Below are 104714 nucleotides of genomic sequence, written 5' to 3'. Positions count from 1 at the left end.
GAGGAAACCAGATCTGAAAGAGACACGTGCACCCCAATGTTCATCGCAGCACTGTTTATAATAGCCAGGACATGGAAGCAACCTAGATGCCCATCAGCAGATGAATGGATAAGGAAGCTGTGGTACATATACACCATGGAATATTACTCAGCCATTAAAAAGAATTCATTTGAATCAGTCCTAATGAGATGGATGAAACTGGAGCCCCTTATACAGAGTGAAGTAAGCCAGAAAGATAAAGAACATTACAGCGTATTTTTGAAAGAATTCTGAGTAGAGAAGGGTGAGAAGGGTGGGAATGGCACCATAGGAATGGCAGCATAGAGAGCAATGAGGAGAATATTGGTGACATCTGGATGAGAAATGGGAAGGGCCCGAGCCACACAAATGTCTTTTATGGGAGTGGTTTCCTCCCCTGCAAAAACACCCTACCAGGTAAATGGTGTCCCTGAGAGTTCAGTCCTCTGGGACAAGCAGAAATGCGCCGGTAGATTGCATTTTCTGAGACAAGTGTAACAAGATCCCCCATGCTCCTCTTAGAATGTGAAGCTGCTCCATCCAAAGGTGGGGTCTGTGTTCCTTCCCCTACATTCTGGAGGTGGGGAGACTGTGAATACCAGAGGTGACATTATGTGACTTCCCAAGCCAGGTCATAAAAGCAATATAGTTTCTGCCTGGTCCTCTTGGGATATTCATTCTTGGAAGTAAGTTACGAAGCTGTGAGGAAGAAGGCTCGCTACATGGAAGGGGACATATAGGTACTCCAGCTGACAGCCCAGGCTGAGATTCCTACTGACAGGCTGTATCATTCACCAGACATGTGATCTGCTGATACCCCTGTAGATCATTTTGATGTTTCTTTCAAAAAGAGACAAAATGAATGAAAGGATAAACGACCTGCTGAACCTCAGCCATCATTGTTCACCAGCCATGTAAATGATCAAGCCTTCTGTAGATTCCAGACTCTATCATCAGGTCACTCCCACCCTTCAAGTCTTCCCAGATAAAACTCCAGACATCATGGACCAGAGATAAGTAAGTAGTCACCACTGAGCCTTTACCAAACTCCCGAGTCATGGGAAATTGGAGAGAAAATAAAATGATTGTTGTGTAAAAGACTAAGTTTGGGGGTGATGCAGCAACCAAATAACTAGAACAAGTAATGATGCATTTGCAAGATATTTTGTGGGTAGAATTAATGGTGCTTGCTTGGTGAATGTAAAAGTGAGATTAAATATGACTATGTGGAGAAACCACATAGTTCCTCAGAGAAAGCACGTAGTCTTGTATAATCTCATTTTTACATCCAACCAAGCAAATACCTGGAGAAGGCAATGGCACCCCACTCCAGTACTCTTGCCTGGAAAATCCCATGGACGTAGGAGCCTGGTAGGCTGCAGTCCATGGGGTCGCTAAGAGTCAGACATGACTGAGCGACTTCACTCTCACTTTTCAGTTTCATGCATTGGAGAAGGAAATGGTAACCCACTCCAGTGTTCTTGCCTGGAGAATCCCAGGGACGGGGGAGCCTGGTGGGCTGCCGTCTATGGGGTCGCACAGAGTCAGACACGACTGAAGTGACTTAGCAGCAGCAGCAGCAGCAAGCAAGTACCGTTAATACTACCTACAAAATAGTAGGTTGCAGCTGCAACCTGATGCTGGGAAAGATTGAGGGCAGAAGGAGAAGGGGGCAAAAGAGGATGAGATGGTTTGATGGCATCACCAATTCATTGGACATGTGTTTGAGCAAACTCCAAGCGATAGTGAAGGACAGGGAAGCCTGGAGTGCTGTAGTTCATAGAGTCGCAAAGAGTCAAATTTGACGTATCAATTGAACAATAGGTGGTTTCTAATTGAGACATTGGCTGATAAACTGTCCTATAATTGAATGAAAAAAACAACAACACTGTCCTATAATTGAGTGCAAGGAGGATTAGGTCTGGGTAGAGAGATGAGAGGATAGATTTAGGTTTTGACACAGGGTATTTGGAGTATCCAAGGACAGCTGCATGTAGATGTCCAGCAAGCCAACAACTATCAAATCCAGAAGAGAAATTAGGCCCACAGAGGTTGATTCAAGAGAAAACTCTGTCTGCTAATTATCAGAGAAATCCAAATTGAAACCTGAATGAGGTACCACCTCACACCTGTCGGAATGGCCATCATCACAAAGAATAAAAATAACAAATGAGGTCAACTCTGCCAATTTTAGTTGTTCTGGTCCCCATTTCTGTATTTCCATGTAGACCACCCTCTCCTATTGTAATATTCTTTATTAAGAGATGTTAATATCACACAGATGAATTCTCTCTTTCTGTTTTTGAAACAGAATCCTTTAAAAAAAAATGTGGGCTACCTTTGGCGTATGTGTGGGTTTTCTGTCAAGTCAGTTCTTGATTTTCTTTCCCTAACTACACTGTACTGCTCACACAGACCTGAAGAGGTAACTCACACAGCTCCTTGCAGGAAGTTACTTTTAAAACTTGCGTTTCGCTTACCAAGATAGCTGTTGAAACACTGCTTAGGGAAATTAAAGAAATAGCATAGCGCTATTCCCCATTAGCTATTATCAGAGATTCTAGCCATTTGTACTTTGCTCCTATATTGGTTTGTTCTCCATAAAATTCCCTTATGAAAACCCAGAGATCTTTGGACCACGAGCCCAACGGCACCATGTGGCTATTCAGGTTCTTAATAGATTTTTTTTCCTCTGAGATATGCTCTCCTAAATCTTATCGGCTGACTTCTTCATTAAATTGATTTTTAAATGTCTTTATATTTATCTGGCTTCTCCATGACTGAAGGCCATGCTCGTCATGTGATGCTTGTGCTCATCCTGTTTTGACCAGGACATTTAAAAAATTTCTTGATGTATAGTAAATATTCACCTATTCCTTGAAGTTATAGCCTCATCTGTAGTGCAAACACAGTCCTGGTACCAATTTATACGAGATTTTATCCATGAGTTCAGTCTCATATTACTTTTAGGCTTCTAATCACCTATGTTCTTTAATTCTAAAGAAAGGGAATTTGGGTTGTGTTTTAGGAGTTAAGAAATTCTACTATCAAGTGAGAATGACTGGAAATCTTCCAAAATTCTAACTCATATTCTTCCTCTACAAGCCTGGGGGATTCTTTTTTTTTTTTTTTAATTTTAATACTATTTTTTAAAGTTATACTCCATTTATAATTATTGTAAAATATTGGCTATATTCCCCATGTTATATAATATATCCTTGTAGCCTATCTTACATCCAGTAATTTGCATCTCTCACTTCCCCCTAGTAACCACTAGTCTTCTTTCTATATATGTGAGTCTGCCTTTTTTTGTTATGTACATGAAATTGTATCACATATAAGTGACATACAGTCTTTCTGTCTAACTTTTTCACTTACCATAATGCCCTCCAAGTCCGTCCATATTGCAGCAAATAGAAAATTTGTTTTTTAATGGCCAAGTAGTGTTCCATTGGGTTTCCCTGGTGGCTCAGATAATAAAGAATCTGCCTGCAATTCAGGATTCCTGGGTCAGGAAGAGCACCTGGAGAAGAGAATAGCTACCCCCTCCAGTATTCTTGCCTGGAGAATTCCATGGACAGAGGAGTCTGTGGGGTTGAGAAGAGTAGGACACGACTGAGTCGCTAACATTTTCACTTTCAGTAGCATTATATATATAGTGGAACATGTATCTTTATCCATTCATTTGTTGATGGACACTCAGGTTACTTACATATCTTGGCAATTGTAAATAATGCTGCTATGAACCCTGGGATGCATTTATCTTTTTGAATTTGTGTTTTTGTTTTGGATATACACCTGGGAGTAGAATTGCTGGGTGATGTGGTAGTTCTCTTTTTATTTTTTTGAGAAACCTCCAGACTGTTTTGCACAGTGGCTGTACCGATTTCCATTCCTACCAACAGTGCACAGAGTTCCCTTTTCTCTGCATCCCAACCCCAGGGTATTTCAGAGTGGCTTCCTAGCAGATGCTATCAGTGCCTCACCCAGATTCTTTCCTGCCACCCCAGCACGCTCCAGCCCACTTCCAACTGCCAGGATCTGCACCTGCTTGCCTGAAGGCTTTTCCAGAGCCATGGGCTTTCCTCAGACATACAGGTGGGCTGGAAGGAAAGAGTGGGGAATTCTTATCCCCGAGCACCCTCAACCAAAAATTGATGGGACTGTGTGCTTAGTCGCTCAGTCATGTCCGACTCTTTGTGACCCCATGGATTGTAGCCCAGCAGGCTGCTCTGTCCATGGGGATTCTCCAGGCCAGAATACTGGAGTGGGTTGCCATGGCTTCCTCCAGGAGATCTTCCCAACCCAGGGATCCTTCCGAACCCAGGTCTCCTGCATTGCAGTAGATACTTTACTATCTGAGCCACCAGGGAAGCCTGACATGGAATACAAATTTCCAGCAGCCCTTCCTCTAGTTTGAGATGCGTGTTACACCATTTCCCCATGTTTCTAGCATGCTAAGCTCCGTTTGCCATGGTAATGACTGGCTTGATGACTCGCCCTTTATGGCTTTCTTCCTTTCCCGGCCACTTTCTTATCCCCTGCAGTGCCTCCTGCACCTCACAAATAAACTACTTTCACTGCAATCCTTAACTCATTTGTTTCTGAGCCCACACTGAGGTGTGAGATATAATGGCGAAGAGGAAACCTCCTAGCCAAAGGATCAGTCAAATCAAGATGCAGAAGTTACAGCTGAGGAGCTATAAAGGACAGAGGGCCTGGTACTTAATAGTTGTTCTGTGAATGCTTTTCAAATAATCATTGCTTGTGGTCCTCCTCTCAAGGAGTGCCCGATCCAATGGGAGAGGCTGACATATAAAGCATGAGACTTTAGTATTATGTAGTCAGTGGTACAGCGAGATGTGAGACACTTCCTATGGGAGAAGATGTAAATGGTTCAGCAGGATGGAGTTAGGAGTGAAGGAGGGGTTTCAGGGAAAGTTTTACTGATGGAGTGATATGAGGTAGGGGAGGTGGAAAAGAGCACTTCAAAAGGAGAAGCATGGACAGAGAGAGAGATTTGAAGAAGCCAGGAATACTGCCATGGTGAGGGAACAATGGGCTAGAACATGGAGTGTTGTGGGGCAGTGACTGGGATGAGATGGTGAGAAGCTTCAAGTGCCAGGCTAAGTAGACAGTTGGCCTCATCCTACGAGTGATGAGTAACATGATCATATTTATGTATTAGAAAGTCTTGTTTCCAAATATATGGAGTAACTATGGGCTACTTGAGGCTTTCTCCGAGCTCAGCTTTCAGAGATGGGGCTATAGAGTGTGAATGGTTAAACATATGAGGTGCCTTTATTTGAATCCCAACCCTGCCACTTACCACTAATTGTGTTATTAAAATAACTAGCATTTTTAAAATTGTTGAAATATATTTGGCATGGTGGTGGTAATTTAGTTGCTAAACCACTGACTCTTGCAGCTCCACGGACTGTAGCCCACCAGGCTCCTCTGTCCATGGAATTCTCCAGGCAAGAATACTGGAATGGGTTGCCATTTCCTTCTCCAGGGGATCTTCCCAACCCAAGGATTGAACCTGCCTCCTACATTGCAGGCAGATTCTTTACCAACAAAGCCACCAGGGAAACCCATATTTGGCATATAGTATTATATTTGTTTCAACTGTACAACATAAAGACATAATGATTCAACATTTGTGTACATTGCAAAATGATCATCACGATAAGTCTAGTTACCATCTGCCACTATACAAAGTTAATACAATATTATTGACCGTATTACCCATGTTGTACATTACATCCTCATGACTTATTTATTTTACAACCGGAAGTTTGTACCCCTTGATCCCTTTCACCCATTTGTCCCCCTCCCCTCCCCTCTGCTCTAGCAATTCACCAATCTGTGTTTCGTATGAGTCTGCATTATGTTTTGTTTTTCTTTTTAGATTCCACATATAATTGAAATCATTTAATTGGTATTTTTCTTTCTCTGCCTGACCTATTCACTTAGCATGGTAGCCTCAAGATTTGTTCACACTGTAAATGACAAGATTTCTTTTTTTTTTTTTGACTGAGTAGTATTTCCCCCCCCCCCATATTTTATTTATCCATTTACCTATCAATGGATATTTAAGTTGTTTTCATATCTTGACTATAGTGCTGTACTAAACATAGGATTGCATATATCTTTTTGAACTAATGTTTCTGTTTTCTCCAAATAGATACCAAGAAATGGAATTTTGCTGTATTGTACAGTGGTTATGCTTTTAATTTTTTGAGGAAACTTCATGCTCTTTTTCATAGTAGTTGCACCAATTTACATTCCCACCAACAGTGCATGAAGAGTCCCCTTGCTCCACATCCTACCAACATTTGTTATTGTTTGTCCTTTTGATAATATCTATCCTGAAGAACATTCCATGTGCACTTGAAAAGAATGTGTATTCTGCTACTTTTGGATGGAATATTCTACATATATCGATTAAGTTCATTTGATCTAATGTATTGTTTAAGGCCAATGTTTCCTTATTGACTTTCTGTCTAGATGATCTATCCATTGATGTAAGTGAGGTGTTAAATTCCCTAGTATTATTGCTGTCAATTTATTCCTTTAAATCAGATAATATTTGGTTTATATATTCTGGTGCTCTCATGTTGGGTGCATGTACATTTACAAGTATTATATCTTCTGGCTGGATTGACCCCTCTGTCATTATATAATGCCCTTTGTATTTTATTACAGTCTTTGTTTTAAAGTCTATTTTGTCTGATATGAATACACCTACACAGCTTTCTTTTTATTTTTGTGGAGCATCTTTCCCCAGCCCTTCACTTTCAGTCTGTGTGTATGTCTTTACTTCTGAAGTAAAGTCTCTTGGAGGCAGCATATAGATGTTTTGCTTGTTTGTTTTTATTCATTTAGCCACTCAATGAATTTTATTGGAGGATTTTATCTATTTACATTTAAAGTAATTATTGATAGGTATGAACTTATTGCCATTTTATTCATTGTTTTCTGAATGTTTTTGTAATTCTTCTATCTTCCTTGCTTATTCCTTTCTCCCTTCTCTTGTGCTTTGGTGACTTTCTTTAGTGAAAAATAGCTAATATTTTTTGAGTCTACTATGTGACTGGCATAGTTTTAAGTGCTTTTTACATGTTCTCAATAATTCACTTGCCCTGTCATTTTACATCCAGAAGATAGTACTTTGTGACAATATTTTATGTAGCTGCCATGAAGAATAGTTTGTGTAAACTTCTTATAATGGTGTCTTATATATAGGAGGTAGCAGGTGCTGGATAAATGCCATTGTTATCATTATCCTGCTCCTCTGCTTTCAGAAGAGCTCATATGAAGTAGGATATATGGATTTGCCTAATTCCCACACATCTGGGTTCAGCCGTTACTGAACAGCATCTCTGGAAGGCCTTGTCCTTGTTGAAGGACAGATAGGAGCTGACATGGTGCAATCCTCCATGACCTCCCTTTCCTTTTACAGCTCTAAGAATTTTCATCCACCAAGAAAGCTGCTCAACTGAGACCAGAGCCTGGAGAGAGCTGTCCTCTGGCGGAGGTGCTGAAGGAGTTAGCATAAGTTGTTCAACGATCAAGGCACCTGAGCAGTGTTCTTAGAATACAGGAGAAGACAGAACAAAGAGCATGAAGCCAGCAGTGAGTTTCAGGATTGGGGTTTGGAGTAGCTTCTGTCTGATGTTCCTGGCTCCCAAGAAGTTCCGCTCCCCTAACTGTAGGACTGTCTGTGGAGCCTCCAGTGAGCACGGCATGGGGAGAAGGTTCACGCAGCCTTGATTGCCTGTGAAAAGGGCTGCTGAGTTTCCTTCTTGAAAGCCCTTACTCCTGAAGCTTCAAGTTCTAGTTCTGAATGTCTCAAGTGAAGCTATGACATCTTGAGGGACAATGGGGACTGTGGAGTAAAAAGTTGCTAAGCTTCTTATCCAGGTATATGATGACATTGTAGGTTCAGAATTGGGAATGTGGGCTATAGGCATCCATGACAATTTTGGATTAGAATTCAACGTTCGAATTTCTGCAAACAAATGAGGTCTGGAAAGAGAGCAGTGCACTGATATTGTGATTTAAATTTTACATTCAAAAATTAAAATAACTGTAACTTTTTCAGAAAAGCATTGCATGACTGTACTGTTTGCTTCTGTGTATCCTCCCAGATTTTTGTCCTTTTCACTGAGTCTTCTACTCGGAGGATAGCAGAAAAGGTGGAACTCGACTTTCTCAATAAAACATGATGAACTTGAGTCTTAAGAAGTTTCACGTTCACAAGGAACTGCTGGGCTCTTTTCCAGTTACTTTAAAACAATAGCAGGGAGAAGACTACCTACCATTTGTCATACCCATGTATGACTACTGATAATCTCAGTACACATTCTTGTCTCCTTCTTGTGAGCGTGTGTTTATGTCTGTGTGTACTGTTGACATCAAGTTATAAATGCTGGCCTGAAAACTACTTTCCTTTTTGCATGATACATCATCTTATAAAAATGCCTTTGACATTTACCTCACTTTAAAATTGAAGAAGATAGGTGGAGACACCATTTTTCAATTTGTGCTGCCTTGTGCAATGTAGGCACTAAATGATATTTTTGATTTACATTCTGTAGCCAACTTGTCAAACCCAAGGTTCAGCATCTTTTCAAAATAATATATATAAAACCTTGTTATTGATTGTTTCACTATGGCAGAGCGCAATAAAAGAGAATTCACTTGTGTCTACAGTCTGGAAATTAAATTACTGTTTTTTACTATCCATTTGGTTAATGTGTTAATTATTTTAGATAAAATCTGAAACATCAAGCAGGTTAAGTATCAACCAAGGAAATAACCTTAGTAACTGTTATTATCAGTGAGGTAAAAAACATACTTTAGAATCCCTTCATGCTAAATTTATCAGTGATACAAAATTGCAAGAGTAAAACAAAGTTTCAGATTCTCAGCAGGGAGCATTGGAAAGCATTGACTCTCTCTTTGCCCCTCTGGGAGCATGTCTAAGTCCTACAAACAATTAGATAAGAGCTGCATAATCTATTCAGCAAGAGGTGAGACTGTGATTTTATGCATTTATATATATAATTATTACATATATGTATATAATTAAATACATAATACATATATGTATGGGCTTCCCAGGTGGCACTAGTGGTAAAGAATCCACTTGCCAATCCAGGAGACATAAGAGAAGTGGGTTTGATCCCTGGGTCGGGAAGATCCCCTGGAGGAGGGCATAGCAATCCACTTCAGTATTCTTGCCTGAAGAACCCCATGGACAGAGGAGGCTGGTGGGGTACACAGTCCATCGCGTTGCACAGAGTACAGAGTTGGACACAACTGAAGTGACGTAGCAGCACTTTTTTTTTTTTTGCTACTCAAAGTGTGGACCCTGGACTAGCAACACTGACATTATCTTGGTGCTTGTTAGAAATGCAAAATCTTGGGCCCTACTCTAGTTATTCTGAATCAGAATCTGCATTTTAAAAAATATCCTCGACTCATGTTGCATTGGAGAGAGAAATATTGCTGAAGGGAGATTTTGAAGTCTGCATCTATGTAATCATTTGTAGAACTCAGAAATACTCCCCAAATGAGCAAAAGAATTGAAGCGTCTCTCTCCCTTTTACTGTATTGATTCTCCATATAGTGAGGTCTACTGCCTTGAGTTGGAGGCTGTCTTGGTGTGAATCCTGCTTTACCGTTTGCATAACTTCTCTTTATCTTGGTTTCCCTACCTGTACAAAAGGAAAAATAATAGTGTATCAAATAGTTGTGAGGATTAAATGAATTATACTTTTCAGGCTCTTAGAACAGTGCTTAGCACATAGCATGTGTTCAAAAATGATTCATTACCATCATTATCAAGGTCTGTTTTATAAGCCATTATCTTAAAAGCTCATATCTTCCTCTAAGGCTGCTGCTGGCAGAATGGTCCAGAGACAAGGCTGGTCAACTCGGAGAACCTGGGCTGGATGGATTTGGCTAAAACTCCTTTAAGGCAGGTCTAGGCCCCGCTGCTGCACTCCTTGCGGTCACAAAGAGTTGGACACGACTGGGCCGCTGAACAACAGGGCCTGGCACAGAACTGCGTGTAGCAGCTCACACAGCCCAAGTGTGATGACCGTGGGATGCTAATCACTGGTTTCTCTTTCCCCAAATTCCACTCATTAAAAGTCATGGCAGATTTTTAGCCAATTCCCTGAACCTTATTATCTTTACTTTGTGAAATAAGCCTCTTGAGTATAGTGGAAACCCCCTCTTAATATATCTCCTCACATAAGCTGATATCATTGATGGACTAGATTCTGCCATCTTCTCATTCTTCTCTTTACCCCCTGCAGATAACTGTAAGTAAAGATGATATTGAGTGATACTGAAATGGAAGGAACCTGTTTCCATCCTTCACCAACCATCCTTCTTCAACCACAGGAAGAAATGTGCCGACAGAGGAACACTTCCCAGCTAGAGGTTTCATCTCTGGTTCCAGTGTGAGGCCCTGAGGAGCAAGGAGAAGTCCTGTTGCCTAGGTCAGTGCTTCTGAAATTCTATTATACTAATGTTACCTATTTTATTAAAATACAGATTCTGAGTTAATCGAGCTGAGGAGGACCTGAGATTCTGCATTTCTAACAAGCTCCCAGGTAGTATCAATGCTGCTAATCCGTGAACCACAATTTTAGTGAGGCCTAGGCTGGAACCAGCCTGAGTAGGTCAGAGAGGATTCTTCTGCACCTGCCTGCCTGAGCTATCACGTGGATCTTGGCACTCTATGCAATAGGTGCTCGGCCCAGCATCACGTTACAATTGCCTGGGGCTCCTGGTCCCAGACTTTAGATCAGTTCAGTTCAGTTCAGTCGCTCAGTCGTGTCCGACTCTGCGACCCCATGAACCGCAGCACATCAGGCCTTCCTGTCCATCACCAACTCCCAGAGTCCACCCAAACCCATGTCCATCGAGTCGGTGATGCCATCCAACCATCTCATCCTCTGTCGTCCCCTTCTCCTCCTGCCCTCAATCTTTCCCAGCATCAGGGTCTTTTCCAATGAGTCAGCTCTTCCCATGAGGTGGCCAAAGTATTGGAGTTTCAGCTTCAGCATCAGTCCTTCCAATAAACACCCAGGAGTGATCTCCTTTAGGATGGACTGGTTGGATCTCCTTGCCGTCCAAGGGACTCTCAAGAGTCTTCTCCAACACCACAGTTCAAAAGCATCAATTCTTCAGTACTCAGCTTTCTTTATAGCCCAACTCTCACATCCATACATGACTACTGGAAAAACCATAGCCTTGACTAGATGGATCTTTGTTGGCAAAGTAATGTCTCTGCTTTTTAATGTGCTGTCTAGGTTGGTCATAACTTGCCTTCCAAGGAGTAAGCATCTTTTAATTTCATGGCTGCAATCACCATCTGAAGTGATTTTGGAGCCCAAAAAAATAAAGTCTGCCACTGTTTCCACTGTTTCCCTATCTATTTGCCATGAAGTGATGGGACCGGATGCCATGATCTTAGTTTTCTGAATGTTGAGCTTTAAGCCAACTTTTTCAGTCTGCTCTTTCACTTTCATCAAGAGGCTCTTTAGTTCCTCTTCACTTTCTGCCATAAGGGTGGTGTCATCTGCATATCTGAGGTTATTGATATTTCTCCCGGCAATCTTGATTCCAGCTTGTGCTTCTTCCAGCCCAGCGTTTCTCATGATGTACTCTGCATATAAGTTAAATAAGCAGGGTGACAATATACAGCCTTGACATACTCCTTTTCCTATTTGGAACCAGTCTGTTGTTCCATGTCCAGTTCTAACTGTTGCTTCCTGACCTGCATACAGGTTTCTCAAGAGGCAGGTCAGGTGGTCTGGTATTCCCATCTCTTTCAGAATTTTCCACAGTTTATTGTGATCCACACAGTCAAAGACTTCAGCAAACTCCAGATATTCTGATGTAATTGGTTTGGAGTTTATGGAAGAGAGCCAAAAAGAAAGGATCAGAAAGAAATGATTCTGGGAAGTCTTGGACATTTCACTTCTCTGCATTAGCAATGAAATTCCTTCTTGGCACTGTGATCCAACAAAATAAACTTGCCCTTGATCCTGATCCAGATTTGGAATAGAAAGTCAAAAAGAATGGGGATCCTTGAGCTTTTCATGGTGGCAAATTTAAAAAAAACGTTACTTAAGTATTTATGGCTGTGCTGGGTCTTTGATGTGGTGCCCAGGCTCTTCGTTGCTCTGAGCAAGCTTTCTCCAGTTTCGGTGAGTGGGAGCTACTCTCTAGTTGCGATGCACAGGCTTCTCGTCGCAGTAGCTTCTCTAGTTGTGGAGCATGGATGTGCAGGCTTCAGTAGTTGTGGCACACGGGCTTAGTTGACCTGTGGCATGTGGGATCCTAATTCCCAGGCCAGGGATTGAACCTGTGTCCCATGCATTAGCAGGTGGATCCTTAACCACTGCACCAGCAGGGTAGTACCCATGGTGGTAAATTATAACTGCATGTAATCAATGTGGGGGCTTCCCAGGTGGCCCTCGTGGTAAAGAACCTGCTGCCAATGCAGGAGACATAAGAGATATGAGTTTGATCCCTGGGTCAGGAACATCTCCTGGAGAAGGAAATCGCAACCCACTCCAGTATCTTTGCCTGGAGAATCCCGTGGACAGAGGAGCCTGGGGTACTACAGTCCATGGGGTCACAGAGAGTCAGACACAACTGAGGCAACAGAGTATGCATGCATGTGACCAACATGGGTGTCAAAGCATTTTTGTAGAGCAATTCCAGGGTATTTTTCAAAATGTAATGCTAAAAAAAAAAAAAATGTAATGCTAAAACGTGTTCTTAAGGGAAAGCTAAGTTCAGGAATTTTGAAATGCTGATTTCCTCTGACTCTGGCAAAGATATAGTCAAGTGGGTATTGGCTTCAGATAAAACTGTATAAATATATGATCCTTTTCTTTGAGGACCTTATACTCTAGTTAGGAAGATAAGACCAATACCAGGGTGTGGTAAAAGGTTAACTCAGCAGGTCTGGGGTTCCCAAAACCTGTACATTCCAAAGAAAGCCTTTCGCTATAGGACTGGCCCGTGGCTAGTTCCTAGGAGTTACCTCTGATCCCTTAGAATATGCTGCTTGATAAGAGTATTTTTATATGCTGGAGCCCCAGTCCTACACTGAGTCCAAACCATAGCTCTCAAGATGGTGGCTGGCCACAATCTCTACAAAAGACTCAAATCAGAACCGTTAATGGAACAAGCCACAGTCCCTACTGTTGCAAATGGTCTCAAGGTTATGTTGTAGTTATTTAGTCACTGAGTCACGTCAGACTCTGTGACCCCTATGGACTGTAGCCCCCCAGGCTCCTTTGTCCATGGGAATCCCCAGGCAAGAATACTGGAGAGGGTAGCTATCCGTTCTCCAGGGGATCGTCCCAACCCACGGATTAAGCCTGTATCTCCCTCATTGCAGGCAGATTCTTTACCACTGAGCCGCCTGGGAAGCCTCCTCCAGGCTACAGTTGATATTTATTGTCTGCTTCCTTTGTCATCCATTCTAGATTCCTCTCACCCTAGACCTCCAGCCTAGGCCAGCAAAGTGCAGTCTGTAAGAAATTAGCATCTAGGACATATAAAAGGAAATATATGAAATGTGTTGAATGTTTAATAAAACTCAAGCTGATACACTATATGGGTCTGCTGGACTCTAGGTATGGGATTTATTGCTGGCTGTGCAAATGACACTTTGTGGATTGCTGTTGTGGAAGGGAATATGCTGTGTTCCTGTGTTTTGAGGCAGAAAAGGAGATTGAAAACTACTGATCTAGAAAACAGCTAATATTTGAAAACTTGATTTAAATTTAAAATTTTCTACAGAGTAAAGAAGTATCTTGGTTGAATATGTACAACTGATCATCCATAATTTATGAGACAAAGAAACATTTTTTATACTAACATGAGAATTATATCCTGTCATTTCCTTAGCATCTGCTGAAATCCTATTTCACAACACTGGTCACTAAACCTCTTAATTTATTACTGTGATCAAAAAACAGTAAGACAATTAAATAAAAATTTGGTGTCATTCCTCTTCAAGTAAAGTCACCAGAGAGGCTTATATTTAAGGAAAGCTTAGAAAAAAGAAACATACACACAGCAGCATTCTCTATTTCTGATTCGAATTAATTTCTGATTTGAATTAATTTCTGATTCAAGAAGTCAAAAGTCAGTTTGATGTCAGGTCTCCATTTGACCAAGAAACTTCATGGCATCAAGAGTTTAGTCCTGTGTTTTCTTCCCTCTAAAGAGATAATCCGGGCAAAATTTATTCAAAGTAATTAGGAAATTTTCACATTATGGTGACAAATACAATAAATATGTATGAAATTATTTTATAAAAATTAAAGATAAGATAAAACTATGAAACTCAACTTTTACTATCATTGTTATTGTTGCTGTTGTTATTCAGATTTCTTATTCCTTGCCTAAATCTCTTAGAGCTAGCTGTGTGTCAGAATTCAGGATTTTTTTTTTTTTAAATAATACCATATGTTTACTATGTATTACAAAACAGCTTCCATTTTGCCTGGGGAAGAACCCTGTAATGAACAGATAAATATTTATGCCTCAAAATGTTGAATATTCAAAGTAAATGGTATAAATAAGGGCTATGAATAGTCTTTACATTTTAGGCCAAGTTTTGCCATCAGATTAGTTCAGGTCATGTCAGGCTTCACTGCCAAATGAGTTATAAAACCTAGTTTTGGCTTTTGTGATTTAAAATTGCACGTTATGTGTTTGTAGACTCTATTATTATTATCATTACAAAGTCAAACTTGGATGAAAAAGGGCAAATATTATCTGTACCCAGAATGTTTGCTCAGTGTCACTGCTTAGAGGGTGCTATTATTCATGGTGGAAGGAAATAGGCTTTCTTGTTAGACAGGCCTGGGTTTGAATCAAACTTGAGAAAATTACTTACTGTCCTTGAACTTACTTTTTCTCATCTATAAAATATGTACAATAACTGAACTCTTGGCTTTCTCCCAGGATATATCTTGAGAGCTTGTGAAACTACAAACTTAAGTATCTCTAGATAATATAAATTTTCTCTCAAAGTTTAGTATATTTTTGCTAAACCCAGTTGCTCATCCTCTAGTTAATCTGTTGGAACTCACAGCAGTGAGAAGGTCTGGATGGTGGGGCGCCTAGGATGCTCTGTTGCTCAGTTGTGTCCGACCCTTTGTGACCATTTGGACTGTGGCCCGCCAGACTCCACTGTCCATGGGATTTTTCAGGCAAGAACACTACAGTGAGTGGCCATGCCCTCCTCCAGGGGATCTTCCTGACCCAGGAATCGAACCCATGTCTCCTCTGTCTCCTACACTGCAGGCAGATTCTTTACCCACTGAGCCATGGGGAAAGCCCATGGTGGAGTTCATAAGAAATGACTTTTCAAATAGCAGTTGTAACAAAAATGACTTGTCGGTTTGTTTGGTGGCCTCAAATACATCTGTTCGTCACTTATGTGGATACACACTTTGTTCTCTATGTGCAGCTAAATCTTGCCTTGGGCATGACACATCCATGAGAAACATCCAAATATGAAAAGAAAATAGGAGGCTTAGCCTGGACTTTTTTTTATAATCATGAAAGAAAATGCATTTTCAAGGTCTCTACTTGAAACACATGTGCATTGAAAGTGTTGAAAAGAATAGTCATTTACAAGCTATATACTGAACACTTTGCATTTTATTATATATAAATTCTCAAAAAAGTACTGGAAAATAGTGTGAAGGAAATGCATACGCAAAACACACTATAAATTTTATTTTTTTTTTTTGAGGAGAGAAGAAAGAATTTAGAAATATACTAATTACGGGCAATGTATGGAATTTGTTTAGATACTAATTCAAACTAAACAATTATGCACAAATAAATAGAGGATTCAGAACTGGATATTTTATAGTATTAAGGGAATTATATTATGATTCATCTAAATGTATGTTATCATATTATAATGTATTCATCTAAATGTATGTCATCTATGTTATGATACATCTAAATGTAAATGGTTATTTTCATATCTCTCATTTTCACATGTTTTACAATGTGGTTTAATTACCTTTGTAATTTTTTGTACATTGTCATTTACATTGAACAACTCAATAATTTGAATTGGAAGCTTCTCCAAGAGACTGAGGAAAAATAGTAAATATATTTTTTATAATGGCTGCTAAAGCTAGGGCACTTTAAATACTTAAATTGGCAGAAAGTTTGTTCATAAAACAAACTTTTATGAACTTCAAATTTTCACTTTTCTGTTACTTGCATGTCTATACAAAAGAAGACATTTGGAAACAGACATTTGCTGATGTTATTTTTAATGCATGAAAGGCATATAATTTTCAGGTACTTTTGTGATGTTTAAGAAGTCTTCACTTGGGACTTCCGTGGAGGTCCAGTGATTGAAACTTTGCCTTTCAGTGCAGAGAGTGTGGGTTTGATCCCTAGTCAGAGAACTAGGATCCCACATGCCTTGCAGTCAAGGGACCCAAACACAGAAGCAGAAGCGATATTGTAACAGATTCAATAAAGACTTTAAAAACATGGTCCACATGAAAAAAAAAAATTAAAAAAACAGATTCCTTCACTTGAGGAGACATGGGATTTAGAGCCATTTACATTTACCATAATCACTTACAATCCTGTCGAGCTTAAGTATGGTTCATGAATCTAGACTTGTACAGGATAAAGTTAATTAATTCAGGATGCCTGGAGTGTGTCCCTTTTTGGCATATAAGATTCAAAAGTGAGTCAAATGAATTTTAAGATTTCACAATTAATACCAAAAAAATAACATTTCAGTTCTATCTTGGGGAATTAAAGGACTCTCATGAAATCATATCCTCACAGAGTAGAAAGTCACAGAATGAAATAATCAATCAAAACTTGGGGAAGAAAGCAGACATTATCCACTTGATCTCTTTATAAGTGTTAAATGAGTACTGTGTGTGCTTGGAAATGAAAGTCTGGCTGTCAAAGCTACTGACAGGCGATGAGAGCCTTCTTGCTCTGTCCCGAGAGAATATTAATGGTTAGGGATGATGTTTAGAATGAGCTGTTTTCTCTGAGCTGTCCTTTGACATAGAGGGATCAGTTATTTTGTGTGACTAGATCTAGATGGTATGTTTTTTTGGAATGTCCTTACTGCATTTTAAAAAATGGCAACCTCTATAAATGAGAATGCTAATGTTTGGTGGTTTTTATATCACCAATAAATATAACAACTAACTTTTGACAAATAAGGACAAAAATAATACATTAGAAATCTATATCCAAAGATAATTTTGTACAGGGAACTATATCCTATCTCCGGGGATAAATCATAAAGGAAAAATGTTAAAAAAGAATATATTAAAAAATTCATGGATTTGAACATTGATAATCTATGGGCACTAACATTACAAAAAGAACAGCAGACAGACATTAGAAATAGTCTCACTAAAATGATCTTACCAAGTTTCTTGTTTAACAAGAGAGAAATACAAAAGGGAAGTGCTAAAGGGTATCATGAGGCTTAAGTGAGTAAAATTCAGATAGTGGTAATAACTACCTAATTTATTCAACAAAATCTTGCAAGAAAGTAAAAAATCATAGATGAAGCTAAGGATTATAGTCCATAGCATTCATTTTATTGTATGTAAATTATATGTTCATTTGAATCATAACATAATTCCCTTAATACTATAAAATATCCAGTTCTGAATCCTCTATTTATTTGTGTATAATTGTTTTGTTTGAATTAGTATCTAAACAAATTCTATACATTGCCCGTAACTTGTATATTCTAAATTCTTTCTTTTCTCCTCAAAAAAAAAAAATAAAATTTATAGTGTGTTTTGCATATGCATTTCCTTCACACCATTTTCCAGTACTTTTTTGAGAATTTATATATAATAAAATGCAAAGTGTTCAGTATATAGCTTGATGACCCTTTGAATATGAACATGTATTTGTAATTTAAAAGGTAATTTAACCACATTGTAAAACATGTGAAAATGAGAGAATGTGAAAATAACCACAATCACAGTTTTGGTATACCTCTTTTTATCTCTTTTTGCAGCTGCCTCAGTGAAATACATCTGTGAACAGATACATTGTTGTTGTTCAGGCACTCAGTCATGTCCGACTCTCCGTGACCCCACGCACTGCAGAACACCAGGCTCCCCTGTCCTTCCAAAGCTTTCTCAAGCTCATGTCCATTGAGTCGGTGATGCCATCCAATTGTCTCATCCTCTGTTATCACCTTCTCCTCCTGCCCTCAATCTTTCCCAGCATCAGGGTCTTTTCTAATGAGTTAGCTCTTCGCATCAGGTGGCCAGAGTACTGGAGCTTCAGCTTCAGCATCAGTCCTTCCAATGAATATTTAGGATGATTGATTTCCTTTAGGATGGACTGGTTGGATCTCCTTGCAGTCCAAGGGACTCTCAAGAGTCTTCTCCAACACCACAGTTCAAAAGCATCAATTCTGCGCTCAGCTTTCTTTATGGTCCAACTCTCACATCCATACATGACTACTGGAAAAACCATAGCCTTGACTAGACTGACCTTTGTTGACAAAGTGATGTCTCTGCTTTTTAATATGCTATCTAGGTTGGTCATAACTTGCCTTCCAAGGAGTAAGCATCTTTTAATTTCATGTCTGCAATCATCATCTGCAGTGATTTTGGAGCCCAGAAAGATAAAGTCAGGCACGATTTCCACTGTTTCCCCATCTATTTGCCATAATGTGATGGGACTGGATGCCATGATCTTAGTTTTCTGAATGTTGAACTTTAAGCCAACTTTTTCACTCTGCTCTTTCACTTTCGTCAAGAGGCTCTTTAGTTCTTCACTTTCTACCATAAGGGTGGTGTCATCTGCATATCTGAGGTTATTGATATTTCTCCTGGCAATCTTGATTCTGGCTTGTGCTTCATCCAGCCCATAATTTTGCATGATGTACTCTGCATATAAATTAAATAAGCAGGGTGACAATACACAGCCTTGATGTACTCCTTTCCCAATTTTGAACCAGTCTGTTGTTCTATGTCTGGTTCTAACCTGTGAATAATTCATGGATATGAGCATTGATAATCTATGGGCACTAACATTACAAAAACAAAGGCAGACAGACATTAGAAATAGTCTCACTAAAATCATTAAATATGAATCTTACCAAGTCTCTTGTTTAACAAGAGAGAAATACAGAGGAAAAATGCTAAAGGATATCATGAGGCTTAAGTGAGTAAAATTCAGATAGTGGCAGTAACAACCTGATTTAAATATAATACATGTATAGTGCTATTATTATTATTAATCACAGGTATATATTGCTAATGAAGTGGTCAAGTTTGTACCTATAAATTTCATTAAATTGGTCATATTGAATTTGAAGCCCCAAGCATACTATCTCATACTATCACGTTCATATCTAAGGCTGGGTAGGTAAAGGACATATGTGTGTGTAGCAGTAGTGTGTAATTTGTCTGTCTTCTGATGGATCGGTTTCTTTCTCTAGGGGATTCACAAACCTGCACAAATTTTCCGGAGAATTGTAAATGTTCTTGTGTTGGATACAGGGGAAAAGACAGCATTATTCCATCCATTCAGAGACCCATATGCAATTTCCAGTATAGCTTTCAGTTGACAGAAGGGTTACACAACACTTTCCTTTGACATTTTCAAGTTCTAAGCTGAGTATATTTTCTTGAAAATGAAGTCGTGTCCCGGCACATGTTTGGATCTACAGTTACCGTAAACTGACTTACCCTTACTTCTCTGGTGGCTTAGACAGTGAAGAGTCTGCCTGCAATGTGGGAGACCTGGGTTTGATCCCTGGATTGGGAAGATCCCCTGGAGAAGGGAATGGACCCACTCCTGTATTATGGCCTGGAGAATCCCATGGACAGAGGAGCCTGGCAGGCTACAGTCCATGGGATCGCAGAGAGTCAGATACGATTGAGGGACTTTCACTTTTCATTCCTTACATGGACATTCTGAAAACAGTTTTTATGTAATGCTTGAGGTGTTGATTTTTCTTGCAATCTCATTAATTCCCATGTAAATGCCAAATTTTGTTGAGGAAGAAGAAACTATGTTTAATGATGGGAATGTTGGGGCCTGGATATTATTTTTATAAGCAGCATTTTCCTCCGGTTTGGAAAAGGTCACAGCATTTCTGTTTTTTTTTGGGGGGGGGGGTGGAGGGAGGGGGTACTGTTCCCTTTTCTGAGTTGTAATGAGATGCAATGGATCTATTAGCAAAAATGGCTTTCAGAGGCTGCAGATACAGTAAAATCAAGTCAAAGCAAACAGGATTATCCTAAAGTGACTTTTTTTTTTAAAAATAAAAGTGGTTATCCCAGTTTCTGACTGGCTTTTAAAATAATGCCAATAGGAGGAAAATATAATCAAAGATGTTACTACTTTCAAAAATTTTTGAGAGCCTTTTCAAAAAATATTGGGGCTTCCCAGGTGCTGAGTGGTAAAGAACCACCTGCCCATGCAGGAGACATGAGAGACCCGGGTTTGATCCCTTGATCAGGAAGGTCCTCTGGAGAAGGGCATGGAACCCCACTACAGTATTCTTGCTGCTGGAGCAATTAGACATTCATAGGCAACAAAACCAATTCAAAACAAAGAACCTTGTGTGACACTTTATACTTTATGTAAAAATTAACTTAAAAATAATCACAGACTTGGTTAAACACAAAATATAAAAATGCAGACTTTTATATTTAAGAGTAAAACTTCAGAACCCAGGACTGGATGAAAAGCTTCTAGACCTGACACCAAAAGCATGATTCATCAAAGGGAAATTGTGATAAATAGGATTTCATCAAAATTAAAAATTTTGCACCATATAATATCACTTCTATCTAAAGAATAAACTAGTGAATATAGCAATAACAACAACAAAACTAGACTCACAGATAGAGAGGACTAATGAGTGGTTACCAGGGTGAAGAGAAAAGCGGAGGGCGAAAGTGCGGGAGGGGATTAAGAGGTACAAACCACTATGTATAAAGTGCACAGTACACAGATATATTGTACAGCACAGGGTAGATGGCCAATATTTTATGGTAACTCTAAGTGAAGTATAACCTTTGAAAATTGTGAACCAGGAAGTTATACACCTGAAACATATAATATTGTCCATCAACTAAACCTCAATAAAACTTTTAATAAAAATTAAAATATTCTGCATGCGTGCTCAGTCACTCAATGATGTCTGACTCTGTGAGACCCCATGGACTGTAGCCTGCCAGGCTCCTCTGTCCATGGGATTCTCCAGGCAAAAAAAAGTTTTTTTCTATTTGCTCTTTATGAGAAGGATGAAAAGCCGAGCTCCAAACAAAGAAAATGTTTGTGAATTATTTACTCAATGTATGGCCTTGTATCTAGAACACAGAAAGAGCTCTTAAAACTCAATCTAATTAGAAAATTGGCATAAGACATTAACATACATTTCATTGCCGAGAACATACAGATGGCAAATAAGCAAATGAAAAGATACACAACATTAATAGCTACTAAGGGAGTGCAAATTAAACCCTCAAGATATCATTATACACCCATCAGAATCACTCAGATAAAAAAAAGGAATGATAACATCAGATGCTGAAAAGAATACAGAGAAACTGGATCACTGTTTGCTGAAGGGAAAGTAACGTGGTACCACCACGCTGGGAAATAGTTTGTCAGTCTCATAAAATTAAACAAACACTTACCATATGACTCAGCAATTGCACTCTAAGGCATATCTCCCACAGAACTGAAAACTTATGTCAACACAAAAACTGCACACAAATATTCATAACAGCTTTTTTCACAATAGCCAAAACTTGGATGCCCTTCTGCTGGTGAATGTTATATAATAAAAGTAACCAATCTACTGATACATAAAACAATTTGAATGGCTCTCAAGGAAATTATGCTGAGTGGGAAAAAAAAGTCATTCTCAAAAGGTAACATAGTATATGATTCCATTTATGTAACATTCTTTTTTTTTATTGTAGTGGTTTTTGTCATACATTGACATGAATCAGCCATGGATTTACATGTATTCCCCATCCCGATCCCCCCTCCCACCTCCCTCTCTACCCCTGTAACATTCTTAAAATAACAAAAGAATAGGAAAAACAGATGACTACTGGGGTTAGAGATGAGGGGGTGAATATGGATAAAAAAGGGTAGAACAGGGAGCTTTGTGATGATGGAATTGTTCTGCATCTTGACTGTGATGGTGGTTATAAGAATCTGTGCATTTGATAAAACTGCATAGAACTACACACACACACACACACACACACACACACACACACACACACGCTTGGAAGACTGATGAACTCTGAATAAGCTCTATGGATCATACCAATGTCATTTGCCTGATTTTGATGTTGATCCATTGGCTTCCCAGGTGGCTCAGCAGTAAAGAATCCACCTGCCAGTGCAGGAGATGCAAGAGACCCAGGTTCAATCCCTGGGGCAGGAAGATCCCCTGGAGAAGGGAATGACAACTCACTCCAGTATTCTTGCCTGGAAAATTCCATGGACAGAGGAGCCTGGCAGGCTGTAGCCCATGAGGTCACAAAGGGTTGGACACAACTGAGCACACACACATACAGTTGTCCTGCAAGGTGCACTTTAGGAGAAAATAAGCAAAGAACACATAGCACTTCTCTGTAAATTGGCAACTTCTTGTGAATCTATAATTATTTCAGAATAAAAAAGTTTATGAGAGCTTGAGTTGTATGTTAAGTAAAAAGTCTGGGTGGTAAAAAAAAAAAAAACCATTGTAATAATAATAATTTGTCCTGTCTCCTCCTTCCACCCTCCTGAAAAATTGGTGGGTCTAGATCTCGGAAGTTTCATGCATAAATTAATTCTCATCTTGTGTCTGTTCTCCCTATTCTAGGCATTGCCACTATTCATTATGGAATACACAAAAATGCAGTAAAACTTTAAACTTTTCAAAACTGTCTTCTAGTAAATGGTTTTTCTTTCACCTCCACTTGTACATCATTGCCAACATAGTAAAACTTCTTGTGCACTTATGTTGTGCCTATCCTGTTGCAAACGTAAGAATCCCAACTTAAAGATGGAAACTTTTGATTTACTTAACTCCATCAAAGGCTGGACCTGGCTTCAGGCCTAGCCAAATGTCAATATGTATGACAATTTTCATCTCTCTCTCTTCCCCTGCTTTCTACTTCTCATCACTTTTGTTGTTCAGCCTCTCAGTCATATCTGACTCTTTGAGACTCTGTAACCTGCAGCACGCCAGGCTTCCCTGTCCTTTACTATCTCCCGGAGTTTGCTCAAACTCATGTCCATCGAGTTGGTGATGCCATCCAACCATCTCATCCTCTGTTGTCCCCTTCTCCTCCTGTTGCCCTCAATCTTTCCCAGCATCAGAGTTGTTTCCAATCCGTCAGCTCTTTGCATCAGGTCGCCAAAGTATTGGAGCTACAGCTTCAGCATCAGTCCTTCCAGTGAATATTCAGGGTTGATTTCCTTTAGGGTTGATTGGTTTGATCTCCTTGTTGTCCAAGGGACTCTCAGGAGTCTTCTCCAACATCACAATTCAAAAGCATCAATTCTTCGGTGCTCAGACTTCTTTATAGTCCAATTCACATCCGTACATGACTACTGAAAAAACCATAGCTTTGACTAGATGGACCTTTGTTAGCAAAGTAACGTCTCTGCTTTTTAATATACTAAGTTTGTCATAGCTATTTTTCCAAGGAGCAAGCAATTTTCATGGCTGCAGTCACCATTCACAATGATTTTGGAGCCCAAGAAAATGAAGTCTGTTTCACTGTTTCCATTGTTTCCCCATCTATTTGCCATGAAGTGATGGGACCAGATGCCATGATCTTGGTTTTCTGAATGTTGAGTTTTAAGCTAGCTTTTTCACTCTCCTCTTTCATCTTCATCTAGAGGCTCTTTAGTTCCTCTAGGCTTTCTGCCATTAGTGTGGTGTCATCTGCATATCTGAGGTTATTCATATTTCTCCTGGCAATCTTGATTCCAACTTGTGCTTCATCCAGTCCAACATTTTGCATGATGTACTCATAAGTTAAATAGGCAAGGAGACAATAAATAGCCTTGATGCACTTCTTTCTCAATTTGGAACCAGTTCATTGTTTCATGTCTGGTTCTAACTGTTGCTTCTTGATCTGCATACAGATTTCTCAGGAGGCAGGTAAGGTGGTCTGGTATTCCCATCTCTTGAAGAATTTTCCAGTTTGTTGTGATCCAGTCAAAGGCTTTAGCATAGTCAATGAAGCAAGAGTAGATGTTTTCTTAGAATTTCCTTCCTTTCTCTATGAGACAGCAAAATTTCTCAATTTGATCTCAGGTTCCTCTGCCTTTTCTGAATCCAACTTGTACATCTGGAAGTTCTCAGTTCATGTACTGCTGAAGTGTAACTTGAAGGATTTTGAGCATTACCTTCCTAGCATGTGAAATGAGCGCAGTTGTGGGGTAGTTTGAACATCCTTTGGCATGGTCCTTCTTTGGGCTTGGAATGAAAACTGAATAGCTTCTCTGCATGTGGTAACCCACATAGTCCTCATATGTCAGACTCACAGAGAAAGACAGCGCCTTTGCCATAGCTCTGAGGCAAAGGCAGGGATAAATCCTTGAATCATGTGGGATAAACCCTTGAATCATGTGAGATTCTTACAGCAAAAGGAGTGATTTTCCAAAGGAAGGGACGTTATGCAGGAAAAAGAATTATACACTCCTATTTTACAAATAGGCTTCCCTTGTGGCTCAGCTGGTAAAGAATCCAACTGCAATGTGGGAGAGCTGGGTTCGATCCCTGGGTTGGGAAGATCCCCTGGAGAAGGGAAAGGCTACCCACTCCAGTATTCTGGCTTGGAGAATTCCATGGACTGTATAGTCTATGGGGTTGCAAAGAGTCAGACACGGCTGAGCGACTTTCGCCTCACATTTTACAATAATCAACACTGAGTCTCTCAGAGGTTGATAACTACCCCGTCTGTCCGCTAGGCGGTGGTACGCCCTGACTCAGAGTCAGGCTGTTCCGCTCGCTGCTCACGTCCTCACTCACGACGTCCTCACTCACGACGTCCTACTGCCCCGAAGAACGCCTGCTCTCCTCGTTTGATAATGCCAGTTTTCAACAGCAGTTCTATATTTATTTTTATTTTCTACCATATGTTTATTGACTCTTTTCTTTATGAATTCCAGATTCTTGAGTCTCCCACACTAACCAGTACAGAATAGGAAATACAACCCAGGAAGGGTCTAAGCAATGCCTTCTACAGAGAAAGATCGCTTTCTTACTCTGATGTTGTTATAAGGGATATCACCATTTATACCACATCAAGTGTTGGTAGTTAAACCGTTAAACATACGGATGTTGTGACGAGAATATCAGGGTTGATTTGCCTGGGAACACACCGGTTAAGGTAATGATTGCCCTAATTTTGTTTGGCCTAATTTTCAGTTTTCTCTAAACTTATCTTGTCTACTTCTGCCTTTTCCTTTTAAGCTGTTTAAAAGCTCAAATTTGGGCTGAAATTCAAGATTGAAATTAGCTTACATATCTAATGAGTGAAAACATCGAAAAAAGAACCTGTGATATATTTTTGAGGAAAAGGGTATTTGATCACCTCACAGATGAACAAGGAGAATAAACTACTCAACACTGACTTATTTTATTCTTCTCAGAAATTTTAAATTTCTCAAAATAATATCATCTAGTATTTAATTTAGAGCAACATGACATACATCCATATACAACTTTGAGAATTTCATTATCTCTATGGTCCACTTAAAAAATCAGAGATAAAATTATTTGAGACACTAGAGAGAAAATGAGTAGTGACTACTCCTTTTATGATACTAACTGAAATGTCACTTGTTTTTATATTCAGAAACTCACTCCAGGTCTGTTTTGATTATTTTATTTTAGCATTTTTCAGAATATCAAATAATATCAATTTTTCTTTTCATTTTTTTCAATTACCTTTGATGAAATCCAGTAAAAAATTTTAACTTATCTATGTAGAGAAATTATGTATTTTTCATAAATACAGATGTCTTTAGAAAATGTACTATTTTGATTCCTTTTAAAATAGACTGAAAAACCAGTCTATGATAAGAAATGGTTGTACAACTTATTGTGTAGAAATAATAAATTTTACTTTAGCTATCCTTGTATATTTATGGCTGTCATTTAATTTAGGGTTCCATTTTTACGCAGTTTCAAATGTCAGGAAGTATTTGTTTTGCTGCCAGCTTTGCCATGATGTGATTCATAAACACGTCAAGAAAACCTAATAGATCTTTCATTAGTATGTATTAATATTTTAATTGCAATTTAAGGAGCAAAGACTGATTCTGCCTTCCACTGGAATTTTTTTTTTTAATCATGTTTCAAATTAGCAATAATGGTGCTGTCTTTCTCTAATGGCTTTCCCCTTGGAACATCTATCATGTGAAAATCTAGCCTTGTGGGTATCAATGTAATTGCAAAAAGTTATTGACTTTTTGCTTTTTAAAAAATTCTCTTATAACTTTTCTCAAAAGGACTTTATCTTTAAAGGCTCTCTGAGAAAAATCTATGCTGCTTTCAGGCTGCATGTCAACCTTCTCTGTCTTGTACTAAGAAAATTCACTGACGGTGTCTCCACCCACATCCTCCTAAATGTAGGAGACAGAAGATATGAAATCTAGCTGCTTTTGCAAAGACATTAGCAAGAATGTCTCTTGGACACACAAAGCTATTATTCACCACTAGTCTCCATCACAGTCACTATGTACACTGGGATGAACCTGAAAAACAGCCTTGGGTGAAAGGACTTTTATTAATGCTGCCCATTATTTCTGTAAACTGTTTAAAATAAATTTTATCAAGTAATTTGAGAGAATAAGAAAAGTTTCCCTCCCCTATAAAGGATCATGTTGTACTTCTTAAACTTTATGAGCTGCTACATCTTTATCAGGGCAAAGGTAATAATCCTACAACAGGAAGTCTTAAGACATGTGGATGTATTTGATCTGTGGTCCTCCGTATCTCGTGTTCATCATTCTTCTGTTATCTTTCAGAAGCATGTTTCTTCTGGGTTGCTTTCTCAATACCATGTTCTTCATTGAAAAGTCGCTCTGAATCGGGATATTTTCCTGAAAGCAGAGAGGTTGATAACTACCTAGTTTGAAGACATAGGTGGGAAAAAGAATAGTTGGCATTACTGGAGTTACCATAAAATCTATGACATATTATTGTTCAAAGCAAAGGCAAATGCAGTTGTAAACTGGAAGTTTCATCCAGATACCAAGGATGTTTGTAGAAAAAGCTGAAAAGTATCCTTGTCACTAAGTAATAGATACTCATCTTCAGAAGCAAATAGACCCCCAATCATTTGGTCTATTTTCCTGCAGTCGCCACAAATGACTACTCCCTTTGAACCCGAGCTCTGTAGCTCCACAATTGGCTTCTCCCCAGAATTCTACTTAAGAGACTATAGGCTGAACTGAGTCCTTGAAGTATTAATAGCTTGCTTTTCATACAGACCATTTTAAAAGTCTTTATTGAACTTGTTATAATATCGCTTATGATTTATGTTCTGGTGTTTTGGCCTCAAGGCACACAAGATCTTAGGTCCCCAGCCAGGGATGGAATCAGCACCACCTGTGTTAGAAGGCGAAGTCCTAACCACTGGACCTCCAGGGAAGTCCCTGGAGTAGTTTGCTTTTAACTACTATAACCTCAGCAGAACTTTACTTTTCAGATTAGATACCCTTAAGCAAAAACTTTTCTTTAAATTTCAAATTTGGAATCAGGGTGGTATTTCTAAATAGATCATCCTGCATGCACATAAGAAATATATAACAGAAAATTGGGAAGATGCATGACAAGGTGCAGGTGGTCTTAGAAGAGCTAAAACAGGATACAGAATTTTTAATATTTTGTTAGTCTATAAATCTTACAGCGGACACTGGCTTAATAAATACTTGCTGAATGAATGAGTGGGCATCCTGCTAATCACTGAGAACAGGTCATCATTATTTCACAAATAGTATCCACTTGCCATTATTTATATAATGATGCTATTCATAGCTAACAGTTATATCAAAGTGACCATAAAGAGCAGCATTCTCCACCTGGGTTTTATGAAGTATTTTCTGCCCTGAAAGGAGTTATAGTTAGTGACTATAGCTTGGTCATTGATACCGACATGTCTTAGGTGAACGGCTGCACAAAGTTTGAGAGGGGGTGTCATAGTTATCAAAAACATCCAGGTATTAAATAGCAAATTTTGGATATTTCATGCCCCAAATAGACAAATATTTCTTTTGCTAAATTGCAGAGACTGCCACCAACATTATTTCTGACCTGGACTTCTTCCTTCTTTTAAAAAAAAATTTTTTTTTAGATGTAATTAACATACCATTTAAAGTATAAACTTAAAGTATAAATTCAATGATTTTTAGTATATTCACATCTCCACTGTCTTATTTCAGAACAGTGTCTTTTTCCACTTTGCATAATCTTCTCAGGGCTCATTCATGTTGTAGCACACATCAGTATTCCATCCAGTTTTCTGGCTCTGGTGTGGATTTCTACAGTGTTCTCCCTGCCTCTACTGGGGTCCTGTTCTCGACGAAAGCCAGGATGATGCTCTTCAAATGTAAATCAAATCACCTTACTCCTCTACTTAGAATCCTCTAAAGGCTGTCTGTTTTACTTAGAGAACAATTTGAACCCCTTCTCATGGTCTCCAAAACCTTTCACTGATCAGGACCCTACCTTGTCTACTTCAGATATCAGCCCCCCATTTCTGCACTTACTCTGTAACAGTTCTGTACCAGTTCCATTGGCTTCCTTCTGCTCCTGGGTCATTTCAGGCTTGGCTTTTCTTTCAGTTTCTGCCTCAGGGCCTTTGCATGTGACGGTCCCTTTTCCTGGAACTCTTTTTTTCGTAGATCGTTCCATGACTGGTTTCTTATCTTTCAGGCCTCCCATATCATCCCCTCTTGTGGCTACCCTAGATGGTCCTGTGTCAAGAGTCTTTTTCCCAGCTCCCAGTCACCATCTATTATATCATTGCTCTGTTTTAATTTCTCTATAGCATTCACTAACATCTGAAATTGTTTCATTTATTTACTTGCTTATTATCTGCCTCTCCTTGAAAGCCTGTAACTCCGTGAAGGCAAAGACTTTAACTTAGTTACCGCTGTATCCCAAGCTTCTAAAATGGAGCCTAGAAGGTGCTCAATTAATATTTGAAGGAATGCATGGCTATCTTGCCTAGAACTCCTAAATCTCCCAGATTGTGCCCCTTCTCTCAGCTCCTAAAGCTGGATCTCTCTGCCAGCTCCTGCCTGCCTGAGTGTCCATCTGTGTTGACTCTCCCATTCTCTTGACATTCAGCCATCCTCCCCTCCCTAATGCTCTCCATGATGACTTCTCTAGATGCCCCAGTCATGAGCTAGCAGTCTTAGTAATTTGTAGGCCTGTCATTTAATCGAGCCTTCATTCTTATAGATTATAAACAAAAAGCAAATCCAGTTGCCAATTTGCAAGAGAGAAATAGGTGAGAGGAATCAGCATGGAACCAAGAATCAAACTTTCAGTCTTGAACGGAGTGAGGAGGAATGCTTTTTTTTTTTTTTTTCATTTATTTTTATTAGTTGGAGGCTAATTACTTTACAATATTGTAGTGGGTTTTGTTAGGAGGAATGCTGTAGATGCTGTGTTATACCTGGTGGTATATACTGATGTATAAGCTCAATCTAAATACAGATCAGAATGTTAAGAACATTGTTAAGCCTCTACTGTAGAGATCTGGAATCTAGCTTCTTTGGAATATTTGGACAAAAGGGGACCTTGGGAATCAGCTTTCTTCCATTTAGTCATTTGTGGAATGCCCCCCACCCCCCGCCCCGTACCTTTGCTCTTAGGAAAGTGTCTATTTCCCCTCATTCCCCCATCTATCTTCTCTTATCACCCAAGTCACACAATAGCATGTTCATTTGACTACAAGACTTTTAAAAAGCCATTTCTTTGAAAATAATAACTCATATATACTGAGTAAAGGAAAAGTCATACATAGGGAGGAAAGAGTTGCCACATAATTAACCAACAAATGCTCCAGATGCATAAAGCATTTCTATAATGGCTAAGAAAAAACTAACAACCCAAAGGGAAGAATGGAAAAGAGATAAATGACATTTCACTGAAGAGAAAACAATGATGGCCAATACCTTCGTGAAAAGATATTCAACCTCATTAGTAGTGGGAATTGCAAATTAAACCCACAATGAGATGCCACCCCCACCCAAATGGCAAAGGTTTTTACAAGAATGTGCAGCAGTGGAAGCTTCATGCACTGCTGGTGGGGTGTTGTTCTTGTTCGGTTGCTCAGTCCTGTCTGACTCTGCAACCAAATGGACTGCAGCACGCCAGGCTTCCCTGTCCTTCACCATCTCCCGGAGCTTACTCACACTCATGTCCATTGGGTCGGTGATGCCATCCAACCATCTTGTCCTCGGCTGATGTATAAATTGGTACAGCGCATTGGAAAACAATCCATAGTTTAACTGGACCTATGACCTAATAACACTATTGCTAGGTATATAACTCAGAAAACTCTTGCATACATATACCAAAGGCTGTGTACCAGAACATCCAGAGCAGCCTGATTCATGCAGAAAAAACTTGTCATACATGAGTCATTTCTTTTCCTGACCTCTAGAGGTATTGAAAAGCATCAAGCCCACTATTTCAGGCTTCTCTGTTTTCATTGACATCTCACCCACAGAGGCGGCTGAGACTAGCGATCTTTCAGTGTGCTTCCAGGAGATACAAGGAAGGCAGTAGATAACTAGAGCCCCCTCCACCCACCCACATCCTTACTTCATTTACATCCTCTGTTCTCTTAATGCTTTTTCACTACTTTCGGAATAAATAAAAGCACTTGCAATCTTAAATCTATTCTCATCCATCTTTGAACCTGGACCAGACTCTGTATAATCTGGCCTTGCTCATGTGTTTTTCATGGATATAAAGAACTTTAAAGTGTAGGCATTACTTTTTCACTCTATCAGGGTTACTCTCTTGCCTCTCTGTATTTATGACGGAGCACTATCCCAGTGGCCTTGTAATACAACTATTTGAGTATAGATTGGGGTCCTTTATCAAACTGCAATTTCCTTTAGGAAGATTAGTAAATGTATCCTAAGGACATGCCTTGCCTGTAGCGGACTGTACAGTGCATGTCTGATACATTCAAATCCCTGATTTAGGGGAGAAGTATCTTTACAGAGTAGAATAAGTGGCTCCCTCACATGCTGATATCTTTATATATATTCTTTTTTTTAAGTCACTCAGTCATGTCTGACTCTTTGTGATCCCAAGGACTATACAGTCCATGGAATTCTCCAGGCCAGAATACTGGAGTGGGTAGCCTTTCCCCTCTCCAGGGGATCTTCCCAACCTAGGGATTGAACCCAGCTCTCCCACATTGCAAGTGGATTCTTTACCAGCTGAGCCACAAGGGAAGCCTGATATCCTTGGGTGGATTGTTTAATATCTCTAAGCTCATCAAGTGAGAATCATAATAAAGTAGTTTCACATCCCCGAGATGCCATGAATATTAAATGCATAGCATGGGAAGGTGCCTGACATAAAGATGTCCCTTAGGAAATGTTAGTGTATTTCCTTTTCTACCCTTCCCTCAGCATTCCTTTCAAAAGGAGGTCAAATAAGATCCCTTTTCCTTGTTTCTCGAAGAGGAAATTAAAACCACATCAGCTGGTGTGCTGGAGAAGGCTGTTTCATGGATATTTCCCCCTAGGAAGGAAACTGTGGAGAAGGATAGTAGAAGTCAGGTCACTCTGGAAATCAGAATGCAACTGCTAGGAAGTGACAGCAGGAGGAACGCACAGAAGGGGAGGTATTACCTGAAGGCTTGAAATTCCACAGGTGAGTCAGAGGCCTTCCAGAACTGTTAGAAAGGTCTGTGTGGGCAAGCCTCAGCAGTCCTTTCTTTTTAACTGTCTTTAACAGACAACTGCTTTTCCCTAAAAGATCTCAGACCTGATAGGAATTTGGGGAACACCATCCCGGGTGGCTTAGAGAGTAAAGAATCTGCTGGCCATGCGTGAGACCTGGGTTTGATCCTTGGGTTGGCAAGATCCCCTGGAGGAGGCACGGCAACCCACTCCAGTACTCTTGCCTGCAGAATCCCCATGGACAGAGGAGCCTGGCGGGCCGCAGTCCAGGGGTCGTAAAGAGCCGTGATTGAACGACCGAGCCCAGCACCACCGCCGTGGCTTCCCTGGTAGCCCAGTCGGTAAACAGTCCGCCTGCAGCGCAGGAGGCCCAGTTTCGATCCCTGGGTGGGAAGATCCCATGGCGAAGGAAATGGCAACCCACTCCAGTATTCTTGTCTGGAAAATTCCATGGACAGAGGAGACTGGTGGGCTGCAGTCCATGAGGTCGCAGAGTCGGGCACGACTGAGTGACTAACACCAACTAACTATGCACCATGAGCCAGCACTGCTCTCAGGCTCCCTGGGTGAGTACCAGGGGCTGGGGGTGAGCAGGGGAACGGAACAGAGGTGTGTGCGCCGAGGTGGCTCCCCGAGCTCTGGACAAGAGGTGCCGCAGAGCCGAGTGGGGCAGAGAGGGCTTTCCGGGGAGGGTGCAGAGGGGTCGTCTCTGGCAGAGCATCGCCACCACCAAGTTTAAAAGCCGGGATACCACCCTCTCTGGCCGCCTGGTTTGCATTCCCCTCCAGCTCCCCGTCAGTGCTTCCCAAGAAGGGAGTGGACATGCTTCGTTTTGATCCTCCATTGCAGAGACCCTAGGGCCAGGAGGGTGAAAGATGCGTGGTACCCTGAGTCAGAAACTCGTGCATGGGTGCGGGGTGGGGCGGGTTGGGAGTGACGCGAGGAAGGCCGGGGGCGGGAGGTGACGCGCGCGCGGGGACCTAGCCGCCTCAGCTCACGTGTCCGCGAGATTTAAAAGTTGGCCGCGCGTGGGGCGGTCGGTCTGGCCGCGGAGCCGGCGGGACAGCGCGCAGGGACGCGGAAGCTCAGCCGGAGCACCGCTCGGAGCGCGCGGCGGGTGCAGCGCGGGGTCCCGGGATGCTGCGAGTCGCCAGCCGCCGCCCCGAGCCGCCCGCGGGACATGTGGCCGCCGGGTCCCCGCTCCTGCTGCTCCTGCTGCTGCTGTCTTGTTGCGCGGACGCCTGCGGAGGTAAGAGGACCCCGCGCCCCCTGGGACAGCCGCGCCGCGTCCCGTCCAGTGCCTCTCCTCCCCGCTGCAGTCCTCGATCTCTTATCTCCTTTTCTCTTTACTCTTGGCTGGCGGGATTTGCCACCCTCTCGTGCCGCGGTGCACGGGTCGCCACCCCAGGGCAGCCTGGGCGCACGTGTCTGTGGCCCGGCTGGAGCCTGGACCTGGGCCTGGTGGAAACCCCTAAGCCGGGCAGTCCTCCCAGACTTCGGATGTCCAGCCCGCATGATTTATGGGTAACGGGAGTTAAAATAGTGAAAATGAAAATGCTTTTCCTTTGATTGCAATTACCGGAGGGATTGACAGTGAAGCAAAACTAGAGTGGGTGTGATATTTCCCCTGCTGGTGTGACGTCAACTTGGAAAGTGCTCCGCTTTCTTGGTGAGTGAGCTCCTGGACTCTTCAGGTAACCCGGAGCAGTAACAGGCCCCTGTCCAGCAGTATGGAAAAGGGAGAGCGTGGGCTCTGGGCCACGTAGGTTATTCCGCACCGGATCAGGAATATAGAGTCGGAGAAGCAAGTGTGCAAGCCCGCCTTTCTGTCACTGCTGCAGCTAAAGCCACTGAAGGCAGCTATGATTTGATAGTAACAAGGACTTCTGTGCCTCGCTTAGAGGAAGTGAAAGTGTTCGTTGTTCGGTTGTGTCCGACTCTTTGAGACCCCGTGGACCGTAGCCCGCTAGGCTCCTCTGTCCATGGGATTCTCTAGGCAAGAATATTGGAGTGGGTTGCCATTTCCTCCTCCTGGGGATCTTCCCGATCCAGGGATTGAACCTGGGTCTCCTGCACTGGCAGGCAGAATTCTTTACCATCTGAACCACCAGCGAAGCCGTGGCTTAGAGGAAACATGGGGGGAAAGCAAAAGCAAGGTCTGGAAGGGGTGTCCGAAGCTTGGGGCTTGGAGTAGAGTAGATATAGCCTGTTCCAGTGGAAAGATCACTTCCCTGCTGCCTTAAGGTTACCTTTCCAAGTAGCCTGAGGGGACCATCCCTCATCTCGCAGCTTTGAGCCAGGGCCCTCCTGGGCCAGTGGTAGCCCTACTAAGATCTTGACTCTTCTAGATCTGCAACGGGTCCCCTTATTTTCCCTCTGCTCCCCTCTCGGTAGTGTAAGGGAGGGCTGTTTCATCATTGTCCATAATGTTAGGACTTGAAGCCATTAGTGTGGGAACCTTCCTTAACCTGTAGCCCAGCCCCCTATTAGAGGTGGGGGAACTGACACATCATTCTTTTCCTAATGGAGCTATTGTTATTGCTGACCTCTTATTGTTTTCCCCCTTTCCTTGGGGCATTTGAGATTCAGAGAGGTGGGGACTCCTTGGCTTGAAAAGCAGGGTAATTTGGTTGTGAAATGTAAGCAGTAGAAGCTAGGAGACCTAAACCTTCTCCATCACATGTTCAGCAGTGATACAGCATGCCTTTTGCAAAGTCACGTTAATCTTTTTTCATTTTAAATTTGTTATTGGTAAAATTAGGATGGTCACTTTTATCTACCTTATTCAGAAAGCAGATAATCATAGTTTAATTTTTTTTTCTCTGTGAAGCAAATTTACTTTCCATGCATGTTAAGTACTATATGCTTGCAGTGAATTTTGCATCAGTGAGAGAGAACTTCTTTTAGCAAGGGGATACAGGGGAATTTTCAGGCTCCTGGTGATTGGGCAGAAACTATAGAAAGCAGCAGCCATTTTCTAAAAACAGCAAGTCTTGGGTGTTATTTCCAAAAGAGGGTATCTGCTGGTTGACCAATCCTCTCGTAAATATCTCCACTGTTTCTCAAATTAAGGGATGAGATACCTCTTTCCCTACACAGAAATCCCCCTAGACTACCTTTTTGTGTCTTCTTTCCCCATCAGACCTGCTGTTAATACTAAAAAACTTTTATCTCTCTAAAAATGTGATGAGAAGGGAAGAGGGTGAATTTACCCTCATCTGATCTGCGCTGGTGATCTGCTATATTCCTGAGCTCTGACGGTAGCACTGGAGGGGAAGCTTGACATAAAGAAGCCAAACTGAGAGATAATCCACCAAGATTAATCATTATGCAAGGTGCAAGTGGATGTATCAAAAAACAACAAAGCAAATGCCACAAAGCCAGAGGAAAAAAATCATGTCAATAAGTGCAGCGTCCTCGGCAAAAATGAGTTAGCAGAGCTGCAATGGCAATAAAAAGGTAAAGGGCCAGTCACAGAGTCGGTGGCTGGAAACAGTTTACCGTTCAAAGAACATTAAAATGAAGACAGAAATTTCCTGAAAGAGAGGTACCTTTGGATATCTGTGACAAACTGTCACTTGACATGGCCTCTGACAAGAAGTGATCAAGTGCCCAAGACTAAATTAAGAAGTGTCTTTTCCCACTCATGAAATAGTTCTTGAAATTCAGTCAGCAGTAATGATTTCTGATTTCCAAATCCTACACTAGCTAAGTACTAGCAATGAGAAAAGAAAATGGACACTACTTTTAGAATAGCAGGATCTGCTTTTCTTTCTCTTACACATGGTGTATTTACAGATGCACAAGCTGTTGATCCATATTATTTGCATTAGTTATATTGTTCAGTATAAAACTAAAGGTTTCCCTTTATGAGATAGTGTTAAGTATAAATATCTTGAAACTGATCAAAAATAGTGCAGTTGTTAGCACAACATTGTAAACCAACTGTGTGTGTGTGTGTGTGCACTTAGTCGTGTCCAACTTTTGGTGACCCCATGGACCGTAGCCCACCAGGCTCCTGTCTATGGAATTTTGCAGGCAAGAAAACTGGAGTGGGTTGCCATTTCCTACTCCAGGGGATCTTCTGGACCCAGAGATCAAACCCATCATGGCAGGCAGATTCTTTACCACTGTGCCACCTGGGAAGCTCTACTCTTAATAAAAGCCCTACTTTTAATAAAAATTAAAAGCAAAAACAAAAGAAATCCAATGCCGTTTTTAGGATATAGAAGAGAGTGGCACTGTCCTGACAGTATTTGGGAAAGTATCTAGCACTGCTATTTGATAATGTAAAGCCCACATCCTGGGTATGTCGAGAGGAAAAAATATATCAACTTTAGTTAACAAATAGACAAAAGGGAAATTTTTTCCTCTTACATTTGGATTTAGTCATAGGATATTAAAGCTTTTCTACAAATTATAGGTAAACATTTAAAAATTCTGGTTTTTCTAACCTTTCTGCCCTGCGACTGTGTTTCTGTGTTCTGTGTAAGAGCCACAAAGTATCCCTTTTTTATTATATAAATGCTTGGGACTAAGTTAGACAGTGGCAGTTTTGGTGTGGCTGACCCCAGCTTGGGGAAATGGAAGGAGACAAAGTCTCAAAGGTCTTGGTAAGGCTGTAGGGAGGGGGTGCTTCCGCTTTTCCTGGAGGGTGGAGGATAGTCAAGAGAAGAAAGAATATGAAGTTGTGTTCACTAAACAGAAATGCCCTGTCAAACAGAGATTAACCCTGGTACGATGAATGGAGAAATCAAAAGTACAGGCAGGTGAAGACTGCATCCAGCAAGTGAAATTCCTTGTGTATTTCCTTGCATCATACTTGACTCTGGTTCTCTTCAATCAAATACTGCTCTCTCCCTTTATCCCCCTTTCTTTTACCTTCCTCTTTTTCAAAGCTGTGTACGCTGGGTAACTATAGGTGAGTAATGCATTCAACCTGTAAGGAATGGTCCTATGGCTTGTTAGATTTTTTTCATGAGAATATTTATATCCCTCTTTTGGAATTATTCAGACTTGTTAAAAAGCTTAAACCTAAAACGTTTCTTTGAGCTGCCTAGTTCTGTCAAAAAAGAGTCATCCTCTGTTTCTTTCTGCAATGCAGTGCTCGCTGCCTCTGGCTGTTCACTGTTATCCATGGACCAGCTGCATCAGTTTATCACCAGGAAGCTTGCTAGAAATGCAGACTCTTGGGCCTGTACCCAGATCTCTGAATCAGAATCTCATTTAGTCAGATCACCAGATGTTTTGTATAAAAATTTGAGAAGCACAGCTTTATCCGTTTCTGAAAACAGAATGAACTTAGATGTAATAGTCACCAGACAATAGTGACTTTGAGATATACCTTTGGGCTGGGATAAGAAATATATAATTGAGAAGTGTGTAAGATTGTTTGTGCACCTAGAATAGCTGTCCCATGAAAGGGGATTCAAATAAATGAACTCTCGACTATGGACTACATGATCCATGTAAGTTACTTCTAATGCTGGGTACAGAAAACGTAGTTAAATACTGTTACTTTTATTAGAACTTAGCTTCAATAACAGTATAAATTTGAGTGAACTCAAAGCAACACTTGACTGAAAAGTGGTAGAATTAGGGGGAAAAACCTGTTAGGATTTGGAATCGGTCATACCTGGTTTGAGGGCTTCCCAGGTTGCTGAAGTGGTAAAGAATCTGCCTGCCAATGCAGGAGCCACAGGAGACCCAGGTTGGATCCCTGGGTTGGAAAGATCCTCTAGAGGAGGACATGGCAACTCACTGCAGTATTCTTGCCTGAGAAATCCCATGTGCAGAGGAGCCTGGCGGGCTACAGTCCATCGGGTCACAAGTCAGACATGACCGAGCCTACACACAGACCTGATTTGAAATCTGCTTCTGCTATGTATGTATTTTCGTGACCTGAGACAAATTGTTTACTCTTTCCTTGCTTCAGTTGCCTCATCTTAAAGTGGGAATAAGGAGAGTAGCTACCTTTAAAGGGTGGTGTCAAGGTTTAAGGACATGACATGTTTTAATGCTTAACACAGCGTCTGTGGATTTCTTGGGGGCTCCAGTGGTAAAGAACCCACCTGCAAGGCATGAGACCCAGGTTCCGTCCCTGGAGCGGGAGGATCCCCTGGAGAAGGGAACGACAACCCACTCCAGAATTCTTGCCTGGAGAATGCTATGGACAGAGGAGCCTGGTGGGATATGGTCCACGGGGTTGCAAAGAGTCGGGCATGACTGAGAGACTAACACTTTCATTTTCATAAAAGGGTATTTCTTAACTTTAGTAAGAATAAATGTATATATATATATAATAAAAATAATTACATATAATATTTATAATTTATACAGCATGAATTTGCAAATTAAACCTGTGAAGAAAATATTACTTTAGAGGATATAAGCTAGTTAACATTTTATTTCAACAATAATTAAGGCCTTAACAATTAATTCTTTTTTTAACCTCTGAGCCACCAGTGTCTCCTTAATTCTTTTTTTTAAAAGACCTTTTCTGAGATACAGTTTATGTACCACAAAATTGATCTGTTTAATGATGTAGCTCAGTGGTTTTTAAGTGGACTTAAAGAGCTGGGCACTCATTTGCCTATCCATGTTTCCTTTTTGTCTATTGATTCAAAAGAGTTCTATCCTATAGGGATCTCTGCCATCACCTTTTATTAAATATGTTTCATACATTTTGAGAGTTTTTGTCTTTTAATTTAAATTAATTTGTGATTTATGGTATAAGTAAGTTTTCGTGAAGGTGGTCAAAAGGTACAAACTTTCAGTTATAATAAAGTGTTAGTCACTCACTTGTGTCCGACTCTTTGCGACCCCATGGACTGTAGCCCACCAGGCTCCTCAGTCCATGGAATTCTCCAGGCAAGAATACTGGAGAGGGTAGCCATTCCCTTTTCCCAGGGACGTTCCTGACCCAGGGATTGAACCCTGATCTCCTGCATTGCAGGCAGATTCTTTATCATCTGAGCTACCAGGGAAGCCCCACTAGTTATAGGAAGTACTAGTGATTTACATACAAATAAACATAAAGTTTACATAAAGTTGTGCTATACCATTGTATTCATGCATTTACATGGATTTTATGTGATACTTCATCATCTAAGTTCTCTTTCATGATCACATTAGGAATACCCTGGAGGCATTGTCTTACTTGAAAAATGTTATTTCAATTGGTGGAATATCATTCTTTACAATATTTAGGTCAAACAAGGGCCAGCACTAAACCCAAACTAAAAACAATATGTGTCTGCAATAAATTTTTGTTCCTGCATTATCATACATAGTGGCAAAAGTGACTCTTCAAGCATTCTGAATTAAGTAGAATGGATTTCTTACTTTTTTATGCTCTGTTTTACAAAACTTTTAGTAGTTTTACTTCTCCTTAACAAATGAAGTATTGATTCACCTCTACCAAAAAGAAGAGAGAGAGAAAGAAAAGAAAGAGTGGTGCGGCTATCACAACACGTTTGCCATCACCCCCCAAACATCTCATGTCCGTTTGCGGTCAGTCCCCATTCCCATCCTCAGCCCTAAGCAGCCAGTAATCTAGCACGATAGATTTGCCTTCTCTGGAAGTTCCATAGTAATGGATCCATACATTTATATGTATGAATATAGTCTTATGCATTTGCTTATTTGATTTAGCACAATCTGTTTGAGATTCATCTCTGTTTGCGGCCTATGTCAATAGTTCATTCCTTCTTATGGACCACAATTTTCCATTGTATGGATGTACTACATTTTGTTAATTCACCAGGTGATGGATATTTGGAGTGTTTCCACTTCAGGGCTATTATGAATAATGCCACTAGGCATGTTTATGTACAAGTTTTTGTGTGGACATATAAGTCTTTCACTCTTGAGAGTCTTTGTAATGCTATTAAAGTTTGTTTAATAATTATGTCTCCTTGGTTGCTGGTGGTTTAGTCGCTAAGTCGTGTCTGACTCTTTTGGGACCCCACGGACTGTAGCCCTCCAGGCTCCTCTGTCCCTGGGATTTCCCAAGCAAGAATACTGGGGTGGGTTGCCATTTCCTTCTCCAGCAGATCTTCCCCACCCAGGGATCGAACCCCAGTCTCCTGCATTGCAAGGGGATCTTTACCAACTGAATCACCAGGGAATCCTTATACTGAGTCAAATCCAGAGATACCTAATGAACTAGGAGGATAATGATATACAGTGAAAAATGAGAAATATCATCCAAAAATGAATTATATATAATGTTTAGTTTTAGGAGAAATATTATAACATTAACTTGTGAGTATAACTTTATTTTTAGGTGCTCCAGTATTACCTCAAGGATTACAGCCTGAACAAGAATTACAGTTGTGGAATGAGGTAAAGAATTATCATTACACAAATTAGTAGAAATTTACCCTTTTTAAAAATATCACGGTAAAGTGAAATAATGTAATTGAGCTTTGCGATTTTAGCAACATTCTGAATTCATAATTTTTTATTAAATGAAAGAAGGAAAGATGAAAAGAAACCAAAAATACTGTAAATGGTGAAGATGGCAGAAATAAATCCTAATAATAGAATAATGAGAATAAATATGAATGTGCTAAAATATACCACTGAAAAGAGATTATCAGACCAGATGTTAAAAACAGATTCAGCAACATGGTCTATGTAAAAGTCACACTTGAAGCAGAAAACAAAAAGTGGTTGAGAATGGAAAATGACACAGCAAGTAAATATGAACTGCACAAAAATTGGAGTAGCAGTCTTAACATCTGATAAAATAGAATTCAAGTACATGAACCATTTTAACAGATAAAGATATGTTGATAAAAGAGCAACAGAGCAAAAAGATACAGCCATCATTAATACGTATTAACAGAAGTGAAAATGAAAGTGACCCCATACAGTTCATGGAATTCTCCAGGTCAAAATACTGGAGTGGGAAAAAAAAAAAAAAAATACTGGAGTGGGTAGCCTTTCCCTTCCCCAGGGGATCTTCCCAACCCAGGGATCAAACCCAGGTCTCCTGCATTACAGGTGGATTCTTTACCAGTTGAGCCACAAGGGAAGTCCAAGAATACTGGAGTGAGTAGCCCACCCCTTCTCCAGTGGATCTTCCCAACCCAGGAATCGAACCAGGGTCTCCTGCATTGCAGATAGATTCTTCACCAACTGAGCTATCAGGGAAGCCTGTATTAACAGAAGAATCTCCAAACTTATTTAAGAATTGATAGAAATTCAGGGAAAAATAGATAAACGAACATTTGTATTTGGAGATTTTAATATACCTCTCTCAAAACTGATAGTTAAAGCAAATAGCACACAAGTAGATATGTCAAAGACCTAACAATACAATTCATAAATTTGAGCTATTAAAAATATTTTAAAAAGCATGTACTAAATAGTATGCACATTCTTTTTGAATATAACTGAGGCATTTAAAAATGTAGACTGTGTCTTAGAAGACAAGAAGGTTTCCATAAGTTAGAAAGGGTCCATTTAAAATGTTTTCCAATTATAATGCAATAAAGTTAGGAACTATCAGCAAAGGGATAACTTAAATATCCCATTTGCTTGGAAAATATATGGCATTGGTGAATAGCTCTATGTTGAAAAGAATGATATAAAAATATCATAGGTCAAAGTTTGTATGCTACAGCTAAAACAGTAGCTAGAAAGAAACTTCATATATATTTTTCAGGACAGAAGAAAATTTAAAAACAAATATCCTTAGCATTCAGCTGAAAAATGAGGGGAAAGAACAACAGGGAAAATTCAAATAAATAGGAATGAAGTAAATAATAAAAATAAGGGCAGAAATAGATTTTTAAAAGAGAGAGGAGAAGGAGAACAACAATATTAACAAAACCATATATTTATTGTTTCAGAATGTTAATAAGCACTTGCAGTGCTGATTTTAAAAAGGCAGAGGGAAAGAGAAGGATAAAAAAGGACAAAGACTGAAAAAGAGTAGATCATCAACAAAAATAGAGATTTTATAAATATTTTAAATAAGTGTTATAGGCGATTGGTGAAGTTTGTGCAACTCTATGAATAACACTAAAAACCATTGAACTGTACACTTTAAATGGATGAGTTGTATGAAATGTAAATTGTGTCTCAATAAGCTGTTACCCGCCCCCCCAAGTATTATGGACAGCTATATGGTGATAATTTTGAAAATGTAGATGAAATGGATAAATTCCTAGAAACAATACCTTATGTCCAAAAGATGCAACATTAATACACTAAGTATTGAAGAAACAATTTCTTCTTTCCTTGTAAAGTGAAAGTGTCGGTCGCTCAGTTGTGTCTGACTCTTTGAGACCCTATGGACCTTAGCCCACCAACCTCCTCTGTCCATGGAATTCTCCAGGCAAGAATACTGGAGTGGGTTGCCATTTCCTTCTTCAGGGGATCTTCCCAACCCAGCGATCAAACCCAGGTCTCCTGCATTGCAGGCAAATTCTTTACCATCTGAACCCTCAGGGAAGCCCTCTTCCAATCAATGGCCAGAGTCCTCCAGTACTATGTTTACATACAGTAAATGTAGCTAAAGGATCTCCATAAAGTATAAATTTCCTCTAGAATTCTGTTATATAGTGTTCACCTAGTTAAGGAATTTCTCTTCTCCTTTCTTAAGAGTTTTGTTAATCCTAAATAAAATGTGAACTTAATCAAATATTTTACCTGCACCAACACTGAGATAAGCAACATGCCTGTCAACCACAAATTGGTACTTGCTGTGGGTGCTTGCCATCTACCTCTATAACGATTAAATTGCGTGCAGCTATAGCTGCTGACCTTCAACACTTCCTGAAAAAGTTCAGGGTGGAGAGCAGAAATGAGGCACTCTGTGCTTCGGGACGGAGAAGGCAATGGCACCCCACTCCAGTACTCTTGCCTGGAAAATCCCATGGATGGAGGAGCCTGGTAGGCTACAGTCCATGGGGTCGCTAAGAGTGGGACATGACTGAGCGACTTCACTTTCACTTTTCACTTTCATGCATTGGAGAAGGCAATGGCAACCCACTCCAGTGTTCTTGCCTGGAGAATCCTAGTGATGGTGGAACCTGGTGGGCTGCCGTCTATGGGGTTGCACAGAGTCGGACATGACTAAAACGACTTAGCAGCAGTAGCAGCAGAAATATATTAATAAGATGACAAATTAGATAATGGATATTAATGTAGAATATAGAAACATGTATTTTAGCTTGAAATTATATTTCTGTGAAAAATCTTTGAAAAAACTTTTAGATGATAATCAAATGGAGTTGTAAAACCACTATAAGTTCTTTTATAAAAAATATTTTAAAAAGTAAAATGTTTAGAACATATAGCTAAGCTTTCTACCAGAGGTTTTCAAAATTACAAAGCTATTCAGACACTAGAAACAGGTACTTTTCAAACCAAAAACAGAGACCTAACCATTTTCAAAGGGATTCATCAATGGACTCCACAGAGTTCTCAAAAGCAATTAGTGGTACTTAAAACCATCAGGGCCATAAACTGAACAAAAGGAACAAGTGCTTACCCAAAGGGAAAGACGGCAGACGGTACAGCTCTGCCTTTTAAAGAAAGGAGTACAGAGACTGAAAAGCTTTGCAATTATCTACTAATTTGATTAACTGGAGTTTTTTATTCTGATGTTTTTATTCAAGCAATATTGATGCTCTGATTAGTGAACCCTGAGTTTCAAGAGTCTTTGGACTTGACTACTTCACACAGATGGGCAGCCTGGGCTGGGGGTGGACAGCTTACTCTTGAGCAAATAACATCTTCAGATACCTAAACATCACTATTTTGGGAGGGACCACTTCCTCCTACCCTACTAAGGCAAACTTAATCACGTTTGGGGATGATACACTAAGCATTGGTCACAGTTCAAAGCTTAAAAGGGTATCTTTTGGTTTTCCTCTCTCAATTGACTTCTTTTTTATGTCCTAAAAGCTCAATACAATTTAATTAAAGAGTATTTATTGATCACGTATTTAAGCACGTTAAATAGCCCCCGACCTCAAGAAGTTTACCGTGTGTGTGTGTGTGTGTGTGTGTGTGTGAGAGAGAGAGAGAGAGAGAGAGAGAGAGAGAGAGAGCAAGAGAGAGAGAGATTCTGAAAAGAATCTTTAGAAGATGGAGCAGGTGATAGACACAAGGGACAAATAGAATAAAGCAATTCTCCCAATACAAGTTTTGTGACGTAAAAAGGAGACACAAACATATGTTTTTCTGTAATACTATATGTTACCACATATACTTTTGTTATTCTCTAGGTTAGAGAATCAGATATTTTAGTTTACTTCATGTTTGTTGGAAACAATAAGGAGCTTAAGAAATTATGATTGAAGGATATAATTATCCTCCCTTCAGTTTAGTGTGAGAAATTAAATTCAACAAAGAATTCTAGAATTAAAAGGAGACCCCTGAGATGTTATGTCATAAATAGGACTCAACCTAAATCATCCCAGACAGACAAGAATCAGTCCCATTTTTTCCAGTCCCATTTTAAAAGGCCACTAAAGTCATAAATGCCATTAATTACTCTAGACCCCCAGCATAGTGCTTAACTTCTCAGCACAGTTTTTAATGATTAATATAAATCTCTTATACTATAGTTTAAAATCTTTTGAAGTTTCTTTTAAGGATAAAAGCTGAGGACAGCTAGTTGTCAAGCATAGTCAATAAACCTTCATTGTAAAATAGAACCATTTTCTAATGCTGGCTTCTTGATAGAGAACTAGAAGATGGCTCATGTTGTGTAAGAAAAAGTTTTTACTGTATACTCTTTATTGCTTAGCATGTATGCTATTTTCCTGTTAGTTTAGATGATGTGATTAGATTTATATGTAGTAAAGAACCACGTAACAGGATGCTCCTTAATTTTGAGGCCATTCTTTAGTCACCACACACATTTCTCAGGCTGAATAACACTAAAAGTTTTTCCCTTCAATGTTTGAAGCATCTCTTATCTCTGACGATCCCTACAACTAGAAATGGGGATGTATACCCCTGTGCCTGGGGTCAGATCTTGGGGAAATTCCAATTCCAGGACTTCCTTAGATAGTTTAAAAGCCTCCTCCTTCCCAAATCCAGAGTCCTGAACAGTCATGGAACCTTCATTAATGTTTTACAAGTAACCTGACTTTATAAAATCTGCTTTCTGTTTTTTGTGATCGCCTGTCTGTTTCCAGGATGTAACTGGAATTTTCATGTTTTACAGATAAATGATGCTTGTTTGTCTTTGTTGTCCGTGCATCCACAGCCTCAGGTAATTCCAAATGGAGTTGTTTCAGAGTGATGTAAGCATTTGTGTCATGCTGAAATACTGCATTTCTCCCTCTGGACCTGTCATGATTTTATGAACTTATTAAAACATGTCAACATACTGGAAATTATTATATCATCGGCAGGTAATAATGAGTGTCAAGAGTTTATGTAAGGTGCCAGGCTTTACCTCTAAGAACAATAGATATGCAGATAAAGTACCCATATTTTAGAAAGTCAAATGCTAATTTCAAAATCAAATTCTGTGTTAAAATGTGTCTCTGGCTGTATTAAGGGACTAATATTCTGGTCCCTCAATTGAGTTTTCAACCCATGGAGAGATGAACTTACAGAATCAGATTTAGGAGATAAAAATATCATTGTTAACTGAAAAGTCAGTTTGTGAATGTGGTCTTAGACATGCTGACCTTGCTAAAACTACCCCCAGAATGAAACTGAGGTTAGTCAGAGACTCGAGCCGTTTGCCAGAATCAGGTTTTGTGCCCCAGGGCAGTGACAAGGCAAGAACACCTGGCCAGAGAACTGGCTACCTGAGAGGCAAGGGCTGGACAGAGCGCGCCCACTTTCCCGCTGCCAACCATCGGTAAGGTTAACTCATTCCTCTTCTAAAAGAAGGCTGGGGAGAGAGGAGTATTAGTCCAGCTCCTATACCTGGAAGTGATACCACCCAGGGTTCCTGGCCTCCCCTAATAAGTAGAAATTGACTAGAGGCCAGGCAAGAAATTCAGACAAAGGTTTTTTGGGGCCCCTGTTGCAGCAGAGGGAGCAAGAACAAATAACAGGTTCCCTTGCTCGAACTCCCTGGGTGTTGGGGTGGGGAGCTGGTTCCTTTATATGGGGTGGGGGTAGGGGTATGTCCAGGGGTCGTAGGGATGGACCCCTGGAGGGATGGAGGGATGGCTTAGGCGTTTTGCCCACCTCTCTGGTGGTGTCCCGGAGAAGGCAATGGCACCCCACTCCAGTACTCTTGCCTGGAGAATCCCATGCACGGAGGAGCCTGGTGGGCTGCAGTCCATGGGGTCACTAAGGCTCGGACACGACTGAGCGACTTCCCTTTCACTTTTCACTTTCATGCATTGGAGAAGGCAATGGCAACCCACTCCAGTGTTCTTGCCTGGAGAATCCCAGGGATGGGGGAGCCTGGTGGGCTGCCGTCTATGGGGTCGCACAGAGTCGGACACGACTGAAGCGACTTAGCAGCAGCAGCAGCAGCTGGTGGTGTCCGGTGCAGACTCAGTTCTCCTGCTTCGCTCCTGGCTCTTTAGAAGTAGCGGTTGGGTTTTTTTCGTCTATTGGTATCTTTTTGTCCATAATTTGCCCCAACTGCCCAAACATCAGTTATTTTTAGTCCCATATAGTTTCTTTGCATTTTGTTGCTCAAGGAGAGCTTTGTCCAGGTACAAGCATTGCAGCAAAAGGTCCTGGGTCCCCGCCTGTCTCAGAAACATGGGGAGGAGTGGGAAGTCAGTGTGCCCTTACACGTCTCTGCTGGACGCTGCTCCTTCTGTCTGCAGGTCTGTCCCTGAGTGCCCGTGTAGCAGAGTTAGCCTTCATGTCATACCTTTCTGAATCAGCATCACTAGTCTCCTGATCAGAGAGGGCTCAGCAGAGGCTCTTGGCTCAGCCCCTCTCAGCGCAGTCAGCTCTGTGCCTGGGGTGACCACTGCACGGTCTGGCCAGGGTGCAGTGCCTGTCCTTCAGTCCTTCCAGAATGTCATCCTGGCCGGTGTGGAGTAGCAGCCTCGTAAAGTGCTGCATTTCTGCTGCCTCACTGGGTCCTCAGCCTGCAGAGGACCACCTGCAGTACGTTACAGGCATTAGGAGGTAAAGAGAAACCACAATCACGATAGGTTGACGTTTGTGAATGATATTTCAAATTGTTTGAGGAACCTTGGTGGATATATAACATGGGATGGATATTAATCAGCACACAAGCTTTTGCATTATATACAAAATTCAGGAGCACCCTCAGAATCACTTTTATGTCTGCAAAATTAAAAGGATGAATTTTAAAGCACTCATCTAAAAACCATAAAAGTAAATTAGGCTTTTATTGGCTTTAGAGACTGTGTGCCTTTTGAGGAGAGCTTGGTATATTTACTATGAAAGCTTTTACACTAATTGATACCATTAAAAAAATAATTAATTTTCACATTAGCTATGATGCATGTGATTCTCTGAAGAGTTCTTCAAAACATTTTTACCAAATAGGAAATAAAGACTCTTTTAAAAGGTCCATGATAAAAAAAAATAAAATATTAAAAATCCCATATGAGAAAAATCCTTAAACAACAGTTGCAGCTCAGTGAATATGGCTTCATGTAAAAAGCTGCTGAAGGAAATAGAATTTGTTTGGAAACTTTTTCTGTCAGACTTCAGTCTTGTTGCCACACCTCATCTGACTTAGAAGCTGTTTTCCAAGGAGACACCCATGTATCTGAATTTATTCTTCTTTGAGCTGAGACACATGATATCACTAGACTTTTTTATTGTTTTGTATTTTGCAGCATTTCTAGATGGGCCATAAAAAGAAGTTTCAGGAATTTATTTCTAGATTTTTCTGGGTGACCTGCATACCCAACCGTGAAGGGAAAAAGTGAAAGATATATCAGTGTTCACACTCTACTTTTTCTCTCATCTAACTCCTAATCATAGGCTTAGCAGTCAATAAGTGCAAAACTAGGTCAGACAACCTAGCTGTGTGTGGTACTGGGCAAGTAAGTCACAGTCTCTTAGAACCTCACTTGCTTTATACATGAGAATAACAATTCCCATCCTGTATATATCAAGCTGTGTTTTGAGGACAAAGTGTGATTATGTGTATGAAAATGTTTTATAATTTACTGAAATACTACATACTTATGAACCATTTAATATAGTTAATAAATACCCAACAATTTGCACTGGGCAGGCAAACAGAACAAAGCAGACCTCTGATGTGCTAGGAAAGGTGTTCAGAGAAGCTGCTTCGTGACTCCACCTGTATCCCTAAGCTATAGCCTACCTGTTAAACATGTGTGTGCCAAGGGCAAGGGTCTTGTTGGCCCTGAGTAGTCCTTCATGACACATCTTCTGAATTAGCAGTAACTGCAGCTGTAAATCAAGCTTTACAGATCACACATTTTTTTAATGCTACTGCTGTTAATTGCTCTGTCTGTGGCACTGTGCTAAGAGCTTTAGCACATGTAATCCTTCCAAGAATTCTGCACTGATGTTGCCATCCTTGGTTTATGATGACAGGAACTGAAGTTGAGAGAGGTTAGGCAACCAGCCTAAGGTTACACAGCTAATCAAGAGGAGAAATGGAATTTGCACTGCTTGCATTGCAAGCTGCTCAATTCCAGAGACGCTCCCCCACCCCATTTCAGCTTATTATTTCCAATATGTATTTATTAAGTAATCAATTGTTTCTGATGTGACTATGCTGAATTCTGTGCAAAGCAGGTTTCGCCCCTGCTTGTCCCTCTGTGCTCCTCCTAACCACACCCAGCTGGCTGTGAGCCACAGGAGCCCTGCCCTGCTTCTAGGCTCAGATGCTTTGAAAAACCTGATCCTGGGGTGTGCAGTCAGCAACCTAGAAGGGTGGGAACTCAGCCTAGGTGCGCTGTGCGGGGCCTGGGCTTCCTCCCATCCAAACTCCCATTGTTTGCAAACAATTGCAGGATTTTCTTTTTTTCTTTTGTTTTTTTTTTTTTCAGGATTTTCAGATTAGCCAATAATGAATAAATTCATCGAGGTTCACCGCTTTGGCATGTAGATTCAGACTTAGCAGCAAGCTGAGAAGAATAACCGCTCTTTTTGCACTTCCTCATTACTCTCAGTCAGAATTTTAGCAAATATTGAGAAGTTTTGTATCTGGACCCCCAGTGGAAGCCTTAATCAGTGCATATGTGCAATATACAACTTTTTATTTCCTGGTTGGAAAGACAGTTTTACTTTTAGGAGCCAAATTTTTTGTCATGAGAGAAAATGAAGAATTTCAACAGTTGCAATGGGCCATAAGAAGAATTCTATTTAGGGTATTGAAATATGTATGTCCTCATGATCCTGACATTTTATGGTTATTTCTTCTGTGCAAATATTGTTAAAGCAGAGGCATCATCTGTGTATCTTCTTATTTATATTAGGCATCCAGTGCATTGGAGGAGCTTTGCCTCACAATTATGGGGACTCTACCAAAGCCCCAGGTAAGGTTCAAACAGTGTTTAATTTGTAGGCAAAAACAATTGCTCAGAAACATCTTGGAATTCCTCCTGGAAGAAAATATACTCAATTTAGGAAGCATGCTAAGAAGAGCTATAAGAACGAACATAAGTTGATTTTGGATGAGAAACAAACACTTCAGTTTCTTTGATGCCTGAGAATTTAGGGTCATATTAGTGGAGTTTGCAATCATCTAATTGGAAAATCATATGCCCCCCTCAAGTATAAGATGTGTTCTAGTTCTGATGAGAGAAATTTGGGGTCATTTTGGCTCTTTCTCTCTCCCTGAATCATACTACAGTTGGAGACCACATGCATTTTTCTAACCTTGGAGGTTAGGACACTGTACTTTGTCAGAGAGGACATTAATAATGCAAAAAAAAAAAAAAACAAAGCAAACTGTATTGTCCATGTCGGTTTGAAAATTATATTCTTACTGTGATGTCTTGGTTTCTTATTAAAATTATTATTTGATTCTGTCCTGAAGTGAGGCAATGGGAACTTGAAAAATGGCATAATGTACCATACCTCAGTTGTTGTTCTATATCTTATAGGTGAACTAATTTTAAAACTACCTTATTAAGGATAAAAGCCTCAGGTTTAGAAAATATTTTTCATTAGTAGTTTAACCTATTATCGTTGGTGTGTTCTGATTTCCATACCTCACACACGCAGTAATTCAAAGAAAACTTGATATTTTAGAAACATAAATATTTTTGGAAACCAAGTGTTTACAACTGTATTTTTTTTCTGATGTTTTTAACGGTGACATTTTCCAAACCACTTAATTGACTTTTTAATTAAGAGGAAATATATGACAATGGTGTTTACCCGTGAGTTTCTATTTATATTAAAAGCAAATGAGAACAGAAAAGAACAACAAAAAGGGAATGATATGTCTCATTCTTTTTTTTTTTTTTGATGTGTCTCATTCTTAAAGACAGCTTTTTGGAATGAGAGAGGACTCTAGAGAAACATATGGAAGGAAGTAAAAATAACTGATAAGTCTTACTATGCAGTGACAATTACAAATAGTTTGATGTGATTCCTTCTAGTCTTTTTCTCTGAATATTCTATCATGTGATCATATCAGAATTTCCTATTCCACCACTACAGAACACTCATGATGTTTCCAATTTTTTGCTCTTATGAATAATGCTGTAGTAGAAATCTTTTTTCATACTCTTATTTATAGTTTTTAGTTAATTGCCCATTTATTTTTAGAACAATATGTACTTAACTAATTTCAGTCTTATATTTTATATATAACATATGTAGCACATGTTTTAAGAATTATAATCTTATAATAAATTATAAATTGTATACTTTACATTTATAAATTGTATACTTTACATTTATAAATTTTATACATATTTCTTATTATTTTCTAATATAATATATTTATAAATCTCTTTTCAATAGGAAACAGATGAAAAAGATAACACCAAAAGGGTAAGGTGATTTCATAAGTATATACATTTTAAAATAATCAGGAAACCTCTGATCATTCATAGTAAAGCTCACTACTTTTTTTTTAACAGTTCTTATTTCATTATTCGAAGACTCGAAAGTTGGGCAATTCAAATGTTGTGGTGAGTTGTAGAATTACTTATTAGTGATCACTTGTATTTTTTTAAAAAAAACTGTTTTTGCAATTTATCTCATAGAGCTAGATCAAGATTCATGGTTTTTTTTTCTTTAAACATTTATATATAAATGAACAAATGGAATTCAGTATTTATTATACATTTATTTTATATCTCAATAGCTACAAGTACATTAAATCCATTCATTTATTCATCCAACGATTATTTACTGCGTATCTTCTATGTACCAAGCCAAGCACAATTCTAGGTACTAGAAATAATGGCAGTGTCATGCAACTCACATTTTAGAGGCCAAAAAATGCAAATATGATTAAGTAAATCACGTTGGTTTAGTTGTTGATTAGTGCAGTGGGAAAAGACTTATGCAAAGTCATTTTAAGAAATATTTTAAAAGATGATTGTCAAAAATGTAATTATTGCCTGCAATGTGGGAGACCCGGGTTCGATCCGTGGGTCAGGAAGATCCCCTGGAGAAGGGAATGGTAACCCACTCCAGTATTCTTGCCTGGAAAATTCCATGGACAGAGGAGCTTGGAGGACTACAGTCCATGGGATCGCAAAGAGTTGGACATGACTGAGTTACCAACACTTTTACTTTTTCAGAAATATTGACTTGTATTCCTAAGAGCTCCTTATTTGTAACTAGGCATTTGAGAATTTACTCTCTCAGATTATCCAGATACCAATAACTTTAATTCATTTCACTTCTAAATTGTGTGGCTGTAGTGGTGGTTTTCTTTTTGTATGCATGGATTTATAAAGTGCTAACCAACTTATTTCAGTGTTTCAATTTAGAATACTTAAAAATTACTTGACATAATATTCTTTCTAAGCTTGTGACTCACTATCATGGGCCATTTTATGGAATGAGGAACATAGTGTATTTTAAACATATGTTTACCTGTAGGAACGTGACTGTAACTATAAACATAGTTTTAAATATTTATCTCATTGAATAACAACTTCTCTTACATGTGAGGAGTTGAAAGTTAGGTTATATGGGCTTTAAACCAAATACACGTTGAACTGATTAACAGGTAACCATCATAGGTGGCTTAAAGTAATCCGTTTGATGAATGAATTTAATGTTTGTGAGAAGGTTCCATTTAAGACATGCCTTTAAAATGAAACGGTATCAGGTAGCCACATGTCTCAGATGTGCTTTCATTTTCTTCTGCTTGACGTCTTGGGAATATGTATGTTAGTCACATTTTTCACGATCAATGACACGTTGCCATTTTTTGTGTCTCCTGTTGTCTTGTTCCACGTGTTCAGTTTTAAATGAAATATATATTTTATAAGGAAGATTACTAGATGTGTGTACAGTATAATCTTCCAGATGAACATGTTCATCATGGAAAACTGATTCTTAGAGAGTTGATTTCATTTGCCCCAGACCGTTCTTAGTAAGTCTGGAAGCAGACAGGCGGCTTGTTGCTTTTCAAAGATACAGGCAGGGGTTTTCCTTGTTGGCTGGTGATGGAGTTCAGGCCCTCAGGAAAGAACTTCATCAACAGAATGATGGAGATTCCCAGCACAGAACTGCCAACTTTTATTCCATCCCTTGGCCTGTTCTCCACGGCTCTCTGAAATGCTCACTGAGGACTGTCTCGGGTCACGTTTTTCTCATTCTTTTCTGGCTGGAGCGAGCATAGTGGGTAAAAGCAAAGGCAGATAGGAAGCCGTCTTTACGCCCAGTGCTGGGAAGCTGGTGTGCTCATCACGCGTGTGTGTTCGTGTCCCTCAGTCGTCTGTCGTGCATCCGCTGCTGCAGCTCGTCCCGCGACTGCATGAGAGAAGGATGAAGAGGTTCAGACTGGACGTATGTAACCGCCTGCACGCGCGCTCCGCCGCTGCGTGTGGGGCAGCCCTTTCTGCTTATCCCGAGGGGCGGTGGTTTGTAAGATCTTCCCCCATAGGCCTCACGTAGCAGCTAGGTGGCCTCCAGAAGAGGGCTGGTTTGCAGGAGTATTTTCACACTCAGGAGGAGGAGCACTGTCCCCCTCCCCATAGCATATCCTTCTAACTCAGGCTGTGGGCAGCGAGGAAAGCCTGGATTAGACTTCCTTTCAAGGACCGGCCCCTCCCAGTGAGGCAACCTGTTCATTCTTGGTTTGAGAAAGGACATTCCTATTGAGTCATTAGATAGGAATAGGGGGAAAGATCAAGGACCTTTCCTGACCCCTCTGTGTACATGTGGCTTGAATGACAAGCTTTCTATCCAGGTAGCAAAGCATTAGTAAGAATAAGGTTTATGAAGTAAATATATCAGAAATTAAATGTAGGTATTTTGTTTTTTTCCACAATTAGCAAAAATATGGCCCCAATTCAGTGTCTTATGTTTAAGGTAAATATAACTAAGTTAACATATTTTTAAACTGGAAATTGTGACATTTTTACTGCCCTTTGAAAAGAATCATAATTCTCTGATGATGAAAGTTTGTAGGCATTGTTCTTATGTAATGCCTTCCATTATTGGAATACATTATAGTTTTCAGTCTTATGGGATCTCACTTTATTCTTTTGACAATTCTGTTGATACTTACATAAGTAGTATTATGCCTGGTTTACAAAAAGAAAAACAACTCAGAATAGTTAAAGGAGTTTCCCAAGATCACAGTAGTGAGTAGGATTAGAGATTACAACAATTTCTTGATTTCTAGTTTAGGGAAATATTTTTTTTCCACTATGCTGTTCCCTTGGTAGTCTAATCTTGAATATTTCTGTTACTTTATTGTTAAATTTTTCTTAAGTACCATATTAATTTTATTCTTCTACTACCAAAAGTTTTCAAATACCTTTAAAAATGCATAGTTTAGGCAAATAAATTCCTCAAAATTTATTTTTATGATCACTATCTCCTCCCTAAACGCTTCATATGGTTGAAGACAATACTGCTGCCAACTTTAATGAGAAATGGAAGAGTAGCCCCTTAAAGAATTTCCAACATGAAAAAATCAAATCAGTTGTCAACTTTCTAGAAGTAATATATGTTTTTTGAATTAACTTTTACTTTCTGAAGAGTCGTCTTGACTTACAAATAGTGTAAAATTTCAATGTAAAAATCCAGTTTCTTAAAATACACCAGCAAAATTATTAGTTTACTACAACATTTCAGTGTTATTATTTGCAAAATCAAAACTACTCAGTAGCATGGCCAGCTTCGTACTTTGTCTCAATGTTCCACCTTGAGTGAGACTATATTTTCAGATAAGTAGCTGAGAGCATGAACTCTAGCTTGGTAGTAATATCTTATTGGACAAATGATAGCTCCAAAAAGTATTTCACAGCAAACTAGGTTTCCTAGGAATCTATGAGAAAAGAAAGTAAAACACGAATTAAAAAAAAAAATTACAGTTAACTATGGGCTTTTCTGGGCCTAAATTGCTGAATTTTAAACCATATTTTTGATAGTGAAATATTTTGGGTTCTTAAAGAAAATGAATTTTCAGATTTTAGTAGAGTCAAACACTTTCCTTACATTTTCTTTGCTGGACATCCTCACTTCCATCCCAACATAGTTTTTAGCATTACCTCCCAAATTCTTTTATATACTGTTCTATCACCAATGATAAGACTGAAAAGAACTGTGTGTTTGAGTTTGAAAACTTTAAATTTGGACACATTTTAAGTTTTATGTTATTCTATCTTTCTTTTTCTCTGCTTAATATAAAATACATAGCTGTTCTTAAATAACCATATATAGTTTTTATATTTACATTTTTAAATATTAAAAATTTCCATCTTTAAAGTAATTTGGGGGGATTTATAGTCAGGATGAGAATTAGGTATAGAATGTTCAGAATTTAAGATACATTTGTTATAAAGCAAGGATTTCAACATTTTAATAGCTGTCAGGGACATTTCTTAAAATCTAAAAATATGATTATGTTTATGGAATATTGGAATATTTGAAAATGGTCTTGATGACAAATTTCATAGTGATTGCTGTCCTGACACTTATTTAAGTAGTTTTTGAAAATAGGAAGCTACAAGAACCAACATTTATAGAAATTATAAAATGTTACATACTTTTCTATTAAGTTTGAAATTAAATGTTTGAAAAAAGAAACAGTTCACTGAATAATCAGTTTGTTCCTATTTTTTTAAATTACCATTTCAGTGTATATAAGTATATGGGGAAAATTTCCTCTGAAGTCTCAATGAATAAATATAGTTTACCAAAATTATCCCTCAATTTCAATTTAAATTCCTGTATTTGTGTATTTTAGCTATGACACAGTTCTATTTTATATTTTTTGCCTGTTCATTTGTTAGCACATACAACATGTACTATAAAGAAATTATTTTATTCTAACAAAATGCTGAAAGGAGATTTTAAACAGTTACTTATCTATGAAATGTCTTCTGCCTACTTGTTGATGAATATACATACAACTGACAAATTTCCTGAAAATAGAATCTGTTAGACTGTTAAGGAAATTAGATTAAAATACAACTCTCTGATCTTACTGCTAGTATCACTGAAAATTCTTCAGGTGTAAATACAAAAATTACTTAATGATATGAATTATATACCCAAATCCTTGATTCCCTCTTTATTTAATTATGGTGGTTGAAAATAACTATATCCTCAAGAAGCATTTGCACTTACTTTTACTGTTTGATTTTTAATATCCTCATTTTCTCTTCCAGGAAGAATTCCAAGGTCCTAATGCAAGCCAAAGTAGAAGATATTTTTTATTCAGGGTATGCATATACTGTAATTCTTTAAAAATTCAATCAATATCAGCATTGAAAAGTATTTTCACTGTGCATTTATTTATATTAACGTGTAAGTTTTAATTGTTTTTAAGTTTATCCCAAGATATTTGATATCAAGTGTTACAGTCTGAGATTCACTTCTGTCACCAGCTTGTTGCTCTAATATTATGGTATCTCTGATCTCTTCTCTAATCCAGTATTCATGGTTGTAAATACCCCAAATAGCATTCACTTGTTTCATGGTTTAGTTCCATAATGTTTCATCTGCAGGAAATAAGTGTCTCAAAGGTGTATTACTCCTTAAGTTTTTTTTTTTTTTTTTGGCCGCACCACGTGGCATTCAGGATCTTAGTTCTGTGAACAGGAATTAAACCTGTGCCTTCAGCTGTGGAAGCACGGAATCTTAACCACTAGACCACTAGGGGAGTCCTGATACTACTCCTTAAGTTCTAATGAAATATTGAGCTAAAGAAATATTAGCCAATGAAATATTTAGTTAAGGAAGGTCAACATTATTATAAAGTCTAAGCAGAGCCATATAGTAAGATTTGCATTTTGGAAACTAATTCTAACAATAAATTGGAGGAGAATGGACTGAAGGAAGGAGGAAAATAACAGATAAGGAAAACATAGATAAGGAAGAAATAATGGTATTATTATCTCATTGAGATCATTAGTCTGCTTCCTATGAAAATTAACTTCCCTCCTCAGTTACATTGCTTTGTTTCTAACTTAACTATTTTCCAGCCACGCAATGGAAGAAGATCAGAAGGTTACATTTAAAATGGTAAGTATATCACAATTCAACTCAGTTTGAAAATTTCTCATTTTCACATCTTCACAAATTAACCTATGCTCAGTATATTTCTATTATTTGATTAATGTATACATTAATATTATATATAAACACTGCAAAGATAGAGGCTGTGAAGACTTCATATAATGGAAAATGCTAGTATTTTAGGACCAGATTTTCTTTGCCCATGTCATATGCACCTCACACTATGTCACAATAGTCATCATCATTTTTGCAGACATTGACCTAATCATCATTTACTATACAAGTAGAATATGTCAGAGGTTGTGTATTTATTTTGGTAATCAGTGTTAGAAAAACGCCGCAGGAGGAAAAAAAACGCCTCTAAGGACCGGTGGTAAAGGCCTTTATTGAGCGGTCGCTCTCAGGCAGAACTCCCGGGGGGCAGATGAGTGAGGAGACAAAGGGAGTCTGCGAGGTATGAGGGGTTGGGGAGGGGTTTTATAGCCAGGGCCGGAGTCCAAGCCAGGTCTTTTCATATAAGGAAGAAAGCTCGGGCTACAGAGGCGGTCAGTGTCCAAGGGCTCTGTGTTGGTACCTGATTGGACCAGGCTGCAGGGGGTCGGTCCCCGGAAGTTTAGCCAGCCTCCAGAATTTGCCTTGTGGCACTTTCCCGGGGCATGCCCTGACCTTTCAATCAGTATCCACAATAGTGGGCCAGAATTTACAGACTGAATGCCTTTCTGTTCTACAAGTAACCTATATTCAAAGATTCTTTGTAAGAGTTGTGCTTACCATCTTTAGAGAACTAGAAAAATGTGGAAAGACAGGAGAAAATGACTTTTGCTTCGGTACTCCCAGAGTTTCCGTATCTGTGTCGGAGATACAGTAGACCCTTAGTAGCTATTGAATGGCCCCACACATACTTAATAAGTATGTTAATCTTAATACTTATTATACTATAAATTTTAAAATTAAATGCACACTGATAGATTTACACCACAGAAATAAAACAATGTTCTACTAAAAAGTTAGTAGATGTGACATTGACAAAAGTGATATTGACATTGATGTCTCTCAGTCGTGTCCGACTCCTTGCAACCCCATGGACTGTAGCCTACCAGGCTCCTCCATCCATGGAATTTTCCAGGCAAGAGTACTGGAATGGGGTGCCATTTCCTTCTCCAGGAGATCTTCCTGACCCAGAGATTGAACCCGGGTCTCCCGCACTGTAGGCAGACGCTTTACCGTCTGAGCCACCAGGGAAGTCCTACTAACTTAAGTAATCCTAAATGCAGATTCTATGCTGAACATACTTTTGCAAATATTTCATTCATATAATTTAATCTCAACCCTTGAAGACATATTTATCTTAAGAATGTAAAATTCTTAATATTTTTTTCATAGAAACAAAAATCAAATCACATATTTTAACTAAAAAGATAACACCAAAATTATATAATTTCTAGAAAATGAAGGTAATGAAAACACACATGTTAAAACTTATGGACTCTAACAGAACCATATTTTGTGGAAAATTCAACACTTTAAGTGCTATCAAGCAAGAAAGCCATGAAATTAAAAGATGCTTGCTCCTTGGAAGAAAAGTTATGACCAACCTAGACAGCACATTAAAAAGCAGAGACATTACTTTGCCAACAAAGTTCCGTCTAGTCAAAGGTTTGATTTTTCCAGTAGTCATGTATGGATGTGAGAATTGGACTGTAAAAAAAGCTGAGCACCAAAGAATTGATGCTTTTGAACTGTGGTGTTGGAGAAGACTCTTGAGGGTCCCTTGGACTGCAAGGAGATCCAACCAGTCCATCCTAAAGGAAATCAGTTCTGAATATTCATTGGAAAGACTGATGCTGAAGCTGAAACTCCAATACTTTGGCCACCTGATGCGAAGAACTAATTCATCTGAAAAGATCCTGATGCTGGGAAAGATTGAGAGAGAAAGGAGAAGGGGACGACAGAGGATGAGATGGTTGGATGGCATCACCAACTCAATGGACGTGAGTTTGAGTAAACTCCATGAGTTGGTGAAGAACAGGGAGGCCTGACGTGCTGCAGTCCATGGGGTTGCAAAGAGTCGGACAAGACTGAGCGACTGAACTGAACTGAAGCAAGAAAGAGTGAGTGAATTAGGAATTTAAGTCATTAAGTCAAAAAGAACAATGAGGTAAACTTCAGGAAAGCAGAGAAAGCATTATAAAATGGAAGATGAAATTAATTGATTATAAAATAGTAAAATACAAGAACTTGTAAATAGACCAAAAATCTGATTTTTTAATAAAATATGTAATAAAGGGCTTCCTTGGTGGCTCAGAGGTTAAAGCGTCTGCCTGCAATGCAGGAGACCTGGGTTTGATCCCTGGGTTGGGAAGATCCCCTGAAGAAGGAAATGGCAACCCACTCCAGTATTCTTGCCTGGAGAATCCCATGGATGGAGGAGCCTGGTGGGCTACAGTCCATGGGGTCGCAGAGTTGGACAAAGTCTCCTAATTTTCCTAGCCTGATAATCAATGAAAAAGAAAGAAGCCAGAAATGTACAGAAACACAAATGAAAAGAGAGAAATTAAAACAGATATAAAATTAATGGGAATCATAAAAGTAATTTGCAAATCACTGTGGCTATCAGTTTGTAAACCTGGATAAAATGGAGGCTGTATAACAAATTAGCTGCTACCAAAATTGACCTCAGAAAAAAGAAAAAAAAAATCTAACTAGACTGATGACTTTGTGGGGGGAAAATTGAGAACATTATCTGGGAACTCTCCCCTCAAGGTACTAGGTCAAGAAATTTTGGATTTCCCAGCTCAGAGAAGGAAGAAAAATTTCAAATACTCTTATGAAGTCAGCAAATACTAATACCAAAACCTTACAAAGTTAGTATAAGAAAGGAAACTGTAGGTCAATTTTATTTATAAATATCAATGCAAACATTAAAAAATATAGAAAATAGTATTCAGCAATATATTGAAAGAATTATATAACCCCATGAAGTGAAGTTCATTCCATCAACTAAGATGGTTTAACATTAGGAAGTGTAACTATTTAACATAGTGTTGGAAGTTTTGGCCACAGCAATCAGAGCAGAAAAAGAAGTAAAAGGAATCCAGATAGGAAAAGAAGAAGTGAAACTCTCACTGTTTGCAGATGACATGATCCTCTACATAGAAAACCCTAAAGACTCTACCAGAAAATTACTAGAGCTAATCAATGAATATAGTAAAGTTGCAGGATATAAAATTAACACACAGAAATCCCTTGCATTCCTATATACTAACAATGAAAAAACAGAAAGAGAAATTAAGGAAACAATACCATTCACCATTGCAACAAAAAGAATAAAATACTTAGGAGTATATCTACCTAAAGAAACAAAAGACCTATACATAGAAAACTATAAAACACTGATGAAAGAAATCAAAGAGGACACAAACAGATGGAGAAACATACCGTGTTCATGGATTGGAAGAATCAATATTGTCAAAATGGCTATTCTACCCAAAGCAATCTATAGATTCAATGCAATCCCTATCAAGCTACCAACGGTATTTTTCACAGAACTAGACCAAAGAATTTCACAATTTGTATGGAAATACAAAAAACCTCGAATAGCCAAAGTAATCTTGAGAAAGAAGAATGGAACTGGAGGAATCAACCTGCCTGACTTCAGACTCTACTACAAAGCCACAGTCATCAAACAGTATGGTACTGGCACAAAGACAGAAATATAGATCAATGGAACAGAATAGAAAGCCCAGAGATAAATCCACGAACCTATGGACACCTTATCTTTGACAAAGGAGGCAAGGATATACAATGGAAAAAAGACAACCTCTTTAACAAGTGGTGCTGGGAAAACTGGTCAACCACTTGTAAAAGAATGAAACTAGAACACTTTCTAACACCATACACAAAAATAAACTCAAAATGGATTAAAGATCTAAATGTAAGACCAGAAACTATAAAACTCCTAGAGGAGAACATAGGCAAAACACTCTCTGACATAAATCACAGCAAGATCCTCTATGACCCACCTCCCAGAATATTGGAAATAAAAGCAAAACTAAACAAATGGGACCTAATGAAACTTAAAAGCTTTTGCACTACAAAGGAAACTATAAGTAAGGTGAAAAGACAGCCCTCAGATTGGGAGAAAATAATAGCAAATGAAGAAACAGACAAAGGATTAATCTCAAAAATATACAAGCAACTCCTGCAGCTCAATTCCAGAAAAATAAATGACCCAATCAAAAAATGGGCCAAAGAACTAAACAGACATTTCTCCAAAGAAGACATACAGATGGCTAACAAACACATGAAAAGATGCTCAACATCACTCATTATCAGAGAAATGCAAATCAAAACCACAATGAGGTACCATTACACGCCAGTCAGGATGGCTGCTATCCAAAAGTCTACAAGCAATAAATGCTGGAGAGGGTGTGGAGAAAAGGGAACCCTCTTACACTGTTGGTGGGAATGCAAACTAGTACAGCCACTATGGAAAACAGTGTGGAGATTTCTTAAAAAACTGGAAATAGAACTGCCATATGACCCAGCAATCCCACTTCTGGGCATACACACTGAGGAAACCAGATCTGAAAGAGACACGTGCACCCCAATGTTCATCGCAGCACTGTTTATAATAGCCAGGACATGGAAGCAACCTAGATGCCCATCAGCAGATGAATGGATAAGGAAGCTGTGGTACATATACACCATGGAATATTACTCAGCCATTAAAAAGAATTCATTTGAACCAGTCCTAATGAGATGGATGAAACTGGAGCCCCTTATACAGAGTGAAGTAAGCCAGAAAGATAAAGAACATTACAGCATACTAACACATATATATGGAATTTAGAAAGATGGTAACGATAACCCTATATGCAAAACAGAAAAAGAGACACAGAAATACAGAACAGACTTTTGAACTCTGTGGGAGAAGGTGAGGGTGGGATGTTTCAAAAGAACAGCATGTATATTATCTATGGTGAAACAGATCACCAGCCCAGGTGGGATGCATGAGACAAGTGCTCGGGCCTGGTGCACTGGAAGACCCAGAGGAATCGGGTGGAGAGGGAGGTGGGAGGGGGGATCGGGATGGGGAATACGTGTAAATCTATGGCTGATTCATATCAATGTATGACAAAACCCACTGAAATGTTGTGAAGTAATTAGCCTCCAACTAATAAAAATAAAATAAAATAAAAAATTTAAAAAAAAACAAAAAAAATTAGGAAGTGTATGAAAATATTTTCACCTTTAAAAGAACATTTTTATAATCAACTCAGTACAGGTATACCCCCATTTTATTGCACTTTGCTTTACTGCACCTCACAGATATATTTTTTACAATTTGAAGGTTTGTGGCAACTCTGTGTTGAGCATGTTTATCAGTGACATTTTTTCCAATGGCATTTGCTCAATTCATGTGTTATGTCTCATTTTGGTAATTCTCATAACACTTCAAACCTTTTTCATTATCACTATATTTTTTACAGTGATCTGAACAGTGATCTTTGATACTAGTATTTTACTTGTTTTGGGGGTGCCGTGTCCACATCCATGTAAGGTGGCAAAGTTAACTGATAAATGCTGTGTGTGTTCTGACTGCTCCACCGGCCAGCGAGTCCACTGTTACTCTCCCTCTCGTTGGGTTTCTCTGTTCGCTGAGACACAATTCAGTTTTGAAAGAAGTGCTACTGTGAGTAAAATGCTGTCAAACAGCATTGTTTGCTACAGAGAAATTGTTCCTGAAAGGAAGAGTCAATCAATGTGGCGAACTTCATTGTTATTTTATTTTAAGAAAATTCCACAACCACCACAGCCTTCAGTGACTTCAGCAGCTATCAAGATGGAGGCAAGACCCTCTACCAGGAAAGAGATTATGACTCGGTGAAGGCTCAGATAGTGGTTAGCAATTTTTAGCAATAAAGTATTTTTAAATTGAGGTATGTGCTTTGGTTTTTTTGGACATGATGCTATTGCACACTTAACTATTGTATAGTATAAACATAACTTTTACATGCACCAGGAGACCAAAAAATTTGTGACTTTTTTTACTGAGATAGTCACTGGAACCTAACCTGCAGTGTCTCTGAGGTATGCCTATAGATACTTTTGGCAAAGTGCCACATACATTTCTGATGTTTTCAAAGAAGATCTTATAGAAAGAAATTGGAAAAGAAATTAACAATATTTATATAATGGTCTCAAAGTCAGTAGAAGGCTTGATAGTAAAACATTTTGGAGTATTTCTATTAACATCAGAAACAAAACAAGGATGCTCTGTCTCCTTTTATTTCATGTAGTTCTTAATGCAATAGCCAATTCAGTTAGACAAGAAAAAAATAAAAGATACAAATATTGGAAAAGTGAAGAAAAAATTTCATGTGCTCATGGGACATACTTATGAACTTGAATCAACTATATTTGGTATTAACTCATGTTTCAAGGAAGGCTTATGTTACATCAAGAATATGAGCAAACATTCCTAATTTTTACTTGTTTCAAGGAACTAGAACAAAGAGTTAATGAAAAAGAAATATCTTTTATTATATTACAAATGTTGAGACATTATAAAATATGAACACAAAAATTTAATACTAAGTGGGAAAAGTGTATGATTTTAACACCAAACTAAGTGTGAAAGTGAAAGTGAAGTTGCTCAGTCGGGTCTGACTCTTTGCAACCCCATGGACTGTAGCCTGCCAGGCTCCTTCATCCATGGAATTTTCCAGGCAAGAGTACTGGAATGGGTTGCCATTTCCTTCTCCCGGGGATCTTCCCAATCCAGGGATTGAACCCGGGTCTCCTGCATTGCAGGCAGACACTTTACCATCTAAGCCACCTGGGAAGCCCATTTATAGAGATGTCTATACTAAAGTAAGTATGTATAGACTTGTATATGTATACATTCATATACCCATTTGTACTTGAACTTTTCTTTTTTTTTTTTTAAACAGAATGCCAGCTATATTCTGCAGAATCAACACTATGGGATATAAAATCTACTGACTTTTTTTTCTTTTCTTCTGAAAAGCAATCCTTGCTAAGTTTAACAAGTTTGAGAATCCCTGTAAACATTCTTAGTAAAAGTTGACTGAGATTGTAAATGTTTAATTTATTGAAAATTAAAGAAGAATCTTAAAATATTTTTTCTTTGTGTTTAATGATAAATAGTGTATAATAAAGCTGTAAATAATTATGTTCCCTAGATTCTTGAAGCTGTTGATGGTACTCTTTACAATGCTCTTTAGTTATTTTATGTAAGACACTTAGTAGAGTTGAGTTTTAAGGAGCTATTTTAATTTTTTCTGTTTGGATTTCATCAGCAACAAAATACCAACTCTTACAAAATACCAGAATGTCAAAAAGCTAGCAATCTTAGAATGTGCATGCCAACTAAAACTGTTACTAGTTGGAGGATTTGGCCATGATTAATCCAATAGCCCAATAAGCAAGTTCTGATTTATGTACCATAAAATTGCTGCAAACATATCAAGAGCCAGCTTTTTCTACCAAGTAGTAGTATTAAGTTTATTTGTTTAAACTTAATTTATTTATTTATTTGTTATTTGTTTATTTATTTGTTTGTTTATTTGTATTTATTGGAATATAGTTGATGTACAGTGTTGTGTTAGTCTCTACTGTATAGCAAAGTAAACCAGTCATACACATAAACATATGCCCACTTTTGTAAAGATTCTTTTCCCATATAGGTCATTACAGAGTATTTTGTAGAGTTCTCTGTGCTATACAGTAGGTCCTTATTAGTTATCTAGTTGTTTCACCCTGCAGCATCTGAAAGGCAACCAGCCTTGTCCATTACCAGAAAGAAGACACTCTTACTAGGAGAGAATCATGAACACAGTGGGTGAACTTCTTACATCAAATCAGTGTTTAGTGGTCACGTGGATATTTCCCCTGGGTTTTCCCTTTTGATATGGCCTCTTGGATAACTGCCTTCTCTACCAGCAGGTTGCTAACTGATTAGAGAAGCCTGGCTCTCTGTGTGGATAGGATTAGGTCTTACATTCTTCAGAGTATCTAATAAACTTTTGTCTTACTACTGATTATAACTTAAATTATGACTTTTACTAACGGAGTCCCTGAATTTCACTTCTTGTCAGTCCATGTGAAAAACATAAGAAAGAAGGAGCAGAAGAGAACAAAAAATATCTTCTTTAAAAAATGAATTGACTTGACAAGATGGGAACTTGAGACCCAGAGTGTTGCCAGAGCTGCTCTAGGTCTTTGCTCAAAACCTGCCAACCCCCACCTTTAGCAAAAGTTAATATAAATCTTTAAACTAAAGGCTCCAGAGATAATAAAGGAAGCTACAAACAAAGACCAGATGCAACCAGCTGGGACCAAGATGTTCACAGATCTGACCTCCAAGAGACTCTGCATCTCATTATACATTGATTTTTACCATATTATCATATTAAATGACACAACTTCTGATGGCAAAGACCTGACATTAAGAACCAAAAAGGATAAAAAGGAGTGGCACTCCATACCCCAGAAGACTAATGCATATGCGTTCCCATCATTAGCCTCACTCCTCCTCACTTGGTCGTTACTTTTTAAAATTAAATCCCTCTCCTTATCTGGGCAAGAAGTTAATCTGTGAACTTAGTTTCCTCCTCTCTATTCTTGGGCCACTGAACAAAGCTTGTGCTCCCTCTATCTCAGCTTTGGCTTCTTTATTGGGCTGATGGAACTTGAAGGGATAAAGAAACCACCCTTGCCCAGACAGAGAACCAGTGCCTGTCTAGGGCCTGAGCAGCTCCATAGGACTTAACTTGCTAAGGAATGAGCTCTAAAGCCCTAAATGTACAGGGCAACCTGAGCTAGTGTTACGCACAGTAATTCAACTAGCCTGGATTTGGGAGTATCAGAATAAGAAAAGGAGTTGATGGCTAATTCAAGCAGCTCCCAGGGCCTCTTGGAAATCTAGTGAAACTTAAGGCCACATAATGTTTGGAGGTGCTCTCATAGTAAAAAGAAGAAGAAAGAGGAGAAAAAGAAAGGAGGAGGAAGATGGGAAGAAGAGGGTGGAGAGGGGAGGAGGAGGCAGGATATAAGAAAAAGAAGAAAATATAACAAAACACGGGCCATTAGGAGTCCAGAATTTGTATTAACTGGGCACTACAGATGGGTGTTCATTGGAAGGACTGATGCTGAAGCTGAAACTCCAATCCTTTGGCCACCTCATGCGAAGAGTTGACTCATTGGAAAAGACCCTGATGCTGGGAGGGATTGGGGGCAGGAGGAGAAGGGGACGACAGAGGATGAGATGGCTGGATGGCATCACCAACTCGATGGGCATGAGTTTGAGTAAACTCCGGGAGTTTGTGATAGATAGGGAGGCCTGGCGTGCTGCGATTCATGGGGTCGCAAAGAGTCGGATGCGACTGAGCGACGGAACTGAACAGAACTGACAGATGGAGTGGTCCAATGCTGAGTTCGAGTTTAAAACTGACTAAAACCATTTTTTCTTCTTTTTCAAATCTTTTCACATCTTTGTAATTATGGGTATAACCGTGTTTGGCAATATCAGCCGTTTTTCTCATGTTCCTGGGAGCTCCCAGTTCCTTTCCTTAATTGAAACAGCAAGGAATCAAACTATCTAGGTTTCCTATCTAAGGACTGAGCTTCCTACCTAAAAGCAATGGGTTTTTAAGATGGGGGGAGAATCATTTGAGAATCTGATGAAAGCTCTCGTCCTGAAGTACACCCCCAAAATTCACACATACAACAAAATTACATGCGCTTTGAGGGCTGGGGCTCAAGCCCTCAGGCGCTGAAGTCCCTCCAAATATAAGCTATGGGTCCCGGGTGAAGTACTCTGAAGGGTTTTTCTCCCCAAGATTTTGTTACTTCCCAGTGAAGACAGGACTCAGGGATCGAAGGATGCCGGAGGCTCTGGTGGTGGCGGAGAGAAGGGTGGGAGGCATGCTCGCACCAGTACTGCGAACAGAAAGGCACCTCGGGGCAAATGCCCAAGAACAGGGGCGTCAGGCCCCAAAGCCGCCGCCTAGGCCACGCCTCCGCGTTGCCCGGCAACAGAGCTGCGCCCGGCACGGCGCGTCCTAGGCTCTTGTTCTCCCCGCCCCCTTCCTGCGGGCGGTGGGAACTGCTGGGACCGCGGTGGCTCCCTTACCGCTCTGAAGGGACCGGCCCGGCCCGAAGTCCCGGCCGGAAGTTGGACGACGCCGGAGTGTGAGAGGCGAGGCCGAACACCATGCAGGTGGGAATAGCGGACTCCGGTGACCGTGGGGCACCCTAAAGGCTTCCCCAGCGGTGTTCCTACAGGAGTTAGGTTCTAACATTTGTTCTCAGTAAGAGCTAAATTTTGCGTCCGTCTCTGTCAGGGTTGAAGAGAAATGCAAATAAGTTCTAGGAGAACGCCGTTTTTTCAAAATTTGAGAAAGACGTAAGGTTTGTCGCTGAAGGAAACCTTTCACACCTAAATTCTGGAAATCTTACTGCCGCACTATTTATGACTTGAGAAACAGACCATCATTTTTAACCCAACTGTAATTCAATTTAAGTATCCTGCCCCACGACATTTTAAAAAGGTCAAGAGAGGAGACCCTAATAGTCGCATCTGTCTTGAGAAAGCCCAGGTGTCCCTGGAGTTTCTCCTACATGGTCACAAAAACTCTGTTAGACTTCCATTAATCGTCGGTGAAGAACCCGCCTGCAAACACAGGAGACGCGGTTGGATTCCTGGGTCCGGAAGACCCACTGGAGAAGGAAATGGCAACCCACTCCGGTGTTCCTGCCTGGGGAATCTCATGGACAGGGGAGACTGGAGGGCTATAGTCCTTGGGGTTGCAAAAGAGTCCCAAACGACTTAGCGACTGAACAACAATTCATAAAAAGGCTGCTCCTCTAGCTAAACCTACCTTATTAACAAGAAGCCTGTGCTTTTATTTCCTTTTTTAAAATCAGAGTAAAATTACCATTTTCCAACTTAGCAAATAGCTTATTTGCACCAGCTCCTCCCAATTAAAACCTTTAGGATTTTTCTGGTTTTACATATTTAATTTTGGTAATTGTGTATGCTGTGTAATTTATTAGGATATTTTGCACACAAATTAACATAATTTTAATAGATGCTCTTTTTGGATTAATAACAGATTCCTGAAAGGTACATTTTATTCACTATGGAAAAGCATTGCAGATTTGTCCTGATTTGCATCTACTCTTCAAGAAACAGGCTGAAATATAATTGAGTAAAGACAGCAGCACATTAATCTTTGTTTATTTATTCATTGATTTATTCAACAGCCAGTTATTCAGTGCTTATGTGTGACTCTAAAAAGAGGTTACTGTGGGGAAATAAGAGTCAGATATAACTATGTCATGATAAATACCGTAATACTTTAATAATGTGGATTGTGGTGCCTATTTCTATTTTGTTTATTATGATTTCATAGATGATTTCTTAAAGGCAAGGGAAGATCGGCATATAGAGCATTTACTATTAAATCCCTTTGCAACTCATTCCCAGGTCAGTTAAGGAGAACAGTCAGAGCTATGAATGAAACCATTAAGTATGGAGGTAGCTTCCCAAGGTAGCCCAGTGGTAAAGAGACCGCCTGCCAACGTAGGAAATGCAGGTGTGATCCTTGGGTTGGGAACATAACCTGGAGAAGAAAAGGGAAACCTGTTCCAGTATTTTTGTGTGGAAAACCCCGTAAACAGAGGGAGCCTGGCAGGCTAGTCCATGGGGTGGCAAAGGAGTTGGCTACGACTTAGCAACTAAAAAACAACATTGTGATGTCATGAATGTCAAGAAAGTGTTTTAACAAGAAAAGAGTGACAACCTTTCCCAAATTCTGCCTAAGAGATCAAATATAATGAATATCCACTGAAAATGACAGCATGGAGCTCCTCGGTGACCTTAGACTGGTTTTGAAAGGAGTATTGGTGGTAGAAGCCAAATTTGGACTAGGATGCAGAGTGAATAGGAGATGGAAGTGATTATAGAATATATAGACAACTATCTTAAGAAGTTTGAGCAGGGAGGGAAAAAGAGAGATAGGGTGGTAGGGTGTGTGAAGTGTAGGGAGGGTTTTTTTTTTTTTAAAGATGACTGCTGGATTTTCTGATAATAATGAGCTTGGTTATTTGGACCAACTCCTCTGCTGAACATAAGTAAAACTACCTCTGATCCTTAAAAGCATCAGAGGTAACATGATAGAAAACGATGAGACCAAAATCGAAGGGAAAGTAGAAAAGCAGGTGAATGGATTTCTAGAGCTTTAAAGCCGCTTTTACCCCTAAGGGCATCTTAACAATCTGCAGTTTGGTTCTGGGTATAATCACAGGGTGAGAAGGAACCCAGGAGTTTGGCCTGTGAAAGCATGGGCAGGTAATAGGAATATGAACCAGAGATAAACTCATGTCTAGGGAAATTCAAGGAACATTGTCTTGATGTTTGGTGGAGCAGGGGATAAAAAGAAAAGCAATAAAACCTATCCCCAAGAAGTTGTGGCTCAAGACAGCTCTCACATAGATTGCAGCCTAAAGCATATTGTCTGGGTGATCCAAAGAACTTCAAACTGTGAATTTATTATAAATTAGTAATATATTGTATTGCTTGTACATGCCTGGAAGAAACAGCAAATCCTGTGGATAAAGACATCTTTATCTTAGAATTCCTGCCTGTAAGTTCTCAGGACATCAAGCAGAAGTCAACCAAAAGTAACCATGCCCACAGAGGGACAGGGTACTATGAACATAAACCAACAAAAGCAGAGTTGCAAAGACTTCAGTTATCTGAGTGATCAGAAACAGGTTATAAAACAACTGTGCTCATTATGTTTAAAAAACAGAAGACGAAATTATCTTCAGAGAGTAGGAAACTATAAAAAGTGACATTCAAATCTGATGACATTTTTATACACTACAGTGAACCCTGTAATATCAAAGTAAGTTAAGAAAATAATTCCATGTGTAATGACATCAAAAATAATACAATAGGAATAAACTGAAAACTACAAAACATGGCTGATAGGATCAGTGTCCTTTTAAGACGGGGAAGAGACACTAGAGCACGTTCTCTCTCTCTCCACACACACAGCAGGAAGGTTGTGAGTACATAAGAAGAAGGCAGCGTCCTGCAAGCCAGGAGAGTTCTCACCAGTACCAACCCTGCTGGCACCTTGATTTTAGACTTCCAGCCTCCAGAACTGTGAGAAAATAAATTTCTATTTAAGTCACCTGGTCTGTGATATGTTACAGCTTCCCACGCAGACTAACACAGGCTGCTTTTGTGGAAAAAACATGGCAGCTGGTTTCGCCCAGAGTAAGTGATAAGAGAGGCTAAGAGGAAACTGCAGCAGCAGTGCCTTTTGTGACTTAGTCTCAGAATTCAAATAGTATTGCTTCCATCATATTTTCAGTTTATTCGAAATAAGACCATGGGTTCAGCCTATACTCAATGGAAGTGGGATTGCGTTCCACTTCTCAAAAAAAGGCGTATGAAAGAATTTGTGAACATACTTTAAAACCACAATAGATTAAAAAGATTAGATACAGATGAGGGCATTTTATAGTCATATGGCATGGATGGCAGAAAACAACCATCTTAATAGGGGTTTTGGAGAGCAAAGTTCTGGGTTGGTAGAGTGGTGGGAGGATTATGTGGAAGTCTCAGAAAGAAAAGTAGCACAGAAGGGATAATCTTTAAATTCCATGTGTATGATTCACACAAATCCCGTAATTGTCAGGTAAACTCCCTATATAGGTAAGAGACCACAAGTTGCCTGGCAGGCAACAGGCGTTATAAGATGAAAGGACTGAGCTGATCTGAGGTTTTGGGTGCTGCCGGCTTCAGTTGAAAGAGGTTGATGTTTCAGTCCAGCCAAGTTAACTGCCTGCAAGTATGAAAATCAACATACTTCAGAGGAACATAAGAAATCATGAATTTCTATGATGTATCATCCTCAATATCTAGTATACAATAAAAATTAGACAAGAAGAAAAGAAGAAAATGAAAAGCCATAATCAAAATTAAAGCAACCAATGGAAGCAGATCCTTCGACTATCCAGAGGTTAATATTAGCGAACAAAGAATTTAAAGCAGCTATTATAAATATATTCAAGGATGTAAAGGAAATTTAATTAACAGATGGAGAATCTTAACAGAGAAATAGAAACAGTAATAAAACAATCAAATGGAAATTCTTGAACTGAAAAGATCAATGACTTAAAATAAAAAATAACTGAATGGGCTTAATGGCAAATTGGAGGTGGCAGAAGACTCAGGGAACTTGGATTTATCAATATAAATGTCCAGTTTTAAGAACAAAAAGAAAATTACTAAAAGTGAATAGAGATTCAGTGAACTGAAGGGATATTGTTAAATGGATTAACATACATCTAACTAGAATACATAGTTAACATGGATATACATGTAATATACTGTAAGGAATTGTAGAAGGAGAAGAAGATAGGGTGGAGGGGTAGGAAAAAAATTAAGGAAATGATGGATAAAACTGTCCAAAATTTGAGGGAAGGCGTAAATTAAAAACCTAAGAATTCAGGGAACTCCAGACAAGATAAATAAAAGTAAAACTGCACCAAGCGCACATAGACACCCTCTGAAATCGAAAGATAAAATCTTGAAAACATCCAGAGAAAAGACATAATATTAAGATGTGGGTATTATGGATGTATAGGAGAACAATAATATCATTATTAGCTGACTTATCAGAAATATCAGAGGCCAGAAGGCCTTTCAAATGCTTTAAATGCTGGAAGGAAAACTTTCAAGCTAAATTCTATATCCAGCTAAACTATCTATCAAAATACTGGGAAAAAATAAACATTTTCAGAAATATGAAAACTGAGAGTATTCATTTCCAGCAGACCTGCATTGTAATAAATACTAAAGGAAGTTTCTTTGGACTGAAAGGAAATTACATCAGGTGAAAAACTGTATCTAAAAGGGAGTGAAAAGTATCCTAGATGGTAAATATGTAGATAAATATTAAAAACTAAATATATTTTTTCTTAATTTTAATTGTTTAAGGCAGAAATTTTAACATTGTATTAAAGTGATTCAAATATGTTGTAGATGTTAATATATATAACAGCAATAAAGCAAAGGATAGGATAGTGGAAAATGGAACTATACTAAGCAAGATTCCCATATTTTATATAAAATAGTCCAATATTAACTGTAATAAGTTAAAGTTAGGATTACAATTTCTAGAACAGTTATTAAAACATTAATGAAAAGATGTATACCTAAAAAGCCAGTTGCAAAAAATTAAATTCTAAAAAATATTTAATTAGCCTAAAGAAGGCAGGAAAGGAACAGAGGAACAGAAAGCAAACAATACTAATTGAAAACAGGAAAACAGTGGCCCTACATCTAACATTAACATTTATTATATTAAATGAAGTAAACATTTCAATTAAAAAGTAGAGATTATCAAAATAGTTGAAAAAGCAATATATAACGGCATACTGCTGAGAGACACTTTAAATGTGAAGAAACAGATTGAAATAAAAGAATTGAAAAAGACATGTTATTTAAACAGTACTTAGTCTTAAGCTATATAAACTATGTTAGTAACAAAGTAGACATCAAGATGATGATTGCTGTTGTTCAGTTGCTCACTCCTATCTGACTCTTTGCGACCCCATGGATTGCAGCAAGTTACATTTCCCTGTCCATCACTATCTCCCAGAGCTTGCTCAGAGCTCATGTCCATTGAGTGGATGATGCCATCCAAGCATCTTATCCTCTGCTTTCCCCTTCTTCTCCTGCCCTCAATCTTTCCCAGCATTAGGGTATTTTTCAGAGTCAACTCTTCGCATCAGGCGGCCAAAGTATTGGAGCTTCAGCTTCAGTATCAACCCTTCCAATGAATATTCAGAGTTGATTTCCTTTAGGATTGACTGATTTGATCTTGCAGTTCAAGAGACTCTCAAGAGTCTTCTCCAGCGCCACAGTTTGAAAGCATCAATTTTTGGCACTCAGTGTTCTTTATGGTTCAGCTCTCATGTCCATACAATTCAGTTCAGTTCAGTCGCTTAGTCGTGTCTGACTCTTTGTGACCCCATGAACTGCATGCAGCATGCCAGGCCTTCCTGTCCATCACCAACTCCCAGAGTTTACTCAAACTCATGCCCATTGAGTTGGTGATGCCATCCAACCATCTCATCCTCTGTCATCCTCTTCTCCTCCCACTTTCAATCTTTTCCAGCATCAGGGTCTTTTCAAAAGATACAGCTCTTTGCATCAGATAGCCAAAGTACTGGAGTTTCAGCTTCAACATCGGTCCTTCCAATGAATATTCAGGACTGATTTCCTTTAGGATGGACTGGTTGGATCTCCTTGCAGTCCAAGGGACTCTCAAGAGTCTTCTCCAACACCACAGTTCAAAAGCATCAATTCTTCGGCACTCAGCTTTCTTTATAGTCCAACTCTCACATCCATACACGACTACTGGAAAAACCATAGCCTTGACTAGACAGATCTCTGTTGGCAAAGCAATGTCTTTTCATTACTTTGAAAAGCAAAGAAATGCTTTTCAATATGCTGCCTAGGTTTGTCATAACTTTTCTTCCAAGGAGTGTCTTTTAATTTCATGGCTGCAATCACCATCTGCAGTGATTTTGGAGCCCAAAAAAATAAAGTCAGCCGCTGTTTCCACTGTTTCCCCATCTGTTTGCCATGAAGTGATGGGATTGGATGCCATGATCTTAGTTTTCTGAATGTTGAGCTTTAAGCCAACTTTTTCACTCTCCTCTTTCACTTTCATCAAGAGGCTCTTTAGTTCTTCTTTGCTTTCTGCCATAAGGGTGGTGTCATCTGCATATCTGAGGTTATTGATATTTCTCCCAGCAATCTTGATTCCAGCCCTTGCTTCATCCAGCCCAACATTTTGCATGATGTACTTTGCATGGAAGTTAAATAAGCAGGGTGACAATATACAGCCTTGCCTTGACATACTCCTTTCCCATTTCAGAACCATTCTGTTTTTCCATGTCCCATTGTGTTCCTGTTGACCTGCATACAGGTTTCTCAGGAGGCATATAAGGTGGTCTGGTATTCCCATCTCTTGAAGAATTTTCCATTTTATTGTGATCCACGCAGTCAAAAGCTGTAGCCTAATCAATAAAGCAGAAGTAGATGTTTTTCTTGAATTCTCTTGCTTTTCCTATGATCCAGTAGATGTTGGCAATTTAATCTCTGGTTCCTTTGCCTTTTATAAATCCAGCCTGGACATCTGGAAATTCTTGGTTTAAATACTGTTGAAGAAAGGGAAAGGCTAGAGATCTCTTCAAGAAAATTGGAGATATCAAGGTAATATTTCTTGCAAGGATGGGCATGATAAAGGACAGAAAAGATAAGGACCTAACAGAAACAGAAGAGACTAAAAAGAGGTGGCAGGAATATACAGAAGAACTATACAAGAAAGGTCTCAATGACACAGATAACCACGATGGTATGATCACTCACCTAGAGCTGGACATCCTGGAACGTGAAGTCAAGTGGGCCTTAGGAAGCATTACTACAAACAAAGCTAGTGGAGGTGATAGAATTCCAGCTGAGCTATTTAAACTCCTAAAAGATGATGCTGTCAAAGTGCTGGACTCAATATGTCAGCAAATTTGGAAAATTCAGCAATGGCCACAGGATTAGAAAAGATCGGTTTTCATTCCAATCCCAAAGAAGGGCGGTGCTAAAGGGTGTTCCAACTATTGTAAAATTGCACTGGTTTACATACTAGTAAAGATTATGCTCAAAATCCTTTGAACTAGGTTTTAGTAGTACATGAACCAGGAGCTTCCAGATGTACAAAATGGATTTAGAAAAGACAGAGGAACCAGTGATCAAATTGCCAGCATTAATTGGATCTTGAAGAAGGCAAAGGAATTTCAGAAAAACATCTGCTTCTGCTTCATTGACTATGCTAAAGCCTTTGTATATATGGATCACAACAAACTGTGGAAAATCTCATAAAGGATTGTAGTAGCAAACCATACCTATCTCCTGAGAAACCTGTATTTGTCAAGAAGTAGCAGTTAGAACTAGACATGGAACACCTGACTGGTTTCAAGTTGGGAAAGGAGTATGTCAAGGCTGTATATTGTCACCCTGCTTATTTAACTTATATGCAAAGTACATTATGAGAAATGCTGGGCTGGATGAATCATAAGCTGGCATCAAGCTTGCTGGGAGAGGTATCAACAGCCTCAGATATGCAGATGATACCACTCTAATGGCAGAAAGTAAAATGGAACTAAAGAGCCTCTTGATGAAGGTGAAAGAGGAGAGTGAATAAGTTTGCTTAAAACTCAACATTCAACAATTAAGATCATGACATCCGGTCCCATCACTTCATGGCAAATAGATGGGGAAAAAAATGCAAACAGTGGCAGACTTTATTTTTGGGGGCTCCAAAATCACTGAAGATGGTGACTGAGCCATGATGTGAGTTGGTTTTGCCTACTATAGTCTTCAAATTATTTTCTGTGACTTATAAGTTTTTTCATTAATAGTGTATATATATATATATTTTAGATTTATTTTTTATTAAACATGTCAGTATAACATTGAGGGTACAGGACGTATTCTTTTTTATCAATGTATGTAGTTGCATTAGTACTGGGAAATGGGGGGAAAGTAGTCCATTTTGTTATAGTCTTTAAAACTAATTATCTAGTTTGTATGTAGAGTTTATGAATAATTATATGGTTGGAAATGCTGCATATCAGTTTTACAAATATTGAAATGTACAACTGTGCTAATAGGTTTTAAAATTTTTTTTATATAGGATCCAAATGAAGATACAGAATGGAATGAAATTTTAAGAGATTTTGGCATTCTTCCTCCAAAAGAAGAGCCAAAAGATGAAATTGAAGAAATGGTTTTACGTTTACAGAAAGAAGCAATGGGTATAGTTGTGCATTTGGTGGTCTGGATAAAGGGAATAATACAGTTATGATAGTGATCATGTATTTTGTGAATTTAGAGGGAGATAGGATGTTAGAAATAATTTAATAGAAATCCCACTCATACTTTTGAAATTAGGATGCTGACACCTGAAATTCCTAATTCATGTATTGAAAGTTACATCCTAATATTAGGGCTGAAATGCCCTAGTATTTAACCTAATGAGCTTTTTTTCTATTACATCTCTCTGCCTTGTGATTACCTTCTATTTCCATCATTCTGTATACATGTATTACTTGCCAGTATTTCCAGGTACTTGGGGAACTCTACATTTATGAAGTCTAGTTGATTTTCACATCTAGTTTTAAATGTAACTTGATAGTTCTGTGAACTCTGAGGGAGTAACAATATTTCAAACAAACATGAAACAGTCAACCACAGTATAGCTTTATATAATGAAGAAACTTTAATGTCAACATTAAAGATATTCTTGATCTCCATTTAGCTATTGTTTTTCTAGACAATGTAATTATAAAGTAAAATTGGTTTTTAAATAACTCATTTATCTACAACTTCTAATTGTGTTTCAGTTAAACCATATGAAAAGATGACTCTTGCAGAATTGAAGGAAGCGGAAGATGAATTTGATGATGAAGATATGAGAGCTATTGAAATGTATAGGTACAGTGATTTGTTTGGATAATTTATGAGCTTTTGAATGAAGTATTGATGAAACTAAGGAAAAATTCCTATTTTTGTGTAGAGACTATATTTTAAAAAGAACAAAACTAATTTTTAAGTTATAATTAAAAAATAACTCACTTTATATAAGATGGATTTTTCCCCTGATCTTTTTTTACCTTTGCTTAAATAAAAAACTGTTCAATAATACTCAACAGAACTTCGTCAAGTTACATATGAGTAAAGTGGAAAATGTCACTAGAAGGCTAATAAAAAGAGGACCATGATTTTCCTTATAGTATGATGTCTGTTAAGGGTTTCTATCATTTAATGAATAATTAATTGCTAGTCATAAATTCTTTCAGAAGTTAGAACAAGTACATAGATTTCCTAACTTATCCTGATACCAAAACCAGACAGAGAAATTGCAAAAACAGAATGCTGTAGAAAAACATCTCTTATGAATGTAGGTATGAAAAATTTTATCAAAATATTAGCAAATTAAGTCCAATAATTTAAAAGAAGAATAATGCATTCTGATCAAATGGGATTGATCCCAGGAATCCAAAGTTGTTTTAATACACACAAAAAATCAGAGCATTGGGTTGGAAGCATCAATACTCTGGTAGCAATGAACACACCTAGAATTCAGCTCTTGATTCATAATACTATTCTTCAATAAAAGGAATCAGTGTTTCTTAGAGAACTGCTTTAGTCAACAGTGTGAGTTGAGAAAGAACAGCATGAGTCTGGGGCATTATCAGAAAGTTAAGGAAGTGCTGAAAATTTTAAGGCACAAGAGACAAACTAAAAGATTTTATAATGGCCAGAGTTGAAACAAGTTGAAAAACTAAATTATTATAATATTGAATTATAAAATAAGTAATAAAATAATTATCCTTAAGTGTATAGTAATACAGATAAGTAAGTGAATACATGAACAAATTCAACAAAGTAGCACTTCTTCCCCACTGAAGAATTCCAGTGAATAAGTGTAGATGAAATGAGGAAAATGGAAAAGTCACCATCAGAACATCACAGTAATCTACTGATAGTTGCTAAAATGAGTGGGTGAAGGTTTAAATAGGAGCAGGATTTTTGCATAATCTCAAAGTATTGCCCCACATATTTAATAGTTACAAAGGAGGAAATAGTTAAGTTTACAGTGTAGAATATTGGCAGACCCCATCTTAGCAACGTGAGCAGGACTATCACCAATAATATACAATAATATGATGTGCTAAGGAGGACACATCAGCTCTACCACAGACACACAATCAGTGGTATTCTCAATAATGCATTGCATCAATCTAATCATAAGAATATATCAGAGAAACCCAAATTTGAGAGACTTTTCAAAAACAACTGGTCAGTTTGATGCCAGGAAAGATGGCAGAGTAAAAAGCTCCAGAAATCCCTCTCTCTGTCCAGGCAACGATTGTACTGGCAGAAACTGAAGTGAAGACTTTGGAACTCTGGAGTCTATTTTGAATATTTGAAATTTCCAGCATAGAGCTTGGCTGGTAAATTACAATTTCAGTCCTCAGTGTAGTAACAGCTATCCATCCCTCATTTCCACAGCCCCACGGGAGACAGCTGTTTCAGCAGCAACCTGTGTTTCTGGCACAGCTTGCTGGAGCCAAGGTAGGCATTAAGGACTTTGTGCTCAAATATCAAGCTTCTGTGTTCTGACTGCAGATTGCTGCTTCTGAAAGCAGAGGTACAGACACAGAGATTAGCAGCCATTGTGTCAACCCTCCTGGCTCAGATAGTTTCCATGGTGTTTTAAGGAGCCACATCTGTTTTTTTGGTTTTGAGGGTTTTTTTTTTTTTTTAACATTCAAAAGCAACCATATATATGGGGGGATTTAGAAAGCCTTGGGAAAGTGGAAGTCTCAGGAAGGACCTGAGATGTATGCTTTCACCTCAGGCTAAATCCTGTCACAGACACACCCACTGTAAAAACAAACAAAATGCAAGAGTTAGAAGAATCTGATTCCTAGGGTTATCAATTAAATGAAACATTGAGTTTTCAAAATAAAATCACAAGGCATAAAAAGAAACAGGAAAGTATGGTCCTTTCAAAAGAACAAAATAAATCAATGCAAAATGTATCTGAAGATGCCAAAGTGTCAGACTTACTAGACAAAGATTTTTAAGACACCTTAGTTAAAGATGTTCAAAGAGCTAAAGAAAGACATGGGTGAAAACAGGAAAACATCATATGAACAAAATGAGAATAGCAATAAAGAGAAATTATAAAAAGAAACCAAAAAGACATTTTGAAACTAAAATGTACAATATTGAAATATACACTAAAGTGCTTCAAAAGCATATTTGAACAAGCATAAGACAGAGAAAATTTGATGATGGGACAAGTGGAAGTTTGAGTTTGAGGAACAGGAAGAAAAAAGAATAAAGAAAAGCAAATGAGCCTAATGGGCTTTGTTTGTGGTACAGTTAGGTAAACTAGCATGTATAGTATGGGAATCCAAGCAGTACATTTATCATACATGGAGCAGAAAGCATATCTGTAGAAATACTAGCTGGAAACGTCTCAAATTTGACAAAAGACATAAATCTACAGATTTATGGTGCTCAGAGGACTCCAATTAGGATAAACTCAAAGGCCCACACAAAGACACATCTCTTAGAAAGACTATCAATCAGCCAGTTTCTCATCAGAAATCTTAGAGGATGCAAGAAAAAAAAAACTCATCAACCAAGAAGTCTGTATTTGGCTAAACTGTGCTACAGGGATGAAGGAGAAATTAAGAACATCTCTAGATGAAATCTAAGTGGGTTTGTTACTCGTACAAGTGCCCTAAAAATTAGGGATGAATTTAAAGGGCACTAGACAGTAACTTAAAACCATATGAAGAATAAACAAACATAGATTAAGTATATAGGTAAATATAAGAGCCAATATTACTATACTTTTGGCTTTTAACTCCATTTTTTCTATATGGTTTATAAAACAATAATTATAAATCAATGCTAATGGACATACAATATATAACAACATTTCAGTTCAGTCACTCAATTTTGTCCAACTCTTTGCAACCCCATAGACTATAGCACACCAGGCCTCACTGTCCATCACCAACTCCTGGGGCTTGTTCAAAGTCATGTCCATTAAAAAAAAAAAAAAAAGTCATGTCCATCAAGTTGGTGATGCCATCCAACCAACTCATCCTCTGTCGTTCCCTTCTCCTCCTGCCTTCAGTCTTTCCCAGCATCAGGGTCTTTTCCAGTGAGTCAGTTTTTAGCATCAGGTGGCCAAAGTATTGGAGTTTCAGCTTCAGCATTAGTCCCTCCAATGAATACTCAGGACTGATTTCCTTTAGAATTGATTAGTTTGATCTCCCTGCAGTCCAATGGACTCTGAACAATCTTCTCCAACACCACAGTTCAAAAGCATTAATTCTTCAGTGCTCGGCCTTCTTTATGGTCCAACTCTCATATCTGTACATGACTACTGGAAAAACCAAAGCCTTTACTAGACAGACCTTTGTCAGCAGAGTAATGTCTCTGCTTTTTAATATGCTGTCTAGGTTGGTCATTGCTTTTCTTCCAAGGAGTAAGCGTCTTTTAATTTCATGGCTGCAATCACCATCTGCAGTGATTTTGGAGCCCAAGAAAATAAAGTCTGTCACTGTTTCCATTGTTTCCCCATATATTTGCCATGAAGTGATGGGAATGGCTGCCATGATCTTAGTTTTCTGAATGTTGAGCTTTAAGCCAACTTTTTCACTCTCCTCTTTCACCTTCATCAACAGGCTCTTCAGTTACTCTTCTCTTTTTGCCTTAAGGGTCTGTCATCTGCATATCTGAGGTTATTGATATTTCTCCTGGCAATCTTGATTCTGGCTTGTGCTTCTTCTAGCCCGGCATTTTGCATGATGCACTCTGCCTATAAGTTAAATAAGCAGGGTGACAATATACAGCCTTTATATACTCCTTTCCCAATTTGGAACCAGTCTGTTGTTCCATGTCCAGTTTAACTGTTGCTTCTTGACTGCATACAGATTTCTCTGGAGGCAGGTAAGGTAGTCTGGTATTCCCATTTCTTTAAGAATTTTCCACAGTTTGTTGTAATCCACACAGTCAAAGGCTTTGGTGTAGTCAGTAAAGCTGAAATAGATGTTTTTCTGGAACTCTTGCTTTTTCTGTGATCCAGCAGATGTTGGCAATTTGATCTCTGATTTCTCTGCCTTTTCTATATCCAACTTGGACATCTGGAAGTTCTTGGTTCACATACCGTTGAAGTCTCGCTTGGAGAATTTGAACATTACTTTGCTAACATGTGAGATGAATGCAACTGTGTGGTAGTTTGAACATTCTCTGGCATTGCCTTTCTTTGGGACTGGAATGAAAACTGACCTTTTCCAGTCCTGTGGCCACTGCTGAGTTTTCCAAATTTGCTGGCATATTGAGTGCAGCACTTTCACAGCATCATCTTTGAGGATTTGATGGAATGCCATCACCTTCACTAGCTTTGTTGGTAGTGATGCTTCCTGAGGCCCACTTGACTTCACGTTCCAGGATGTCTGGCTCTAGGTGAATGTTCACACCATTGTGGTTATGTGGGTCATGAAGATCTTTTTTATATAGTTCTTCTGTGTATTCTTGCCATCTCTTCTTAATATCTCTGCTTCTGTTAGTTCCATACCGTTTCTGTCCTTTATTGTGCCCATCTTTGCATGAAAAGTTCCCTTGGTATATCTGATTTTCTTGGAGAAATATCTAGACTACATAACAATGTAGCCTGAAACAATAGCAATATAAGGAAGGAGGGATGAAGTTTTATAGGAGCAGAGTGTATGCTATTGAAGCTAAGTTGGTATTAGTCACAATCTTAATTGTATTAGTTGGTATTAGTCACAATCTTAATTAACTTAATTAATCTTAATCCTTAAGATAATCACTAAGAAAAAATACAGAAATGCAAAAACAGGAAATTAAAATGGTATACCACGAAATCATCTACAATACAAAAATACAAAAAGAAGCAATAAAATGTACAAAAAGAAGAACTGAGGAACAAAAAGCATGTGAGAAATAGAAATACAGAAAATAGCTAAATGGCAGAAGTAAGTCCTTCCTATTCAGTAATTGCTTTCTTGTGTCAGTCCCAGCCTATTGATAATGATGCTATTAGCTAGGAATGCCTGAGGCTCTCACCTGGGCCTGAATTACTTATAGTTGTGGCTGGACTGGTTCTTGTGGTTTGGAATAAGACTGTAGGATGCACTTCAGCAAGAAACCTTGAGAGAACTTTGAGGAACAAGATTCCTCACAAATCCTGAAGAATACATAGCATGGCCGAGGGCCACGCAGCCAGAGCTGGTGGGGGTGTGGTAGCAGGACCTGGGTCTGTGTCTGTATTAGGGTCCATTGATGGGGATCTGGGTTTCGTGGGTTCACTCTGTTGGCTAGTCTAGAGCATAAGAGCTGGAATTAGGGCACAGGAATGGAGAGGAGGAGAGGTCATTCAAGTGGTCAGTGACCCAGGGCCCTCTGAAAGAAAGGCTTTCATGTTCGGGGACAGCCTAATTCTTTGTCCAGTTGTGTTGCTAGTAGCTGTGTCATACATCTGCAAGTATGGTTTTCAGGATGGCTGTCTTAAAATGGACGCCTTGGTGATCAAAAGCTGCGTGTCAGGCTCTTACATTTTATACTTTGTAAAAGGATTTTAAATTAATTCATCAATCTCCAATTAAAAGCAGAAATTGACAGAATGAATAAAAGCAAACACATGCAGATCCTGGCAACTAAGCGGTCTTAAGAAAGGACAGAGCTGGAGGGCCCACACTTACTGATTTCAAAACTTGCTATAAAAAGCAGCAATAATCAAAACAGAGTTGCCGTGACATAAGGGTAGAGCACGGACCAGAAGAATAGAATAGAGAGACTATATAGAAACCCTCACATATAGTCAAATGATTTTTAACAAGAGTGTCAAGAACATTTGATGGGGAAAGAGCAATCTTTACGATCAGTGGTACTAGGAAAACTGGATATCCACATGCAGAAAAGTGAAGTTGGACTCCTGCCTCATGTCATATACAAAGTTTACCTCAAAATGGATCAAAGACAAATTTAAGAGCTGAAAGTATAAAAACTTTTCAAACAATCAAATCAAACACAGAGGAAAATGTCTATCCATGACATTGGATTTGGAAGTTATTTCTTGGATATGACACAGAAAACACAGGCAACAAGAAGAAAAAATAAATTGGATTTCATCAAAAATTAAAAATATTTGTGCATCAAAGGACATTATCAACAAAGTAAAAAGACAACCTACAGAAAGGTAGAAAATACTTGCAAATTATATATTTATGACAAGGGATCACTAACCAGAATGTATAGAGAACTTCTAAAATTCACCAAAAAAAAACAACCCCAATTCAATTAAAAAACATGCAAAGGACTAATAGACATTTCTTCAAAAAAGGTATACAAATGGAAAATAAGCACATGAAAAGATGCTTAATATCATTAGAGAAAGACGCAAAACCACAATGAGGTTCTATTTCACTCCACTATGGGGTTTTATGATAGAGAAGAGAGAACCACCATACATTGCTGGTAGGAGTGTAAAATGGTACACAGTCTGGAATTTCTTCAAATGTTAAACAGAATTACCATGATCCAGCAATTCCACTCCTACGTATATATACCCAGGAGAATTGAAAGCACAAGACTTGTACATGAATGTTTAGCACATTGGTATTCACAGTAGCCAAAAAATACAAAGAAACTTCCTGTCTATCACCTGGTGAGTGGATAAACAAAATGTGGTATAGTTATACAATGGAATATTACTCAGCCACGTAAACAAATGATGAACTGATACATACTACAACAAGGCTGAATCTGTAAATGTTATGCTGAAAGAAGCCAGTGACAAAAGGTCACAGTTTATATGACTATGTTTATTTGAAATATTCAAAATGGAAAAATTTATAGACACAGAAAGCAGATCGTTAATTCCCAGGGCCTGGGATTGGGGGATAGGGAGCAACTGCAAATGGATACGGGGTTTCTTTTGGTACAGTAAAAACATTCTGGAATTAGATCCTGCTGATGGATGTTCAACTTTGTGTCTGTTTTAAAAATCACTCAGTTATACACTTTAGATAGTTGAATTTTATTGTGTATGAATTATATTAAAATTTAAAACTAAAGATTGTGAAAGAACTTCAATTTTCACGTGATCACGTTGGCAATTTCTTCTAAATTTATATATGTATTTAACATGTAACCTATCAGATACATTCCTGGTTATTTACTTGAGAGAATTAACTTGTACATGAATATGCATAATAGCCAGAAACTGGAAACAACCCAGAAGTTCATCAATATGATGAATGAATATAAGGTGAATGAATAAACAAATTGTAGTGTATTCATGAAAGAGAATACTTCTCTGTAAGAAAATAAGCAAGCTATTGATACACACAATAACTCTGGTGAAATTAAAAAAACATTATACTGAACTTAAAAAGCCAGACAGGTGAGTATTTGATCATAATCATATACATCATTTAAAAATATTATTTATTAATGAAAAAAATTTCTAAAATTGACACAATAAGTGAGAGAAAAGCATAATTAAGAAGATAGCCTGTTTCCTTTTATTTATTATAGAACTGATTTTCCTCTCCTTTTGAACACAAATAATCCCCAGATAATCCCTCTGTCTTTATAAGGGTGGAAAGCTTACTAATTTACTGTATATGCCATTGTTATATTTATTGATAATATAATCTTGCTATCACAATCAGACAAGACTAGTACAGACAGAAAATAATAGACTAATGGTTCTTAACTTTGTTAGTCAAAATAGTCACCTAGATTTATTGTTAAAAATGTAGATTTTTTGTATGAATTGATTTCATGATAATAAGCTAAAGTCAAACCATTTGAAAGTTTGGACGAGTATTCAGGTATACTTCAAAGAAATTTCTAGGAGAAAAAATAGAAAATCTGTGTATTAAATGAAATTTAAGAGATAATAACCACTCTATGTATCTAATTTGGCTCCCCATTTAAATAAATAAACATAAAAAATGGAACCAGAATTTAATGCCACTGAACTATAGACTGAAAAATGGTTAACATGTAAATTTTATGTATGTTTTATCACAATTAAGTACATTTTTAAATGGAGAGAATAGGATTATTTGCACAATAATCTGAATATATTAAGGAAGTACCATTTTTTAGATATGATTATACCATGTGAGTTAAAATTTGCAAAGTATTCTCATCTTTTAGAGATATAGAGATATATAATGAATTATTTACAGATGAAATGACATGATGTCTTATATTTTCTTTAAAACAGCCCTTGAAATCGGGAGTTAGTGGGGTAGAGATGAAAGACTATTGGCCATAGAAATTTTTGATTGAAGATGTATACAACTGGGACTCTTTACTATTTTAAGTGTTAATAATTGTCCATTACATAAAGTTAAAAATATCCATTCCTGAGACCAGCACTGAGAGGTAATATGCAGTAACTTTGGGTTGAATTTCAGGAATATGCCCATCTGTGAAACCTGCCGTTCCCAAGTAATTCTTGTGTAGGATGTCCACATGCCTCAACTTGATAAATACTACTTTAGATCAATCTCACTTTTGAAACATAGATGCAAAAATCTTACATGCAATATTAGCAAATAGAAAATTATATTAAAATAATCATATATAGTGAATTATTAGAGTTTATTCAACGTATGTGGAGAAGGAAATGGCAACCCACTCCAGTGTTCTTGCCTGGAGAATCCCAGGGACAGAGGAGCCTGGTGGGCTGTCGTCTCTGGGGTCGCACAGAGTTGGACACGACTGAAGCGACTTAGCAGCAGCAGCAGCACTCACTGTATGCAGGGATTGTTCAACAACCACACGTCTACTGATACAATCACTTGTGTCATCAGGATTTATTAAGGTAATGCCAGCTGCTATAACAAACAACTGCAAAATCTCAGTGGTTTCACATAGGAGAGTTCCTTACTCGCCAATGATGCATGTTGTATAATTTTTCTGAGCAAGTCTCCTCCAGGTGATGATGAGAGCTCTGGGCTCTTTTTTTATTAGGAGCTTCATCATCTCAGAATCTTTAACCTTAAGGCTTGTGGACTGGGAAGACAGTATGAAAGATGGGGGTGGGACATTTCAGGGATAAGGTATAGAAATGTGCGTATCATTTTTACTTAATGGAACCATTGAACATTTTTCAGTCTCATGGCCCTAATCTAACCGCAAGGGAAGCTGGTAAATGTAGTCTTCCTGTGAGTCCTGGGAGAGGAAGCAATTCTGATGACCATCCAGTTTCTGCCACAAAGATTAAAGCGAGAGGTTAAGTTCTTTCCCTTGCATATTCCATGTCAAAAGTACAACTCTGTTTCTGGTCAGCAAATTCTGGAAATATTTCTGTATCTCTGCTGTCACTTTTGGGGGCTTCCCAAGTGGCACTAGTGGTAAAGAACTTGCCTGCCAGTGCAGAAGACATACGAGACCCTGGGTCGGAAAGATCCCTGGAGGAGGAAATGGCAACTTACTCTGATATTCTTGCCTGGAGAATCCCATGGACAGAGGAGCCTGGCGGGCTATGGTTCATAGGGTCGCAAAGAGTTGGAGGTGACTGAAGCAACCTAGCATACACACTGTCACTTTGGATCTAAGGAAAAAGGAACCTGTACCCTTTTAAAATTTCACTTGTCCTTAAGAAAATTCTGTAGTCATCTTGATAATGCTGATTTAAAGCAGATTCCTCATTTAAAGCCAAAACAAAACAGCAATGACAAAAACTTTTAAAATATTTTTTTAAAAGCAGTTTTAAGTTCACAGCACAATTGAGTGGAAGGTATAGATTTCTAATATACCTCCTGCCACCACATACGCATAACCTCCCTCATTGTCAACGTTCCACACCAGAGTGATTTGTTGTAGTTGATGAGCCTACCTAGATACATCAGAATCACCCAAAGTCCATAAAGCACATTACAGTTCATTCTTGGATTTGAACAAATGTATGATGACATTTTGGAGAAAGAAATGGCAACCCACTCCAGTATACTTGCCTGGGAAAACCGTGGACAGAGGAGCCTGGAGGGCCTGTGTGGTCACAAGAGTTGGACACAAACTTAGCAACTAAAGCACCACCACCATCATCATGACATTTATCCATAATTATGGTACCATTTCGGAGAAGGCAATGGCAGCCCACTCCAGTACTCTTGCCTGGAGAATCCCATGGATGGAGGAACCTGGTAGGCTGCCATCCATGGGGTCGCTAACAGTCGGACACGACTGAGCAACTTCACTTTAACTTTTCACTTTCGTGCATTGGAGAAGGCAATGGCAACCCACTCCAGTGTTCTTGCCTGGAAAATCCCAGGGATGGTGGAGCCTGGTGGGCTGCCATCTATGGGGTCGCACAGAGTCGGACATGACTGAAGCGACTCAGCAGCAGCAGCAGCAGCATGGTACCACTCAGATTATTTTCACTGCCCTAAATATCCTCTGTCGGCAACCTGTTCATCCCTCTCCCCTGCCAACTGCGGGCAACCCCTGATCTTTTTATGGTCTATACAGTTTTGCCTTCTTCAGACTATTTTACAGTGTATAGCCTTCTCAGATTGGCGTCTTTCACTTAATAATATGCATTTAAAGTTTCTCCATGTCTTTCCATGGCTTATTAACTCCTTTCTTTTTAGCACTGAATAATATTCTATTATCTGGATATACCAGAGTTTATTTATCCATTCACCTCCTAAAAGAAATTTTGGTTGCTTACAACTTTTGGCAATTATGAGTAAAGCTGCTGTAAACATCTCTGTGAAGGTTTTTCTGTGCACATGTGTTCAGCTCCTCTGAGTGAATACAAGGCACTTAATAACTGGATCATATGGTAAGCATTTGTATAGTTTTGTAAAGAAAGCACCAAACTGTCTTCCAAAGTGGCTGTACCATTTTGCATTCCCACCAGCAGTGAATGAGAGAAAAAGCAAGGGAGTAAGTACTCTCAGGTACCTTAGGTATATAGGGTCAGTAACTTTTCAGATACTTGTGGGTATGTCAGAACCATTTGGAATCGCTTCATGAATTCAAGTATTTAACAACTAAATCAAAGTGTGCACATTTGGAGAGAGTTGTTTAACAACATTTTAAGGGTCTCTATAAGGAGAAGAAAATGGCAACCAACTCCAGTATGCTTACCTGGAGAATCCCAGGGACGGGGGAGCCTGGTGGGCTGTCGTCTGTGGGGTCGCACAGAGTCGGACACGACTGAAGTGACTTAGCAGCAGCAGCAGCATAAGATGAATAAGGCTTCCCTGGTAGGTTAAGTGGTAAAGAATCTGCCTGCCAATGCAAGAGATGTGGTTTGGATTCCTGGATCAGGAAGATCCCCTGGAGAAGGAAATGGCAACCCACTCCAGTGTTCTTGCCTGGGAAATCCTGTCAACAGAGGAGCCTGGCAGGCTACAGTCCATGGGGGTCACAAAGAGTCAGACATGACTTAATGACTAAACAACAGTAAATGAATAGTTAGGCAACATTTATTGAACACTCATGGGATGATGCTAGGTACCACCCCAAGAAATTTATATGTGTACATTTAATCTTGAACAGTCCAAGGCAGGCAGATTTTAGTTTTATTCACATTGGAGTTAAACTGAAGCTTGGAAAGATTAATTTGCCCAAGTCCTTGCTACTAGTAAGTGGGGGCTGACTCTTAAACCCAGTTTAGTCTGACCTTACAGTTCATACTCATAATCACTGTTCTCTATCATCTGTCTACCTGCATTATGTTTATAACAAGTAATTATACATGTTCACTAAAGACTTTGAACTGAAAGTCAGTTTAGTGTGAAAGCTAAAAGCTTATAATTGGAAATAATAATACTATTAACTTCATTAAGCTTTTGCAAGGTTAAATTAATAAACATGCTGAAAACAGTGCCTGGAAACATAGTAAACTCTCAGTAAACATTAGTTATTATTGTTCTGCATGCTCTCCCTTTATTTAGTCTGTGTACGAGAATTTGTTGGTCCAATGTCTAAATAAACTCTTAATAACTATAATTGACTTAGTCTTAAATAAAAATAAATTTAAATCAATAGCTAATTTCTTATATTTTATAATACCCATGATAAAGCAAATAACCATGTAAAAAGAGGAACTGCCATTGTAAAACCATTAATAATAATTATTCTTTAAAGAGGTTCATATGTACTAGCATTCCGTTCCATCCATAGATTATTACTGTATATGGGAATAGTCTTAAGTATATAACAATATTTGTATGTAATTTAATTTTTTTTAACTAGAGAAAAGCGGTTACAGGAATGGAAAGTTCTCAATAAAAAACAAAAATTTGGGGAATTAAGAGAAATTTCTGGAAATCAGTATGTGAATGAAGTCACAAATGCAGAAAAAGATGTGTGGGTTATAATTCATCTATACAGATCAAGGTAATTACTGTAGCTTTTTGTAAAAATCTAATATTCTAATGTTTTAAGATACGTATTTTTTGTTTTAATGTTGGATAAAGCATATAACAAAGACTAATCAAGAAAACAAAGTAAATCAGCTAACTTCAATTAAAAAAGAAAAATATATGTATAGAGTTGGCTTCAAGGACTAAATTATTTTAATGTATTTTCATGTGTAACTTAAAGAACTTCTCATACTTATTAGAAAAATAAGTACTTTGTCAGTTAGTTTGAAAAGCTTATAGAAAATTTCAAACATAGGAAAAAGTAGGAAGAATGATAAAATGAGCACCCTGCATACCAGCTAGGTAGGTTTCAGCAATGAACATGTTGCCACATTTGCATCATTTTGTTTGTATATTTATATGTGTGTATTTGTAGAACCATTTCAAAATGAATTACATGTTGCTTTACTCTTAAGTATCTCAGCATGCATCTTCAAAATCCTAAGGGCTTTTTTCTAGATACCCGTAATATCATTTTCTCACCAAACAAAATTAACCATAGTTCCTAATAGGGACCGAATCCGTGTCTGCAGCATTGCAGGCAGATTCTTTACCGTCTGAACTATCAGGGAAGCCCCATCTAATACCCAGCCAGTCCTTACTCAAATTTCTCCAACTAACTTCAGAATCTCTTTCATAAATACATATATTTTTAAATAACCATAATAATATTTCTATAATACATATATTTTTGATCCCTAATCAGGGATCATGCAGTGCATTTGGATGTATCAAGTCTCTTGTGCCTTTTTTTTTTGACTTGCCACATGCCGAAAGCATCAGTTCGAAAGCATCAATTATTTGGTGCTCATGCCGCCTTTATGGTCCACCTCTCACATCCATACATGACTACTGGAAAAACCATAACTTTGTACATACCTTTGTCAGTAAAGTGATGTCTCTGCTTTTTAATACACTGCCTAGGTTTGTCATAGCTTTTCTTCCAAGGAGCAAGTGTCTTTTAGTTTCATGGCTGCAGTCACAATCTGTAGTGATTTTGGAGTCGAAGAAAATAAAATGTCATTGTTTCCACTATTTCCCCATCTAGTCACCATGAAGTGATGGGACCAGATGCCATGATGTTAGTTTTTGAATGTTGAGTTTTAAGCCAGCTTTTTCACTCTTCTCTTTCACCTTTATCAAGAGGTTCTTTTTTTGTGTTCTTCTCTTTCTGCTGTTAAAGTGGTGTCATCTGCATATCTGAGGTTGTTGGTATTTCTTCCAGCAATCTTGATTCCAGCTTGTGCTTCATCCAGCCTGACATTTTGCATAATGTACTCTGCATATCAGTTAAATACACAGGGTGATAATATACAGCCTAGATGTACTCCTTTCCTGATTTGGAACCAGTCCATTGTTCCATGTCTGCTTCTAACTGTTGCTTCCTGACCTGCATAGAGGTTTCTCAGGAGACGGGTAAGGTGGTCTGGTATTCCCATCTCTTTAAGAATTTTCCAGTTTGTTGTGATCCACACAGTCAAAGGCTTTAGTGTAGTCAATAAAGCAGAAGAAGATGTTTTGGGGGGATTTCCTTGCTCTTTCTATGATCCAGCGGATGTTGGAAATCTGATCTTTGGTTCCTTTGCCCTTTCTAAATCCAGCTTGTACATCTGGAATTCTCAATTCATGTACTGCTGAAGCCTATCTTGGAGAATTTTGAGCATTACTTTGCTAACATGTGAAATGAGTGCAATTGTACAGTAATTTGAGCATTCTTGGCATTGTCTTTCTTTGGGATTGGAATGAAAACTGACCTTTTCGAGTCCTGTGGCCCCTGCTGAGTTTTCTAGATTTGCTGGCATACTGAGTGCAGACCTTAACAGCATCATCTATTAGTATTTGAAATAGTTCAGCTGGAATTCCCTCACTTCCACTAGCTTTGTTTGTATACCCCATTGCCTATTTTGTACCTCAAATTTCATAACTAGGCCCATAAGTTGTTTTCTGATATCCAAGGTCTCCCTTAATTTTTTCAGTTCTTCTGGGGTTAAATTCTGGTCCTCAAACCCCAACACCACGTTTGAACTTTCAAGCAACCATTTTCTCCCTGCACCACAATCTATAGTGCCATGGTCTCCTAATTCCATACTTTTCACTGCAGCCTCCAATTCCCACCTGCCTCCCGCATTAAGACCCCTGCCCCATAAGTGGGGTCATACCACTGACTCAGCTCTTATTCTGGCAGTAATCATAAAATTCTTCTAATTAGATCTTTGTGGATTGGCTTCACCAGTTTGAGGGAAAATAAAGCTTATAAAGTATTAATGTCATGGTTTTATGTAGAAAACTGATTTGAGTTAGATAGTAAATATTTCTAATAGTTAAGTATGCCATCCAGTAAAATAAAGCAGTATCTAGATTTGTAACAAGTTGTACTTATCTGTCTATATATATATTCTGAAATATAAACTGTATGCACTTTGTTTTTCTTAGCTTTTTGTTACATAAATTGATATATAACATCACTTAGTGTTAAGATGATTTCTTTTTTAAAATTAATTTTTACTAGATTTTAAAAAATAAAAAATAAAAAAAATTAATTTTTACTAGATTTATAGGGCAGGAGGAGAAGGATAGGACAGAGGATGAGATGGTTGGATAGCATCGCCAACTCAATGGACATGAGTCGGAGCAAACTCCAGGAGCTGGTGATGGACGGGGAAGCCTCATGTGCTGCTGTCCCCTGGGTTAGAGAGTCAGATGCCACGTAGAAACTGAATAACATCCTTGCTTTATGATATAGTATTAACTTCTATTGCACAGCAAAATGAATCATCCATGCATATACCTGTATGACCTGCATGCACTAAGAAGATACGGAAGACAATACATCATTGTATAGTTTAGATGAGAAAAGCTGTAGATGAGAAGCTCCTGAGCCAATATCAAAGATTGCTAAGTTAATGTATGTTTATATATGTCAGATGAAAAGAAAATTATTAAATTAAAAAATATATTGTGTGATTCTCTGCTTTGGCTTTTTTACTTTTGGTCTCCCTTTATCCAGTTCTCCCACCCTCTGGCAGCCTTCTGGATTCCACATATAAGAGAGATCATATGGCATTTGTCTTTCTCTAAGTTATTTCACTTATCATAATACCCTACAGGTATATCCACGTTGTCCCAAATGAGAAATTTTCATTCTTTTTAATGGCTGAATAATATTCAGTTGTATATATACTGCAATTTCTTTGTCCATTCATCCACTGATAGACACTCAGACTGTTTACATGTTTTGACTATTGTAAATAATGCTGCAATGAATATGGGGGTGCATGTATCTTCTCAGGTTAGTGTTTCACCAGCTAAATAGCCAGAGATGGAATTGCTAGACCATATGGTAGTTCTATTTGTAATTTTTTGAGGAACTTCTATACTGTTTTCCATAGTGGCTGAACCAATTTACATTCCCAGCAAATAGTGCACAAGAATTCTCTTTTCTCCACATCCTTGCCACATTATTATTTCCTGTCTTTTTAATAATAGCCATTCTAACAGGTATGAAGTATCTCACTGTGGTTTTCATTTGCATTTCCCTAGTGATTAATGATGTTGAGTATATTTTTATGTACCTGTTGGCCATCTGTATATCTTCTTTGGAAAAATGTCTATTCAGATCTTATGCCCATTTTTAAATCAGATTCTTTGGGTTTTTGCTATTGAGTTTTATGAGTTCTTTGATATATTTTAGATATTAACTCCTTATCAGGTATATGATTTACAAATATTTTCTCCCATTCAGCAGGTTGCCTTTCATTTTGTTGATGGTTTCTTTTGGTGTGCAGAAGATTTTTAGTATAATGTAGTTTCACTTATTTATTTTTGCTTTCATTGATTTTGCTTTTGGGTCAGAATCACAAAATTATCACCAAGATCTATGTCATTGCCTATGTTCTCTTTTAGGAGTTCTATGCTTTCAGGTCTTACATTTATATCTTTAATCTTTTTTGAGTTATTTTTTGTGTATGATGTAATATAGTGGTCAAATTTCATTTTTATGTGTGTTGCTGTCCAGTTTTCCCAACAGTTTATTCCCATTGTGTGTTCTTTTTCTCCTTTGTCATAAATTAAGTGACCATATAAGTATGGGTTTATTTTTGGTCTGTCTATGATTTCTGTTGATCTTTGCGTGTGTGTTTTTTTCTTTGTGTTTGTGTTCCTACCAGTTACATACTATAGCCTTATAATACAGTTTAATATCAGGAAACATGAGGCCTCCAATTTTGTTCTTCTTTCTCAAGACTGCTTTGACTACTTGGATTTTTTTGTGATTCCGTACAAACTTTAGGATTATTTGTTCTATTTCTGTGAATAATTCCATTGGAATTTTGATGAGGATTGTATTGAATCTGTAGATTGACTGGGGTAATATGAATATTTCCAATCCATGAGCACAGAGTATCTTTCCATTTGTTTGTTTCTTTTTCACTTTTTTTCATTAATGTCTAATAGTTTTCAAATGTTTTTTACCCCTGGGTATTTTATTCTTTCAGATGCAATTGCAAATGGGATTGTTTTCTTTGTTTCTCTTTCTGATTCTTAGTGTATAGAAACATAATTTAGTTCATTCTTAGTTATAGAAACATAACTGACTTTCATGTATTGATTTTTTAGCTTACAGCTTTAATGAATTATTTTATCAGTTCTAACCATTTTTTTGATGGAGTCTTTAGGGTTCTCTACATATAATACCATGTCATAGTGACATGCTTTACTTCTTCCTTTCCTATTTAGATGCCTTTTATTTATTTATTTTTCTTGCTTAATTGCTCTGGCTAGGACTTCCAATATTATGTTGAATTAAAGTGGTGACAGTGGGCATCCTTGCCTTGTTCCTCACCTGGAGGAAAGGCTTTCAGCTTTTCATTGTTGAATATGAAATTAGCTGTGGTCCTGTCATATCAGGCCTTTATTATGTTGAGATATGTTCCCTTTATAACTCATTTTGTTGAGTTTTTCTAATTTGTGAAACAAAGTTAGCAAAAAAATTCATGATAAAAGCCAGAAACTGGCAAAGAGAAGACAAATTAAAAAATATACAAAGTCTTCCCCCAATATTGATAAGACCTAGTATATTAGCATTGATTTCAGTTTTCAGAGTTTGTTTAAAATGGAGCAAGAACTCACAAGTACATGTGAAGCAATTTGAGTGCAGAAATCTTTATTATTCCTCTAACATTTATATTTGTCTGGCTTACAATGAGCTACACAACAATTTTCTTCTAAGTGATTCATGTTTACCATGTTTCTCCAAAACATGCATTTGATATTCTTTAGAACTACAATGACTTTCGTTGTCATACTTTTATTTATTTGTTAATTATAATAAAATATGCAATGTGCATAAACAAATATAGAGGGGAAAAGTGGATAAAGTCCAGGAGGGTTACCACCTGCCTGCAGCATGCAGTATGTCCTGGTATGAGCCACTCCCTTAAGAGAGCTTCAACTTCAACTATAGCTGTGACGGTTTGCAGGAGTTGAGAATATGAATGGGAATAAGATGCTTTTATGGTATAGTACAAGAGATGAATTAAACATTTCACGTGTATATCTATCTATCTATGTATATAGATGTATGTATTGAAAGGACATATAAGATGTAGTACAAGAGAAGAATGTACTAATTTTGTCTGTTAGACAAAGACCTTTTCTCTGATTAACATGGTTCACAGTAATCTTTCTTTCTTCTACTGTATTGTTTCAAATAGGCTCCATATGAGTGATGAGAAAATGCATACAAAGATGAAGGAGAGATACACTAATTTGTATCAAATTTAGTGTTTTGTTTTTTTTTTAAAGAATGCTCAGTGAATGTGTCTAGAATGAGAAGAGGGTCTAGGACATAGTTACAAGGAATATCTACGTTTGGGGTATTGACATAAGGAGTAAGTCAAAGAAGTAAAAAGGAAATTCATAGAAAAAGTTATCACAGCAATCAAAAAAGGAGAGCCTTTTAGGAAGGGAAGTGAACGACATAGAGATTTTTTTAATCTTTTTTCATCTGGGCTGTGACCAGGAAAGAGTAGTTATTAGAGGGAGAGAGAATGAAAAAGGACTTTTAAAAATTTTTTTAGTATTTTGAATATGTTTATGTAGAGTAGAGAAGGATAGCTTAAGAAAATAGGATAACAAAGAATGGCCCCATAGGAAATGGAAGGAGTGTGGGATAAAGCTGAGGATTAGCTTTGAATGAATTTAATAAAGCTGTGAGTGAGTGATAGAGAAAAGTGATTAATTTTTTTTTAAAGTGACTAATTAAAACATGAGTGTAATGAGAGTTAAAGGATAGAGCTGGAAGAACTGCCAATTTTGATTACATTTCCAATCAATTTTAAATTTCCGATGAACAGTTCTGGGTGTTGGGGAATAGGATATGGCATGTCAAAGAAAAGGGTGGATGAAGTTTGAATTAAAGGAATTCAAGGAAGTTTGAGATAAAAACTTCTGATGTGGAAATAACCTATGACCAAGAGTTGGGTCCCCTGTTTCAAGTCAGAACTGCTAAGGATCCCCTAGACATGTCCTGGTTTTTTTTTTTTTTCTTTCTTTCTCCTCCCCTCCCCCTCAGTGTCCTATAAACTAGGAACTTGCTGGTTCCTCAATTACATTGTACTCGATTACACTGCTGCCAAGTCAAATGTGGTTAGCCTTAGTTAGGCTGCAAATTCCCATGGTAGCAAGCTTCATTCCCAGGCTATAACAGTTTTTGTAATGAAAATCAGAGACTCTATAAGTTTATCACTACTAAAGGTAAAAATAGAGGTTTACAGTTGATGCGATCTTATATTAAAAGAAAATCTAAAGATATATTTTTGTCATGGAAATGTCTTATTTTATTAGATTGAGATAAGTAGCCTGTTTTTTTAAAGATGTTGTCTGTATTGTTTCTCTTTTTAGCATCCCAATGTGTTTGTTGGTTAACCAGCATCTTAGTCTCCTAGCAAGAAAGTTTCCTGAAACTAAATTCGTTAAAGCCATCGTGAATAGCTGTATTGATCACTACCATGACAATTGTTTACCAACCATTTTTGTTTATAAAAATGGTCAGATAGAAGGCAAATTCATTGGAATTATAGAATGTGGAGGGATAAATCTCAAGCTCGAAGGTAATGATGTTAACTTTCAAAATTTGCCTGTTAAGAAAACTTACATAACTTAACAAATATCATGAAAATTTATTTTCATAAAATGTTAGGCTTTTTCCTTGTTTCTAGTTTCTTCTTAAATGCCTTCAGATTAATTTTCCTACAATAATACTATCATAACACCCACTTGCTTAAATCCTTAATGATTCTTTGTTTCAAATACATTAAAAATTCAGAAACATGTGCTTAAAAATTTCAGCCCATCTATCCAGTTGTATTTCTCAGTGTTTTCTGCAGTTTCTGCTCCAACCAAGCTGGTCTTCAACCACTATCTCAAACACACTTCACTCATTTGTGCCTTTATATTGGGTGGGCCAAAAAATTTGTTCAGGTTTTTCCATAAAATATTACAAAAATCTGGATGAAATTTTTGGCCAACCCAGTACTTTGTTTCATACCCTTTCTCTGTACCCTAAATAGCCTACCCTGCTCTATTCTTCCTTCCAATCCCTATTCCTTCTTAGGTTTCCATTTAATCCATTATGTGATGCTGGACCAATGAAATAACCAATTTCATTTTCTCTACTGAATTTCTATAGCATATATTCTATAGACAACTTATTTTCCATTTATCTACATATTCTCAGATTTTGTGGTTAACCCATTCCCTTTGAGTATTGTCTCCCTAACAGGTGCAAGGACTATGCCTTCTACTACTTTCTTTTTCATAGTACACAGCAAAGGGCTTTGTGGTTTTACATTCTCTAGTAATGTTTACTTCCAAGCCTAGTTCTAAGACCTAACTCTTCAGTTAGTCATTTCTTGGAGCTGATTTAATTCTGTATTATTAAAATCTTTTCTCCTACTATCATATTAAAGCCACTGTGAACGGCTATTTTTAACAGCCTTTCTTTCACTGTATCATTCCCCTAAAACTGTTTTTGGCCTTAGTAAGACTTCCAGAAATCTAATTGTTCCACAATTTCCCTTTCCTCTTTATTTTACCATCTTACTTTTTCAGCTTGTGCCTTATCCTCTTTTTTTTTCCCCCCAGGGCTGAAATTTATTTAATATATTTTTCTAAATTTTTATTGCAAGATATTCGCTTTATAATATTGTACTGGTTTCTGCCACTCATCAACATGAACCAGTCACAGGTACACATATGTCTCCTCCCTCTTGAAGCTTCCTCCCATCTCCCACCTCATCCCACCCCTCTCGGTTGTCACGGAGCACTGGGTTGCGCTTGCTGTGTGGTGCAGCAAACTCCCAGTGGCTATCTGTGTTACATATCGTAATGTGTGTGTTCCCATGCTGCTCTCTGCATTCACCCCACCCCCTCCCTCCCACGCTGTGTCCACTTGTGTGTTCTCTGCGTCTGTGTGTCCACTGCTGCCCTGCAGACGGGTGCTTCAGTACCATCTTACTGCAGTCCATACACAGGCATGAGTATACAATATCTGCGTCTCTCTTTCTGACTTGCTCCACTCTGTACAGTAGGCTCTAGGTTCATCCACCTCATTAGGACTGACTCAAATGCGTTCTTTTTTAGAGCTGAGTAACATTCCATCGTATATATGTACCACAATTTCTGTATCCATCCATCCGTCAATGGACATCTATGCTGTGTCCATGTCCCAGCTGTTGTAAACAGTGCTGCAGCAACACTGGTGTACATGTGTCTGTCTCAGTTATGCTTTTCACAAGATACATATATCTTTTCACAAGATATATAGTAGGATTTCTGGGTCATATGGTAGTTCTGTTTCTGTTCCTACTTTCTTAAGGTATTTCCATACTCTTCTCCATAGTGGTTGAATCAATTTCATTTCCATCAACAGTGCGAGAGGGTTCCCTTTTCTCTACATCCTCTTCAGCATTTATTGTTTGTAGATTTTTTTTAATTGTTTGTAGATTTTTTAATGATGGCCATTAAGACTGGTGTGAGGTGATAACTCATTGTGGTTTTGATTTGCATTTTTCTAATAATGAACATTGCTGAGCATCTTTTCATATGTTTGTTGGCCATCTGTTGTGACTTATCCTCTTAATTTAAAAAATACGTAAGTATACAAACAATAATATAGAAAATATTCATGTAATCATTACCCAAAATAACAAATGTGAACATTTGTTCATGCTTCCTTCAGCTATTTGTTTATTATTGAAATAAACAGTACAGATGTTGAAGTTGCTTATATTTCCATTCCTAGTTCTGCTCCCCTCCCTGCCTCACTAAGCAGTCACTATCATGAGCAGTGTGTTATCTGGACTATACTTTTAAAAATTGTAATACTTGAAAAAAAATTTAAATTATATAAAAATACACATAACATGAAATTCATGATTTGAATTATTAAAAATTTATAATACAGTATTATTAATTATTGTTACCCTGCAATAAATTATATATCCAGAACTTAATTTATGAATAAATAAGTTATATTATTTAATCATTTTAAAGTATATGGTTGGTGAAAGGCACTCAGTTGTGTCTGACTCTTTGCGACCCCATATATAGTCCATGGAATTCTCCAGGCCAGAATACTAGAATGGGTAGCCTTTCCCTTCTTCAGGGGATCTTCCCAACCCAGGGATGGAACCCAGGTCTCCCACATTGCAGTCAGATACCTTACCAACTGAGCCACCAGGGAAACCCAAGAATATTCGAGTGGGTAGCCTATCCCTTCGCCAGTGGATCTTCCTGACCCAGGAATTGAACCGGGGTCTCCTGCAGTGCAGGTGAATTCTTTATCAACTGAGCTATCAGGGAAGCCCAAAGTATATGGTTAAGTGATATTAAGTATATTTTCACTGTTGTGCCATCATCACCATTATCCATCTCAAGAACTCTTTGCATCTTGCAAAGAGTTGCAACTCTATATCCTTAAACAGTGACTTTATTCTCTAGTCCCTCCAGCCCCTGGCAACCACCATTTTACTTTCTAACTCTGAATTTGACTACTCTCAAAGTACATCATATAAATGAATTATGTAGTTTTGTCTTTTTGTGACTGGCTTATTTTACTTGGCATAACGTCTTCAGGATTAATCTGTATTGTAATACGTGTCAGCATTTCCTTCCTTTTTAAAACTTCAAGGCTGAATAATATTCCATTGTATTTTTTATAGTACATTTTAGTGTAGTGTTAGTCACTCAGTCGTTCTGACTCTTTGCAGTCCCCCAGACTGTAACCCGCTAGGCTCCTCTGTCCATGGGATTCTCCAGGCAAGAATACCGGAGTGGGTTGCCATTCCCTTTTCCAGAGGATCTTCTGAACCCAGGGATCGAACCTGGGTCTCCTACGTTGCAGGCAGATTCTTTACCCTTTGAGCTACAGGGCAGACCCATTAATCTGTTGATGGACAGATTTGTTTCTTCTACGTTGTGGCTATTGTGAATCATGCTGCTAAGAACATGGCTATGCAAATGAACTATTCTGGTCCCTCTTTTTAGTTCTTTTGAGCGTATAGTCAGAAGTAGAATTGCTGGATCATACAACAGTTCTACTTTAACTTTTGAGCAACCGCATACTGTTTCCCCCCCACTGACTTTTGATATCTCCTATGTCATTTTCAGGATTAAAAAAAAGATGCTTCAATCTGTTTCTGAAATTTCTACTATGTTCCAGTGGTCTCTTCTGTCTATCCCTGAATCAGTACAGTACTATGTTAATTACTGTACCTTCCTAACAATCTAGCTCTCTCTAGTAGGGCAAGTCTTTTTCAAAATATAATATAAATGTTGGAATTAGTCTATGAAAAATCCTGTTGGTTATTTATTAGAATCACATTTAAAGATTAATTGTTGAAGACTTGATATCCTAATAATAGTGAATATTCCTATCCATGAATAAGATATAGCTTGTCATTAATTTTGATCTTCTTTTTTTGGTAACTTTCTTCATAAATATAATGTATATACAGTTGGCCCTTGAACAACACAAGAGTTATGAGTATTAACCCCCATGCTGTGAAAAATCCACACATAATTTTAAAGTTGGCCCTCTGTACTTGCGGTTCTGCATCTGTGGATTCAAACAACTATAGACTGTGTAGTACTATAATATGCATTTATTGAAAAAATCCACCTACAAGCGAACCTCTGTAGTTCAAACCTGTTTGAACTGTTCAAGGGTCAATTGTATTATATTTTGTAATTTTCCTCTTAAGTTTATTTTGTAATTTTCCTCACAAATGTTCTGTTCATTTACACAGTGCTTAGGAATAAATTTAACAAAATAAGCAGTTTGCAGGATTGGGGGTTTTTGGTTATCAGTTCAGTTTTTTTCAGTTTTACTCTTGAGTATGTTTACATAATTCACATTTTCTTGTTGAAGTTTTCCTACTAAAATTTTCAAATGTGTTGGCATACTTTTTTCTCAAAGTAGTCTCATGGCTTTAAAATCTTTATCTTGGCTTTGCTCCATATAATTCTTTATATTGTTTAGTTTGTTTCTTTTTCTTGTGATCTTTTTTGCCTAAGGTGTGTCTGTTAGTCTCTTCAAAGAACCAACTTGTGATTTTGTTAATCACCTCCATTGATTTTGCTTTTCAACCTTTGTTAAAGTCTCTTCTTCATTATATCCCTCTTTCTGCTTTCCTTGGATTTACTTTAATGTTTTTTCTAGCTCCTTGATTTGTACTTTCAAAGAACTATTTTCAGTCATTTAAAAATAAATGTTAGCCATAATTTCTCCCTTTAAGTATAACTCTGCTATATCCCATGTGTATTTTGACATAGTACTTTCATTGTAATTTAGTTCTAAATATATCATCATTTCCACATTAATTTTATTGGAGTCAACTTCTGTTTCATATAGATGTTCCAAGATTTTTATCTGATTTATTGATGGGTTATTTTTTGCAGAACTTGAATGGAAGCTAGCAGAAGTTGGAGCAATACAGACTGATTTGGAAGAAAACCCCAAAAAAGGCATTATAGATGTGATGGTATCTTCAATTAGAAACACTTCTATTTATGATGACACTGATAGCTCAAACAGTGATAATGAAGATACCAAATAGAAATATTTAATAAATAGCTTTAAAGTGTTTATATATGGAGTGTTTTTGTCACTGCCTTTATAATCAGAGATCACAATATTTATAAATAAATTTATTTTCATTTTCATGTTAGAATTATAGCTTATATGTAATTACAAAAACTTCCAGATATTTCAGAATGTTTATTGCCTCCAACAAAACTAGAATCTGTCCTGAACCATTAATATTTTTCTGTACTTTATCCTTTTTCTGATCCTTTTTGGATAATAACAAATATATTACAAGCCCTCTGTGTTGCCTAATCACTTCCAAAGAGGCATGTGAATAAAAACAATGAAAAAGAACCATGAAATTTAACTTAATAAATATTAAAGTCTATAATTTAGAGGCTTTGAGTGAAAATACTTAAATTTATGACCATATGCTTTTTCTTTGAAATCTCTTACCTATTAAAAAAATTAAGCACTCAATGGAAAAATGCAATTTAAAGATTCTAAAAAGTACTAAGAAACATCTCTACTCATTGTTATAATTTTTAATAGTTCTATTATTGTTAGAAAGTATTAGCTTACTAAGTAGACAGGCTATTGAATCATTAGACCTGTATAACATGTAAGTTTCTAAATCATGGGAAGTGAGAAAAGTATATTGTGAGGCTTACATATCTTTTAATAGTAATCTCAGAAGAATTCATCATGAGAAAATATTTATTAGGACACTGCAGAAGACCTGCAGCGTGTTTTATCTTGGCTTAATAATTGGCACCACTTTTAGAGAAAATGGTGGTAAATCCAGCATGTAATAGTTTAAAAACACATTCTAGTCTTCTAGTTTGTTTGTATTGGTGACCCATCATTGTGATTTTGGATATTCACTGATGTTTTTGAGAAATCCAGACTAAGTTTAAGTGATTAGATTACAAAAATAAATTGGTGAGAACCGAGGCAATTTAGGACTTCCCAGGTGGTGCTAGTGGTAAATAGTGCAGGAGACAATGAGAGACAATCCCTGGGTTGGGAAGATCCCCTGGAGAAGCGAATGGCAACCCACTCCAGTATTCTTGCCTGGAGAAGTCCATGGACAGAGGAGCCTGGTGGGTACAGTCCATGGGGTTGCACAGAGTCAGACATGACTGAAGCGATTTAGCATGCACGAGGCAATTTAAACATGAAGTCAGAAAAGGGTATTTGCTGTTCTTAGGGGTGGGTAGGGATCATAGAGGCAGTGGAGAATGATGAAGTGGAGGGAAAGTTAAATACAGATTGAGTTGTTCAGTCGCCCAGTTGTTTGCGACCTCATGGACTGCAGCACACCAGGCCTCCTTGTCCCTCACCATCTCCTAAAGTTTGCCCAAGTTCATGTTCATTGCATCAGTGATGCCATCTGGCCATCTCATCCTCTGGCGCCCTCTTCTCCTCCTGCCCTCAGTCTTTCCTGGCATCAGGGACTTTTCCAGTAGGTCAGCTGTTTGTATCAGGTGACCAAAATACTGGAGCTTCAGCTTCAGCATCAGTCCTCCTTCCAATGAGTATTCAGGGTTGATTTCCTGAATAAGATTGACTGGTTTGATCTCCTTGCTGTCCAAGGGACTTTCAGGAGTCTTCTCCAGCACCATGGTTTGAAGACATCAATTCGTTAGTGTTCTGCCTTCTTCACCGTCCAGCTCTCATAGTCGAACGTGATCACTGGGAAGACCATAGCCTTGACTATACGAATCTTGTCAGCTTACTCTGCTTTTCAGCACACACTGAGTTAGGTGGTAATAATTTATTTTATCAGATAAGGTAAAATCAAATGATCTAACTTTGTAAAGAATTAGGAAGACCCCTTCTGAGATAGCAAAGAAAGGCTTTTGAAATATACACATTTGGATGAAGGGAGGAAAAGCTGAGAAGCAAAGTTGAGAGTTGCACACAATGGTGTTTATTATAGCATTAGCACACATATCAGAGAAATAATTACCTATAAGGTCCAACTTCTAAGAGTCTTTAACAAAATGGATGGAAAGATTCCTATTGAAAATAAAACAGTTGTGGGAAATTAAAGGAAAAACCATATTATCATAAAGTTAAAATGTAACTTTAATGCCATCTAATGCATATAAGTATAGACATTATTTCCCTGACTTCCCTGGTGGCTCAGGTGGTAAAGAATCTGCCTGCAATATGGGAGACCCGGGTTCAATTCCTGGGTCTGGAAGATCCCCTGGAGAAGAGAATGGCAATCCATTCCAGTATTCTGGCCTGAAGAATCCCACAGACAGAGGAGCCTGGTGGGCTATAGTCCATGGGGTCGCAAAGAGTCAGAACCAGCTGAGCGAATAGCACTCATTATTTCCCTTCCAATTGAAACCGAATGCAAAAGGTTCCCCCAAATGTAATTTTTTTTAGTAAGCCCATCATATTTACCTATTTTCTTTTTTGAGTTAAAATTAGCAGAGGAAGTACTAATAGCATTTAAGAAGTTTGAATGAAAAGATTCATACTTCTTTTTTATAACTCAACACAAATCCAGCAGGTGGCAGTAGTTTTTACACGTAAGCACAGTTCACGAAAACTTAAACATTGTGAAATTCATAAAATTATAGCATAATAGAGGTGGCTGGTTTTGATTCCAGCCTCAGCCTTTTTCAAATAATGCACATAAACACACTCTTCTAGCAAGTACTCATGCTTGCCACTGTAGATCAGAACTACTTCATATCTCACTTGATCTATGCATTCTCATTTAAGTGTGGTATAAGTATTTGTTAGAATGTGGGGAAATTATTTAATAATGTGTTTCACATTTTATTGAATGAATTTCTGTGATTTTTTGGGAAATTTTAAATATTCAAATGTTTTTGATCTACAAAAATGGGTATTCTGTATAACCTTCCTAATATTTTTCTCTATTCCTTTCTGCCAACTATTGAAACTCCCTCTCCTGCTTTACAGTGCCTATTTTGTCAAAGTGTGATTCTAGAATCAGCAGCATCCCCAGGGAACTTGTTAGAAATGCAGTCTCTGGCCTCATCCCAGACTAGCTGAACTGCAATTTTTGTTTTAATGAGATCCTTAGGTGATTAAGCAGCACTGGTAGCAAGTCCCCTAAAGACATCTGGAGCATATTCTTTAACTCTTCTTTCACACTTTTGGTTATTAAAAGTCTGTCTAGCTTCAAGCTCTAGTATCAGTTCCCAGGCAAATGTTCTCTGGCTGAACTTGTGATTCAGGAACTCAAGAGGGAAGGTGGAGTTGTTTTTAGCCAATTATTTCCTTCTCTTTTCAAGACCCATCCTCTGTGGTGTTGGGGACTGGAAGGGAGATTAGGGAAGAAAAGCCTACATTTCTCTTAACTAGGTAAGTACTATCCATATTGCATCAAAGTGTTCGCTGTTTAATGGGCACATTGAGTTCTCCTAGAAACTTGGAGGCAGCCTCTCCACCGCACAGTTCCCTTGATATGGAGATCAGTCTGCAGCTCTCTCTCTCTCTCTTGATCTCTCTCAGTTCCCACTCCTTGAAGTATATCCTGCCTCTTGTTGCTAGAATTTCTTTTCCCAGTAGGTGTCAAAATGATTCAAACCTGGACAGTACATTCTACCAGCATGGATGGACTCCGTAGAAACTTCCTTGCCATGCCAAACTGTAGGAGTACACTTCAGCCCACTTCCTCCAATTGTTTCTCCCCAAGTCTCTATCTTCCTGTTCACGCAGGTAGACGCAGGGCAGATCAACAAATCTGAAAGGGAAGAGATCGCAGTCTCTCCTTAGTCACTCCAGTTTCTCTAGCCGATTCTGTTGGAGCCTTGTTCACTTAACTTGGAGTGAGCTGTGCTTAGCAGCGCAGTTGTGTCCGACTCTCTGTGACCCCATGGACGTCAGGCTCCACCATGGAATTCTCCAGGCAAGAATACTGGAGTGGGTT

General features: G+C 38.3%; 2 protein-coding genes across 3 annotated transcripts; both read left to right on the top strand.

Annotated features, from left to right (window-relative positions):
• Nucleotides 1-33037: 33037 nt before the first annotated feature.
• NMU (neuromedin U) lies at nt 33038-63737 on the top strand. Its single transcript, XM_043448252.1, has 10 exons — nt 33038-33268; nt 40307-40365; nt 45212-45259; nt 49404-49463; nt 50902-50931; nt 51021-51071; nt 52834-52908; nt 55743-55796; nt 56559-56598; nt 63549-63737. Exons 1-9 carry the CDS (start codon nt 33157-33159, stop codon nt 56592-56594), a joined length of 525 nt encoding a protein of 174 aa, XP_043304187.1. The 5' UTR covers nt 33038-33156; the 3' UTR covers nt 56595-56598; nt 63549-63737.
• Nucleotides 63738-66714: 2977 nt separating this feature from the next.
• PDCL2 (phosducin like 2) lies at nt 66715-100847 on the top strand. Of its 2 annotated transcripts, XM_043448184.1 has the most exons (6): nt 66715-66838; nt 75396-75516; nt 76105-76195; nt 88541-88684; nt 95611-95819; nt 100669-100847. In XM_043448184.1, the coding sequence occupies exons 1-6, from the start codon at nt 66833-66835 to the stop codon at nt 100824-100826; spliced, it is 729 nt and encodes a 242-aa protein (XP_043304119.1). In that variant the 5' UTR covers nt 66715-66832; the 3' UTR covers nt 100827-100847. The 2 variants fall into 2 exon arrangements, with proteins under 2 accessions (XP_043304119.1, XP_043304120.1); XM_043448185.1 differs by lacking the exon at nt 88541-88684.
• Nucleotides 100848-104714: the final 3867 nt, after the last annotated feature.

This window comes from Cervus canadensis, chromosome 26 (assembly GCF_019320065.1).
Source record: "Cervus canadensis isolate Bull #8, Minnesota chromosome 26, ASM1932006v1, whole genome shotgun sequence".
Classification (NCBI taxonomy): Eukaryota; Metazoa; Chordata; class Mammalia; order Artiodactyla; family Cervidae; genus Cervus; species Cervus canadensis.
This window is presented reverse-complemented; position numbering and strand designations above follow the sequence as displayed.

Bases quoted from the DNA above. Each gene is read 5' to 3' on its own strand.
- NMU (XM_043448252.1), top strand. From the start codon at position 33,157: ATGCTGCGAGTCGCCAGCCGCCGCCCCGAGCCGCCCGCGGGACATGTG. The intron at 49,464-50,901 runs GTAAGGTTCAAA...TCTTTTCAATAG, and splicing joins GGACTCTACCAAAGCCCCAG to GAAACAGATGAAAAAGATAA. The intron at 50,932-51,020 runs GTAAGGTGATTT...TTTTTTTAACAG, and splicing joins AAAAAGATAACACCAAAAGG to TTCTTATTTCATTATTCGAA.
- PDCL2 (XM_043448184.1), top strand. The intron at 76,196-88,540 runs GTACAGTGATTT...TTTTTTAACTAG, and splicing joins AGAGCTATTGAAATGTATAG to AGAAAAGCGGTTACAGGAAT. The intron at 95,820-100,668 runs GTAATGATGTTA...TATTTTTTGCAG, and splicing joins GATAAATCTCAAGCTCGAAG to AACTTGAATGGAAGCTAGCA.